Source organism: Neoarius graeffei, chromosome 26 (assembly GCF_027579695.1).
Source record: "Neoarius graeffei isolate fNeoGra1 chromosome 26, fNeoGra1.pri, whole genome shotgun sequence".
Lineage (NCBI taxonomy): Eukaryota > Metazoa > Chordata > Actinopteri > Siluriformes > Ariidae > Neoarius > Neoarius graeffei.
Window position 1 is genome coordinate 15,708,606 of NC_083594.1, and position 144,179 is coordinate 15,852,784.

The window sequence follows — 144,179 nt, forward strand, 5'->3', positions numbered from 1 at the left end:
AGTTATTTAGTACAATTGCTCTGTTTACAATGGAGGTATTTAGTATTTAACGCAGGTTTTTTTGTGCCCTGTGTCTTCTAAGCAGTATTATCAATTCATCTGAGGCTTGTTTTGACAAGAACCAAAAGCCAAAGCCACATAGCTGAAATGGAAAGTATAAAATGACTCAATGACATCAGCCATTGCTTATCCAATTCAATCAGTTCAATACCATGCTGCACAGCTGCTTTGTTCCAACATGTTAACAGCTGAAGGGGAAGTCTGAGGAATATAATTCGTCACAAGTTGGCGGAGAGATTTATAGTCCTCCGGATTTGTGTAAGAGCCCAGGAATGTGTTCCAATTTCATCTCCGCCAATCAGACCTACCTAATGTAATAGCTCCATCTCCCCTGGATGCACATTGCCCCTTCCACCACCACCAGTATGCACCACCCCATCTCCTACAGCATGCCCACACACACACACACACACACACACACACACACACACACACACTTCCAGGCGAGATCAGTAGAAGCCAGTTCAGCAGAGCGCAGGTGTCCGCTCAGCCGTACCTATCAATTTCAGCCACTGCATCGCCAAGTGGGTGCTGGATGAAATCAGGGGGCACAGCAGCATCTCCCATAAACATTTTACAAGGATGATTACTTATTGGTTAAACTGGAGAACACGCCAACCACACCAGAACCTCCTGCACATCCCCATCCCCTCCCCGTCACAAATCAGCAGCCTCTGTTTTGCCTCTTTAATGTTCATTAGTGTTTTATATTGTGCCGTGCTCCAGATTGTATGCAAATGCTGAAGCTTTAACTTTGGCTGGTTTCATTTCAAGCCATGAGCTGCAGATGCCGATTTGGCTGTCCAGTCTGGAATGACTGAATGTTTTATCTCTCGCTTCTAACAACCATCTCCATTGCTTTTGCCAAAGATCTCAATCTCGCAAGACGTTGTCAGGTTTAAAACAGACACAGTGGGGTCACAAAATCTGAGACTGCATTGATTTTTTTTGTGGCTACCACCTCATATAGAGGCACTAGCCACTATGTCATCGTGCTGGAAGAATGTAACAATCACACACTGCGCATACGCATAAGGATTACAATACGGCATGCGAATAAGTATTACAATCACCAGAACGGCGAATTGTGATCTCGCGATATGAATAGTTGATCTCATGTTATCAAAAGGTACACAAGAACGAGTATAAGAATGTAAGAATCCGTGTCTGAAATCGCTCCCTACTTACGATATAGGGCACTATATAGTGGAGACGCCATTTTGTAGTGCTGTTTGAAACCTTAGTGAGGATTATTTACACCCTATATAGTGCACTCAAAGTATCCCACAATGCATCACGGAAAGTAGTGTATAATGATGGTCACTAACCAAAGCAATATATCCCATCATGCATTGCGGTCGCGCTGAAAGAAATCAAATTAAAAGTCTCAAATTTGATTTAACAAAAGGCAACAGCAAAGAAGAAAGGATTCAGCCTTGATTTAAAAAAAAAACAAACCTGAAAGATGCAGGTACTTTGAATTGATTAATTATGGGAAATACGCTCAGTACAATATGTATTTATCACAAAAATACATGCATGTGTTTATTATTTTGAAAACCCACCAGCTGACTAATCTGGTACGTTTTAATTGTGCAACAGTAATGATGAAAATACCAGCACGACAGACTTGTGTCCGAAAGTGTTTTTTTTTTTTTTACCAATGAGCTCACTATATAGTCCTCTATATAGTAATTCCCTATATAGGGAGCAGTGAACGAGTGAACGATTTCGGACACAGGGATAGAGTGTAACAACAGCAAAACTTCGTAACCAATCAGCACTTATCCTGATCAAGTTGGATTACCTATTCTACTTCTTGATAAACTTCGGAACTAATCAGAACTGGAAACGAAATAAGAAAAAACGTGTTATAACTTCGTAGTATCGGAAGATAATCGGCAGATAAAAAGACAAATGAAATTCACCTCATGGTTTGCCAAGGCTACTGATTCGATATCAAGGAAGTGTTTCTTTTAAGAAAATTTACCTTTTGGTTATCACAGCTTTTGCTTGGTCCTTCGGAAAGGTCAAATGAAAGGGTTTTTTTTTTTAGCTTTTTGGTGGGGCGGCACGGTGGTGTAGTGGTTAGCGCTGTCGCCTCACAGCAAGAAGGTCCGGGTTCGAGCCCCGTGGCCGGCGAGGGCCTTTCTGTGTGGAGTTTGCATGTTCTCCCCGTGTCCGCGTGGGTTTCCTCCGGGTGCTCCGGTTTCCCCCACAGTCCAAAGACATGCAGGTTAGGTTAACTGGTGACTCTAAATTGACCGTAGGTGTGAATGTGAGTGTGAATGGTTGTCTGTGTCTATATGTCAGCCCTGTGATGACCTGATGACTTGTCCAGGGTATACCCCGCCTTTCGCCCGTAGTCAGCTGGGATAGGCTCCAGCTTGCCTGCGACCCTGTAGAACAGGATAAAGCGGCTACAGATAATGAGAGAGAGAGAGAGCTTTTTGGCAGATATTTAGGCTAAGAATCCCAGCCATTCAACAAGAGTTGTAATGAGTACTTGTGTTTTTCAATGAATATTTTTTTAAAATAAATTTGATATATTCTTTGACGGCGGCACGGTGGTGTAGTGGTTAGTGCTGTTGCCTCACAGCAAGAAGGTCCGGGTTCGAGCCCCGTGGCCGGTGAGGGCCTTTCTGTGCGGAGTTTGCATGTTCTCCCCGTGTCCGCATGGGTTTCCTCCGGGTGCTCCGGTTTCCCCCACAGTCCAAAGACATGCAGGTTAGGTTAACTGGTGACTCTAAATTGACCGTAGGTGTGAATGTGAGTGTGAATGGTTGTCTGTGTCTATGTGTCAACCCTGTGATGACCTGGCGACTTGTCCAGGGTGTACCCCGCCTTTCGCCCGTAGTCAGCTGGGATAGGCTCCAGCTTGCCTGCGACCCTGTAGAACAGGATAAAGCGGCTAGAGATAATGAGATGAGATAAGATATTCTTTGACAAATGTGAAAACTAAGAGTAAAAGTTAAAAGTATAATGGGTCAAACTTCTGCTATTCATTTTATTTATTTTTTTTAGAGTCCTTACACTTGTGAAACAAAATGTGCTAATTCATACTAAATAATGCTTAAAAAAACAATTCATGAACAAGTGTTTCTTACCATTTTGAAAATAGATCTAGTTCACAGCACTGTATTTTGAACAAAGCCCTGATGCTGCTCACAGCTTGGTGATGCTTACAAGAGATGAGGCGAGTATAATTGATAACATGTATATATGCTATATTTACTGTATGGACATTGTTTTCTGATACAACTGTATTTATAAGCAGTAGCCACATGTACCCATAGGGTACCTATTTTTTTTTCCATTTCATTGGAAAGAAACAGGTTTTATCATTTTGAAATATTTAAAGTCAAATAAATTAAATATTCAATATCTTGAATATTTAATACTTTCTGCACCATTTCTAAATTCCTATTTAAATGCAAGCAAATTTGTGATACTGACCATGTAAATATGTTATTGCTTTGTACAGAAGGTCACCGTTTCCTCATACCAACACACACTCGATGTTTTTAGAAGAAAGTCTGATGGATTTGATCAAAAATGGATCATAAAGTTTTACACAAACTTGTGGAGTCCATGCCAGGTCAAGTGCACACTGTCATTAAAGTAAAAAAGGGATGAACAAATACGCAAAGAAGAAACTCAGAAACCCTCAAATTCTCAGTGATTCTACTTTTCACTCAACTTCTTGTCAGGGGCATAATTTGCAATGCAAATTGTTTAATTATTATAAAGTATTAAAGCTATACTACCTTTCAGGTTTTTCAAGTGTAGGTCTTAAAAATAATTTTCCCAACACCCAATTATTTTTGTTTCATGGCCTCAAAGCGACTGAATTCGAATCACCGACTTCCAATTTTATGAGGTATTTTGAAATAGAGCAATTAATGATTTTAAGGCCATGTGGCCCTAAATTCTCGGCTATTTTTTCCTGCTTCACCATGACCCAATACAAGATACTACATCATGCATCACATGGTGGGCTTTCCCCATTCGCGCAAAGCATTGTGGGATACAAATTTGAATCAGGAGAGAAAAATGGAGGACGTGAGTATGCAAATGAAACGTGAAAGACTGACGACAGTAACGAAAAGCGAGAAGAAAAGATGTTATGTTGTGAAGGAAAGGAAACGCAGGACCAAACTAATAAATATCGGCGGTCAGCGAGCACCTCGGTGTGATCAGCTGTTCGTTTAGCAACAAAATGATGGAACTGTCAGTGCACGGTCAAAGGTAAACCTGTAGATGGCAGAAATGCAACACTGTAGATGCCAGCTGTTGTAAAACCCAAAAGAAGAAGAAGGTATACCTGCGCATGCGCACACGGACTTCCTCTGTCTGCTTGACTGCATGAAGTGAGTGATTTCATGCACATTATTTGCTTTAATCCCTTCAAATTAAATACCTTCCCAACCACAGAATGGCCTGATATATTGTGAGATATTACAGAAATAAACATATCACAATGACCACATTTCAGAGGGAACTAAATTTCACCGATTTTATGAAATCGAAAGGCCGTCTAGCCTTCAATTTGAAAAGATTGCAAAAATGAAGCATTTTCACTTATGCTGTCGAACTTTTCAACCCCACTGTGTCAGATTTGTTTTAAATGGTTGGACCAAAGAGATTAGACATCATCAATAATGATGAATAATCACGAGCTCAACTTAGCTGGAATATTCCATATGGAAATAGAGTATAGTTGGGGGTTAATATCTATTCCAAGTACACATATTGAATGAATAAATGAATAAAAATTAACTAGAAGGGCACTCTGTTGAGTGCATACGGTACCTCCACCAAGCCACATATTCGGATTTGCATCAAAATCTAATAACTTGTTCCTTGGTTCATGGCTCACCTTTCCTCAAATTTTCATCAAAATCCATTCATCACTACTTTTTGAGTTATGCTGGGAACAAACAAACAAAAACAAACGGAGGTGGAAACATAACCTCCTTCAACAAAGTTGGTGGAGGTAAAAAAGTAAGTAAGTTATGCTTGTGTCACATTGTCTCATATCTTGCCACGTAAGCAGCATGTGGCTCAAATGCCAAGAAATGAGGCATATTTTGTCCAAAATTAAAGCCCTGTGACGTATGTGTGGCATTCCTGGGCGTACCTGGGGTTCGTATGGGGTTCAAGGGATGTAAAGTTATGGCGTACTGAGGCGTATGCGTGGCGTATGATGCGTTGGCGTGGCCTTTAGTTCTTACGTGAGACGTTGCTGCTGCATACCTGCAGCGTTCACAGGTGGGTATAAAAAGGGGCCCCATGCTGCATTCTTTGTCATTCGTCACAGTCAAGAAAGCATCATGCCAGCGAATAAGTCAGGACCCAAGAAGGGCAAGGGAAGACATCAGCCGCATCCACCCAGCCAGCCCCGGAGCCGCCACCATCAGACATGTCAACTAAAGCATTCGCACGGCATAATAGGTATTTGAGCAACATTCCTGCTGTGTCACTGCTGTGTAGCTTTTGTTTTTATGGTGTACATGTGTGACGTATCAAAGCTGCTATGTACAACCCTGATTCCAAAAAAGTTGGGACAAAGTACAAATTGTAAATAAAAATGGAATGCAATGATGTGGAAGTTTCAAAACTCCATATTTTATTCAGAATAGAACATAGATGACATATCAAATGTTTAAACTGAGAAAATGTATCATTTAAAGAGAAAAATTAGGTGATTTTAAATTTCATGACAACAACACATCTCAAAAAAGTTGGGACAAGGCCATGTTTACCACTGTGAGACATCCCCTTTTCTCTTTACAACAGTCTGTAAACGTCTGGGGACTGAGGAGACAAGCTGCTCAAGTTTAGGGATAGGAATGTTAACCCATTCTTGTCTAATGTAGGATTCTAGTTGCTCAACTGTCTTGGGTCTGTTTTGTTGTATCTTCCGTTTTATGATGCGCCAAATGTTTTCTATGGGTGAAAGATCTGGACTGCAGGCTGGCCAGTTCAGTACCCGGACCCTTCTTCTACACAGCCATGATGCTGTAATTGATGCAGTATGTGGTTTGGCATTGTCATGTTGGAAAATGCAAGGTCTTCCCTGAAAGAGACGTCGTCTGGATGGGAGCATATGTTGCTCTAGAACCTGGATATACCTTTCAGCATTGATGGTGTCTTTCCAGATGTGTAAGCTGCCCATGCCACATGCACTAATGCAACCCCATACCATCAGAGATGCAGGCTTCTGAACTGAGCGCTGATAACAACTTGGGTCGTCCTTCTCCTCTTTAGTCCGAATGACACGGCGTCCCTGATTTCCATAAAGAACTTCAAATTTTGATTCGTCTGACCACAGAACAGTTTTCCACTTTGCCACAGTCCATTTTAAATGAGCCTTGGCCCAGAGAAGACGTCTGCGCTTCTGGATCATGTTTAGATACGGCTTCTTCTTTGAACTATAGAGTTTTAGCTGGCAACGGCGGATGGCACGGTGAATTGTGTTCACAGATAATGTTCTCTGGAAATATTCCTGAGCCCATTTTGTGATTTCCAATACAGAAGCATGCCTGTATGTGATGCAGTGCCGTCTAAGGGCCCGAAGATCACGGGCACCCAGTATGGTTTTCCGGCCTTGACCCTTACGCACAGAGATTCTTCCAGATTCTCTGAATCTTTTGATGATCTTATGCACTGTAGATGATGATATGTTCAAACTCTTTGCAATTTTACACTGTCGAACTCCTTTCTGATATTGCTCCACTATTTGTCGGTGCAGAATTAGGGGGATTGGTGATCCTCTTCCCATCTTTACTTCTGAGAGCCGCTGCCACTCCAAGATGCTCTTTTTATACCCAGTCATGTTAATGACCTATTGCCAATTGACCTAATGAGTTGCAATTTGGTCCTCCAGCTGTTCCTTTTTTGTACCTTTAACTTTTCCAGCCTCTTATTGCCCCTGTCCCAACTTTTTTGAGATGTGCTGCTGTCATGAAATTTCAAATGAGCCACTATTTGCCATGAAATTTCAAAATGTCTCACTTTCGACATTTGATATGTTGTCTATGTTCTATTGTGAATACAATATCAGTTTTTGAGATTTGTAAATTATTGCATTGCATTTTTATTTACAATTTGTACTTTGTCCCAACTTTTTTGGAATCGGGGTTGTATGTGCTACGGATTTTTAAGTGCGGACTTAAAAATATGCCGCACCCTGGCGTACAAGGAGATCGTGTTATGCATCCTTGAGTATTAGTTACATAAGCTGGCGATGCTGTGACGTTCCTTTCCTACTGCCATGTATCCTGATATGCAGTACATACACAAGGCTGAAACGCCAATGTGTGACACAAGCGTAAGTAAGTAAGTAATTATTAACTCTTTCAGGTACAGTGTATGTACTCAGAGACTGTTCATTTTAAGGCTTTTTTTTAAATACCAATATGGCTGATGGTAATTTCAGCATGTCTTGGGTTTTTCTTTCTAAATTTTCTCCACAAAAAATGTTCATGTAAAACAATGTCTGAGTGGGGAAATACATAAATAAATAAATAAATAAATAAATAAATAGCATTTTGAAATTAAGACATAATCCAGAGCTGAACTCCATACTGACTGTATTTGTAAATAAAAAATAAAAAGTATATTTAAAAAAAATAATTTGACATCCTAGTAATATTTCAGACCTAAAATATTTCACGAATAACGTCACACTTTGCCTGTATTTTTCCATCAATACTTTCATTACCCCATTTTACTTTTACTGGATGTCTGCCAATTAATATGGGATTTTATTTTTGTCAAAGTCATTTGAATTTCCATGCCTTATTTGATTCCTACAACCATCTAAACAATCTTGAACTATTTTATAATAATTTCTGCATGAAAGACTTTAATTGTATTTTTCTCTGACTGGGTATAGTAGAAGTGCCAAAAATGACAAGAAGACAAACACAACTCATAGCCGACAGTCCGAACAATGAAGACGTTTATTATCGCATAGTCCGGGTTTTATCTGATATTCTGATGGTAAGGAAGTAAAATCATTTCCTTTTTTTTTTTTTGGCTAAAACGTGATCTGCTGAGTCCAAGTCATAAAGGCTTAAAAATGAAAAGCTGATAAATATGTAATTACAGCAAGAAGCAGGCTCAGTTTGCCTATTATAAAACCTCATTGGTACCCATGAGAAATAATAAATCAAAAGAGAAATAATAAACTGCCACAGACAGTTCAGCAGGACCTAGCGGCTCTATATCTGGAAGCAAGGGCAGAGAAAGAGAGAGAGGGAGACAGAGAGAGAGAGTGCGTGTCCTCTGGGACTGAGCCGAGGTTGAATGTGTCACAGACAGTGGGTGACATTAAATTTATGATGCAGCAATGCTCCAGGCTCACAGCTCCCTGACAGGTGAGCTCAAATTATGAATGAGCTGTGCATGGTGATAGCACTGCAAGTATGTGGAAACTGGATTTTTTTTTTTTTTATTTTAAAGATGATAGTGAATTAGTGAATTATTTATAGTGCAGGGAGAGGAGGAACAGAAGTGGCTGAAAATTGCAAGTCTCGAGTCACCTTTAACCCAAAATACTCCACATACATGGGTTCATCTAGGACTGGGACATCTATCTGGCCCCGTTTCCTCAACTCACCTTAAAATATTCATTGTGACCTTTATTTAAGACTTTGAAACAGTACTGGCTACCCACTATAGTGAAAATAAATAAATCACATATGTTATACATGTACTTGTAATGAATATGTACAAATGCATTTCAGTGGTACGTGTTGAAGTATCAAACAAGCACATGAGACGACATTTGGATATTATGTGATAAAAAAAAAACACGAACCTATGAAAATAAATGAATTGTCTTGTATAGCTGCTTTGCATTCTGCACCGTTTTAGGGATGGAAAGCAATGACATCAATCTTTGTATCTGTAGCTCTGTTTGGGGCGTGTCACAACAAAATGAGTCCAGGGGTGGGTTTCCCAAAAGCATTGCAGCACAAAGATCGTTAGGTATCCGGTTATTTAGCACAAAAGCATTTTAGCACAAATCCAAAGTCTCTTAGCACAACTCTGGATTGTGGTCACAATAATCGAAAAAAAAAATACTCATCTTGATAGAGGAAGGGGTTTATTATGATTGCTTAGGGACTGGAAGCCGGAATTTGTGCTGCTGTGCATGTTAAGGATCAGTCGTTGATCCCTGAAACGTGGACTGAAAATCCGATTCTTTGGTGTCTTTGGATATTTATACCAGTAGTTAAGCCATAACAAACCTTGAATTGTTGGCACCTTCATAGATAACTTCCATCACTTCTGATCATATCACAAATTCAACTGACTGTCAATAATTACGCATTTGCCAAATTAATTAACCAGAGATTATGTCTCTTGAGCTGCTTGACAACGTGTTTTGCCGACTAAGAAGTAACCAACAGTTGCGATATGTAAACAAATGAAAGAAACATCCACTAAAGCATCCTAGAACGAATGGCAATTAAATTCAAATGCAATATAAAATGTTCAGGAATGACAAAACAGTCAAAATTAATATATCAATTGTTTATAATACAACAATCGTGAAGCAAGAAGAAGAAGAGATTACGCTAAGGTGTAAGGGTTGTTTGATCAAGACAAGTCTCGAAGCTGTGGCTAGTTTACAGGGAAATTGCTCGTTTTTGATCGAAATCTCAGCAACTTTCATAAAAAAAAATCCATCAAACATCTTTAAACATGATCGGTAAGTCTCATCTCATTATCTCTAGCCGCTTTATCCTGTTCTACAGGGTCGCAGGCAAGCTGGAGCCTATCCCAGCTGACTACGGGCGAAAGGCGGGGTACACCCTGGACAAGTCGCCAGGTCATCACAGGGCTGACACATAGACACAGACAACCATTCACACTCACATTCACACCTACGGTCAATTTAGAGTCACCAGTTAACCTAACCTGCATGTCTTTGGACTGTGGGGGAAACCAGAGCACCCGGAGGAAACCCACGCGGACACGGGGAGAACATGCAAACTCCGCACAGAAAGGCCCTCGCCGGCCACGGGGATCGAACCCGGACCTTCTTGCTGTGAGGCGACAGCGCTAACCACTACACCACCGTGCCGCCCATGATCGGTAAGTATTCATAATAAAGATCAAGTGTTCTTGGATGTTATGTTAAAGAACTTAGAGTTGTGCTAAGAGACATTAGAACTTGTGCTAAAAGACTTTTGTGCTAAATAACCATAAACCCGGCGTTAAATGGGAGAGCGAGTAGCACAATGAACACTCTCTCTCATAGTTAAGATGCTCTTAGCATTAAGAGGCTTTTGGGAAACCCACCACATTTGGTCAAAAAATGAAAAGAAATGAAAGGGTTTTGTGTGTGTGTGTGTGTGGGGGGGGGGGGGGGGGGGTATTCAATATGTGCAGTTTATTATCTTTAAAATAAAGGGGCCATTTGTTAAATTTGGTGCAGCCAATCCAGAGAAATTAATGAAAATGTTACAGGTATCATCAACTTACAAAGAGAATCAAGTTTGGAGAAAATCAGCTGTTAACTCTGTGATATGTTAATTGAAATTAATACACAGCACACATATTTCACCTACGAAGTCATATTTCAAGGATGTTTTACAGTATGATATTTTGCTGACAGTTACATTATAAATTAAGGAATGCATTAATAGCAAAATTAGAAAAACATTCATTTTTGACGCATTCTCGTTTCAAATCGCTACGTCTCGGAATGAACTTGTACTACACTGGACTCATTTTATAGTGACACCCCATTTCCATTTAACCCGAAGTGGATGCGACCTAAAATCAGAGGATGATAATTGGATGTGTGTCTTCCAAATCATTGCACGATTTGTAAAACCAAACTTTTTTTCCTAAATGAAAAATTCATATAGCTTTTCAGCAGCAATATGAGCGTCGTCATGCCATCACCAAAATACCACTTGAAATACATGAAAATAAAAATCCAAAAGACACTGTCTGACGCTCTTAGCACTGTTTCATTTTGAAGTAGTCACCTACAGCAGTCAATTTTCCACTTTGATGAACTGAAGCTTTTGGGGAGTGATTAGTTCTAGTAGTGAATTGTACATTCATATCAGCTTGGCTAACATTGACGAACTAAGTGTGGAGTCTGCCAGAGATTTAATTAAACCGCATATTTCTACATAAGAAAGCAACTCACATCATATCAAATCATATGGAATCTGCATACAAAATAGTCCATGGGCATTGTTCATTTCTAAACAGCTTTAAGGCTTCTTTAAAAAAAAAAAAAGTTCAAAACAAATCTCCAAAGCCTCGTTATGTATAAATTCAAGCCGAAACCTATATTTTGCCATTTGATTATCTCCATCAACTTTGTTGAAGGTGGTTATGTTTTCGCTTCTGTTTGTTTGTTCCCAACGTAACCCAAGAAGTAGTGAATGGATTTAGATGAAATTTTGCGGAAAGGTGAGCCAAGGGCCGAGGAACAATTTGTGGATATTCTAATATGTGGCTTGGCAGAGGTATGTGCTCGACCAAGTGCCCTTGTAGTTTTAGTATGTAAAGCCTTTTTAATATTCACTTCCTCAGATATAAAGGTGGGAAAAGTATACTTTACTCAATTAAAAGTGCAGCAACACATCTCAATGAATCCTGTGGTAAAACATTTTAAATTCTTCATCCAGGTGAAAAGTATAAACATTCACAATCGAAAAACATGTCTGCCTCAACGGACACACATTTAGTTACTCGTTACTTTCGTCAAGGAGGAGAAGACAAAAAAACAACAAAATAATTAGTGAAGGCGAAATAAAAGCTTTCATCCTAATCTTACAAATGATAGCTAACTATAACAACGTTGACAATACAAACTATTTGCATGCTCGACTAATTAGCTGTCACCCAGCTAATAAACAACAGCTTTATTTCTAATCTTTCAAACCTTAGCTAGCATGATAACTCTGACAAGGCAAACTAGCTGCATACAGACAGTTAGCTGTCGCCCTGGTAACAAACTATAGCATTATTCCGAATCTCTTAGACGATAGCTGGCATGATAATCATTCTGACAATATAAACTCACTACATGTTAAAAGCTAGCTGTCATGATGCTAACAAACAAAAGCTTTATTCCCATCTCAAATCATACTGTAGCTAGCATGGTGATAATTCTGACAATACAAACTAGTTGCATACTAATAATTAACTGATAGCATATTTTCAAACAGTACTTTTATTTCTAATCTCACAAATGTTAACTAGCATGATAATAACTGACCAAGCAGACTAGCTGCATACATAGAGGATATTATATGGTTGCATGAAGATATGAAATTTATCTTCGAGTGGTGAGCTTATTCACGAGTGAGCAAAGCGAACGAGTGATATTTTTCAACACAAGAAGATAAACTTCATATCTTTGCTCCACCATGTAATATTTTTTATATTATATGGACACATCCACAGAAAAAATAATAATAAATTCAAGTTAATCAAAAGAATTTTATCAGATCAAATATCAAAACTCAGATCCATGATGTATTTCGTATGAAAAACGCAAGTTTTTTAACACGAGAAGATAAACTTCATATCTTCAAACCAGGCGGCATGGTGGTGTAGTGGTTAGCGCTGTCGCCTCACAGCAAGAAGGTCCAGGTTTGAGCCCCGTGGCCGGCGAGGGCCTTTCTGTGCGGAGTTTGCATGTTCTCCCCGTGTCCGCGTGGGTTTCCTCCGGGTGCTCTGGTTTCCCCCACAGTCCAAAGACATGCAGGTTAGGTTAACTGGTGACTCTAAATTGACCGTAGGTGTGAATGTGAGTGTGAATGGTTGTCTGTGTCTATGTGTCAGCCCTGTGATGACCTGGCGACTTGTCCAGGGTGTACCCCGCCTTTCGCCCGTAGTCAGCTGGGATAGGCTCCAGCTTGCCTGCGACCCTGTAGGACAGGATAAAGCGGCTAGAGATAATGAGATGAGACACTTGTGTCCATGTAATGTAAATAGTAATCTCTCAAATGATAGCTAGCATGATAATTCTGAAGATACAAACTTGCTAAATGTTAAAAACTAGCCGTCACCATGCTAACAAACAACAGTTTTATTTCTAATATCTCAAATGATAGCTAGCATGGTGATATTTCTGACAATACAAACTAGCTGCATACAAATAGTTTGCTATTGCTCTGGTAACAAACCACAGCTAATCACTCTAATGATAGCTAGCATGATAACTCTGACAATACAAACTTGCTAAATGTTTAAAGCTAGCTTTTACCATGCTAACAGACAACAGTTTTATTTTTAATCGCTCAAATGATACCTAGCATGATAATAACTCTGGCTGGCCAAACTTGCTGCATGTTAGCCTGCTAACAAACAGTTATATGCTTAAACTCTCAAATTTTATCTAACATTAGATAGATTAGATAAAACTTTATTGATCCCTTTGGGTGGGTTCCGTCAGGGAAATTAAGAAACAATATTTACAATATTAAAATAATTCTGATGGTTCCAACTAACTGAATGGATAGATTTTTGCTGTCACATGTATTAAAGATTAATTTTAAGTAATTCAGGTCTACATTTTAAGCTGCTAATACCATACTCACCTTTTTACTTTGAATATTACTGGAAATGAGTAGAGCGCGGATATTTTTTATTTTGAAATGACACCAAAGAATTAGATTATAAATAATAACGTTTCTAGAACTCTATACTATCAATCAAGTCAAGTGTGCTGAAAGGATGTTCAATATATTATGAATAACTATCCTGGGATGGCCACAGGACAGTCTTTTTAATTACAGCAGCAGTTCTGAGGTACAAATCTACAGTATCCACATGAGATTATCCGCTGAAGCAAGAATGAGACTTGGATACAAGCTGTTTTGGGGGAAATACAGATATTTCTGGTATCCATCAGGGACGACTAATAACAGCAGTAACAAAGTACTTTCTTACTTCTCTGCTCAGACAAGGCAAGATATTTATTTGTGAGACATGAGAACTTTTTTAAAGCTCTTTTCCAGGCCACGTACACCTCCCAGTTTGAGGTTTTGCTGTCTTCTGAAATACGCATTCACTTGACTCAGTGTTGTTACCCATTTCCTGAAATGCGCACCTAGCTATATAAAATACGCACCATCTGCTTTTAATTCTTCAGCCTTCAAGAATATGATAAACACTGAGCTCATTTCTGATGAAATAACAATAATTGCATAATGCTTCATTGAATAAGCACTGTTCAAGAAATCTGCAACGAAGACGTTGAAGCTAATCTGGTTGAGAGCAAAAGGAATTTGTCACATTTGGTTGATGGATGGCAATGTCTGCAGAGCTGAGCCGAGAAAATTTACTGTCTTACACATATATTCGTTAAAGCAGTAGTTTAATGAAAACACTCAGTTTCAATTTTTTTAGTCAATGATGGGGGAAAAAAGAAAAACAACAACAACAAAATAATCCTCAGGCATGTCTAAGACAACATGACAGTCAGTGAGTGAGACCAAATAATAGCTACTAACTGATAATAGATTGTGTAATTTGTGTTTCTGAATGTGTCTGTATAATAAAAATAAAATCATATGTTAGCTTGAAGATATGAAGTTAATTTTCTCATGTTGAAAAACTCACATCTTTTCAGATGAGATACATCGCGGATCTGAGTGACATACTTAAATAATATTGGCTGGCTTTTGTTTTGGTCTATCAGATATATTCCATTCAGCTAGCATGATACTGAATGAGTCGAAGATGAGTAGCTAAATGGAATATATCTGATAAGCCACAAAAAAGCCATTATTGTTATTATTATTATACATATATGGTACATTCAGTGGTGGCACGGTGGTGTAGTGGTTAGCGCTGTCGCCTCACAGCAAGAAGGTCCGGGTTTGAGCCCCGTGGCCGGCGAGGGCCTTTCTGTGCGGAGTTTGCATGTTCTCCCCGTGTCCGCATGGGTTTCCTCCGGGTGCTCCGGTTTCCCCCACAGTCCAAAGACATGCAGGTTAGGTTAACTGGTGACTCTAAATTGACCGTAGGTGTGAATGTGAGTGTGAATGGTTGTCTGTGTCTATGTGTCAGTCCTGTGATGACCTGGCGACTTGTCCAGGGTGTACCCCGCCTTTCGCCCGTAGTCAGCTGGGATAGGCTCCAGCTTGCCTGCGACCCTGTAGAACAGAATAAAGTGGCTAGAGATAATGAGATGAGATATATATTCAATGGAACAGTTATAGATTTTACAAAAAGTTAAGAACAGGGGGGTAACTTACCAATATTGAATGCTGATCGAATGTAATTCAATGTTTTGTCAATCCAGTGTACATGTACAAAGTCAAAGTTCTAACAATAAAAATGGTACAAGTCCAAAAAGCCTGAACAACAACCCAACTTAAATACAATCTATATCCAGGTTGATAGTTCAAGTTCAAAGTTACTTTTGGTCGTAGTTAATTGTTACATCGCAGTTGTTCAAAACAAAAGGGCTTTGCTGAGTGAAGTCCATGAGTGAAGTCCTCTTGTAAAAGTCTCCGTCACTTTTCCTCACCTCCAAGTAGAACTTTGACATTATTTCAGCTATTGCTCTCTCTTCCAGTTTTTCAATGTCCGTTGGTTTGTTTTTCTCTTGTAAATATGCATGAAGAATATCCAGGGAAGTTTTTGTAGCCTTTCGGGTGTTCAGCGTGTCTTTCTCTTTAAATCTTTGGCTTTTAATGATGCAAACCTTGCAGCCATTTTGTGTACAAACTGTCAGTCAGTTGCTAGCATGTAAGTTTTATGTCTCCGATGTGTCTTTTCCAGTTTTCCTATATATTTTATGTGGAAGATTAAATGCGTGAAGAATATCCAGTGAAGTTTTGGTAGCCTTTTGCGTGTTCAGCGCGTCTTTCTCTTTAAATCTTCGGCTTTTAATGAAGCAAACCTTGTGGCCATGTTTATGAACAAACTGTCGCAGTCACTCACTAGCACAGAAGTTTTACATCTCTGACGTGTCTCTTTTCCAGTTTTTTGATGTCCATTGGTGTGTTTTTCTCTTGTAAATATGTGTGAAGAATATATAATGAAGTTTTGGTAGCCTTCTGGGTGTTCAGCATGTCTTTAGTTTCAGTTTATTCAGTGTCCGCGTGGGTTTCCTCCGGGTGCTCCGGTTTCCCCCACAGTCCAAAGACATGCAGGTTAGGTTAACTGGTGACTCTAAATTGACCATAGGTGTGAATGTGAGTGTGAATGGTTGTCTGTGTCTATGTGTCAGCCCTGTGATGACCTGGCGACTTGTCCAGGGTGTACCCCGCCTTTCGCCCGTAGTCAGCTGGGATAGGCTCCAGCTTGCCTGCGACTCTGTAGAAGAGGATAAAGCGGCTAGAGATAATGAGATGAGATGAAACTGAGCCCTGATTTAACCCCGTCTTCTCTCTCTCCTGGCTGGCAAAGAAATGATTGTGCGCATGCGCAACAGAAAAGTTTTGTCATTGGATCGTCACATGTGACATCGTGTTACCTTGAGAACGTGTAATATTATAACAGTATTGCACGCTCATTCTCCATTGGAGAGAGTGGCATAATACATGGAGGATAAGTGATATGATGACAATATTGCATGCCATCAATAAACCCATGAGAAGGGAACAGAATACATGTTTTATTCCATGGAAAAAGTGTCCTGTATGTATAATAATTCCCAATATTTCACTCTGATGACATCACTCCCAGTGTTTTCCCGCTGACTTAACACACGTTGTCAAAATGGCGAACCAGTTCAAAATTAAAATTCTTTTGATTAACTTACATTTTTTTTGTGGATGTGTCCATATAATATAAAGAACATTACATGGTGGCGCAACGATATGAAGTTTATCTTCTTGTGTTGAAAAATATATCACTCATTTGCATCGCTCACCCGTGAAATATACATTCACCACTCAAAGATAAACTTCATATATCTTTGTGCAACCATGTAATATCCTCTATATATTTTATGCCAAGGTTCTCATATCTGCTAGCAATTCTGCAAAACAAAGATCAGCCCTTAATATTGTATAACAGTCAGTTCCGGTCCACTAATTTGATTGGTCATGCGGTATTCCAAAAGTGCCTCTATTCCCTAGAACTGCATTGGGACATGATACTGTTTGGCTCACTCCATTCATATGTGTTCACCATATAAAATTCCACTTCCTAGTTAGAAACAGTTACAGCAGTCGCGTTCAGGGACATCATACTGTATGTGGTAATGGTAATCTATACTTTTCAGGAACATAATTTTTTTTAATTTTTGACTCTAAATATGAAAGCTTATCAGATGAAGACGAAAAACAAATACATGACAATTATACTGAAAGCACCTTTAACGAGAATGTACAAATCAATATGAGCTAGGTAGCCAGCCCTCAGGCATGCTATAAAGTGAGCGTGGCTTCTTTGGGATCCATTTCCACTAGCAGAGTAAAAATAAACAGAACATTTGGCCATATTGTGTCCAAAATGTGACTAAATATTAATTTCCTATTTTTAAAACTATTGTTGAAAAGCAACATTGCACTTGCAGTCATGCGGCATGGCTGTGGTTAACTACTGATTTACTCTTGCTTATGTACGTAATATTGCTTAAATGCATGCCTTAATGTGTAAAAATTAAAAATCAGTGTAGCTAGCATTGCTTTTTTTGGTTACTTTTTTCAAAAAATCCTTTTAGAGGAATTGAAGTGCTCAGATTGTCACTCTAGTATACATCATATGCCACAGCAATGTTGAAGTTCTGATTGGACAGAAGGTGTTCTTGATAGCACAGCGTGAATGAATGCTCCAATCTGATTGGCCAGAAACACACGTTGTTCTAGCCCTAACATGAACAATAGATTGATATTAAGGTGTTCGTTCTAATATGTTATTGTTTCTGCAGTAACAGCTCATTACACAGAGACGGTGGGCGCTCCACATAATCAAAGACGAATAATAAACGGATTTAAAAGAAAAATGTGATTTATCAAAGTAAAACCTATAATCATTGATGTGGTGACTTTTCTTAAGATGTACAGATGATGAGCTTTTATGGACGGTGTCTCAGTGGTATGCACTTTGTAACAGTCATGAGTCACAAAACAGCAAACATAACAGTAGTTATACCAGCTGCCAGACAACCACATGCTTATGTTCATGTTCTTGCTCTATTATGTTGTGGTTTCTATAGTAACAGCTAATTCACAGGAACTTAAAATCATGCTGTTATTTAACAGCAGTTAACTTGTTTCTTGGATGTTCCAAAATTAAATGGAACTATAAACTGAAAAGAAGTACAAAATCTTCTTCTTCTTTTGGCTGCTCCCGATTAGGGGTCGCCACAGCGGATCTTTCGTCTCCATTGCTCCCTGTCTTCCGCATCCTTTTCTACCACACCTGCCACTTTCATGTCCTCTCTCACCACATCCATGTATCTCCTCTTTGGCCTTCCTCGTTTTCGTTTGCCTGGCAGCTCCATCCTCAACATTCTCCTTCCCACATGCTCTGCATCTGCATCTCTTCTCAGGATGTGCCCGTACCATCTCAGTCTCATCTCTCTTAGCTCTCCACATGTGCTGTCCCTCTGATGTCAGTTGGTCGGGTTCAATGCCTGAACTGATGATCACATCATCAGTTTTTCTTTGGCTAATCAGACACAAGGTCACCACTCTTGCTGGAGCAGTTGGGGGTTAGGTGCCTTGCTCAAGGGCACTTAAGTCAATCCTGCTAGTCTGGGGAATCGAACCAGCAACCTTTTGGTCCCAAAGCTGTTTCTCTAACCATTAGGCCATGACTTCCTCTCTGATGTGCTCGTTCCTTATCCTGTCCAACCTTGTCACTCTCATCACAAACCTTAACATCCTCAACTCCACCACCTCCAACTTTGCCTCCTGTCCCTTCATTAAGGGGAAAAGAAGTACAAAATGATCTTTAATAATTACTAAAATGATTATTAGCAAATTACTCTTGTACAAGAAGAACAAGTATTGCCAGGCAAAACAAACCTCACCTGGCAGCACTTATTTTATACCTATATGTTGATAATGGTAATATTTCTCAATCATCAGCTGTCAGGTTATAGTCTGATGAAAATCCATGACCTTGAGTTTGACATTTCAAAGTCATTCAAGGTCAAAGGTCATGGCAGCAACTGAAAGCCTATATGGGACTTCTTATATGTTGATAATGGTAAACATCTGGCTATCATGAACCATTTAAAAGTTATAGCCCTTTGAAAACCCATGACCTTCAGTTTGACCTTTCAGGGTCACTCAAGATCAAAGATCATGGTGCTAAATGAAAGCCCATATGGCACTTCTGAGAAGTTGATAAAGGTAAATATCTGTCTACCATCAACCATTTTCAAGTTACAGCCCTCTGAAAATCAGTGACCTTGAGGTTGACCTTTCAAGGTCACTCAAGGTCAAAGACCATGGTGCCAAATGAAAGGCCATATGGGAGTTCCTATATGCTCATAATACAGCCCCGATTCCAAAAAAGTTGGGACAAAGTACAAATTGTAAATAAAAACGGAATGCAATAATTTACAAATCTCAAAAACTGATATTGTATTCACAATAGAACATAGACAACATATCAAATGTCGAAAGTGAGACATTTTGAAATTTCATGACAAATATTGGCTCATTTGAAATTTCATGACAGCAACACATCTCAAAAAAGTTGGGACAGGGGCAATAAGAGGCTGGAAAAGTTAAAGGTACAAAAAAGGAACAGCTGGAGGACCAAATTGCAACTCATTAGGTCAGTTGGCAATAGGTCATTAACATGACTGGGTATAAAAAGAGCATCTTGGAGTGGCAGCGGCTCTCAGAAGTAAAGATGGGAAGAGGATCACCAATCCCCCTAATTCTGCGCCAACAAATAGTGGAGCAATATCAGAAAGGAGTTTGACAATGTAAAGTTGCAAAGAGTTTGAACATATCATCAACTACAGTGCATAATATCATCAAAAGATTCAGAGAATCTGGAAGAATCTCTGTGCGTAAGGGTCAAGGCAGGAAAACCATACTGGGTGCCCGTGATCTTCGGGCCCTTAGACGGCACTGCATCACATCCAGGCATGCTTCTGTATTGGAAATCACAAAATGGGCTCAGGAATATTTCCAGAGAACATTATCTGTGAACACAATTCACCGTGCCATCCACCGTTGCCAGCTAAAACCCTATAGTTCAAAGAAGAAGCCGTATCTAAACATGATCCAGAAGCGCAGACATCTTCTCTGGGCCAAGGCTCATTTAAAATGGACTGTGGCAAAGTAGAAAACTGTTCTGTGGTCAGACAAATCAAAATTTGAAGTTCTTTATGGAAATCAGGGACGCCGTGTCATTCGGACTAAAGAGGAGAAGGACGACCCAAGTTGTTATCAGCCCTCAGTTCAGAAGCCTGCATCTCTGATGGTATGGGGTTGCATTAGTGCGTGTGGCATGGGCAGCTTACACATCTGGAAAGACACCATCAATGCTGAAAGGTATATCCAGGTCCTAGAGCAACATATGCTTCCATCCAGACGACGTCTCTTTCAGGGAAGACCTTGCATTTTCCAACATGACAATGCCAAACCACATACTGCATCAATTACAGCATCATGGCTGTGTAGAAGAAGGGTCCGGGTACTGAACTGGCCAGCCTGCAGTCCAGATCTTTCACCCATAGAAAACATTTGGCGCATCATAAAACGGAAGATACGACAAAAAAGACCTAAGACAGTTGAGCAACTAGACTCCTACATTAGACAAGAATGGGTTAACATTCCTATCCCTAAACTTGAGCAACTTGTCTCCTCAGTCCCCAGACGTTTACAGACTGTTGTAAAGAGAAAAGGGGATGTCTCACAGTGGTAAACATGGCCTTGTCCCAACTTTTTTGAGATGTGTTGTTGTCATGAAATTTAAAATCACCTAATTTTTCTCTTTAAATGATACATTTTCTCAGTTTAAACAGTTGATATGTCATCTATGTTCTATTCTGAATAAAATACGGAATTTTGAAACTTCCACATCATTGCATTCCATTTTTATTTACAATTTGTACTTTGTCCCAACTTTTTTGGAATCGGGGTTGTAGTAAACATCTGTCTATCGGCAACCGTTTGAGTTATTTTGACCGAAAGGTTGACCTTTCCAGTGACCTTGACCCAATTACCCCCAAAATTTAAATCAAGTAAACTACGGACCATTGCCCACCTACCCTGAAAATGTGAATCAATTCGTGCAATCGTCTAGACGCTAGATTGTTAACAGGCACACACGCAAACCACACTGATTACAATACCTCGCCCCGCTTATTCCGTCGCGGGTGAGGTAAGAAAACACTTTGAGACATGTCATGGGAAGAAGACGGAGAAAAACTCATGTTTTATTATTTAAATAATATCAGTTTTTCACGTTTTGATATGGAAATGCAAGCCATATGAGTCAGACTTTTCTTCAAGCTTGTATGGCTTGGTAACAAGGGGTTCAATGTGCACTAAAAGTAGAAATTTCTGACAAGGACAGTGGCTGAGCTGCCTGAATCAAAAAGAGATGCGTAAGCAGGGTAGCTGGAGAGATTAGCATTCATATCATTTCTGTATTAAAAAGAGAAGTGGTACTCATTAAGAAGCAAGCATGTGGCCGTATGAAAAGAGGGCTGTATATCAGACAGCTTGCTTTCTTCTCATAACGCACCAATGAACACTTTTATTAAGTTTGAATACAGACATCTCCCACCTCTTATTCTTATTTCGTCAAAAGTGCAATCTTGCTTTGCTTTGAATGGCTTCTGGTCATGTTTTAACATGAAAGCAGAAAGAATTTAAAAAAAAAAAAAGTCTTTCACATCAAAACCGTTTTCTATATGGTGTAAAACGCATTTGATTAATTTATTACCTCACCCGTGACAGAGTAAGCAGGGCGAGATATTGTAATCAGTACGGTTTGTTGGTTTGTGCATGTGTGTGTCTGTCTGTTAATCTAGCATCTAGATCAGCCTTTCTCAACCGGGGTGCCGAAGCACCCTGGGGTGCCGTCTGGCTTCGTTAGGGGTGGCGTCAAAAAATTATATATTCTAACATTGAAATAAATAAAATGAATTAAAATTCCAAAAAATGATAGTTACACTAATGCAGATCATCGCCGCCTTATGCATCATCAAAGTTTGTCTCACGGTCCCCTTTCCCATATCACAACGTCACTGCCGGGGTCAGCGTATGGTCAGCGTGACTGCGTATATTTTATATGGGGGTGCCTTGAGAATTTGCATACTTCTGAAGGGTGCCGTGACTGAAAAAAGGTTGAGAAACGCTGATCTAGATGGTTGCACTGATTGACTTCAAATTTTCAGGGTAGGTGGGCAATGGTCTGTAGATTACCTGTTTAAAGTTTGAGGGTAATCAGGTCAAGGTGAAGGTCAAGGTCACCGGAAAGGTCAACCTTTCGGTCAAAATAACATTTTCTCTAATAACTCAAAAACGGTTGCCTATAGACAGATGTTTACTATTATGAGCATGTACAAACTCCAGTATGGCCTTTCATTTGACACTATGATCTTTGACCTTGAAAGGTCAAACTGAAGGTCATGGATTTTCATAGGACTTTTACCTGGCAGCTGATGACTGAGAAATATGACCATTATCAACATCTCATCTCATCTCATTATCTCTAGCCGCTTTATCCTTCTACAGGGTCGCAGGCAAGCTGGAGCCTATCCCAGCTGACTACGGGCGAAAGGCGGGGTACACCCTGGACAAGTCGCCAGGTCATCACAGGGCTGACACACAGACACAGACAACCATTCACACTCACATTCACACCTACGGTCAATTTAGAGTCACCAGTTAACCTAACCTGCATGTCTTTGGACTGTGGGGGAAACCGGAGCACCCGGAGGAAACCCACGCGGACACGGGGAGAACATGCAAACTCTGCACAGAAAGGCCCTCGCCAGCCACGGGGCTTGAACCTGGACCTTCTTGTTGTGAGGCGACAGCGCTAACCACTACACCACCGTGCCGCCCCATTATCAACATATAGGCATAAAATAAGTGCTGCCAGGCGAGGTTTGTTTTGCCTGGCAACACTTGTTTACAATTTGATGTGCACAGGTCTCCTTTACCTGAAATGAAAAAAAATTTACATTTCTCTGAAAATGGTGAGCTGTAAAGGCAGAACTTTGGTGCAATGGCTAGCATTGCTGCTTCACAGCTCCAGGGAATCAGCTCTGGTTTGATCCAGAGATTGGGTTTCATCTGTTACTAGCTCCAAGTGTATGAATGTGGTTCTGGCCCCACCTCCATCTTCACCAGGATAAAGCACATACTGAAAACAAGTGAATGGATGAATGGATAAATGGTGAGCCAGAGCTTAAATCACACATTTAATGCTTCAAAATCAATGGAAAAACAATGAGACCGTCAGTGATGGCGTAGCTCACTCCGGCCCCATCTAGTCCAGAAGGAACGATCTAAAGTGGGCCACCTTGCACAATAAATGTTGCAAGCTATATACAGTACACTATATACAAGCTATATATAGAAGTGATATACACCCTAGGAATACCTATCTGTTTGCCAGAAAGAATCCAAAACAGCAAGGAATTGACCGAGAAGTGATTTTTGTTGAACTGCTCATTAAGGCTTAATTAGTCCATAACTTCATTAATAATTGCATTTAAGCAAATCTGGGTAGAAGTTATATGCACCCTAGGTACCCCTACCTTCCTGCCAGAAAGAATCAAAATTGGTGAAGAATTGAGGGAGAAGAAGCCATGTGTGTGGAAACTGCTTGTTAGGGCTTGATTACTCCATATCTGCATTATTAATTGCAATTATGCAAATGTGGGTAGTAGCCATATGCACCCCAGGCAGACCTACCTTCCTGCCGAAAAGAATAAAAATCAGTGAAGAATTGAGAAAGAAGAAGCGATTTTCATTAAATGTGGATGACACCGGACGGACAACACACGATGGCATTAGCTCATCGGCCTGTCAGCCAGATGAGCTTATAATAAACCATTACTTTGATTCTAGAGGGTCAAAAAAACACATCATGAATTCCATATGGTCATGAAAGAGCATAAACAATGGTGGCACAGTGATGCAGTGGTTAAAACTGTTGCCTCACAGCAAGCAGGATCTGGGCTCCAACCCACTAGTCAACTGTGGACTTCCTGCATGGAGTTTGTATGATGTTCTCATGCTTGCTTGGGTTTCTTCTGGGTGCTCCAAGTTTCCTCCCACAGTCCAGATTAGGTCAACTAGCTACTCTCAAGTTCCCATAGGTGTGAATTTGAGTGTGCTGCCTGTCTCTCTGCGTTAGACCCGCAGTAGACTGGAAACCTGTCCAGGGTGCATCTTATCTCTCACCCAAAGTCAGCTGGCATTGACTCCAGCTCATCCACTACCCTCAATGGATAACTAATCGAGATTGAAGGAATGAAAGAACTTAAATAAGTTGTAAACATTATTTCTGCATATCAAGGCTCCAATGTAAATCACTGCCAGAATGGCATTAAACACCATTAGAGATGACATCTAACTTGTGTAATTTATCTTGCCCAGTCATTTTAACAAATCAGAAAAAAAAAACCCAAAGAACTCAAAGTTAGTTTGGTTTCATAAATGCTGCTGGAGTTGCCATTCAGTATGGTGATATTATTGAAAGCTCATCATAGTTGTGTGTTCTTCAGCCATTAATTACACAGCCTATGTGCAATGTCCGCAAGATGGACTACTGAGGTTCTACAACATGACTGGAACCACCAGGCACATGTACACAGACACCATTGGGGTTTGATGACTAGCCCTTTTGCCATCAGTCTATACAAGTGCCCTCTTGTCTGCCATATATAAATTATATTTTGTATTGCCTCTGGGTGACTCAAGGAAGACAGTTGTGAGCCCCGACACTGGGGTCTTGCTCCAGCTTTGTCAGTCATGCTTAAAGATTCGCTTCAGAAAAACACAATTAGCTCAGCCTTCCTCTGGGGATGTAGCTAGCGCAATAAATCGACTTGGCTTACAAAGGTTTCATTGCTCGTTGGTCACCTGTGTGGTTTAGGCTTGCTGCCTATGGACATTTTAGCTCAGTCAACTCTGACCTCACACAGATTACTATGGCATTGGGAGTGATCTCTTTGCTAACAGGCTAATCCGGTATGCCACTCAGACTTCTATGTTTACTGATGTGCAGTTTAACCATGAAACCACCATTTAAACCTGATCAATTTATTTTAGAAAATGATTATATCAAGTGAATCTGGTTGGACTTGCTCATTTGGCTACAAGTGCAAGCTAATTATTGTTAATACAGAAGTCAAGTACATAATGCTGTCAGTGCTACAAATACAGGTCTACCGTATATACACAAGCTCTGAAACTGTACTTTAGGCTATGGTCACACTACAGCTCGCAATGCTTTGCAATAGGTTATTGATGAAAATGAGGCGCTTGGTGGCGATGCTTCCCCAAGCTTCGGGAAGTATCCCCAAACCCATTGCCGCTTTATTTGCTGACAAAAACATCCATCCATGATCCGTAACTGCTTATCCTGTGCAGGGTCGCGAGCAAGATGGAGCCTATCCCAGCTGACTATGGGCAAGAGGCAAGGTACACCCTGGACAAGTCACCAGGTCATCACAGGGCTGACACATTGAGACAAACAACCATTCACACTCACATTCACACCTACGGTCAATTTAGAGCCACCAATTAGCCTAATCACATGTCTTTGAACTGTGAGGGAAACCGGAGCACCCAGAGGAAACCCACGCAGACACGGGAAGAACATGTAAACTCCACACAGAAAGGCCCTCATCGGCCGCTGGGCTCGAACCCGGACCTTCTTGCTGTGAGGTGACAGTGCTAACCACTACACCACCGTGCCGCCCCCAACAAAAACATCACCACCAAATTTCAATGCATGCATTTTTGACCACTTATGAGGTGGAGAGACACCAAAAAAAACAACTTGCGACGCTCGGAAAACATTTGGCGTGTATCGCATGATTGATGGCAAAGCTACCAATTTTTCATGACCAAGAATTCACAAACCCATTGCGAACTGTAGTGTGACCATAGCCTTAGTGATGTAGTACATTTACTACAGATATTTTGTTTTTAGTAATTATTCTAAGTATATAGCCTTCTATAGCATTATATCGCCAACTATTTAGTTCGATGGCTATGTAACGTTGTTCCAATGACTGTCAGGGTCATATGTATTTTTATTTCACTTACATATGAATTCTGAAAGATAAAATCATGATAAAATGTATAGTTTTGATCATTGGGAAATTAAATGCAAATACAAGCTTTGAATAATAGGCAAATATTATACAGTATAGCACCAGCACCAGCCAAAAGTTGACACATTTGACTAAATATGTACTTTTCATTATATTCTTGAGTTTCATGTGACATCACATCCACCTCATTAGTTACTGAAAACTTCAGCTGGTGGTCTACTAAAGCTCAGTTGACAAAACGTTTGTACGAAGAAGGTGCATTGCTTGCATGAAAAATGCCTTATGATTGCATCATTTTAGGTTGTTCGAATCGATCAAACCATGAAACTGAAAAGTTTCTTCAGCGTTCCCCGTGAACTAATAAAAAAGGGTTAACGAACACAGGATTTCATAAAAGGACGTCGAGAAAGGTGGCTTTTGAACCTCTCACTGAAATCGAAGGGAGCCGAGTCGAAGCATGCTCGAGTTTGCAGTGATCACTTCATGAAAGGTTTGTATCTCCCTCTCAGCTATGTCCTTCGTGTTTTCCAAGTACTTTTCTTGCTATGTGTTTTACGGTACTTTTTTTTAAGTCATGAAGCGCTAAAGTCCCCAGCTGTTTCTTTGTTCACTCCTCACTCAAGTCCATATGCATGAAGGTCGCGACAAAATTCTTCCCCAGCCATACAGTTACAATGCGCCATGATCACGTCTCCGTCTTGTTTAACTAAGATCCAGGTCTTTAAAGGGGTTTCTGATGATCCTTGTGAATGATTTACTGGAGAGATTAGAGCCAACACAAGTGAGAATCAAGCCAACTGTTGTTTGTTTACACTTCAACTTGCAGCGCTTTGGTGTAAAGACGCGAACGAAAAGCTTAAAAAAAACATACTTACACAGGCAAAAACAATACAGGATTCATTCGGCAGCGACTTGATCCCGAGGTCCTTTACCCAGCCACATACAAAAAAGTTGTAAGCCTCCATACTCTTCCACACTTTCATCTGTTTTGCGGTGTAGAAGGACGTCTGCAACACCAGATAGTTCGAGATGTCGGGGAACTCGACTGAAGGGTAGTTTTCAAGATCGTATGACAAATCCTTCTTTCCCAGACTGTCGGGGTCGATTCCATTGCACACAGCAATCTTCTGAATCTATCTAAAGCGAGCAGTGGCTTCTAGATTATGAGCATACTCTGATAAGTTATCACTAGTTGTTTGCACTGCAGCAGCTGTTTTGGTTTGCTAGACCACCAGCTGTTTTACCAGAAGTGAAATCACTTAGAAAAGTCACTTGACTGAAACCAAAGAATTATGCACTTTTTTTTTTTTTTTGCGCTTACCCTAGCCAAGAGGAAAGCCTCCTGGGTGACGGCGCGTCATCAGAAATACTCTTAAAATCTAATGACTTTCTGTGAGCAGATGTGCCCAACCTTCTGAATTGTAGTGTATTTCATTTAGAGGCAAAAAGGCTCCACTTCATCTCACTGAATCTGTTAATTAGCACTGCTAATCTGGTGTTAATATATACATTTGGAAATCGTGTATGTGGCTGTACAAGGACCTGTTGTGTGGTGTGATTTCCTCAGTGGATGCTGAAGCAACTCAAGCAAGCTACTAAATATCACAGTTGTAATTGTATTATTAATTTAATGTCACTCCTATTTGTAATAATTTATCACTGTTAAAATGGACCTTGTTTGTCACTGACCTGCATATTTCAGGAATGAGAGTTCAAAAATACTACAAGCTATTTTGTTTTCTGTTCCTGCATTAAAGATCAGCATCATTGAAAAGTCTATGTGATACCCCTATTCATTAATGCTGAAGGTGGTTCGAGCGAGAAAGCATAAACCGATCCATATTTCTCACAGAGGCAACTTACATACTTAAAAATGTATGATGTGTGGAAGTCATTGGATTTTTGAAGAAACCTCTGATCTCAGAAGATCAAGCCCTATGTTAGGAATAGTGTGTGATTATGACTGGCACGTGCTTAGCTTGGGTATGTTTGGGATGTGTAAACTCCTGTCCAAAAGACATGAACACAAACATTTTCAGCCTAATTCAGACAAGGACTTCAGTAGAACATGAATTAATCTCTCGACAATCAAGACAGAACAATACAAGATGGTTCAAGCCAGGATATTATTTAACTGATGAAAAATGAATAACAAAGGCCAGGCTTAGAGAAAATATGGTGCTAAAAATAATAAAACAAAGCAAAACATAATACTATAAATCACCCAAACAGCCAAACTTTCTGGAACTTACTTTCTGGAATGACTCAGCAAAAACCCTGGACCTGGACTGACTTGCAGTTTCTCAAGGTTCCTTTGGATAATTAAAAGTTATTAGCTTCTTAAATGGGGTCTATTTGGAATGGTCACCGATAGGAATGAATATTGTACAACCTTTAAGAAGTCCACCAGAATGAGAAATCAAATACCTTCTTAGATTTTTGTTTCCTGGTTTGGGAACGTTAGAGGTATTTCACTTGGGAGGAAACAAACAAGTTTTGTAGACACTTGCATTACCTCAGACTTTGAGGTAATACATGTGTCTAGAATTTGTCATCAGGCAGTAAATAGCGTGCTGAAATTCAAATGTATGGACTCCTTGGGGTGTGTAAAGAAGAGATAGATATAAACACAGAGATATATGATAGCTTAAAACAGAGCAACGATCAGTTCGGTGGTTAAAAACAACCAGGAGTTACCGTACACAGTGATCGACAAGAAATAAAATAATAAAAAAAAGGCCCTCCCCCCAAAAAAACAAACACAATTCAAAGAAGCAAAAAACAAACATATATAGAAGCTTCGTCATGTGGAATTGCACAACCAGAAAAACAGCAATACTTTGCAAAGGGTTGACTGTGTTCCGGAGGAATACTATGATATACAGTATGGATCAATTCATCTCCACTACTGCAAAAGATTAGGAGCTCTGGGTTAAAGATAAGCATCATTAAAATGGTAATAACACACCAAGTTTAATTATCCCGCAATGATGGCACCAATAAATATCCCTATATGAATCCTTAACCAGTTAATTAGGGAGTTCCAATGGATACAGGAAAAGGCTACAAATTAACACTGAAGCCTTGAGTGGTTTTCAGATTTTCTGGTTTAGCACACTGCTGTTTGTTTATTTCGTCTGAACCCCCACTCTAACTAACGATTCAATGCAGATGTATTTTAATATGGTTCACTGATTAGCTTAAAAAGGCAATACAGGCATAAGAACAACCATATTTTAGTTACCTTTCCTCACACTTCCACCATTTTGATGCCCTCAGCTAGCTACGTTTAACAGCTAGCTGTCTTTCTACTAGTAGTCCTGTCCTTGAAATGGAAGACTCATTGGTATCAATAGTCTCGCATGCTACCAATACCAATTCCTCAGCAGAAATACCCTGCTCATTCTTTATTTTTTCACCATTCATTTTTGCTCTTGCTTCCTCCTACCATATGTGGCTATTGAAGTTAGCCTGCTTAATCAGGGAGATCACGTATATGCTTGAGTAGCAGATGTGTGTTTGAACTGATCTGGATATCCCTTGACAAGTGTTCTGTACCTTGTAGGTTTGAAACCTCTGACCTAGAGCTAGCTTTAGCCATTGTGTAACTACAAGCAATTAGTTTTGAAATTGCAATAAAGGCACTGAGATGATAGTCATGGCATCTGGGGTGGCAACAAATACAAATGGGACACCATTATCCCTTTAATTGCCCACTATTACTGCCAATAGAGGCTTCGTCCCAAATGGCCCAGAAAAGGAAGGTGCTATTACATCTCTTCCAGTATAAAATCTCACATTAAAATACAAAAGAAGTCTTTTCTAGAGGACTAGTTCATACCAGTCAGTCTCAAGATGTTTTAATCCTAAACCAATTCCTCAGACAAGAAAAACTTTTGAAAATATTTGCAAATCGTGGCTGTATGCGGAGTCTGAGGGGTATTGTAAGACTATCAGACTATCATCTCAGTGCCTTTATTGACATTTTAAAAGCAATTACTTGTCATTACACAATAGACTGGTATGAACTATGGACACAAATACATTACTATCCTAGAACTGTACTTTAATTTACCCAGGTCTTCACACTAAGCTTTAGTCTTCAATTATATTATTGCAAATAATCTGTATGGTAATTGTCAGAAGCTAAAATTAAATTGGAAAAAGGGCCTGAACAAGGGCATTGGGGTAAATAATTGGAAATGTGCAATGCAATGTTGGATGATCACTCATGAATACATTTAAAAAGTTCCTCCCATGCCAGGACCTGGTCTTTCCAGGCAGTCTCCCATCCCAGTACTAACCAGGCCCTTAAGACACATTGGACAGCGCCAATCTCCACTTCCATAGCCCTCGGCCTCTTGCCTATACAGCGAGGGATAAAGTGGGGGGCTGGTCCTCTGGTAAACACAAAAGTTTGACTCCCCACTTAAATCTGTATTGCAGCATGCCTTGCCAGATGGCAGTAGGTACCATTTTTATGATGGTCTTTGATATGACCCAATTGCAAGTAGAACTCACGATCTCCCAGTCGAGAAGCAGACACACTAACTACTAGGCCAACTCGCGGTCCATGGATACATTTACATACTACACAATCATAGACATGTATACAGTCCAAGCACTTCAAAATGGGGCAATGAAATGATGTGTGGCTCTGGAAGTGTAAGAATGAATCAAACACCTTTTTTCATTCACTTTTTTTTCATTTTTGTAAATTCTTGGATAAGTCTTGGAAATTCTTTGGGAAAATGTCTACCAGTGTCTCCTCAGCTGTGCTTATTCTGAGACAAATCTTTTCAACCATTAGGTGCATCCCACCAGGAGTATGATTTAGCACCAGCAGGGTTTATCAGCATCTGCAAAGATGAACCCTGCTGGTGCTAACCCTGCTGGATTAATCTCCACCACTGGAGGCCTCTTTTGAAGCAATGATGTCAGGAAGCAGTGGAATCAAGGAAAGTTTTATACCACCTCTTAAGCAACATAAAAGTTGGTAATAAAGTCCCCCAAGGAAAAAGACCATGCGAACAACTTGCTATGACAGGTGCATGATTAAAAAAAGGTTTTTGATAAAGGTTTCTGTCCTAGAGTCTGAATTTACTCAGTGCGCTCTTAGAACAAAGGGTTCTTCAAGGGTTGTTGAAGGATTCATGAGATAAGTGTTATTAACTTCCACTGAGAACTTTGTGATTGGGAAATACTCTCATAGTGCTGATTTCGAGCCACTGCGACCTAAAAACCATCCAAGATAGTTTTGGCAGTGTCAGAAAATTTTGGTTAAAAAGTCTCAGAGTGGGCGGCACGGTGGTGTAGTGGTTAGCGCTGTCGCCTAGCACTGCAGATCCCAATAAGGCTCAAGCTAGCCTACAACCAGATTGAACTACAAATGAAATAAATGAGTGAATTCACGAATGATCAAACTGATAGAATGGATGAAAGTTAACGGAGCACAACGAGTAATATTTACATTTATTTACAGAGTAATGTACAGAGACATCAATGAGAAGAACCGTTTATATGAAAAGAAATTCGGACAGCACTTTAGCACACGACTACACTTTCTCGACATCCGCTAGGGACTGACTGATCATACTTCCGTGTTCCTCGCCGAAGTACCGCCCTCCTCATGTCTTTCAAACACTACCTCCAATAATCCTTTATCAGCCTGGCTTCTTGTCCCTCCCACTGTCTCATTTAGTCCCAGAGAAGCCCGGCTTCCCTGGAAGTGAAGATTTTGTTGATTTTAACCAATAACAACTAGCCGAAATTGGCTGTTCAGAGCCGTCTCGTAGACTGCAACGGATACCCGGCTGCCAGTCAGTGTTGCCAGATACTGCTGACGTTTTCCACCCAAAATATGTTCAAAACCCGCCAAAATGCACTTAAAACCGCCCAATCTGGCAACACTGCTGCCAGTCCATAGAGCCCATTGAAATAAGAAAGGTTACAGCCTGGCAGCAAAGGTGATTCTCGTAGCGAACTGCAAGTTTGTCAGACATCACTCAAATAAGTTACAGGATAGTTATGAACATAAATACAATCTTGGGCATATATTATGTTATGCAAGTTACTGTTTTAATGAGAATTCAACGTCGTAGACGCCGCAGTTTGGGGAGAGAATTTTAGGGGAAGCTCGGCTTCCCTTGTTGTCTCTGAGAAATCGCCCGTGCACCACAGGGAACCCGACTATAAGTGCAAGGAAACGTATCTCACAAACACTTGACCACAGGACAATGAAATTTGTATCTTTATTTCCATAATAAATAAATGGGTTTTTATCCAGCACTTATTTTCAATTTCCTTTTTAAAAAATAACATGGGATTATTTACTAATACAGTTTACATAAAATATTCATGACCGTTTCATATAAAACTAGTTAAAACAGTTTTATTAGTCCACTAGCTTGTTGGATAATTGATAGTTTCGCTCTAATCAGGAACAGGTGCATGGCAATTCGTCCTAAAGGCAATTTGCAGCTGCACACAATGCACGTAGACATAACCAGACAACTGTTTGACATATCAAGTTTGGTGTTTGATCGTAACTATATGGTAACAGTAATGATGTAAAGTGAAAGCGCTGGTTCACTGCTGTCCACCAGGCACCCAGCAGAGTCACACCATAATAAATGTCATGGTGTTTATGGCGCATGGCATGCGGTGTCAAAGAAAGGAATAAATATAGATTTATAACTACAATGTGTATCTCATTATTGGTATCACTGTCACAAGACAATGCTGCAATTTATTAACATGTGAAATAAACTACACCGCAATTCAGTGGTTCATATGCTATAATAATATTCAGGTTGATTTTGTGCCCTTTCAAATATTTTGCTCGTAAACTTATTAGGAGCTCTACTTTTAGGCAGTGCCCAAATATTTAAACAGTTATTCTACAAAATCAAGTCGTACACGAGCTGATAGCCCATGAATTACATAACGCTGAGTTAGCTATAAGCCATGTACGACGAGATTGAGCGGAATAACGGTTTTATTATATCCACATTCACTGGATTTTGAGAAACAGAGCATTTTTACTTTTATTTTTTGCTAATTCGATAAATAAAAACTTCATACAAAACGTCCGACAAAATAATTTCCGCTTAGAATGTAAACAAACTCGTGAAATGACAGTAGCAATTTGAGAAAAATGTGATAATTCTTGAAAAAAAAAAGATATGTTCTTACCATCAAATACTTTTACTCCATATTTTTGTTGCTTTTTTTTGTATTTTGGGGGGTTTTCTTATTTTATTTTTTGGGGGCGGTTGGCAAACCGACTTAAAGGTGCATTACTGCCACCAACTGGGCTGGAGTGTGGAACAGGAGCTTTTGGGAGGGGGGAATTAAAAAAAAACTATTATTTTAGCTATTTCTGTTTCGTTTAAATACTTGACAACAAAGTGATATATCTGACTTGATGCTTGCCACCATTTTGTTTTTCTCTACTTACAGTATCCTAATCGTAGCTGATATCCTAGTAGTAGAGTTGCCAATCAGAGCTGCTATAAAAGAAAATTAGTCAAGACCTTCAATCAAGTATTCAACACTGTCATAAAAAGTACCATGATGAACGATGATTTTTGTGCATAACACATCTTGTGCCTGAGAAATTTAATAGAACATTTTTTTTTCCGTATTACGTTCATTCAGATTGAATGGTTGAACGCATGAGTTAACTTTGGACTGTTTGATGTTGAGCACATTTATAAATAATGATTTAAAAAAAAAAACTACCAAATGTCATTTATAGTGAATAAAACTTGAATGACAAGAGTGAACATTTAATTGTAAATCCAAAATGAAATCAAACTAAGGAAAACAAGGTTCTGGTAATATCAAGGTGGAGGTGTAAAACGTTACGAGTTTTAACATGTTCTTGAAGTATGTCTTAAAGGCACAACAAATATGTTTTTGAATGTTAAAACCTCATTAGGGGCGGCACGGTGGTGTAGTGGTTAGCGCTGTCGCCTCACAGCAAGAGGGTCCAGGTTTGAGCCCCGTGGCCAGTGAGGGCCTTTCTGTGCAGAGTTTGCATGTTCTCCCCGTGTCCGCGTGGGTTTCCTCCGGGTGCTCCGGTTTCCCCCACAGTCCAAAGACATGCAGGTTAGGTTAACTGGTGACTCTAAATTGACCGTAGATGTGAATGTGAGTGTGAATGGTTGTCTGTGTCTATGTGTCAGCCCTGTGATGACCTGGCAACTTGTCCAGGGTGTACCCCGCCTTTCGTCCATAGTCAGCTGGGATAGGCTCCAGCTTGCCTGCGACCCTGTAGAACAGGATAAAGCGGCTAGAGATAATGAAATGAATGATGAGTCTCAGAGTGAGACTACTGCTACAAGACTCACCTGGAAGCCACCAACAGGACGGCAATGCCAAACTTACAGCTACAAATCTGCAGAGGAGATAACAAAATGCAAGCAAAACACATGGAAATGAAATGAAAAGAAAAGCAGTTTGGTGAATTGTGGCAGCAGAAAGAAAGAATGTGACTGTTGTATGATGATAGGGCAAAAATGGACGTGCCATGGAAAGAAGTAGATGATCAGTTACAGCTTCCAGGTATGTAACTAGCTAATAAGCAAACAAATGCTGATTGATGATGGAAGCCAAACCATAAGTTTTTTTTTTTTTTAGTCACAGGTCTATGGTTAGCAGATCTTCATCGTATAATCTTGTCAGATCTCAAAAGACCACAGTTTATGTAAAAACAGGCTTTACTGTGATATCAAGTCAAGTCAAAGTCCCTCCCATGCCAGGACCTGGTCTTCCCAGGCAGTCTCTTGACCAGCTCTTGAGGCACGTGGGTGAGGTGCCAATCTCTGTTTCTATAGCCCTCGGCCTCTCGCCCATTATACAGTATAGCTAGGGTTACAGTGGGGAGCTAGCCCTCTGGCAACCACAAGAGTTTGACTTCCTAGTCACATCTGTATTGCAGCGTGCCTTGCTGTACGGTAGATAGCATTTTTATGATGGTCTTTGGTATGATCCCACCGCAAGTAGAAGTCGCGATCTCCCAGTTGAGAGGCGGACACGCTAACCACTAGGTCAACTCGCGATGATTTAATGTGGTATGACAATCTTTTTTTTAACTCTTTGCAAAGAGTCAAAGAACAGATTTTTACATTTTCCCTGAAATGTGATTCACCATCCAAACATGGGCGGCACGGTGGTGTAGTGGTTAGCGCTGTCGCCTCACAGCAAGAAGGTCCTGGGTTCGAGCCCCGGGGCCGGCGAGGGCCTTTCTGTGCGGAGTTTGCATGTTCTCCCCGTGTCCGCGTGGGTTTCCTCCGGGTGCTCCGGTTTCCCCCACAGTCCAAAGACATGCAGGTTAGGTTAACCGGTGACTCTAAATTGACCGTAGGTGTGAATGTGAGTGTGAATGGTTGTCTGTGTCTATGTGTCAGCCCTGTGATGACCTGGCGACTTGTCCAGGGTGTACCCCGCCTTTCGCCCGTAGTCAGCTGGGATAGGCTCCAGCTTGCCTGCGACCCTGTAGAAGGATAAAGCAGCTAGAGATAATGAGATGAGACCATCCAAACATTGTTTGAGATGGTGAGTCATACCAATATAGAGTGTCATCAAAAGTGTTTAGACTGCCATTCATCCATTGTCCATTGATGTATTGAAAGAAAATGCCCAGGCACTGAGTATTATTTGAAGAGAAATATTGCCCACAAAACTTGAAACTAACCTTGGTACCATTCTCACAAAGCAAAAGTGTCAGGGATATATTTATGGCCACACTTATCAAAACATTAAATGTGTGCAATTTTAGTGAGAAAATGTCAGTGTAACTGCTGCTACACACAGAAGGCTTAGTAATTTGAATGAATTTACTGCACTTCTGTGGGCGTTTGGTAAATCGGGCTTCTATTCAACATACATTTATGCGTGCAATATTTAGACCAAATTTTTTTTTCTTTTACTTCAAGGCATGATGATGCCTTTGAATATTAGATACATAATAAAAAGAATGCTGTTTTGAAGCTGAGAACAAAGTACTTTGCAGAGTGATAGTGATCACGTCTAATTTGTTTACACCTCATGAGTCTGCATTCAATCCCAGTTAGTGAATATTAACGCATACACAAAAGCAAAATGAATGAAGATACTAGGGATGGTAACATTCACCGATTCACATTGGGGCACAGGCATAAAAGTTCATAATGTGATTCCTCTGATTAATCCTTAAAATGCGAGCGCTGCATTGATGCAATGCAGACACGTGTTCGACAAAACATTAACAAATCTTTGAGCGGCGGCACGGTGGTGTAGTGGTTAGCGCTGTCGCCTCACAGCAAGAAGGTCCTGGGTTCGAGCCCCGGGGCCGGCAAGGGCCTTTCTGTGTGGAGTTTGCATGTTCTCCCCGTGTCCGCGTGGGTTTCCTCCGGGTGCTCCGGTTTCCCCCACAGTCCAAAGACATGCAAGTTAGGTTAACTGGTGACTCTAAATTGACCGTAGGTGTGAATGTGAGTGTGAATGGTTGTCTATGTGTCAGCCCTGTGATGACCTGGCGACTTGTCCAGGGTGTACCCCGCCTTTCGCCCGTAGTCAGCTGGGATAGGCTCCAGCTTGCCTGCGACCCTGTAGAAGGATAAAGCGGCTAGAGATAATGAGATGAGATGAAATCTTTGAGCGGTTTATGCTATAGAAGAGATTTTCTGCTTTCTGATGCATCTTGAATGGTGCTTTTATGATAACCAGGGAGGATTTACAGTGCGTGCAATCACATGGTACAGGAACAGAAGCTTACTAGAGGGGAAGTTTCTGCACACTGACTCTGGCGTTGGGAGGAGCACACAGCAATTCTGTTGTACTCCGTGCTTCCTAGTGTCAAAATTTGAGCAACTACAGTGGTCTTTCAAGATCTGACAAGACTATCCGATGAAGATCCACTTGCGATAGACCTGTGACCAAAAACTAAAAATTCCCTGGTTGACTATGGAGTCATTCAACAAAACAAAAGCTTTTTTATTGTATCCACATTCACTGAATATGAGCAATTGCGTGTTCTGATTGGCTACTCTACTACTAGGATATCAGCTCATATACAGTACACCATGAGTAGAGAAAAACAAAACAGCGGAATGTGTTGCTCAACCAACCGAGGACGAAATAAAAGCTCTACTCTAAAACAAAACCCTCAAAAATACAAAAAAAGAGCAACAAAATATGGAATAAAAGTATTTGATGGCAAGAACATATCTTTTATTTTTAATTGTTCAAGAGTTATTATTATTGCATTTTCCACAAATTGTTACTGTCATTTCGCCAGTTTGTTTCCATTCTAAGCGGAAATTATTTTGTCAGATGTTTTGTATAAAGTTTTTATTTATCGAATTTGCAAAAAATAAAAAGCTCCGATTCTCAAAATCCAGTGAATGTGGATAGAATGAAACAGTTATTCCACTCAGTCTTGTCGTACATGGCTTATAGCCGACTCGGTTCTATGCACCTCATCAGCTATCAGCTCATGTACAACTCAGTTTTGTGGAATAACTGTTAATTATTTTGTTCACGGTGCGGTTTCCATCATATCCTGCGCTCTGATTGGCTGGCGAGCGGGTCCGTATCCTACGATACGGACCCCAGTTACAGACCCCAGTTACGGACCTCTGGCGACTCGCTCATTCACAACAACAAACATAGTAGAATTTTTTGTCAACATTTATTTTTTAATAAGATTTATTTATAAGATTATCAAAAATCTTATACATTCTTGCCAGCATTTCTCAGGAGAATAGCATTAATTTTACATCATGGACAGTGATAACAACAGTGTTCACAGTGAAAGCGAGTTTTACTACCCCGAGGAAGAAGAAATAAAAGAAAACATTTCAGGAGAAAGCTAAAAACCTCTAACTTGCTAACGCCGAGCAAAAACATGGCTGAATCCTGAATGACTCAATTTTGTATAAATAGGGGACTACATAGGCGGCAAAATGTAGTTTTTTCCTGCCATGGAAGTGCACTTGTATACCGAGGAGGAAGCCATTTGCATTAGAGCCGTGAATGAGGATTCAAAATGGCGGCTCGGCTCGGCTTTGTTTTCCCTTTCGGGCACTCTCGTTTTCTGTTAGAATTTGGTAAAGAAATAAATTAATATATTATTTACCAGCTTAAGGTCGGTCCGTATGGTGAAATACCGTGACCTCAGCCTTGAATACTGACCTCAGCCCAGAGGGCCTCGCTCAGTACTTTCAAGATCTCGGTCACGGTATTTCACAATACTGACCTCCCACACACACACACATATATATATATATATATATATATATATATATATATATATATATATATACACACACACACACACACACATATATATATATATATATATATATATATATATATATATATACACCGTATATAAAATATTGAAAAGCTTACACAAATGTTATGCATGATTGTTACTTTACACTGTGCCAAAAAGGAAGGGTAGTTTTCCCTGAATCATATGATGTATAACACATGATAGTGACTGGAAAATAAGCTCAGAATTTATAAAAATATAAAACTATGTCCATAATTAATATATAATTATTAGTAGAGGCCCCATGCCTTTGTTAATTCAAAATGTGACCAATCATTTTATATTTAGATTGAGTCCTCCTTTCTAAACCATCTCTCAATCAGCTCTCTCATCTCCACGCCGATTGTCGACATGTCTCTCAGCCAAGTCCCACGAGCTCTAGACGTGTCTCATGAAGGATTATCATGGATGTCATTTTCTTTGGCTTTGCATCATATCGCATTGGATTGCATCAAATTGTGTCGAATCACACTGCATCACAATCGGGCTGAATCATATCACATCACATTAGTAGTTGCTTCATATGTATCTTTAAAGTATCGGATCATTGCATCAAGATATGTATCGCATCAGCCTCAGGGCTGGAGAAAGTCAGATCACAAGCTCGATATTCTCATGTAATCTGAAACAACAGATACCTAATAAGGTTAAACGTCTTCATGCACCTGACTGAGCAGGATTTGCAATTTGAAAATTTTTTTTTTCTTTCCCCCGAAGGTATTTTGCAGGAGGTCCTTCATGGTGCAGGAGCATGTAGCCTGAGGAGACACACCCAAATTGACGTGCGTTGTTCCTCCTGTACCACAGCAAATTTCTAGAACAAGTTAGTTCTTGTTATAATAACTACTCGTCATGTTAATGAGAAAAGCGCAAAGCCTTTAATACTGAAGATTTTCCTGTGTCAGAGTTACAGCTTTATATCTGACTCTTACAAAGTGCTGACTCCTTTCAAATAGATTGAATAATCATCTTCTCACTGAGTAATCCACCATATCAACAATTACTCACACACATACACCACATTTTTTACATTTGTTGTGTGGTGCATCTGCTCTCCAAGTAACCTGTTAAGATATAGAAACTAATATATTAGAAAGAGCGCATTAATAGCAGAGCAGAGCCACATACTTAAGAGAATGCGGTAATACATTGACCTGGTTTTTGGCCATACGATGTATGTACATACGACAAATGACGTATATGTACCACCACAGCAGTGGCGGCTGCTGGTTTTTAAAACAGGGGAAGCCCATTTTACGCATTCATCGTAAAACCTGTAGGCCGGATATCAAAGCATAGAAAGGTGTGCCCCATTAGCATAGTGAACTAGACAACCCCACCTAGTGGCAGAAAGTATTTTTGCTTGTACATTTCATGTTATAGTCTGGCTTGCCAGGCTAGTGCCTCATATCCTTAATCAAAAATATCAAGCATCCAAAAATCACTGGCTATTCAACGAAGAGCCTTGAACATCATACCCTGATATGCAACACAGAGTCTTTAACACAACACCCAGCTGTGCAACACATCCTTGAACATCTTCTGCAACACAGTCTGGAAATTCATAACCAGGTAGGCTATGCAACACACAGAACCTTGAATATCATACCCAGGTATAACCTATAACACAGAGCCCACCATTCTCTTAACATTACTGAACAATATACACACTTCAGATTCATGAACATGAACACTCTGCCCTCCGCTCCTTTTCCAGAAAATAGTCTGTGACTCTGTCATACCAGCTGGTTGTGCTTTCCAGAGACTTTACCAATTTCTGTTAGCAGCTAGCACTGCAGATCCCAATAAGGCTCAAGCTAGCCTACAACCAGATTGAACTACAAATGAAATAAACGAGTGAATTCACGAATGATCAAACTGATAGAATGGATGAAAGTTAACGGAGCACAACGAGTAATATTTACATTTATTTACAGAGTAATGTACAGAGACATCAATGAGAAGAACCGTTTATATGAAAAGAAATTCGGACAGCACTTTAGCACACGATTACACTTTCTCGACATCCGCTAGGGACTGACTGATCATACTTCCGTGTTCCTCGCCGAAGTACCGCCCTCCTCATATCTTTCAAACACTACCTCCAATAATCCTTTATCAGCCCGGCTTCTTGTCCCTCCCACTGTCTCGTTTAGTCCCAGAGAAGCCCGGCTTCCCTGGAAGTGACGATTTTGTTGATTTTAACCAATACCAACTAGCCGAAATTGGCTGTTCAGAGCCGTCTCGTAGACTGCAACGGATACCCGGCTGCCAGTCAGTGTTACCAGATACTGCTGACGTTTTCCACCCAAAATATGTTCAAAACCCGCCAAAATGCACTTAAAACCGCCCAATCTGGCAACACTGCTGCCAGTCCATAGAGCCCATTGAAATAAGAAAGGTTACAGCCTGGCAGCAAAGGTGATTCTCGTAGTGAACTGCAAGTTCGTCAGACATCACTCAAATAAGTTACAGGATAGTTATGAACATAAATACAATCTTGGGCATATATTATGTTATGCAAGTTATTGTTTTAATGAGAATTCAACGTCATAGACGCCGTAGTTTGGGGAGAGAATTTTAGGGGAAGCTCGGCTTCCCTTGTTGTCTCTGAGAAATCGCCCCTGCACCACAGGGAACCCGACTATAAGTGCAAGGAAACGTATCTCACAAACACTTGACCACAGGACAATGAAATTTGTATCTTTATTTCCATAATAAATAAATGGGTTTTTATCCAGCACTTATTTTCAATTTCCTTTTTAAAAAATAACATGGGATTATTTACTAATACATTTTACATAAAATATTCATGACCGTTTCATATAAAACTAGTTAAAACAGTTTTATTAGTCCACTAGCTTGTTGGATAATTGATAGTTTCGCTCTAATCAGGAACAGGTGCATGGCAATTCATCCTAAAGGCAATTTGCAGCTGCACACAATGCACGTAGACATAACCAGACAACTGTTTGACATATCAAGTTTGGTGTTTGAGCGTAACTATACGGTAACAGTAATGATGTAAAGTGAAAGCGCTGGTTCACTGCTGTCCACCAGGCACCCAGCAGAGTCACACCATAATAAATGTCATGGTGTTTATGGCGCATGGCATGCGGTGTCAAAGAAAGGAATAAATATAGATTTGTAACTACAATGTGTATCTCATTATTGGTATCACTGTCACAAGACAATGCTGCAATTTATTAACATGTGAAATAAACTACACCGCAATTCAGTGGTTCATATGCTATAATAATATTCTGGTTGATTTTGTGCCCTTTCAAATATTTTATTTGTAAACTTATTAGGAGCTCTACTTTTAGGCAGTGCCCAAATATTTAAACAGTTATTTTACAAAATCAAGTCGTACACGAGCTGATAGCTCATGAATCACGTAACGCTGAGTTAGCTATAAGCCATGTACGACGAGATTGAGCGGAATAACGGTTTTATTATATCCACATTCACTGGATTTTGAGAAACAGAGCATTTTTACTTTTATTTTTTGCTAATTCGATAAATAAAAACTTCATACAAAACGTCCGACAAAATAATTTCCGCTTGGAATGTAAAAAAAACTCGTGAAATGACAGTAGCAATTTGAGAAAAATGTGATAATTCTTGAAAAAAAAAGATATGTTCTTACCATCAAATACTTTTACTCCATATTTTGTTGCTTTTTTTGTATTTTTGGGGTTTTTCTTCTTTTGTTTTTTTGGGGCGGTTGGCAAACCGACTTAAAGGTGCATTACTGCCACCAACTGGGCTGGAGTGTGTAACAGGCGCTCTTGGGAGGGGGGAATTAAAAAAAAAAACTATTATTTTAGCTATTTCTGTTTCGTTTAAATACTTGACAACAAAGTGATATATCTGACTTGATGCTTGCCACCATTTTGTTTTTCTCTACTCACAGTATCCTAATCGTAGCTGATATCCTAGTAGTAGAGTCGCCAATCAGAGCTGCTATAAAAGAAAATTAGTCAAGACCTTCAATCAAGTATTCAACATTGTTGTCATAAAAAGTACCATGATGAACGATGATTTTTGTGCATAACACATCTTGTGCCTGAGAAATTTAATGGAACATTTTTTTTTCCGTATTACGTTCATTCAGATTGAATGGTTGAACGCATGAGTTAACTTTGGACTGTTTGATGTTGAGCACATTTATAAATAATGATTTAAAAAAAAACTACCAAATGTCATTTATAGTGAATAAAACTTGAATGACAAGAGTGAACATTTAATTATCAATCCAAAATGAAATCAAACTAAGGAAAACAAGGTTCTGGTAATATCAAGGTGGAGGTGTAAAACGTTACGAGTTTTAACATGTTCTTGAAGTATGTCTTAAAGGCACAACAAATATGTTTTTGAATGTTAAAACCTCATTAGGGGCGGCACGGTGGTGTAGTGGTTAGCGCTGTCGCCTCACAGCAAGAGGGTCCAGGTTTGAGCCCCGTGGCCAGTGAGGGCCTTTCTGTGCAGAGTTTGCATGTTCTCCCCGTGTCCGCGTGGGTTTCCTCCGGGTGCTCCGGTTTCCCCCACAGTCCAAAGACATGCAGGTTAGGTTAACTGGTGACTCTAAATTGACCGTAGGTGTGAATGTGAGTGTGAATGGTTGTCTGTGTCTATGTGTTAGCCCTGTGATGACCTGGTGACTTGTCCAGGGTGTACCCCGCCTTTCGCCCGTAGTCAGCTGGGATAGGCTCCAGCTTGCCTGCGACCCTGTAGAACAGGATAAAGCGGCTAGAGATAATGAGATATGAGAACCTCATTTTTATCATATTTAAGCGGTCAAGGCAGTTGAAAGTCACACTTGGAAGACGCTCTGGACACTTACAGTAATGCTTTTATGGCTGAGGACTACAGTTGGCTTGATAACTTTGGGACTGCGGTTGTCATGAAAAGTCTTGCACTCAAGTTTCCATTAATGATGAGTTATAACATCAACGAAACTGACTTCATGTTAAAACTGTTAATGTTATAGTCATGTTGTCTGTTGCTGCCCAGGTGAGGATGGGTTCCCTTTTGGGTCTGGGTTCTCTCGAGGTTTGTTCCTCGTGTCGTCTGGGGGAGTTTTTCCTTGCCTCCATCGCCACGGGCTTGCTCATTGGGGACAGATTAGGGATAAAATTGGCTCATGTCTTGGGTCATTCAGATTCTGTAAAGCTGCTTTGGGACAATGTCTATTGTTAAAAGCGCTATACAAACAAACTTGACTTGACAAGGCAATGAGTAAGTCTTTGCAACCATAGGTCTAGTCTCGATCTTTACAGGAATGCTGATGTAAAGGTATGAGCTGGTGTTTTGAGAAGACATGCTGGTCCTGCTGATTTAAATCAGTGCTGAGCTGCTGGTGTGTCTTCAAGCGGAAAGTCAAACAAACAGGAGCAGGGAGTGCTTACGTAGTTACATAGTTTGTTCACACTGCATTTTACCCTCTGGGCAGCAGTGGCATAGGCAGGAATTCATTTCAGGAAGAAGTGAAGAAATATGCTAAATAAAACCAGGACTACTGAATGAATAACTGATGAGCTCTTACATTTGGGCCAAACAATAGTAGAAGCAATCGTTTCATTTAATTATTTAAAGCGCAATCTACCATCAGCCAAATAGGAAATACAGTAAGTCGGAAATAAAATGCTGTTATGACAGTTCCATTGAAAATTATTCAAACAAGTGCTAGTAATAGTTAATAGAAAATGGCATTTTTCATCATAAAACTAGATCTATGCTTCTTTTTCTCCTCCTACAGAGCTCCAGTACTTCATCAGCTGTCACAGTACAAAATGCATGGCCCTGGTTGGTTCAATTTCAAGAATATTATAGTGCAATTATTAATCGAAACTGTTATTTGGGACACACACACACAGTCCGCATAATTTGAACACCTGAGAAGAAAAAAAGAAATCAATCATCTGGTCTTTGTTCAGTCTTCAACAGTGCAGCTTCAGTGGGTCTTTGCTGATGATATTGTCAGACTCTTGTTCTTGGCTGATGGGAGTGGACCCTGATGTGGTCTCCTGCTTTTGTGTGGTTTGATGTGTTATGCATGCTGAGATACTTTTCTGTTCACTGTGGTTGTAAAGAGTGCTTATTTGAGTTACTATAGACTTCCTGTCAGCTCAAACCAGTCTGGTTATTCTCCTTTGATTTCTCTCCAGGCTTGTAGTACTCGAGTCCGACTCATGCCCTGATTTTAAGACTTGTGACTTGACTTGGACTTGAGTACTGATGACTCGGACTTGTACTCGTGCATTAACTTCGTTCGGACTCATCGGTTGGAGACGAGGACTTTGATTTTTTTTCTTTATAACATGCCATAATAATTTGGCATAAGATATTTATATCTGCATTAATTTTTATACTAATTTCATGCAAGAGAATGACCTGTTCATACATCATGTTCAGGAACAAACGAACGTTAATGGCACTAAAATGCCTGGAGAGAAGCCCCTAGGATTGTCCACTTTGCTTATACAGACTTCTCATGCAGTGGGAAAAAAAATGCACTTCTATGTGTTCCATATGTGGAAGAACTATCGAGGAGACGATGGGGACAACCTCGAACTTCAATCGTCATTTGGCAAGACTCCACCCAGAGAAGGAAGTGACACACTATGTTCATTGCTCTGTTGATAGTGGGCGAGGCTTGCTGAGCGATGAACTAGCTAGTGTTAATCCTCTCTCATGTTATTTGCCCTGTTGATAGCAGGCGGGGCTTGTTGAGTGATGAACAAGTTTTTTATCTGTAGCCTATTAACTAAAATGGGGCAGTCGAGCAATAACATTAGTCCAACGCAGTAGCACAGATGGTTTCACAGAAAGGCAGCAACAGCCACCGTCAAATTGTGCGGATGGAGTCTTGTTCTCGGACTCGACTCAATAGTGGACTGAACTCGGACTTGACTCAATTTTCTTTCATGACTTGGACTTGACTCAGACTTGAACACTGGAGACTCGAGGTTTAGTGACTCAACTACAACACTGTTTCACTCATCAACAAGTTGTTTCAGCCTGCAGACCCTGCGCTACGCAATGTTCCCCCTTGCTCCATTCTGAGTAAAAATCACAGGACATCAGCAGTTCCACTGAAATACTCAAACCAGCCCATCTGACACCAACAACTATGTCATGTTTAAAATCATTCTGATGTGTGATGTAAACATTAACTGAAGGTCTTGACCTGCATCTCCATGATTTTGCACGTTGTGCTGCTGCCATATGACTGCCTGATTTTCTAACTGCATAAATGTGCAGGTATATACATGTTCCTATGAAATTGACTCGAGTGTATCATCGGCTGTGCTGTATGTGTGTTATATTTATCAATCAAAATTGAGATAAAGCCAAAATATTTAGCCAGATATTTCAGTTTGAGCTGGTACATCGAGGTTCAGGGGAAATTCAGTCAGAAATTACTTCAATGGGGAAAAAAAAATTTTCAAAAGGAAGTTTGAAATTCATGTACATGTGCATAAGCTATACATTTCTTGCTCAGTACTGATTGGTCATGAGGTGTTGATTAATTTTCTATCATGGTCAGTAGCACTAGCACAGCATGAATGCCCTTGGTCTAATACATTATTGTTTCTATAGTAACAACTTACACACGGATTTTTATGGCGGATGCTCCATTAAAATGTGTAAAATGCAGAGGGGAACTGTCAGGGCCTTCTAGGCCTTCAAAGCAAGCCCAAACATATCAGCATTTCAAATCGAGAAATTTGGGTATGGGGGAACCCGTCTGTCCTGCCGGAACGTTTGCAGCTGGTTACACGATGGACGCATGGGAGCGGTGGCGGGTCGTGTGCCTGGCGATTCTTTCTGTGGAGGACATTGAAGATATCTACCTATTCGGAACCATGATTACAGGACTTTTGCTGATTGGATTAGGTATTGCCCTGGTATATCGAGGAACTCAGACAACGGTGACAGCTGTTCAAAGCCCCACAAAGCTGCCCGATATGATTGGAGTGGTGGGTAAAGCTGTTGGCACTCAGACTGTGGACATTCAGAACTTTAACCACAAAATGGTTGTTATCTCGGAGCAGCTTTCATCTTTGTAAGGAATACGTTTTTCGGAGATCAATTTGAATAGAATGGACGGAATGGACAGATATGGACGAGTGGTGTGGACATGCAAAGACTGCGTCTGGAAAGACCAAACAATTCATATCTTATCGACATTCGACTCCCTGAGACAGCACCAGCCTTGGTTTAGGCCGTTGCTGAGGCAACATTTCCCCCTGAAGGTCACTGCCGGGAGACGCTCTCATTCCTCGCATTCCTCTCTAACTCTCCACGGTCGCCATTTTTACCCCCAATGTGACAAGCGGGTGCGTGACTAGCACCTTCATGGCTGCAGGAGCGGACAGCTGCTTGCTTGCGCTGGATTACCTCCCCCTGTCCCCCCTTACCCCTTACCCCTGATTCCCCCCCTCAAGTCCCGTGTTTAAAGTGTACTTGTGTTGTTGTGTGCTTATGCAAAGGTTTTTTAAATGTTCCCACACTGTACTCCTGACAGGAGCATAGTGGGGGGGTGTTCTTTTTTTCCTTATCTCTCCTCATGTTGTGTTTCCTTTTTATCTTTATCCCTGTCTTCCTGTCCTGTCTACCCTATGTCAATTGTATGTTGTACGGACAGGTTGATGGCTAATTTCGCTGGTACATGTGACTAGTGACAATAAAGGGCATCATCATCAAATGTTATATTTAATTGCTTTCATAATTTCATTATAATTATTATCTTTTAATTCGGCCTCCTTTTCTATCAAATTTGCTTCAGAAATGAAAGGGCTACTGTCCTGAAAACATTAAAATCAAGTTATCCAATGAGATTTTTTTTGTTTGTTTGTTGTCTCTAGGCTGAGAAGGGTTTCGAGCTGCTCATTCATTGGTTAGGACTTCATTGTCAGGACAGAAGCCCATGGCAGTGTATGTTTATGTAGGAAGTGACAGATGAATTAACCAATCAGATGTTGATTTATAGTGAGAGGGACCAAAAATTATCATCCTCTGCCTTCTCGAAGGCCAACGCTAGCTTAACCATGAGTCAGCGCCTTCAGCGCAGCAGCAAAGTCACCTTCCAGCTGGTGTAGAGTTCATCAGTAGTGTTAGTGAATGCTAATAAAGCTGTCAAGCCAGTGCTATCGAGAGCAAATAGCACAGGCTAACGACCGAAAAACTAAGATTTCTGGCTCCAGACTCTTCTTCCGCCCTCACTCGCTACAGTATTTTTCACTCATACTTAAGTATTCATTTCCCTGTGTAATTTACTTTTAAAATCAAGATTGACAGCTACACACAACGGAGTGACCTAGCAGCCTGTCACTAATCCCTTGCAAAAATCCTTTGCTCTGTTGCTTTTTGGTGTGTCTGGTTAAGTTTTGGCTGAGCTGAAGTTCCAACTCTAATAGTAACAGTTCGCCACTGGTAAAATGTGTAATCGTTAATACGGTCAGGTTTTCTGGGAGGAGACAATTATTTTGCATTTTTAGAAAGAGGGTCAGTGTCTGTGTTTTGTAACAGTCAGAGTTTTAACTTTTCTGACTGGGATAGTTTTTAGGCTTGAGGGTAACATGACAAGCTGCATTTTTGTCTTCTGAATTCAAGATTAAAAAAAAAACAATAAAAATGAGAGAACAACTGTTTATAGCTACTATAAATGTGAATGATGCCCTGCATCAGAAGGGTGTGCATTAGGTCAAAGTTCCCCAGTCACAATGGTGGAACGATTCCTAGCACCACATAGAAATGCCCAGTTGTGCTTCCTCGCTGAGAATCAGGTCTCTCTTTGGACAGATGGTGCAGGGTGGACTCCCCTGGGATACCAAGCGGCAGGCCGTTGGATGGCAGCATATAGATCCTGTGGTGGCAGTGCGTTCCTAGCCCTCTTATCTTCCAGGGTGGAAGATACCATAGGGTGTACCTCTGTCCCGAGATGACCACCACAAGGAATGCAACCTGGGACACCACTGTTGTTGTAGATCTTTGTGCCATGGATAAATGGGATCCTGGGCCAAGCCTGGGAATAGGAAGTCACACTCTTTCCCGATCTCACGCGAATGGTGATTCTCCAACTTGAATGATAACAGAAATGAACTTTCCATCACATTAATGCAACTTTAAATGGATAAAAATGTGACATAATTCTTATTTATGACAAACAACTGTAATCTTTGGCAAATCCATATATGATAGGAATAAACCTGCTGTCTGTCAGGACACATTACGCCACTTTATTAAAGATGTCCACAAGCACCAGCAACTGGTGATTTTCTCCACCTACATAGACGGTCCGTGCAGGCTACTCGATCCCAGAAAAAAAAAAAAAACTTGCCTTTCAATGTTCAAGTGATTTCTGTCGTCTCCGATGCCCAGAATTTGCTGCAAATCCAATTATTCCACCATGAAATTGTCTTCAATTCGGTTCCAACATGATCAGAAGTGACGCCATACTTGTTGATCGATTCTTGTGCTCTGATTGGCTGAGCCAGACCATGTGACCACACCATAGCATATGTAGTATGTTACACCATGTAGTTATGTTACAGAGCCAGGCAGCGTACTACAGAGGGTAACTGAGAAAGCCAGCCACATGCACATCTGGAGGAAAATTTCATACATATTTTGTAAGTATTTATTCACTGAGAATGCACCAGAAGGCATGTAAATTTTTTTATTTTTCTGTGGGGGTATGCCCCCAGACCCTCCTGGCATTACCGCACCTTTGGCATGCTGCAGCAAATTCCAGAGTTGCCTACTACTTTTTTTTTTCTTGCCGGCTAGTTCAGATTTTCTGGAGAACCTTGCTCTATCAATGATTATTTTCCGATAAACGCACACCCTGTTGTATTTGATTCTTTACATAACCTGTAAATTTATGCCTTTTGTCAAAGTTCTTGTACAGAAAAGTTGGAAAATAAGCAGAAAACTTCCCTTCCTCTTCTTTTATATGAAGAAAAACTCAGGTTTCCGCTTTTGACAACACTCCGGATGCAGTACGGAGTCCGTGGGGATCCTATGATGTATCAGGGAACTCAGTCAGCACTAAGTACTAAACCTCCACCATCTTTTCCTGCACTCAGCCTGATGAGAGAGATTTCAAGCCTTTGTGATGATGAAGGCTGGATCAGGAAAATGGCAGGCGTACCGTACAAATGAGCTGAATAATTTATCAACCAAAGCTGTGATTAGTCTGGCATGAATCGATGGCCTAGTGGCAAACTCATTTGATTACACCGTACTCACCGAAACCCAAAACTAGCAGTCAGTCAATGAGGAACCAGAGCTTGAAATGAATGCGAAAATAAAGGGTCTATTTATTCAGTCCTGTCCGTTATGATATGCGATATCTTCAGCTGTAAAGTTATTTGGTCTTGAGACTGAACAGGAATGATGCAGAAAGAAAAGAGCATGACTGTCAATACGATGAGGATGGCAGAGCAAGAGACCGAGCGTTCGAATCAAAGACTGATTAGATCAATATGTGCTGCTATGAAGGACCTCTCGGCTTACAGCTTGCTTAAAATAACCAGAATGAATAAATCAAAATAGGGATGGGAAAAGAAATACATGCCAATACTCCTACACGGCACACACAAACACACTTTCACACTCATCCGGGTGCTCAGGAGCTTTTCAGCCTTTCTCCAGCACTTGATTGCCCTGAAGCGAGAGAGAGAGAAGCACATTCGAATGTTCCTGCGTTCTTATCTACCAAACTCTGAGTCTTCAAGTGAAACACAGCTGCATTCAAAGGGCGAGAAAGTAGGAGCTTCTCTCTCTTTCTCTCTTTCTCTGTGTGTTTTTCCCTTTGTCCTCCTTCAACTCCTAAAATCAGCAGCATCTTAACATGGTTAGACATAGAGAAACAAAACCCAGTTATGGACTGCAGCGTATTTTTAGACAAGTTGTATTTCAGCATCAACTGTGGAGGAATTTTGCAAAAATCATAACACTGCAATTCAGAACTAGAGAGAACAGATAGGAGGACATGACTGATGGAAAATTGGTGCGGTACAAAAGGAATAAAATGCTTCAGGACATGCTGTTATTATTCATGTGCGAAAAATGAAACCACATACCATCTCATCTCATTATCTCATCTCATCTCATTATCTCTAGCCACTTTATCCTGTTCTACAGGGTCACAGGCAAGCTGGATCCTATCCCAGCTGACTACGGGCGAAAGGTGGGGTACACCCTGGACAAGTTGCCAGGTCATCACAGGGCTGACACATAGACACAGACAACCATTCACACTCACAGTCACACCTACAGTCAATTTAGAGTCACCAGTTAACCTAACCTGCATGTCTTTGGACTGTGGGGGAAACCGGAGCACCCGGAGGAAACCCACGCGGACACGGGGAGAACATGCAAACTCTGCACAGAAAGGTCCTCGCCGGCCACGGGGCTCGAACCCGGACCTTCTTGCTGTGAGGCGACAGCGCTAACCACTACACCACCGTGCCGCCCCCACTGCATACCATACATATGAAATATTAACGTGAAAACAACAACTATGAAAATAAAACCTATTATTCGATTCACATTCACTGGATATGAGCAATCGCACACTCTGATTGGCTACTCTACTACTAGGATATCAGCTCATATACCGTGAGTAGAGAAAAACAAAATGGTGGAACGTGTTGCTGAACCAACCGAGGATGAAATAAAAACTCTACTTGAAAACAAAACTAAAAAAAAGGCAAAATATGGAATGAAAAGTATTTTATGGTAAGAATTTTTTTTTTTAATTTTTCAAGAATTATTATTATAGCATTTTTCACAAATTGCTCCTGTCATTTTGCCGGTTTGTTTGCATTCTAAGTGGAAATGATTTTGTCAGACATTTTGTATAAAGTTTCTATTTATCGAATTTGCAAAAAATCAAAATCAAAATGCTCCATTTCTCAAAATCCAGTGAATGTGGATAGAATAAAAACAGTTATTCCACGAAATTGAGTCGTACATGAGCTGATAGCCGACAAGGCGCATAGCTACGCGCCTCATCAGCTATCAGCTCATGTATGACTCGATTTTGTGGAATAACTTAACTCTATATGACCTACTTGTGGAGAAATATATATATATATATATATATATATATATATATATATATATATATATATATATATATATAAAATGGTGTCAAAATAAGTAATTAAAAAATGAAATTAAAACCGTAATGAATAAAAATAAATAGAAATGAAGGGGGGAGGGGGGGGAAACATTATGGAAGTGTATTGCTACCATGCCAGAAAAAGAAAAAAAAATGGTTCCGTATCATATTATAATGTGAAAAGTTTGTTATAACAAGATGCTTTAATGAGATATTCTCACGTTTTTATGATGATATACAAACCTAATCACGTTGTGATTTCACGTCATTTCATGTCATTGTCTTATCATGAAACGCTTCACTTCATAAGAAAATAAATAGCATATTGTGAGAGCCAGAAAAGTTGTTATAACATGAAAAGTTCGTATGTCATAATACCATGAAAATATCTTATTGCAAAAAAAAAAAATCACATTATAACAAGATACAGATTTTTTTTTTTGCACGGCAGCACTATGCTTCCATAAAATATAAATAAAAACAAACTTTTTTTAAATGAATTGTTTCAAAACCAACTGTATAATATTCACATGTGAATTGATGATTCGTGTGACTTTTCGAGAAGAGGAATTAAGGAACACTTTCCTGTGGAGTTGTCAGAAAACCATTAGCCTTTGTGTGTTTGTTGATCTGAGGTGGGTAAAGTATGTGGAATGCTGGAAGAGATTTTCGGATGGCGAGAGCTGTTGACTGAACACGCATACCAATGTAAGCTGCTGGAATGCGTGAAGGCCATCTTTATAATGTTGGAGGTGCTCGAGTGTGCCTCTCAGCCTTGTAGAACTTAGTGCAGTTATCTAATGGCCCTTTTCCACTACCCTTTTTCAGCTCACTTCGGCTCGCTTCAGCTCACTTCAGCCCGACACGGCTCGCGTTTCGACTATCTCAGAACAGCACGACTCAGCTCGCTTCAGCCCTGCTTAGCACCCAAAACTCGCACGGTTTTGGGGTGGGGCTGAAGCGAGCCAAACCGAGCCAAGTGGGGCTAGGGGCGTGAGCAGACACTCCCCTGTGCACTGATTGGTGAGGAGGAGTGTCCTCACATGCCCACACACGCCCCGCGAGCGCGCTGGGATCTGTAAACACCGTAAACCCGGAAGAAGAAGAATTACGAATTACGAGAATTTCTGAAGCCTTATGCGCCTCGCCTCATCTATACGCTCTTGCCAATATCTGTTGGCGTTGTCGGTGACAACAAGCCACAGCACCAAGACCAGCAACACTAACGACTCCATGTCCTCCATGTTTATTGTTTACTATCCGGGTCGTGAGACTACCGCTTAAAAGATCACTGATGTCACTGTTTGCGCCGCCTAACGACATCACGTGACGTCCACCCACTTTCACTAACTCCACCCAATGTGTCCACCCACTTCCAGCCAGCACGGTTCAGCGCGGTTGTAGTCGAAATGCAACTCCAACAGCCCCACTCAGCTTGACTCAGCCCAACTCAGCACAGCACGGCTCAGCCCAACTCAGCCGCGTTGGTAGTGGAAAAGCGGCATTACGGTATATCACAGCAGGATCTCTCAACACCGCTAATTCCCTGCTAATACTATAGTCTCTTCACAGAGCAGTGTGGAATGGGATTGTTACCAAAAAAATAAAAAAAAAATCACAGTAGCTAAAGAACGTAAAGCTGGGTTTAGATTGAGTGGATTTCAGCAGGTTTTTATTATTATTACTTGGCACGCTGCACGAGATGACCTCAATAAAATCTTGGCCGAATTCTGGAACAGACTAAGCAATAACATGGTCTCCTTGTCTATTAAATGATGAAGATCCTCTAAAGAAAATGATTGTTCTGCTTACATCGTTAAAACAGAAACATGTTCCATAGAGATGTACTAGTAGCGGAGCGTAACCGTACGATGTCCGTACATACAAACAATATACGTGCACCACCACAGGGAACCTGATCGTAAGTACAAGGCAACATATCTCATAAACACTTGGCTACCAGACAACAAAATTTGTATCTTTATTTACATAACATAGATCCAGCACTTATCACTACACCACCGTGTATATATATATATATAAAATTATTTTTGTTGTTTTTTTCATAGTGTGCAATGCTTTTTTGTCGTGTAGTGATTAGCACAGTCGCCTCACAGTAAGAAGGTTCTGGGTTTGAGCCCAGCAGCCAACGAGGGCCTGTGTGTGTGGAGTTGGCATGTTCTCCCCGTGGGTTTCCTCCGGGTGCTCCGGTTTCCTCCACAGTCCAAAGACATGCAGGTTAGGTTAACTGGTGGCTCTAAATTGACCGTAGGTGTGAATGGTTGTGTATTTATGTAGCCCTGCGATGACCTGGCGACTTGTCCAGGGTGTACCCCACCCTGTCTCTCGCCCATAGTCAGCTGGGATAGGCTCCAGCTTGCCTGCAACCCTGCACAGGATAAGCAGCTACAGATAATGGATGGACTTGTTACTCTGCACACTTGTGTAAACGATTACTGTACAGTCGTACAGTTCAACAGCAATTATGAGCATCTTTCCGTCATGTTCGGTAATCCAATCGATATCGATTCGATCATAACTCGAGAGTAATGACGTAAAGACAAAGCGCTGGTTCACTGCTGTCCACCAGGCACCCAGCAGATAAATGTTCACACCATGATAAATGTCGTGGTGTCGTTTCTGGCACATGTCAAAGAAAGGAATAAATATGAATTCAGAACTGTGATGCGTATCTCATTTTTGGTAATCACTGTCAAGACAACGCAGCAATTTATTGATGTGAAACACACAATATGACACAATCTGATGGTTCAGACACGATAATGTTATTATTCTGTTCAGGTTGATTTTGTGCCCTTGCAAATATTTTGCTCATACACTCACTGGCTCATGTTTTGTTGATGTCATAGTCACTAACATACTTGTAGCTTTCCCGTACTGTTGGTTGCTTTTAGACAATCATAGCACTAATTAAACCTTTCTGACACTGCCAGGACTTTGTCATTGCCTGATTTTGGTCACAGTGGCACTAAATAATCTTGTTATACATCGCAACTCACAACCAAAGATTTTTTTCCAGTTTCAGTCTAAACCAGACCTGGAATTCCCCTCATAGTCCAAAACGCTTAATAAACCAGCAGTTTTCCTTTTCCCCCCTGAATATCTCAAAAACACTGAACGCTTTCAGACACTTAAGAGGACCACAGAGGCAAGTTCGTTCTTGCAAGAATAAAGCCGCCTGTTATCACTGGAACCTTCTCGCAGCATAGTCTGCAATCCTGATACATGTTCAGGCTCGCAATGGGTGTCACAGCAGGATGCCACCAAAAAAAAACCCCTCCCATCTCTTTCGTTTCATCCTGACCGGACGCCATTACAGTCAGCTTGAATCAAACGGCAACTTCACCTCTCAGAGCGTGGAGCAGAGCACAGAGAAAAGATCAAAGCCATAAAGAGCGAGCACAACGTGCATGCAAAGAGGCTGGCGGGGCAAATGAAATGGGTTAATTGGAAGGAAGTGCACTTCTCCGGTGCCTTTCTAATCCCATATTTATGAATTATATCAGAGGGAAGACAAAAGTTGTTCCTGGTTTGCTGCAAACTACTCCTACAGAAAATTCATGCGAGCATGCTCCAGGTGGAACAGGATCATGTGAACTCTCGTTGCTAATTTAACACCTGGTGATTTTACTGTGTGCGAGCTGTATTATTGGGGGGTTTTGGGGGATGGTAATTGTTTCATCTCTAAACCCGTTGGCATCTCGCGTGTACTTTAGGTGAAATAAATGCCAGCCTCCAGGGAAGTCGTGCAGCGAATTTAGCAATTATATTAGACTCTCATTTGGGGCTTGGCTGTTTCCTAGAAAACAAATGGTTACCTCCTTCTACCTACAGATATTTGACTTCAAATAATTGCCTTGGCTTCTTCTAAACAACAAATTCCAAGTGAAGTATTCCCAGAGGAGGTGTCATTTTTAATGCAGTTCACCGCTTCGACAAATTTTGGTGTTTATCTCCCATGGACAGAGTACAACCTTCCTTCCTTTTCCACTCTTAAACTACTGAAATGGTATTCAACGCCTAAGCTTGCATATTTTTAACCGTGAGGTCTGAATAGCAATCACAACCTATTCTAATTCCACAAGGTTGGAACCTAACGCCCAATTAAATTAAATTGATCCTTGGACATGGCTTCATTATTTTGCATGAGAAATAGTGGGAGCTGCGATTCACAATTCCATTAATGTGTCCTAAAATAATGAAAATGAAAAAAAAGGGGGGTGGGGAGGGGGACTAATGGACATCCTACTGGGTTCAAAATATCAAGGCAGCTCTTTTTGTGTAAACTGAATCAGTAATTTTAGATAATTATCAACCTTTATAAATGTGACTGTCGAAAAGTCTTTTCATGACCGTATGAAACTCGCATGCATTTTGCATGCTTTTTTTTTAATAGCAAGCAAAAAAAAAAACCCTGAAATGTCACATGCTGCCCCATGACCTGCAGAGTATAGATCGAACAATTTACACCTAACCGTGATGAAATGGAAAACAATCCTCTTGATAGAGCTATTGCATCTGACAACACCAATGTTGTCTCAGCCAGGAGCTCGCAGAAGCTCAATGCTGTGAATAAAATTATCTCAGCTTTACATGCAATCGTGGCAAAGTCTACAAGTGCCGCAAAAAAGGGAATTGAAACAATGCGATTATCGGGAGAAAACAATAAGCACTGGATTACAATGCACCCTGTAATTTGGCATTTTTAGCCCACTAGCATTTCTGATGTATTCATATGAAAACTCTCAGCTCTCCTGGTCCAAGAAGACGGTTTCCATGGTAACCACAAGAGGACCATGTGCTCAGGGAGTATCTGTTCTTTTTTATCTCTCCCTCCATCTCTGGCCTTCATTCTCTCTTCGTGTTCAGTATATCTTGATGATCGATGCATATTTAACAATCCCTCATGCAGCCGCCTGCTGAAACAAATTAGCTTAAAAGGATAAGCTCGATATTTAGTAGTTTGTGAGATGAGTGCAATAGTCAGTACTTTGTGCAGCACAATGCATAAAATCAGCCACAAACATGTCAAAAGCTTCAGTTAATATTCACATCAAACATTAGAATGAGGGGAAATGTGATCTTGAGGACTGTTTCATGTTTGTCGGGGTTGGTTTGAGTGTTTCAGAAACGGCTGAGATTTTCACACACAACAGTCCCTTGAGTTTGTCCAACATGGCGCAAAAACCATCCAGTGAGCATCAGTTCTGCAGAGAGAAACACCCTGTTGATGAGCGAGCTCAGGGGAGAGTGGACAAACTCAAATAACCACTCGATACAACCATGGTGAGCAGAAAAGCATCTCGGGTATGTCAAACAACAAAGTGGATGAACGACAACAGCAGAAGTCCACTCCTGTTAATGAAGAACAAGAATCTGAGACTAAAGGATAAAGGAGACAGGACAGCTGAAGACTGGGCAGGGGGGAAAAAAACAATAAAAGGCCATTGAGGGCTCTTTTCGTCCCCCCCCCCAACCTTCAGTTAAAACATTACAAACTATTTTAAAGGTTATCATGCTTCAAGTCAAGGAAAGATGTTAAATTTTTCCTCATCATAAGCTATAATATGGAAACACTTGATTCCAGACTAATTGCAAAAACACATTCATCTAATTAAATAATATTGGCTGGCTTTTTTCATGGTATATCAGATATATTCCATTCAGCTAGCATGATATTCAACAAATCGAAGGCAAGTTCAATATCATGCAATATCTAGCTGAATGGAATATATCTGATATACCACGAAAAATGGCAGCCAATATCTCATCTCATCTCATTATCTGTAGCCGCTTTATCCTGTTCTACAGGGTTGCAGGCAAGCTGGAGCCTATCCCAGCTGACTACGGGTGAAAGGCGGGGTACACCCTGGACAAGTCGCCAGGTCATCACAGGGCTGACACATAGACACAGACAACCATTCACACTCACATTCACACCTACAGTCAATTTAGAGTCACCAGTTAACCTAACCTGCATGTCTTTGGACTGTGGGGGAAACCGGAGCACCCGGAGGAAACCCACGCGGACACGGGGAGAACATGCAAACTCTGCACAGAAAGGCCCTCGCCGGCCACGGGGCTCGAACCCGGACCTTCTTGCTGTGAGGCGACAGCGCTAACCACTACACCACCGTGCCGCCTATTATTATTATTATTATTATTATTATACATACACATTCGATGGAACAATTATAGATTTTACAAATAGTTAAGAACAAGGGGGTAACTTTCCAATATCCAATGGCATTTTCAATTCCCTGCGATGGTTTACTGTGGGCACCGCCGGTGAACAAAGAAATGCTTCTGCGCATGTGCAGCAGAAAACTCTCTCATTGGATATTCGCTTCATCTCCGACGTGCGACATGTTGTCTTGACAACCATGCAGTATCGTAAACCATATTCAATGCTCATTCTCCATTGGGTAGAGTGACTTAATACATGTAGGATAAGCGATATGCTAACAATATTGCATGCTATCAAACTAAATGAATGAAACCCGCCAGAAGGGAAGAGATGACTATGTACTTATTGCCACGAGCCTGCACAGAATAAGTGGTTATGGATAATGGATGGAATTCTATAAAATACAACTGACTACAAGTGAATTTCTTCGCTCGAAAGTACCTTTTTTTTCATTTTCTTCAACAATTTCAGCTTGTTCAGTTAGGTCTGTGTCTGATAAATCATCTGGATAATAAAATTTCACTTTCACTGTGCTCAGTTGTGTTGCTCATTTTTCAAAGTAACAAAATGAAAACGCCGGAAGCGAGGGAAACGGGTCTGGGGCCGTGTACGGCTTTTTCCCAGACCGGATTCAAAGATCCATATCTGCCCAGTCACGTGACTTTTCCTAATAGTTTTATAAAGAGCACGCGTATGGGTCCATACAGGTCATATGATAAAGGTTTTTATTCCATGGAGAAAGTGTTCTGTCTGTATAATAATTAATAATAAAACATATTATGAAAAAAAGATGGGTGTTATGTGTGTCCTTGCCATTTCAGGAAGCACTTAATATCATTTTAAATGTTTGTAATGCTTTTATAATTGTTCATTAATATTCTAGTTGATTGATAATTTTATAGTTAACCAAATTATGTTATAATTTGTATACTGAGTATATTCTCTATACTGTATATCAATTAATGATTTTTAGGATTTATTAGCGCTTTTAGGTTCATATCAGTATATACCAAAGAATTATAAGCACTGTAATAATGGTGCATGTATATGGACTTCATATAAAGTGTTACTAAATACAGTACTGTGCAAAAGTTTTTGGCCCCCTATTTTTTTTCATACAAGCTTTGTTATAGATTTCTATTTTATGACTTCGACATTATCAAGTCAGTACGAAAACATTTTACAGAGTTCCAAACGTTCGTTTTCCAGCACAAAATTAAATCTCATCTCATTATCTCTAGCCGCTTTATCCTTCTACAGGGTCGCAGGCAAGCTGGAGCCTATCCCAGCTGACTACGGGCGAAAGGCGGGTTACACCCTGGACAAGTCGCCAGGTCATCACAGGGCTGACACATAGACACAGACAACCATTCACACTCACATTCACACCTACGGTCAATTTAGAGTCACCAGTTAACCTAACCTGCATGTCTTTGGACTGTGGGGGAAACCGGAGCACCCGGAGGAAACCCACGCGGACACGGGGAGAACATGCAAACTCCACACAGAAAGGCCCTCGCCGGCCCCGGGGCTCGAACCCAGGACCTTCTTGCTGTGAGGCGACAGTGCTAACCACTACACCACCGTGCCGCCCACAAAATTAAATGTTACAGAAAAAAAAAAGTTTGTATCTGACCAGCATATCACATAACCGAGCACTTTTCAGATTAAAAAAGAAAACATAATGAAGGCTGCTGAGTTTTGGTGCAAAATTAAGAAGCGATTGTGACAGTCAAAGTGTCCAGAAGAACTGTGGCTGGTTCTGTGAGATGCTCAGTAAAACCTACAGCTCATTTCCGCATAAAACTGCACTCATTGTACCTGAGACTACTATTTTTTATTATTTTTTTTAAAGCAAAGCATCGTCTCACACCAAATACTAACTTTGTTTCATTTATTATGGCTTACTGATTAGTGTTTATAGTATTTTTTCAATATTGAAACATTTTTCATTATTTTTAAGCCATTTTTGATTTACAGCATTTCTTTACATGTGCTTAAGACTTCTGCACAGTACTGGATAGAGAGTGCCAGTCAAAAGTTTGTACACCCCGACTCATTCATGAGGTTTTTCTGTATTTTGACTATTTTCTACATTGTAGAACAACACTGAAGACATCAAAACGATAAAATAACACATGGAACATGCATGGAATTACATGGTAAGGAAAAAAGGTGTTTTTTAAAACAATATGTTTCATATTTTAGATTCTTCAAAGTAGCCAGCTTTTACCTTGATGACACTTTGCACACTGAATGAACTTGTGTAATTCGTGTGCGCAGTATTTGGAAGCGTAGACTGAGACGATGCTTAAAGCCAAAATGCTGGATCTCATTTTCCATCCCCTCAGTCAAGATTTCCTGCCAGTGTCAACATATCAGTTATGCAAGGAACATCTGTCATCTTTCCGTGGAAGTCATTTATATTCACAGTTATAGGAAAACCTTTATTACATGATATGAAAATCTCAGCATGAAACAAAACATGCAGTGTTCACATCCTCAAGGGTATGATACAGTATATAGAGTCATGCTTGAATTGTATTATCTGATATAAGGATATTAAAGCACATTTTCCAGAACTGCATAATATCGTGCATACGTTTCACACTGTCCTGGAGGTAAGTCTGCATTAATAGCACTCATATGAATGACCGCAAATTTGATTCAAAAAGAGCCGTGCATCATGAGCATATAGTGAAGAGTCTCATCTCATCTCATTATCTCTAGCTGCTTTATCCTGTTCTACAGGGTCACAGGCAAGCTGGAGCCTATCCCAGCTGACTACGGGCGAAAGGCGGGGTACACCCTGGACAAGTCGCCAGGTCATCACAGGGCCGACACATAGACACAGACAACCATTCACACTCACATTCACACCTACGGTCAATTTAGAGTCACCAGTTAACCTAACCTGCATGTCTTTGGACTGTGGGGGAAACCGGAGCACCCGGAGGAAACCCACGTGGACACGGGGAGAACATGCAAACTCCGCACAGAAAGGCCCTCGCCGGCCACGGGGCTCGAACCCGGACCTTCTTGCTGTGAGGCGACAGCGCTAACCACTACACCACCGTGCCACCCTAGTGAAGCGTCAAGCAGGATATTCTTTATGATTACAGAAACACTTCTTTGGTTACAAAGCTGCACTATCCACGTGAGATTATCGACTGATGCATTTACACTTACAGTCAAATTCGTCTATGGCTGGCCAAAGTGAAATCTGATATCTATGCAGCATGGTAGTATGTAAATTAGCTCATTATGTTAAAACACCAAGTTCTACATCAGTGTTCCTCCTTTTTAGTTGCTTCATGAAGATTGATTATTGCAACAAAAATGGTGATTTCTTTGCAGTTTTAGTCTCACTTTAACACTCCAAGCCTGTGTGTCTCATAAAACTCCTCAGCTGAGGAGTTTTGGTTGTCAGTTATGTATTCTTGGGTTTCAGTAATGTGACTTTTCCTAGCGATTTCACTTCCGGTAAAACTGCTGGTGGTCTAGCAAACCAAAACGGCTGCTGTAGTGCAAACAACTAGCGATAAGTTATCAGAGTATTCTCGTAATCTAGAAGCCACTGCTCGCTTTAGATATATTCAGAAGATTGCTATGTGCAATGGAATCGACCCCGACAGTCTGAGAAAGAAGGATTTGTCATACGATCTCAAAAACTACCCTTCAGTCGAGTTCCCCGACATCTCGAACTATCTGGTGTTGCAGACGTCCTTCTACACCGCAAAACAAATGAAAGCGTGGAAGAGTATGGAGGCTTACAACTTTTTTGTATGTGGCTGGGTAAAGGACCTCGCTATCAAGTCGCTGCCAAATGAATCCTGTCTTGTTTTTGCCCATGTAAGTATGTTTTTTTTAAAGCTTTTTGTTCACGTCTTTACACCAAAGCGCTGCAAGTTGAAGTGTAAACAAACAACAGTTGGCTTGATTCTCACTTGTGTTGGCTCTTATCTCTCAGGTAAATCATTCACAAAGATCATCAGAAACCCCTTTAAAGACCTGGATCTTAGCTCAACAAGATGGAGAAGTGATCACGGCGCATTGTAACTGTATGGCTGGGGAAGAATTTTGTCGCGACCTTCATGCATATGGACTTTGTGAGGAGTAAACGAAGAAACAGCTGGGGACTTTAGCGCTTCATGATGAAAAAAAGTAACACATAGCAAGAAAAGTACCTGGAAAACACTAAGGACATAGCTGAGAGGGAGGTACAAACCTTTCACCAAGTGATCACTGCAAACTCGAGCATGCTTTGACTCGGCTCCCTTCAATTTCAGTGAGAGGTTCAAAAGCCGCCTTTCTCCACGTCTTTTTGTGAAATCCTGTGTTCATTCACCCTTTATTAGTTCACCTGGAACCCTGAAGAAACTTTTCAGTTTCACGGTTTGATCGAGTCGAACAACCTAAAACAACACAAGCGTAAGGCATTTTTCATGCGAGCAATGTACCTTCTCCGTACAAACGCTTTGTCAACTGAGCTTTGGTAGACCACCAGCTAAAGCTTTGAATAACTAATGAAGCGGACGTGACGTCATGTGAAGCCCAAGAATTAGGCCCTGTCCACACGGCAACGGATTCAGGTGAGTCCGATACAATTGCTTATCGTTTAGGCCTGGCGTCCACACGGCACCGGCGTTTTGGGTGCCCAAAACGCAATCTTTTTGAGAACGGGTTCCAGAGTGGAAAGATCTGGCAACGTTGCCGTTGTGAAGTCGTCTGGATGAGTAGAATGGATTTGTTTACGATGACATCACAACCACATGACTGAGTGCTTCACGCCGGGTAGAAGTGTAACGAACTCGATGCGAGTTGTCAACAAATCCTATAATTTGGTTCATGAAACGCGCTTACAAAATATTTTCACTGTGAATATTTATTGTGTAATGGTGCAAAGTGAGAGAGAGAGAGAGAGACTCTGCCCTTAGGGCAGAGTCAATCCCGCCAGCAAAAATAGGGAAAAAAAGGAGCGATCTCACCTCTTCAGATGTTGGTTTAAGTCTGACAATACATTCCTCAAAAAGGGCGTAGAAGAGCAAATTAATCCATCAACGTGTAGCATTCAATTTATTCTGGACCATTAAAGACGCCGCCTTCCGCGTAGAATCATACGTCATCCTCGCCGCCATATTGGATAGGTCAAAGCGGAGAATAAAGATTCATGTGCTGCGTTTAACTGTACCAACAGGTTTACCGTCCAAACGGGATCACATGGGATTACCTTTCACAGGTGAGACTGGAAAAATACTTTTCATTGTATTTGGTCATTATAATGTAATTTTACGAACAGATTTTCCTGACTTTGTGGCTAATATGAAGTCTCGCGCATAATAGTTTATGCACATGCGTCCTTACTTCTTCTATTGTTCTGGTGTCTCCGAAGGGACCGTCTTACAGCGCCCCTAGAGGTGTGGCATGTGTATTGCATCATTTTCAGCAAGCGTTGCGTTGCCATATGGACCTGATATTTTACTGATCGTTGCCCATTTGGACGCGATATATTTTTAAATAACATCTCGTTGCCGTTGTCGTGTGGATGTAGCCTTAGAGAGACAGATGCATGCATGGTGGATACTATTGTCTTCCTGAACAGATCAGGGGTGGATTTCCTAAAAGCATCGTAGCACAAAGATCATCGTTTAACGGTAGAGCGAGCATCACGATGAACTCTCCTAGTTAAAATGCTCTTAGCGTTAAGAGGCTTTTGGGAAACCCACCCCCAGATCGTCCTTTTGCTTTCAGATATACTGTATATTGCAAAGATTGATTCAGGATGCTCGTTTGGGGCTGTGAGGTCATCACTACAACCAGTAAATCCTGAAGTGATTTTTTTTCCATACAGCCAGCATGCTTTGATAAGAGACCCAGAATAAGTGTGACTTGGCTCAAACCAGCGACCTTCAAGCTCAGAGGTGCTGAAACTACCCACTACACTAGCCAGCCATTTTTTGGTCTTTGAAGGAAGAGGAAAGGAGAAAACAAAAAGCAATAGGGAAGAGCAAAAAAAAAAAGTCACAGTCCCTCCAGTGCCAGGACCTGGTCTTCCCAGGCAGTCTCCAGTCCCAGTACTAACCAGGCCCTTAAGGTGCATTGGGTGGCACCAATCTGTTTCTATAGCCATCGGCCTCTCGCCTATTACATAACTAGGGTTACAGCGGGGGGCTTGTCCTCTGGTAACCACGAGAGTTTGACTTCCTATTCATATCTATTGCGGCATGCCTCACCAGATGGCAGGAGGTACCATTTTTATGATGGTCTTTGGTATGACCTGATCATGAGTAGAACTTGTGATCTCCCAGTCAAGAGGCAGACACACTGGGCTAACTCACGGTCAGTGAATAGTCTTTCCCGCACTATATGGTGCATTGGGTGGTGTTGATCTCCATTTCTGTAGCCCTCAGCCTCTTGCCTATTACATAACGAGGGTTACAGTTGGGGGGGGCTAGTCCTCTGGTAACCACGAGAGTTTGACTCCCCACTTGCATCTGTATTGCAGCATGCCTTGCCAGATGGCAGAAGGTACCATTTTTATTATGGTCTTTGGTATGACCCGACCGCGAGTAGAACTCGCGATCTCCCGATCGAGAGGCGGACACGCTAACCACTAGGCTAACTCGCGGTCAGTGAATAGCAAAAGCAATAATATTTTCTTCTTCTTTTATTTCTGCATTTATTTACCTGTTCTTTTATTTTTAAATTTTATTTTCTGATTCTACAGTCATGTTAGCGGGCATGTCTTCTAAATGCCAGTGCAGTGGTTAGCACTGTCACCTCACAGCTAGAAGGTTCCGGGTTCGAACCTCATGGCCAACCGGGGCCTTTCTGTGTGGAGTTTGCATGTTCTCACCATGTCTGTGTGGGTTTCCTCCATGGTTCAAAGACATGCAGATTAGGTAAAATACCCAGCCACTGGGGTTACACAAGTCAGTGGATATTTAGTGCTGGTCCCAAGGCAGGATAGACTGGGGAGGGTTGTGTCAGGAAGGGTATCCGGTGTAAAACCTATGCTAAATCAAATATGTGGAACAGATCCACTGTGGTGACCCGTAATCGGAGCAGTTGAAAGAAGACGTTTTTAGTTTTATTTCTGCATTTATTTTTTCCTATCTTTTTCAACATTTATTTTCTTATTCTTTTACATGTTTATTCTTTTTATATGACACTCCTGTGACTCCATAATAAAATGCACCACTGACTGCCTGCCCTGGTTTAATTCAGATATGCCTCAATTTTAAACGTGTCTTGGGTGCATTTACGCTGCTTGTTTTTATGTCAGTAATCTCCATCCAGATATAATGCTGAAACTCTAGATGCAGCCAATTGTAAAAGGGGTCATGCTGTCCTGATTACTACGTTTTTCTTTCTTTCTTTCTTTACCATGGGTAAAAATTGCTGATATCTTCCATTATCCATTCATTCATTTGAGGTTTCCGGATTTTAGATCCTGTTTCCAGAAAATGTTAGATCCTGTTATTATTTTTCTCCCTTCCTAACCGTCACTGTCTTTTCTCTCCATTTCTCTCGGAGGCATGCTGCGGTTTTCACACTACACTACACAACAAAGGGCAGCGCTTACTAAGGCCTCTCCTGAGAGACAGCTGTTGGCCATGACTCTCCCAGACGTGACCCAGATCCTCAGCTAGCTTTTGTGGTCCCCTTAGATACACCCTGACCAGGTCATTACACCCACTGAGCATCCAAAATCATTTTCCCAAACCGTGTCATCTACTAAACTCATCCATCTGTTTACTCAAAAGGGTTTTGATCTAAAAAGGGCTGCCATTTCTTGAAGATGGCTTTCAATTTTGATTCTGATTAGGATTTAGGTTGAGGAATCAGGAAATACTGGTGCGTGACGAATTAAAGGGGGGGAAAAGAACATAAAATGTCTTAGGAAGGTGCTGGGCGTAGATAGTTCTCTGGAACTGCACTGAGGGATGAAACACCAGTCTTCCAAAAGATATTTCCTTTTGATGCAGAGCACTGTCTAACACACACTTTCATCACCCATCTGTCTTTTCTCTTGCATTGTGACCAGTTCTCTGGCAGGTAAATAAAACAACATCCATATAGGTTTTGCATCAAAGTGACAGACAAGAACTACTAAAAGGATTTTTTGTGAAATTTTTCCAAAATTATTTCAAAAGCAAAGAACTAAAATGCACAATTACAACAACAGTAATTTGTGAGCAAATCAAGCAGGACAAAAGTGTGCATACACACTTTGGGTTTATATAAGGGTCATTCTAGAATTTGGGGTATGTTTCGCGTCCCCGAGATAAACCTTTCGTTATTTTCCACAAAAGAACTCTTTACTGAATCAGTTTTGAACATCACATTATCTCTAGCCGCTTTATCCTTCTACAGGGTCGCAGGCAAGCTGGAGCCTATCCCAGCTGACTACGGGCGAAAGGCGGGGTACACCCTGGACAAGTCGCCAGGTCATCACAGGGCTGACACATAGACACAGACAACCATTCACACTCACATTCACACCTACGGTCAATTTAGAGTCACCAGTTAACCTAACCTGCATGTCTTTGGACTGTGGGGGAAACCGGAGCACCCGGAGGAAACCCACGCGGACACGGGGAGAACATGCAAACTCCGCACAGAAAGGCCCTTGCCGGCCCCGGGGCTTGAACCCAGGACCTTCTTGCTGTGAGGCGACAGCGCTAACCACTACACCACCGTGCCGCCCAGTTTTGAACAATAATGCAAATTATGACAAACTTTCACCAATAGCGATGCTTGATGTACATTTTAGACCCAATTTATCCATAAAACATTAACTAAATGACTCCCACTCCTCCCCCCACATTATTGGCCGTCTTCGACTCCTGATTCATACGTTCAACTTGAATAAACATGAAGTCATTCAGTCTACCAATCTGTTTTTTGGGGCTTATTCTATTAACTGGTATAAAAATCAATTGCATAGAAAATGTATTTTCTGTATTATGTGAAATTTCAGTCATAAAAAAAAAAATATTTTTTATCCGTCCCAATATTTTTGTCAACTCCGTTAATTCTGTTATAAAACTGCATAAAATCCACAAAGACTTAATAATATGCATGACACCTGCATCAAGAGATGTCACTTCCTCTGGCGGGAAACTTCAGAAAGGCAGTGAGGCGTGTTATGTTTCTTATCTCATTAATTTGAACAAAATGTTGAGGATACACCAAGAGTCGATTAATTATTCATCAAATCTGTTATTGTGATACTGGAGTGAATCTCACTTTAAAAAAACAAACAAACAAACAAATAAAACACAATAGGATTAAAATCCATAAAATTCTGTTTTTATACCTGCCATGCGGTAGCTAGTTTGAGGTTAGCATGTGGAGTTCATTCATTATCTCTAGCCGCTTTATCCTGTTCTACAGGGTCGCAGGCAAGCTGGAGCCTATCCCAGCTGACTATGGGCAAAAGGGCGGGGTACACCCTGGACAAGTCGCCAGGTCATCACAGGGCTGACACATAGACACAGACAACCATTCACACTCACATTCACACCTACAGTCAATTTAGAGTCACCAGTTAACCTAACCTGCATGTCTTTGGACTGTGGGGGAAACCGGAGCACCCGGAGGAAACCCACGCGGACACGGGGAGAACATGCAAACTCCGTACAGAAAGGCCCTCGCCGGCCACGGGGCTCGAACCCGGACCTTCTTGCTGTGAGGCGACAGCGCTAACCACTACACCACCGTGCCGCCCTCATGTGGAGTTAAGACACAAAACGGTGGAAAAGGTCAACTCTGTTATCACCAATTCTGTTAATGGATTGCCCAGTTTAGCGGCAACAGAGTTGACGGCGACTGACAGAGTCGACACTTGAAACGTACCCGCAATTATAGAACGGGCCGTATGCATCCAGGAATGCATGTAGGCAACACTAAACTGGAATAATCCTTAATTGAAATGATAGTGCAAGTTAGACAGCTAGATGAAACACGGAAGAGAAACAGAAAGGCTCAGAACTGCACAGTACAATTGGCAAGACTTCACGAAGACACAGCAGTATATAAATGAACAAATTAATCATGGAATTAATACAGGACAGATAAACACCAATCAATGACAGAATAGGGGAAAAGACAGGACTAGACCCAAAACAAAGAATTAGCACAAGCAGCATTTGTTACACTGGGAATCATGCAGCACACTGCGACAGTGGGAACACGATAAAGATGAATTGTCACATTGGGCGTTTATTTCGCCTCTTAACAGGCAACAATGGAAGAAAACCTCTTCTTTGGCAAAGGAAAAATAAGTCCTGGATGCGGAATAAAATAAGCTTTAACAAGAGTGAATATTAATCCAACACATCTCATCACTCAATTTGTAGCAAAGGTTTCAATGATTACCATTAGCGTTACAGATGGGGTTTGCATTCTTTGCTATTCTTGTGACTTAAATAGTACAGAATCTAGTCAAATTGCTGTTGGTTATCATTTAAATGGAGCCTCTTTATATCTACCGAGAATGTCACTTTGGGCCATGATGAAAGGCCGCAGATGCTTTTCTGTTTACTGTCACTTACAGTTTCACCCCAATCAACTCGGCACTCTTTCCCAAGAGACACGGCGGCCAAAAATAAAATGCCAATTAGATTTAAAAAAAAGAAAAAAAGATGCACATCGGTCACAATTGGAAAGCGACACGTACATTCATCCAAACATAAATGATTCATCAAGAGCTTTTTCTCATCCACCTCCCCCCTCATCGACCCTGTTTATGACAACCCCTTTGTCCTGCCTGTTCAAGCAGAAATCACCCTTTCACATGCCTTTCAAACAGAGTCAGAGGCTTCTACTTTTTTTTTTGATCCTTTCCATTTTGGGATGAACAAAGGCGATCCAGCTGTGTCGTCAAGGCACTGCTTATTCTTGCATAAATGTCCCACCACCACCTATTTTTTTCTTCTTCATTTTTTGAACTTTTAAAAACACACTCATCACCTAGACAAGTAAAATCTGTCAGATTGAATAGACTACTATATCTCACACACTGCATGATTTACAAATGGAAGACTGTGTGAGGTTTGGAGAAGATTCTGCCTGCCTTGTAAAGACAATGGATGGATTGTTCGTTCATGTCTGGAGTCGTTTTATGGCTAGTCACAGCCTCAAACACATTGCACCAAGGAGTGTCTGATAGCTTTTTGTACACTTTTCTGGCCACAAGCTTGAGTATCTTGAAGAGTGCAATATTAAGTGCATTATGATTGTTTTTGGTGGTACGGTGGTGTAGTGGTTAGCACTGTCGCTTCAGAGCAAGAAGGTTCTGGGTTCGAGCCCAGTGGCCAATGGGGGCCTTTCTGTGTGGAGTTTGCATGTTCTCACCGTGTCTGCATGGGTTTGCTCTGGTTTCCCACGCAGTCCAAAGACATTAGGTTAATTTTTTTCCCCCTTCCCACGCCATGTGGCGCATAGGGCAGCACCGATTTTTCCATAGCCCTCGGCCTCTCGCCTATTACATAGCTAGGGTTACAGTGGGGGGCTAGTCCTCTGGTAACCATGAGAGTTTGACTCCCCACTCGCATCTGTATTGCAGTGTGCCTTGCCAGACAGCAGTAGGTACCATTTTTATGATGGTCTTTGGTATGACACAACCGGGAGTAGAACTCGCGATCTCCCGATCGAGAGGCGGACATGCTAACCACGAGGCCAACTCACGGTAGATTAAGTTAATTGGTGGCTCTAAGAGCGGCACGGTGGTGTAGTGGTTAGCGCTGTCGCCTCACAGCAAGAAGGTCCGGGTTCGAGCCCCGTGGCCAGTGAGGGCCTTTCTGTGCGGAGTTTGCATGTTCTCCCTGTGTCCGCGTGGGTTTCCTCCGGGTGCTCCGGTTTCCCCCACAGTCCAAAGACATGCAGGTTAGGTTAACTGGTGACTCTAAATTGACCATAGGTGTGAATGTGAGTGTGAATGGTTGTCTGTGTCTATGTGTCAGCCCTGTGATGACCTGGCGACTTGTCCAGGGTGTACCCCGCCTTTCGCCCATAGTCAGCTGGGATAGGCTCCAGCTTGCCTGCGACCCTGTAGAACAGGATAAAGCAGCTCGAGATAATGAGATGAGATGAGATGGTGGCTCTAAATTGATTGTAGGTGTGAGTTGTTTGTCTCTATGTGTCATCCCTGCAATGATCTGGTGACTTGTCCAGGGTGTACCCTACCTCTTGCCCATAGTCAGTTGGGATAGATGCCGGCTTGCCCGCAACACTAAACAGGATAAGCGGTTATGGATAATGAATGGATGGATGGATGGATGGATGGATGGATGGATATGATTGGTTTGTGGAAACATTGACAAAATAAAGTGCAACATCAAGCCATCATAACGTTCCTGCTAGCACAGCAAGCAGTCTACTCATGGTTGGGGGGGAATAAAAATAAATAAATAAATAAATAAAAACCCACCAGACTTGAATATGAATATTTTATGTGTAATGGACAAAACACCACAGCTCAATGAAATGGGGGGATTTATATTCTCATTTGTGTTTGTATGATCACACTTGACTAGCTAGCTATACTTTTACATTGCATTAATGGCGTTTAGCAGACGCTCTTATCCAGAGCGACATACTGTACAAGATATCCAGAGCAGCCCAGGGATGACGTGCCTTGCTCAAGGGTACTTCAGCCATTCCTGCTGATTGAGGGAATCGAACCAGTGATCTTTTGGTTATACTTCATTAGATTATGTTTGCTACCAATTTTTAGCCTCGCCCAATGGATTTCAGGACAACCAAAATATTAGACTAGGCAGCACAGAGCTTTCACATGCTTGGGGGTTAGGTAATGGACTTATAATTTGTCCACCCCTGAAACACACATACTTTCCATGAAGAAAAAAAGGAAGATATGGTCACAAGACAAAAAAGTTCATGGAATCTCCTAAAAGCTTTCTTTGGCAAAGTGGCAAGTAAACAAGAATCTCTCACATTTGTTGGCGTGTGGTTGTTCAGTTGCCAGGTAACTCAGATTGCTGCTATATGAAAGTAGGCTGTTGTTCAGCACAAAAACGTCACCACAAAATAAATGTTCAACGTTTTTACATGCCAGTTATTTTTAACAACAAATGACAATGCAGGAATAATTAACATGTTGATAAGTAAGCAGAAAAAGTGAACATACAGTAGGTTCACTGATGCTCTTTACAAGGAACCAAAAAGCACCTTAAATTAAAAATTAAACTAATTCCGAGTGCCATTTTTTTTTTATTACAGTCGATGTGTCAATACAATCTAATCTCAAGATACTGGATTCAGAAAAATCAGCGAAATGACAATAAATCAAAGTGGCATTTCATCCATGACTCATTCATTCAGTGAAAAATATGATAGTCGACAGCAGCTTAAAAATTACTGCTTGTAGCTTTTCCTGACAATGTTTAATATGGTGTTGTGCTGTGACGACAGGTTTCACTGACACTTTACGAATAGTCCTAGGGTGAAATATCATTTCCAGAGATGTACTGCGGAGAAAAGTGGGGAATGATACAAGAAGCAGCGCAGGCCGGCCTGGAGCGATACGGAGATGTATTGACGTTGAAAAATAGAATGTTTTGTTCCCCAATATTCACCCGTCATCTCGACTGTCATTCTTCCTCATAGAACCTTCTCTCTCAACACTACTACTTTTCACAATTTGCCCATCCATACGTCTTTGAAAAGTCCTCAGCTGGAAATAAATAAAGAGGCACTTCTCATCCTTTTGCCCTCACCTCCTTTATGTGTGCATAAGCTGCGAGCTGCAAGAAACACCCAAACTTTGGTAAAATGCTCAGGCTTAGACCGGAACATTGTTAAGAAGAGAAAAAGAGAAAGAAATACAGGATGAAGTTGGAGCATCAAAACTTTTTTTTTTCCCCCGACTCAGAAAGTAAACGTATTCACGGCTCATTAGCGATGCTGCAGGACACAAAAGATATGAAAAAGAGAAGCATGTGGATTTCTAATGACCTCAGACAACACAAAATACTTGAAGGAGTTGAACAAACATTTGCAAACAAGGACAGCGACGCTGTGAAGCATTTGTTGAATTGCAGCCCCGCTCTCCGCATGAAGGACCTTAATTTAGGGCAAAAGCAACATGAAGGGTTTTAGCCTCATTTGAAATTGCCTACAGTTCACAGGCTCCAAATGGAGCCCAGAGTCATCAGTCTGAGAGGCGTTCGTGTGGAAGAGAAACATAATACAACACACAAACGGCAATTTAACTCCTTCTAGTGCTGACTAGGACGTCCTCTCAATCTTTAATATTCAAATATGGATGAGCTTAATAATGATAATAATAATCATCATCATAAGCTTATACTTCTGCATACAAAACGAGCATAAACCATCCATCCATTATCTGTAACCACTTATCCTGTGCAGGGTCGCGGGCAAGCTGGAGCCTATCCCAGCTGACTATGGGCGAGAGGCGGGGTACACCCTGGACAAGTTGACAGATCATTGCAGGGCTGAGACATAGAAACAAACAACCATTCACACTCACGGTCAATTTAGAGCCACCAGTTAGCCTAACCTGCATGTCTTTGGACTGTGGGGGAAACCAGAGCACCTGGAGGAAACCCGAGCACCTGGAGGAAACCCACACAGACACAGGGAGAACATGCAAACTCCACACAGAAAGGCCCCCATCAGCTGCTGGGCTTGAACCCAGAACCTTCTTGCTGCGAGGTGACAGTCCTAACCACTCCACCACCGTGCCACCAAGCATAAACCAAAGAATGTGAAAATTATTTTGACTTCCTAAGCAAAGAAAATCATTAGGCTGTAATATAAGAATTGCATGACAAACTTTAATGTTTCAGATTTGTTTATTTGTAACTTTACCCACGGTATTTTTTTTTCTGTACAGATTTAGTTCAGGGCGGCACGGTGGTATAGTGGTTAGCGCTGTTGCCTCATAGCAAGAAGGTCCGGGTTCGAGCCTTGTGGCCGGCGAGGGCCTTTCTGTGCGGAGTTTGCATGTTCTCCCCGTGTCCGCGTGGGTTTCCTCCGGGTGCTCCGGTTTCCCCCACAGTCCAAAGACATGCAGGTTAGGTTAACTGGTGACTCTAAATTGACCGTAGGTGTGAATGTGAGTGTGAATGGTTGTCTGTGTCTATGTGTCAGCCCTGTGATGACCTGGCGACTTGTCCAGGGTGTACCCCGCCTTTCGCCCGTAGTCAGCTGGGATAGGCTCCAGCTTGCCTGTGGCCCTGTAGAAGGATAAAGCGGCTAGAGATAATGAGATGAAATGAGATGAGATTTAGTTCAACTCAGCTATTTGGGATCCACCAGTATGAATCCACCATCTTGAGCTCACAATTACGCAGGAATGTACACACCGATCAGCCATAACGTTATGACCACTGACAGGTGAAGTGAATACCGTTGATTATCTCATTACAATGGCACCTGTCAAAGGGTGGGATATATTAAACAGCAAGAGAACAGTCAGTTCTTGAAGTTGACGTGTTGGAAGCAGGAAAAATGGGCAAGCGTAAGGATCTGAGTGACTTTGACAAGGGCCAAATTGTGATGGCTCGATGACTGGATCTGAGCATCTCCAGAATGGTACATCTTGTGGGGTGTTCCAGGTGTGCAGTGGTTAGTACCTACTAAAAGTGGTCCAAAGAAGGGCAACTGGTGAACTAGCAACAGGGCTATGGGAGATGAAGGCTCATTGATTTGCTTGGGGCACGAAGGCTAGCACATATGTTCCAATCCCACAAAAGATCTACTGTAGGAACTGCTGAAAAAGTTTTATATATATATATACAGTATATATATATATATATATATATATATATATATATATATATATATATATATATATATACAGTATATATATATATATATATATATATATATATATATATATATATATATACACACACACACACACACACACACACATATACACACACACTACCATTCAAAAGTTTGGGGTCACCCAGACAATTTTGTGTTTTCCATGAAAAGTCACACTTTTATTTACCACCATAAGTTGTAAAATGAATAGAAAATATAGTCAAGACATTTTTCTGGCCATTTTGAGCATTTAATCGACCCCACAAATGTGATGCTCCAGAAACTCAATCTGCTCAAAGGAAGGTCAATTTTATAGCTTCTCTAAAGAGCTCAACTGTTTTCAGCTGTGCTAACATGATTGTACAAGGGTTTTCTAATCATCCATTAGCCTTCTGAGGCAATGAGCAAACACATTGTACCATTAGAGCACTGGAGTGATAGTTGCTGGAAATGGGCCTCTATACACCTATGGAGATATTGCACCAAAAACCAGACATTTGCAGCTAGAATAGTCATTTACCACATTAGCAATGTATAGAGTGGATTTCTGATTAGTTTAAAGTGATCTTTATTGAAAAGAACAGTGCTTTTCTTTCAAAAATAAGGACATTTCAAAGTGACCCCCCAAACTTTTGAATGGTAGTATATACATATATATATATATATATATATATATATATATATATATATATATATATATAATCTCATTATCTCTAGCCGCTTTATCCTAACCAGAGCACCCGGAGGAAACCCATGTGGACACGGGGAGAACATGCAAACTCCACACAGAAAGGCCCTCGCTGGCCACGGGGCTCGAACCCGGACCTTCTTGCTGTGAGGCGACAGCGCTAACCACCACACCACGTGCCGCCCCATATATATATATATATATATATATATATATATATATATATATATATATATATATATATATATATATATATATATATTACATTACAGGCATTTTCCTGTGACCCTGTAGAACAGGATAAAGCGGCTGGAGATAATGAGATGAGATTATGAGATTACAGGCATTTAGCAGACACTCTTATCCAGAGACACAGGACATACCCAGAGCAGCAGTTGGGGTTTAGGTGCCTTGCTTAAGGGCACTTCAGTCATTCCTGCTGGTCCAAGGAATACAAATCAATGACCTTTAGGTCCCAAAGCTACTTCTCTAACCATTAGGCCATGGGGTCCCTGGTTTTGTGTTTGCATGTGTGCGCATACGTGTGTGCAATTTAAACCATTCCAAAGCTATGCCAGGCTGAGTTCCCAAATGCCTACCTGTGACTTTTTAAATGCATTATATATAGAATATGATTTAAGATTCAGTTATTTACTTACATATATTGCGTACCAAAGAAACAAACAAAAAAAAGACCACACACTCTTGGGACACAATTTGTTTTTATATTCATCCGATCAGATTTATCATGAGCTCTTTCCTTTAGAAAATTTGTTTGGATCAACTTGCATTCAGCAAGTTATAAGTAACATCTTAAAGATGTCTTTTTTTTGCCTTTGGATGTTTATATTATAAAAAATAAATCATATTCACTCATAGCCATAGACACATTAGCAGCATCTTGCTGCAACCACTGATTTGACAATTTCTGTCTTCAAAATTGTCACTCATACTGAAGTATGAAAAGTCTTCACCACACAAATTTCACAGTAAATGATACATTTCTGAAGACGAGTCCATAACCACTAAGTGTTATTACTCACACGTTGTAATTTTCCTTATGATTGAGGGAAGAAAAATATTTTGTCTTTTTACCCCCCCCCTTGTTTTGGACTGAGCAATTTCCATATCAGAGTGGTGTCATCAGATTTTTTATTTATTTATTTCTTAATTTGCTTCAATTCATTCTGTGGAAAAATATGCCACTTTTACAGGGCATTCAAACTGACAAATGCATACGTAAATTCATATACTAGACAGCCGAAGGCATTCGACTTCCTCCTGATTTGTTCTGAAGGCTAACATATTATATTTTGAAGCAGTATCAGAATATATAGATAAGCGGCTTTCAGATTCTTCTTTTTTGTGCGTTTGAAAGCTCCTAATGTCGACCAAACTGCCTGCTGATATTCAATTTCAGTTTGACATCCTTCAAGTCGTGACTGTTCAAGCAGCCAGTCTATCAAAAGTTAGGTTTCTGTCACTAAATTCAGTCACAAGGAACTCCTGGCTAAGCTCAAAAGCCGGTCTCGGTTAGCAAAGCGGAACTAAAGTGTACTACTAATATCAGGATATCCAGTATGCAAGTCAGCCTGTATTTCAGGATTTAAATGCACCGTTAAATGCACAGATTTTTTATTTTTTTTTACCTCTGCAGTGATTTTAATTTTGGATATGATTCCTTGGAGCAGATAGTGTTCTTGATGTTCAGGTCAGCAGCTGAATTATGTATGCTGGTCGTTCAATCAGAAGCGACTGCTACAGGCCTATACAAGCCTTGCAAGAAAGAAGAGAAGAGGTTATGTCACAACTTAGGTATACACCCTACGACTAGAAAGCACTTAAAATACAGTCAGGGAGGCAGGTCAGCCATGAAATATCCATGATTAGCAGTAACCATTTTTCGAGAATGTTCACAGGCTGACATTCTGCCAGTATGAATAGATGTGAGCCATTAATCTTCAGCCCACTCCTGTTGTGGTTAAAAATCTTTAATCACTGACACACTGCTACCTACGCTGGCCCCTGAAAACAGATTTATCTGGACTGCAAGCAGATATTCTAACTATGAATCTGGTCGCTGCTTGAGAAACCCAAACAATGGACCAAACTCATCTCATCTCATTATCTCTAGCCGCTTTATCCTGTTCTACAGGGTCGCAGGCAAGCTGGAGCCTATCCCAGCTGACTACGGGCGAAAGGCGGGGTACACCCTGGACAAGTCGCCAGGTCATCACAGGGCTGACACATAGACACAGACAACCATTCACACTCACATTCACACCTACGGTCAATTTAGAGTCACCAGTTAACCTAACCTGCATGTCTTTGGACTGTGGGGGAAACCGGAGCACCCGGAGGAAACCCACGCGGACACGGGGAGAACATGCAAACTCCACACAGAAAGGCCCTCACCGGCCACGGGGCTCGAACCCAGAACCTTCTTGCTGTGAGGCAACAGCGCTAACCACTATACCACCGTGCCGCCAATGGACCAAACTGTGTCATGAATTTGGGATGCTTTATCTTCCCAAACTGATTATCTTGGAAGTTTACCTGCAAATCAAGATTTTCACACAGCAAACGACTGAAAATTTTAGTTTCTTTTCTAATCTGGTAAACAAAAGCACTTTACAACCCAATAAGAGAATAAGAGTAACAAGCATTTTTTTCCTCCTTATAACTCTAGCCTGAAGCCATTTGCACCATAAGCACTATCATAACCTAGTTTGAACACAAGATGTTCAAGTTTATGAAGTACTAATTGGTTAATGGTTGCACCAAGTGGCATAGATCCAACTTAAAACTTACACCTACCCACTAGTTGGCGCAATGTCCATCATAAACCAAAGTATGCTGTGATTCTGTTCAGAGAGAACAATGCTGGCATACGCAGACTAAAGAAGGCATCTATAAATGTGTTTTTGTACCAGATGCTCGGTTTATAGAATGCATGGAAACGGCACTGAAAAGCGTGCAATCTTTTGCACTGTTTTCGCTGGCTGATCCAGTAACTATCAACGAATAATCGCCTCAATAGCGCCCCTATGAGATATATTTACCACTTTTAGAAGAAGCCTTTATTTGTCACATGCACACTTCAAGCACAGTGAAATTCATCCTCTGCATTTAACCCATCTGAAGCAGTGAACACACACACCCAGAGCAGTGGGCAGCCACACTAGAGCGTCCACGGAGCAGTCAGGGGTTCGGTACCTTACTCAAGGGCAAGGTATCATCATCCACGACTGGGACAAGTATAGATCTTCCTTCTACCATAAAAATCAGCAAATGACATTTTGATTTGTAGTGAAAATGCGTCGCTCATGCAAGCGCAGTTTTCGCACAACATTCGCTTGGCAGCGCTAAGAGTTTACCATGTGTTTTCTTGACCTTCCGAACAGCGTTTTGTGGTCTGTTGCTCAACAAATCTGGGAAATTCACCAATAATCTACAGTCAAGATTGTCTCTTGATGGATTCACAAGGTTCTGTATCATCTGCAGTCGGTGCCTGGAAAATGGACCATTTTGGGTTGCGTGCACATGATTTCATGTCAGATTTACAATAACTTCCCTTGGTCCAATTTCACTTTGGTTTGTGTTTCTTGCATACAGAGGCTTGGTCGTTTAATGCAGCAAGTAGAACTCAAAATTCATAATCTGAGCATCTGGTATGAAAATCTGGTGGAATGACAAATCTATTTTGCTTTCTTTATCAGGAGTATTTCTTCCTGTGGATAGTGATGGTTCAATTAACATGAACATAACATAAGCTGTTTTTATAATCAGTCAGTGGAGCACACTCTTACGTTGGGTAGTACATAATGTCATCAAATTGAGATACTAGCAAGGTGCTATACATGACAAATTACATTTATGGGAAACTTTTATCTTTGGGATGTGTCGAGCCACTTCCTTATGTGCTGACAAGTTTCAGAATGGCTTGTGATGGTCACTCTGTGTCATCTATTATCACTTGACACAATACTACAATAGGGGAAGCTATGGCCTAATGGTGAGGGAAGCAACTTTGGGACCAAAAGGTCACCAGTTTGAGTCCCTGGATCAGCAGGAATGGCTGAAGTACCCTTGAGCAAGGCACCTAACCCCCAACTGCTCCCCAGGAAACTCTGGGTATGTTGTACGTCGTTCTGGATAAGAGTGTCTGCTAAATGCCTGTAATGTAATGGAATGTAGATTAAGTGTCCATGGTGCAACCAAAATTCCACACTGCGCTAGGGTTAAAGTATCCACTCTCAAAGTATGCTTTTGGACTGACTTTGCTCCCTTGAATTTATCTTCTCTTATACCTTGACTTATGAACGAACTGATGGCTGGTGCAACTAGCCCCTGAAGTTTATGTCCCAAAGGCTTGTTTGAAATTCTTTCAAACATTTTGGTTTCCCACCTGGTTTTGAAGTCTGTATAGACCACTTGCATGTGACGTCACAGCCGATCCAGATTGTGAACAGACGCCATCTTGTCGGTCAAATGCCATATTTCTGCCTTCTACTTCTACTTCTACCTTTTCTTCTGGAAAACCCTACTATATACAATTCTACTACAACGTCAACTCCACTGAAAATCAATAAAACATAAGACGAGTGGAATCCTGTGTCCGAGTCCTTCCCTTTCAAGTGTGGGAAACCCATGATGCTCACATACACTTGACAGTAGGCTGCCACAGGACCCTGACAGGCGTGCAAAATGGATTGCTGCTATCAGGTATACCATATATACAGTAATAGTGATAGACTACTGATACTTGATCTAACTGATAATATAAAATATTCAACCATAATCATGGATATGGCGGCACATGATGGGGATGCTGCGGCTACAAGCTCTCCCTACCTGTGCACGTTTATGTTTTTTGTGTGTATTTTTGCGTGTTGTTCGTCTGTACCGGACTTCAATATCCACTACAACCATATGGACTTACTGGACATTGGTTTCCAGCAGAAAATGACGGTTTGTAGCGATTTCCATCGCATGCACAACATTCTGGACGAGATAGCGAGACCAGCGGGGTCTCCGTGGATTGTTATCGGGTCTGGCAGGCGAAGGAGGCAGCGTCGGGAGAGGAAGCAAAAGCGAGGCTGCAGAGCCGGCCTGTTGACTAAGCTCAGAAAACAGCCACTCAAACCTCCACTGCCAAGCCTCTACTTCTCCAACGCCAGATCCATGGTAAACAAGACGGACGATTTGGAATTACAGCTGGAATTACCTTATTCTATAATCAGCTGGTCAGTGCTATACTAGATACTACTGATATATCTAGTATCAGTACTAGTACTCAATACTTAAGTGACTTACCCGTCCAATGAGGATTGTTATTTTCTTGTTTACAAGATGCCACATCTGAGGGGGGCTGACAAATCCTGAATTTCTGTAAAGATAACTGTCCAGAGATTTATAAGCACACAGTGCTTCACCACTGAACAGCGAGGGAAAGTTAATGAGGTAATTATACACATCTGGGTATTCCACCTCTGGCAGTTCAATATCCACTGACACGGTCGTGAAAACTACGTCCGGTAATCGATAAGGGTCACTAATTTGTAGGTCGTTTATTTTAGACATATATCTAGTTATCTGTTCATTAGAAAAATGAGCTGTGTAGTCCGTCGGTTATATTCAGCTGTGTTGTTGACCGACAAGATGGCGGCTGTTAACATTCCAGCCGGGATTCGGTCACGTGACTGCAAGAGGTCTATATGTGAACTGGTGTCAAAAATGAACAGAAGCAGGATGTACATGGAAAAAGATCTGTGTCCATGAGGAGAAGATTGTGATTCAAATCCCAGGACTAGAAGCAGTTAGCAACGGTTAGCCTGCAGGGATACCAGTCTCACCGTCTTGTCCTACCATGCTTGGGTCCTGTATGCCTTTTCAATCTTGTCTGCTTACAACATTCCCTGGTTATTTCATAGTCACTACATATTCATCATGCTTTGTCCATGCCTTTGGTTGTCAGGTGCAAGATCATGTGCATGGGTGTGAGTGGCTGTACAAATATGCATGTACTATTAAGATGCAACTGTAGACATGTATCTGCACTCAAACAACTTCACTGCCAAGATAACCAGATGCCCTTCAAGACTTTCCTCACCCTGTACTAGCATCTTTACAGATGAAGTGATGGAGCAGCTGTCTGAGCTTAGCATGCACCATATCTGTAGAAAAAAGAATCCTTCCTATCAACTGACCCAGCACAGTGGGCATCATGCCTGTGCATCAGTGTATCTCCATCTCCCATGTCCTCTGACAGTTGGAATAAGATTCTCTGGCAACTAGATTTCACATTCATGCTCTCGAGAGAAAGAAAACCATGAGCTTGGAGAGCTAGAAGTCATAGGATGATAAACATTTCAAATCCCAGGACTAGTATGGGTTTAAAAGGGTGAGCCTAGAGAATTACAAGTACTCCCATGACTTAACCTTCTGTTGGATCTGGACCTATGAACAGAAGATCAGTACAAGAATGAGCCTCCAGCCTGTGTTGCTACCAGTTCTTCTACCATATGATACCATGTCAGGGTCCATGGTGTTGAAAATGAGTTGTGGAATGGTGTATAAATGCAATCCTTTAAAAAAAGACTGATCTATAAGTCCAGTCATGGTGATCTACTACTAGATTAAAATGACCTGAATACCTATGTGTCCTTCATCTTGGACATCTCATTAACTAACTGTTTCATGCTATTTAAAACCTGAAGATTGCAACTGTATGCCTTCAACACAAACATTAGTTAGAAATAAAGTTAATTCTGGCAGCACGGTGGTGTAGTGGTTAGCACTGTTGCCTCACAGCAAGAAAGTCCTGGGTTCAAGCCCAGTGGCCAAGGGGGGCCTTACTGTGTGGAGTTTGCATGTTCTCCCCGTGTCTGCATGGGTGTCCTTTGGGTGGTCCGGTTTTCCCCACAGTCCAAAGACATGCAGTTTAGGTTAATTGTTGGCTCTAAATTGACTGTAGGTGTGAATGATTGTGTCTATGTGTCAGCCCTGCGATGACATGGTGACTTGTCCAGGATGTACCCTGCCTCTCGCCCATAGTCAGCTGGAATAGGCTCCAGCTTGAATAAAGTTAATTCTCCATGTCTAAATATGTTAAGTAAACGACAAACTGGTTATGATGTCCTTTTGATTTAACGTGTTGGGGAAAAAAATGCAGAAAGCAGCATAATATTTGTGTTATTCTAGTCCTTATCATCAGTAGACAAGATTCTGATATGTTAAGGGTGTGTGTGGGTGTCTTAAACAAGTGCACATACAGTATGTATGTGTGTGTGTGTGTGTGTGTGTGTGTGTACACCAGGCAGATACAACTGCATACACTGCAGCTTCACTGAGAGAGTTTGACTGCCAAGATATACCCTTAGGGACTTTCCCCGCCCAGTACTCGGATCAAACACCAGCATCATTACTCGCCAAGATATGGAGCAGCTGTCACACATTCCTACCAACTGACCGGGCATAACAGACACCATGACCACAAACAAGTGCCTCCTACCAACTGAGCGGACATTGCAGGCATCATGCCCATGCACCAGTGCTTCTCCATCTCTCAATTGCATTTTACAGAAGAAAGAAAGAAAGAAAGAAAGAAAGAAAGAAAGAAAGATAGATCTGTATTTGGAGCAGAGGAGATTAGAAAGCTTCAAAGGACAAAAGGTACAAAAAAAAAAAGAGTAAGCTTGAATCCAGAAGGATACTAGCCCTGTCCTTGCTACAGGCTCATCCCAGAGGCTGACCATGTGTTCTGACCCTGTACCTATGATCAATCAACATCAACAACAAACGAAACCAACATTCTCAGTTTGACATGAACTTACTCCATGACTTGTCATAGCTGAAGCAGAAGACCTAGACCAAGAGATCACTAAATATCATTACTATAGAATATTATATTGCTTTTAAGAGGCCTGAGATTCACTGGCCTCCTTGCATTACTAATATAAATGATCTTAAATACAGTTAACACATTGTGCCCCAATTACAGAAGTAGTTTATTGTGAAATTTTGATTCTAACCCAAGCCTCCAGAGATAACATTTGCAGCTAGTACAACCATTACCATTCTCAAGGACATAAAGAAACATTCACTCACACACTCCCAGCTGCTTCTTTATCTGAACACGTTGCTATAGCCCTGGGATTTACTTTAACATCATACATAAATAAATAGTTAATAAATCCTTTATTTCATGCTAGTTTGCACAAGCCTGCAGCATATTGAATTTTCTGTGGGGAAAAAAAAAACCTTGCACACTCAGCCAAGGAGTTGAATTAAAAGGTATAAAGCTTAAAAAAAATTCTGATCTTATGATGATTCCAGGACACCTTGGGAACCATCAGAAAGGAAACGGTCCTTCTTGGAAGATATTTATTTATTTATCCCTCTATCTATCTATCCTCCTTGAGATTTGAGGGGATAGAGAAAAAAATAGGGCGGCATGGTGGTGTAGTGGTTAGCGCTGTCGCCCCACAGCAAGAAGGTCCGGGTTCGAGCCCCGTGGCCGGCGAGGGCCTTTCTGTGCAGAGTTTGCATGTTCTCCCCGTGTCTGCGTGGGTTTCTTCCGGGTGCTCCGGTTTCCCCCACAGTCCAAAGACATGCAGGTTAGGTTAACTGGTGACTCTAAGGCTACATCCACACGACAACAGCAACGAGATTTAAAAAAATATATATCGCGTCCACATGGGCAACAGATCAGTAAAATATCAGGTACATATGGCAACGCTTGCTGAAAACGATGCAATACACATGCCACACCTCTAGGTGTGCTGTAAGACGGTCCCATCGGAGACACCAGAATAATAGAAGTAGTAAGGACGCATGCGCATAAACTATTATGCGCAAGACTTCATATTAGCCACAGTCAGAAAAATCTGTTCGTAAAATTACGTTATAATGACCAAATACAATGAAAAGTATTTTTCCAGTCTCACCTGTGAAAGGTAATCCCATGTGATCTCGTTTGGACGGCAAACCTGTTGGTACAGTTAAATGCAGCACATGAATGAGGCATCTTTATTCTCCGCTTTGCCCCATCCAATATGGCGGCGAGGATGACGTATGATGCTACACGGAAGGCGGCGTCTTTAATGGTCCGGAATAAATTGAATGCTACACGTTGATGGATTAATTTGTTCTTCTACGCCCTTTTTGAGGAATGTATTGTAGGACTTAAACCAACATCTGAAGAGGTGAGATCGCTCCTTTTTTTCCCTATTTTTGCTGGCGGGATTGACTCTCTCCTCTCTCTCTCTCTCACTTTGCACCATTACACAATAAATATTCACAGTGAAAATATTTTGTAAGCGCGTTTCATGAACCAAGTTATAGGATTTGTTGACAACTCGCATCGAGTTCGTTACACTTCTACCCGGCGTGAAGCACATGTGGTTGTGACGTCATCGTAAACAAATCCGTTCTACTCATCCAGACGACTTCGCAACGGCGCCGTTGCCAGATCTTTCCACTCTGGAACCCGTTCTCAAAAGATTTCGTTTTGGGGCACCCAAAACGCCGGTGCCGTGTGGACGCCAGGCCGAAATGATAAACAATTTTATCAGATTCACCTGAATCCGTTGCCGTGTGGACAGGGCCTTTTGACCGTAGGTGTGAATATGAGTGTGAATGGTTGTCTGTGTCTATGTGTCAGCCCTGTGATGACCTGGCGACTTGTCCAGGGTGTACCCCGCCTTTCGCCCGTAGTCAGCTGGGATAGGCTCCAGCTTGCCTGCGACCCTGTAGAACAGGATAAAGCGGCTAGAGATAATGAGATGAGAGAAAAAATATGGCAATAAGTCCTTATCTTTCTGCTGACCTTAACTTTCTGATCCCCTTCAACCACTTGCTTGGAATGTTTTTACTGCTGTGTATGTATCTGTACTGTGTTCAAATAGCATGTTCAGGCGTGTTGTACCTTATGAAAGTATACAGCAGAAGGTGGTGATTTTTTTTTTTTTTTGTGCTAGTTCTCCAGCTCAGTTTTTATCAAGTACATAGTTGGATAGGGGCAGGTAGTGAAATGTTCCTGATGTTTGAGCTATTGGTTGTTAATTGGATACCTGTAGAGTGTTTTTCTTCCTCTTCTCTGTAAACCTTTTTAGCTCAAAAGTAAAATGTCTCGAGACAACGGCATGTCTGTAGGGTGTCTGAAGTGAATGTGAAAAAGTGCATAGTAACCTCAGAACAATTACATCAGAAGAACAAGATCAGGTGTATGTGTGTGTGTGTGTGTGTGTGTGTGTGTGTGTGTGTGTGTGTGGATATAGAGGTGTGTTTCACTGTTCACAAACACCAGGCTTCCACTCTCTAGCTGCTGATGGGCTATTGATTAGCTGAGGTTCAGGCTTATTGTGACACAATGGAGGCACTGCCAGTCGCAGTGGGAAGGAGATGGAGGGCAAAAATAGCAAACCCGAGCTCCCAAACTTCACACAAAGACCTTTTCCATATCGACATAAATCATCTGGATTCAGAAGGTTTATTCAGTATAACAGTGACTGAATGAACACCGGAAATGGACACACATCTTAATTAGCGCCTGTTGTCATCCATCTGCTAATTAGCTAGCATAACTGAAGGGGTAGTGGTAGCTCAGTGGTCAGTGTTTTTAGCCATTTACCCACTGATAATCAGAAAGTTGTTAGGTCATATTCCAGGACTGCCAGAGAGCTACATTTAAAGCTCAAAAAAAAAAAAAATACACCCTTGGATTATTTTCTATCTTACTTGTAAGCTGCTTTAGATAAAATAGTTCATAATAAGCAACATGTAAATGCAGTACCAGGGTTGTTGTTTTTTTTTTTTAGATGAAAAAAGTAGGGCGGCACGGTGGTGTAGTGGTTAGCACTGTCACCTCACAGCAAGAAGGTCCGGGTTCGAACCCCGTGGCCGGCGAGGGCCTTTCTGTGCGGAGTTTGCATGTTCTCCCCGTGTCCGCGTGGGTTTCCTCCGGGTGCTCCGGTTTCCCCCACAGTCCAAAGACATGCAGGTTAGGTTAACTGGTGACTCTAAATTGGCCGTAGGTGTGAATGTGAGTGTGAATGGTTGTCTGTGTCTATGTGTCAGCCCTGTGATGACCTGGCGACTTGTCCAGGGTGTACCCCGCCTTTCGCCCGTAGTCAGCTGGGATAGGCTCCAGCTTGCCTGCGACCCTGTAGAACAGGATAAAGCGGCTAGAGATAATGAGATGAGATGAGATCTCCCCCCCTCAGAATTTAGCTCTGCCTGAACAGAGCTGCTCAGCTCTGTCCATTTTTACTTAAGGCAGCCAAGAAGGTGTACATACTGTCAATCGAATAGATTGGGGGGAAATGGAAAATGAAAACGGTTTAAACTGCAATTGCAGTTCACTTCGCCGGACAGCAGCTGCTTCTAGAAATTACAACCTTCTCCTTTAATTCCAGCTCCTGGCCATGTCTTACAATATAGTAAGATGCTGGATGGGAATATTTCTGACATGCTCAGAGTGACGAATTCGAGGGATTGATAAATGATTCACTGTCGGGGTGATGAACACAGCAACTGTACAACAGCTCTGAAAACTGGCTTGCCAGTTGCCCGTACCAAGTGTTTGGAAGCGAATGATGAAGAACAAAAGTCCTGTCAAACATTTAGTCTGTCTGAGGGAACTAATTCTGTGTGTGTGTGTGTGTGTGTGTGTGTGTGTGTGTGTGTGTGTGTGTGTGTTGGCTGGATCTCACAGTGTATGTGCTTCCTCCAACAAACCTGACTCCCCATGCCATAGCAGGATTATCTTCTTGCCTGTCGGCCGGAGCTTGGCCCCAGAGTAAACATGAAGATTATATGGTGTGTGTGGATGTGTGAGAGAGATCATTGCTGGGAATAGGAAAAAAAAATGAGGAGAAAAGAAAGCCCACAGCTGCAACTCTACGATGGTAAATCTGACAACTTAAATCACCGCATCCTGTAATTAACACTCCATGTGCCCTGCCATTACAGAGGGGAAAGGAAACAGGCCTTTCTTGCTCTGGAGACATTATGGTACTCATCACTGGGGGAAATGTCATGAATCGGATAACGGAATGATGGTCGTTTGTCTCCGTGTAATGCAAATGGTTTCTAGAATTATTCAAATAAGACCAGCACATACTGTATTTGTGGGCCAATAACAGAATGTGAAAATAAATGCTTGTAGTGTCATCACCTCATCACACCACTGTATCATTTCCACCTCTGTCGCACATAAAATCTCTTCCTTTCAGTCCTCCACACACAAGGTGAAGGCGTACACACACACACACACACACCCTGCTTCCACTCGGTTATGGTTTGGCATGATAGCAAGCCAGTGCTGCCACTCACTGAGGAGATTGACAGAGAAAATCAAACAGTATCTGTCACCAACCCATCTCTTCCCTGTGCCTTCTGGCTTCTAAAACCTGCTGCTATGAGACTCCTAATCAGCCATTCTGAAAAAGCGCACCAGAAAATCTCTAAGCTTTCTCTCTCTCGCTCTCTTTTTCCCTTGATAGCCTTCTTCATTGTGACTGCAGCTGCGGCTCCTGTCCTGTCTCCTAGCGTTCGAATTGATCAATACAGTAGCCGTTATGGGAGTGTAATTGATAAGGACTTTGTCTATACTTGAAATGGAAGTGTAACTACAATTCTCACTAGTGAAATAAAGATCTGAGACCTACCTCAAGGGGCGAACTAAAACAAAAAGGATAAAAGAGATTTCCTAGAAGTTACTTGTGCTCATATCCTTGACTTGCAAGTGACGTCAAAGCAAAATAGAAACCCAGATGTCGGTGGATATACAAATGCGGGGTCAAGCGACATTCCATACAAAACAGTCATGTGTGTGCAACTCTCTTTGTTTTTCCGCTGCTTTAAGCGTTCTTTTAGCTATGCCACATCTTTCTGCTGTACATGGTTGTGGTCACAACAGTACTTGTGACCGTGGCACGTTCCGATGTTTTAGAATTCTGTCCGTGATTCGGAAAGAGGGCGAGGAAACTCTAAGGCTAAAGGCCAATTTATGCTGACAACGCAGTCCTCGCAGATGGTGTCGCAGATGGCGTCTGCGTAGCCCCCCCCCTTCGCAGACGCTCTGCGCACACCTCCCAAAAATTGTGACCACCGCAGAAGCCTCGCAGACAGCATCGCAGACAAGAGGACTCTGATTGGTCCACTCTACATCCGCTGTACACGCACTTCCGCTTCCCTACTTTCCCGGTTTGGTTTGTTTTCACTACCGCCATTTTTAAAAACGGCAAGCGAAGATGGAGCAGCACGAAGAGCGGTTGATCGAGGAAGTGAGGAAGTACGTACATCTATACGACTCCAGTTCTAGTCATTATACTGTAAGTAACCGGAGGATAAACACTCCACTAACCACACCCACCAACTACTCCTAGCGATTTCGCGACTTCGCGCCCCCTTGCGTTGTGGCGGTGAATAACATCGCGCACGCCTATTACTCCCCGCTCAACGATAAATTACAACTGTCTGCGAAAAGCTATCTGCGAAAGCCTTGTCGCAAGAGCATGCAGAGGCCCTAAGTGCGCAACATCGGCAGGGCTGATCTAACCGAGGCTAAAACCAAAACAGCTCGTGTTTGCAGTAATCATTTTATCTCAGGTGAGATTCAAAAGCTTTCTAAATAATATCATGGAAGAATTTTATTTCGTGTTGCTATAATCTTGCTATAAAATGAGCGTTCTCTTGTTGTGGTTCGCTCAGTCATTGTTATAATTTTAACACGTGTATTACCATTTCACTTCTAGGAGCACCAACAAAATTATACGATAGAAACAATCCAGACTGGACACCCACTCAGAACACGGGCTATGTTTCGTCCAAGGTCAGATTTGATTCTGTGGCAGCCAAACCAGATAGAATGTGATATCTGGGTACGTGGTCGGTGGAAGTGTCTTATCTTCAGAAAAGTCTGACTTTTTTAAATAATATGGGTCAAAACCACACACATCTATCTTCTCTTTGTATCGAATCTTCACTTGATTGTTCAAATCGTGTTAATATTGAGAAAATTCAGCATTATTTACAGACACGCTTTCAACCGCTGCCATCCTCGCTGCTTTGTATATCCACCATCATGGAGACGCTCGTGACGGAGCACATTTTGATGACGTGGTTGGTTGCAAGTCATCTATATGTTGTCGTTTGAAGGCCATTTCATGGTCATCCAAATCAAGGTGGAGGCAGCTTGATAGCAGAGAGCAAAATATCTTGGCTAAGAGATTATATTTAATAGTTATTCCATGAAATCGAGTCGTACATGAGCTGATAGCTAACAAGGCGCGTAGCAGCAAGTTGGCTATAACTCATGTATGATGAGATTGAGTGGAATAACTGTTTTATTATATCCACATTCACTGGATTTTGAGAAACAGAGCATTTTTATTTTTTGCAAATTCAATAAATAAAAACTTTATGTAAACCGTCTGACAAAATTATTTCCGCCTTTTGAAAAGTGTGATGATTATTAAAAAGTTTTTTAAAAAGTTCTTATCAATAGTTTTATTCCATATTTTGTTGCTTTTTTATTTTGGGGGGTTTTGTTTTCGAGGAGAGTTTTTATTTCGTCCTCGGTTGGTTCAGCAACACGTTCCGCCATTTTGTTTTTCTCTACGCACGGTATAGACCCTTTTCAGTCACGTGACCTTCGTAAACGCGACCGCCATTTTGGACATGTAGTGGACTTCGGCTCGAATCGGTTTGAATGCGAGGAAGGCGACAAACATAAAAGAAAAAGGAGCGAGATGCAGAAAACTGTATTTACTAGTTTACTGTAATTATGATCTGGCAGCTATTTACACCGGATCCAGTGTAAATAGCTGCCGGAGCCAACGTCCGAGCTTGCCGGAGCGCGCTCCGGCCGGCTGCGAGCTAGCGCGCTCCGGAACCTCGGACGTTGGCTCCAGCAGCTATTTACACTGGATCTGGTGTAAATAGCTGCCAGATCATAATTACAGTAAACTAGAATGGAATGTTAACAGCAATGTAATGCCTTTTCTGGCTAATTTTATTCGTCTTACCTCCAACAAAATGGTCACTACACAAGCGTTGGTATGCCGCTATCCATCTTCTCCGTTGGTCAGCATCTACCGGGATCCGATAAAATGATAACCCTTGCCTTGTTTGTTGATGGTTACTACATCCAGGTCCACAACAATATAGTGGCATGATGGAAGTCTTGCTGAAAATAAACACTTTCTTTGCTGCCGTTCCTCAATGCTGGCTGTGGTAAACTACTGGTAGTACATGTCCAAAATGGCGGCCGCGTTTGTCGTGACGTCACGTGAAAAGGGTCCATATGAGCTGATCGCCTAGTAGTAGAGTAGCCAATCAGAGCGTGTGATTGCTCATATCCAGTGAATGTGGACAGAATAATATAATATATACACTGAATGTTCTAACGTGACGTTATCACAAAAACCTGGTGACTCCGGAGTTCTGTTCCTGATTTCATGTTATACCAGTGTGTTGGGACAAACTGTTATGATCAGCTAGTTTTGGCAAAGCTAGCAAAAATTGAAAATAGCCGTAGCAAGCAGTTATTACACAGGCCTGGGTGTGGCTGTACGTGTATCTTATTATTGTACTCCATTTTTTTTCTTGAAAAGCTTCTCCAACAAGAAATAAATATTTAAAAAATGAAGGGGGGGGCGTGATTGCATAACAGTCCCCACATTCAAACATTGAAGAAATCTCTGCAAACTGTATAAAATGATATCAACCAAAAGTAACACTGTATAACTTCCAATCAACAAATGGGAAATAGCTCTTAATATTAAAAACAGGTGTAAAAAAAAAAATACAGCAGGATCCCAGTAAAAGTATAAATCATCAGTGTACAGTTTCTACAAAACAAATTTACTCACAGAATTCACATTACGCAGCACTTATCAAGAAATACTGTATCTGTACACCCTTAAAGAAAATATCAAAAAGCAAGACATTACTTTTCAGATAAAAACAAGGGTGTTTTTCCCCTTTAATTTTATCTCCACTGTGTTCATTTTGTAACCATTTTAACTTAAAGGATTTTGACCACATACCCCAGTGGTCTAACGATCTAATGATTGGAAGGCTGTTAGTTCAAATTGGACAAAAGAGTTCCAGATGAACAACGTATAAATGGAGAACAAGGGCTCTATGGAGATGAAGTAGTATTTCTAGACCTATAAAACTTCAACAACATCTCATACCCGTATTCTGGAATATCGGCATCCAAAAGATCTAGCTTGTTTCTACATTTCCAGGTAATACTTACTTTTTCCGGCCCAGAATTAAGCTCAGCCTAAAGAGAGGTGCTCAGCAACCCATGAGAGGTGAATTCAGTTGGGTGGGATTTTAAGGCTCGTCAGTGGTTTAATTGCAATTGCAGTTTAGCTTGCAAGCAGAAGAGGGCTCTAAAATGACAAGCTTCTTCTTTAATTCCAGTTTGCAGGCATGTGTGAGTGTTTCCGACATGCTTCATGCTATTAATTCCAGGGATGATGAACACAACTGTACAACAGCTCTGAAAACTCGCCTGCCAGTTGTCCATATCAAGTGTTTTGAAGCGAAACAAAAAGAACAAAAGTCCTGTCAAACACTTAACAGAGCATGTATGTGTGTTAGTTGGATCTTCGACTATATGTTTACCGTTTATGTTACAATTGTGGAAAAAAACTGTGGTGGGAGGTGGGACTTAAGAAAATAACCACTCATCACCATAGCCAAGATAACAAAGCAGTTAAACTTGATAAGATTCTACACTTTTTCACCCACACATATTCTCTGTTAGATATCCGTTTTTGTCTGGTTTCTCCATTGTTTAGTTGGCAAATTATTTATGAATATCACTAATACTATTATCAGTATTCATCATCATTGTGAATATCAGCTAACTGCAAGCTAATTCTAGAAGAAGAAGAAACCTTTATTTGTCACATGCACACTTCAAGCACAGTGAAATTCATCCTCTGCATTTAACCCATCTGAAGCAGTGAACACATGCTCAGAGCAGTGGGCAGCCACATCACAGCGCCCGGGGAGCAGTCAGGGGTTCGGTACCTTGCTCAAGGGCACCTCAGCCCAAGGCCACCCCATGTTAACCTAACTGCATCCATCCATTATCTGTAGCCACTTTATCCTGTGCAGGGTTGCGGGCAAGCTGGAGCCTATCCCAGCTGACTATGGGCAAGAGGCGGGGTATGCCCTGGACAAGTCACCAGGTCATCATAGGATGGACACATGGAGACAAACAACTGTTCACACTCACATTCATATCTACAGTCAATTTAGAGCCACCAATTAGCCTAGCCTGTATGTCTTTGGACTGTGGGGGAAACTGGAGCGCCCGGAGGAAGCCCATGCAGACACGGGGAGAACATGCAAACTCCACACAGAAAGGTCCTCATTAGCCACTGGGCTTGAACCCAGAGCTTTCTTGCTGTGAGGCAACAGTGCTAACCACTACACCACCGTGCTGTCCCATCAGAGACATCAAAGGTGAGAACAATCATAGCCAGAGTGGCACCATAGATGTTATATAGATGGTATTTGGGGTAGCCAAACTATCTGAAACAGAGGCTATGGTAGTACAAAGCATTTCACCCATTATTGAACTACAACCAACAACATGGGTTAGGATTGTCACCTCACAGCAAGGAGGCCCTGAGTTCGAACCTGCTGGCCAAATGGGGCCATTCTATGTGGAGATTGCATGTTCTCCTCGTGCCTGTTTGGGTTTCCTTTGGGTGCTCTGGTTTCTCACAGCTACTCTAAATTGTGTGTAGGTGTGAATAGCTGGCTGTCTCTCTCAGTTAGTCCTGTGATAGATTGGGGACCTGTCCAGGATGTACCCTACCTCTCGCCCAATATCGGCTGGGATTGGCTCTAGCTTACCTGTGACCCTCAATAGACAAGTTGCATAGAAAATGAATGAATGAACCAACAATATTTGACAAATATTAGAAACAAAGTTTTAAACCAGGCTATTTTTTTCCCTAGGAAAAACATGCCATAATATTGTTTCATATACTATTTCTTTTGTCACACTAAACCAATCACGAATTCTGCTCTGCCACCAAGCTAGCTTTGATGAAATGGAATGACAGATTATTAAAGAAAAATGTTGACAAAGATATTTTAGGCTATTAAATCAATTTCAACTATGCATTTTCTGTCAATTTTACCAAAATTTCTTGGAGTGTTATAGGGAGCTAAGCAAATTCCTGTTGTTGCTGCAGTCTCCCATGTAACCCTCTTGGCGCCATAACTGATAGTAGTGCAGCAAGCAAGATTTTTTGCAATACAGGAGGGAAAACAACAAAGCAGTAATGGAGATTCTTGCCAGTCATGCTCTGTGGCTTGGCAAAAATCCAAAAGAGAAAACAAAAAGCCTTGAAGAATTATTATAATAAAAGGCTCTCTTAATTAACCAGGCTGCTTTGTGAACCCCAAACATTGCACGTATCTAATCAATACTACACCACACATTTTTACTATGACCAAATGTGTCTTATTGGATGAAATCACCTGAAAAATAACCACTTGTAAACACACTTTAAAGCCTCCATAACAAAGTTTATTCTCATTTGGTGCATTTACCATTATTTCCCACATTACAATGTTCAAGAGCCATGTTAGCATGTAGAGAGAGGCCAGAGAGTGGACTGGGTATTAGTTCTCATCTTGTCAAGTCATCAGAGAGGATTTAGCAGCGACAGGCTCATGTCTCTCGGCACGCGAGGTGTGTTATTTCCCTGGAGTGGAACTAGAGTGCAGGAGAAGGAAATAATTCAATGATGGCCCTGTGTAAACATGTCCTCAGAAAGGCAGCTTCTCATAAGCATTAGCCTACTTTGAAAGCCGAGGCTTTTCTGAGGCCAGCGTTGTCGCAGGCTATGCATTTTAATGCCTCCTCTCTCTCCTTTTTTTTTCCCTATCTCTTGTCCTGTGCTGCTTAGAGTCAAATGAACAAAAAAAAAGGTATGGTGAACACGATGAGGATTACTAGCTAACATGTCTGAGGGTATCTTATCCCCTAAGATAACATAGCATTTCACACTGAATTAGACGTCGACCGAAAAAACACATATGTAGACATCAGGCTACAGCTGTTATAAATTCACAGGAGTGCTAACCTACTGGAAAAGAGCTTCAGGACACGTAACTAGACGAGTTGAGATGCAGTTCGGACTCCCAAATAAGTCTGTCAAAGCAAGAGAATGGCTGGTAAAAGGTAAAATCCTGATCTGATATATTTAAAAGGGAACTGAAGTCATTTTTAAATTTGCTTTATTTCTTAATTAACGTGCTATTCAATTATGTTTAGAGTTTTATTAACCTTATATCATGATTCGTATTGGCATATTATATTACACTTATCAGCCTTTTCGGTTTTTATCCATGTTGAATGTAGTTCGTTTGGTCTATGGCAGGCATCGCTTATCCGCGCGATCTTCATGAGACTTGTGTAAGACTTCAAACGTGAAGTGTCAGCGCCGCCATTTTGAAAACTGTTTGCACAGCGGCCATATCATTCCAATTTAGATTAATTTCGAGATTTGCTAGCTTCATCAGTGATGATTATTCCATATGACTTCAAACCAACGTGGAGTAGAAAAGAGTTGGAAAGATGACAGGATAAGGACTAGTCCATCGCGCTGGTATTTACGTTATTACTGTCGCACAATTAAAACGTGCCAGAACAGGCGGCTGGTGGGTTTTCAAAATAATAAATACATACATGTTATTTACCAGCTGGGAGGTCCGTATCGTGAAATACCATGACTGAGGTCTTGAAAGTACTGAGCGAGGCCCTCTGGGCCGAGGTCACTATTCAAGGCCGAGGTCACGGTATTTCACTATATGGACCGACCTTAAGCTGGTAAATAATATATTTATTTTTTTCTTTACCAAATTCTAACAGAAAACGAGAGCGCCCAAAAGGGAAAACCGAGGCTAGCCGCCATTTTGAATCCTCATTCACGGCTGTAATGCAAATTGCTTCCTCCTCGGTATACAAGTGCACTTCCATGGCAGGAAAAAAACTACATTTTGCCGCCTATGTAGTCCCCTATTTATACAAAATTGAGTCATTCAGGATTCAGACATGTTTTGGCTCGGTGTTAGCAAGTTACAGGTTTTAGCTTTCTCCTGAAATGTTTTATTTTATTTCTTCTTCCTCAGGGTAGTAAAACTCGCTTTAGCTGTGAACACTGTCATTATCACTATCCATGCTGTAAAATTAATGCTATTTTCCTGAGAAATGCTGGCAAACATTTATAAGATTTTTGATAATCTAATAAATAAATCTTATAAAAAAAAAGATAAACGTTGACAAAAAAATGTTACTATGTTTGTTGTTGTGAACAAGCGAGTCGCCAGAGGTCCATAACCGGGGTCCATACCGTAGGATACAGACCCGCTCGCCAGCCAATCAGAGCGCAGGATTTGGACCGTGAAAAAAATAAATGCATGTATTTTTGTGATTTTATACTGAGCGCATTTCCCCACATAATCCTCACTAAGGTTTCGGACAGCACTAAAAAATGGCGTCCCCACTATATAGTGCCCTATTGAGGTTTTTCACCTGACGTCACAGGGTCACGTGACGCCCCGGTGTCCGCCATTTTGAAGGTCAAGCTAGCTAATTTCAGCAACATCATAGCTGGTATGTTACTGTAGCAATGTTTACGTTCAGTCATTTGGATGACAAAACCTTTCAGTCTCGAGTTTTTCCTTTACTGTATTTACTAGTTTACTGTAATTATGATCCGGCAGCTATTTACACCGGATCCAGTGTAAATAGCTGCCGGAGCGCGCTCCGGCTTGCTCCCCCTCAAATTAAGCAGCGCGCTCCGGCTTGCTCCCCCTCAAATTAATTAATTATAAACACTGGATCCGGTGTAAATAGCTGCCGGATCATAATTACAGTAAACTAGTAAATACAGTAAAGGAAAAACTCGAGACTGAAAGGTTTTAACAGTCATCCAAATGACTGAACGTAAACATTGCTACAGTAACATACCAGCTATGATGTTGTTGACATTAGCTAGTGCTAACAGCTAGCTGCTAGTGCACTGCTACAACACAGACACCGACCCTAATAATACAGTTCTTGGTCACTGCCTGGTAACAGCAAATTTATAACGGGCCATGTCTCAACAGACTAAGAAGTTATTTCAGTGACATTTAATAACATTTTGTTTATCCTGAGGACCAAAAGTAAATGAAAATGTGAACAAACCTTAGCTGTAATAAGATGGCGACCACCGGCTCCAGGGACGACCCACTGATGTAGGCATGTTACCCAGCCTGACACAAAATATTTGTAGGCATCCAAACTCCTTATACGCTTTTAGATCAATACCTGTGTATGGCGATGGGTTTTTAACGACATAGGTATACAGATCATGTGGGCCGAAGTCAGGTAAAGACGAGGGCTTCGTGTACTTCCGTACATCAGTGAACAATCCTGGTGGAAGCAGGTAAATGTCGTTCTCTAAGCCTGCTAACCTCAATTTTTGCAAATACCTCTCCCTCTGCTCGCCCTGTAAATGCCCTACGTCGCTGGATAGTGAAGGTGTTTTTCCTTTTTCTTTTATGTTTTTCGTTTGTCGCCTTCCTCGCATTCAAACTGATTCGAGCCGTGCCGTCCAAAATGGCAGCCTCACATGACTTGGTCACGTGGGTGAAAAACCTCAATAGAGGGCTACCGCATGATGTCACCGCGCCGCGAGATTTTGTTAGGCGCCATATTGGAAGACCAAGTACATGCACTCACAATATAAAACAAAGTACGAGCGAGAGTAAAGTGACACGATGGATGATAATTCTGGTTATGTGAGTACATTACCAGCTGCAGAAAGGGCACGGTATGTGGAGAAACTGGCTGTGATTGATGGGTTTGACCCATATAATAAGACTCGCGGCAAGGGAGAATGGAAACATAAGGAGGACCGGACACCAATTCTGCCATCTGTTTGCTACCCAGACATTGTAAACTATTTGTTGTTTACACCCAGTGCCTACACTGCTGATGACTTGAAGGCCTACAAAGGGCTACAGGCTTACAATTATGTTGTTAGTGGCTTGGGTCGTGATATTACAGCTGTTATTAAGAATAACCTACACATAGTTATGGCCAAGGTAATCTTGTTGATATCTTTTAATAATATATCTTTTCAGTTGAAAAATTAATACTTTTTGTTACTATTAAGGTATCCATAATTTAGGTTAATTTATCCATTATACATATGTATTTATGATATATGCCTACAGAACAACTATGCTTTATTTATATAATAGGAGGGAGAGCAAGCCCCAAACCATCCTTTATTATTATTATTATTATTATTATTAAATTGTAGAAGTCTGGGAGGCTTGCTCCTCATCCAGTTATCAACTTGGGGCCAATTTAGCATGTTTTAAATCTGAATTTCTTGCGTTTGCTTACCTCAGTGTCCGCAGATCATGCACAGACTTATCCATTATATCCACAGTTTTTTGCCAAGTCTCACACAGGTTTCTTTCAAGTCTACTGTTGGGCCAATAAATCATAAATAAAACAGCTCAGATTTGTTTGTTTAAGTCGTTTGCCACTCCACTTTATTCTCGTGGGTTCACATACCGCTGCCGTTATTTCCCCCTAATCACGAGTTTGTTGGTCTTCCAAAATGGCGCAGGGTCTGTTTACTTCCGGTTTCGGGTGACGTCAGTGAAATCCCTCTATATAGTGAGTAGGGAGTGATTTCGGACACAGGGAAAACTTCTGGCTTGATTACATCAGCATTCGAAAGAGGACGCACGTGTCTTTTGGCAATGTTGCAGATGTTGGTCACGTTGATTTCCGCTGTACGTTTTACTTCCGTCCTACGATGTCTTGCACAGGTCTCAGCGTATCTCGTTTGCAGCCATTGCTTTGACATATGGACTGATATACGGTATTACAGAGCATATTTCAAACACTCATAACTTGCTATAGCAGTGACAAAATATCGATCAAAAATGCGTTCCGATATTTAATAAAATGAGATAAATAGAATTTTGATGTTAAAAAAACTGCCTTCAGTTCTCCTTTAAATTGAACCACAGACTGCTACAAAAAAATTAAATCTTCTTCTCGTTAGCATAATTCAACTAACTAAATTCAACAATAAGGAAAGGTCAGACAGAAGAACAATGGTGTAATTTTTAAGGACTGTGAGTAAGTGCAGCTTGGCTTAGTCTTTATCTATAGCTTGTGGCTAAAAGCTCCTCTATCAACCAGACACGAAGCCAGACATAGTCAAGAAGCTTTTAGAGAAGAAATGTGTAATGCAAAAGTAGTTAAATCATCTTATTGTCATGAAATAAAATAAAAAAAATTGTTGAAATTAAATGCAATATGAAGTCTGCACTTCTACTAAGCCCTCCTAGATTCACACACTCAGGCTACGTTTACATTACGTCGAATCAGCGGATCATCAGATTAACGTTCTTAAAACGATTCGCGTTGACACTAAAACCGTTAGCCGTGCACACAGCAACACCAATACGCGAATACGCTCGGCTCCGCAGGCATCCTGCGCTCCAAATCACTCCGCCCTGAACAGCGAGTGCCCTCTGGAGGGTGCGCACTCCGGCCCTGCGCAGCTCACACAGCGCGCGAGTGAAGTGAACAAGCCACGATTCGGGACTGAGCCGCTGTGTGTGAGATCCCAGCGCAGATCACTTACTACTTGCAAGTGGAAGGATGGCAAGCCTAAAGACAATCATAACTACACAATGGGCAGTATTTGCATCAGTATTTGCAGTATTTTCATACTTTTATACTCTTTAATGAAAGGTGATACAAGGCGGAAGTCTGCGCCGTTTTTCAGCAGTCGCGTCACATGACCAACGCCAGCGAATCAGGAAGGTGGATGTCACAGTGACGTTGTCCAATGAGACGCCAGCTAGAGCTCAGCACAGCGTATTCGCGTATCTCAATGTTTACACAGCACCGGAGCTGATACGATCTAGATTGAATACGTGGACGCTGGCGGATTCCCGTTTCCCCGCTTTTTCAGGGGGGTTAATGTAAACGGACAGTGCGTCCGCGAAGAAAACGAGACAGATACGGTCTAGTGTAAACGTAGCCTCACTGTAAACAGTCTAGAACAACATCTTAGTCATGTAAACAGTCTTTCTTTGTCATGCAGGCTTTTATTCAATGAGGTGATCCAGTGCTTCTTATATTCGGAAGGTTTCACGCCTACAAATGTGCCATTTGAAAGGCCAAGTGGCTTTAAATTAGCAGATGGCTGTCTTTCCAGGCTGAAAGGCCAAATCTTCACATTTTTAAAAGAGATGTTTCAATTAAGCCAGAGAACATTGAGCATGTGTTCAGAGAAATGGCTCCTCTACATCCACTGGGATCATTACAGTAAGCATGGGATGGAGAGGAAAAAAAAAAGACAGTTTCCCATCAAAATCAAAGAGGAAAGAGTTAAAAAAAATGGATGGTATTTGAGAGGTTCCCAAATGCCCTCATCTCACCAATCTCATTTTTTTACCCCGCTGTCATTTTGGAGGCTATCTGTACAGGGTCACATGGATATAGTGTGAATTGAAGTGCGTTGGAACTACCTTGAAAAGGTGCAAGATGAAATTTTGACAGTTGTACCAGGCAAGACGTTCTCAACAGGATGTACTTTTGGCAGGAGTTGATTTGATTGACAATATGGCAAAATATCCATGCAAATTTTCGAAGACAAAAGTTTATTCTGTCTTGACATATGGTTAAATCAGTTATTGTCTGTTAATGAAGAAACTATAATCTTCTGTAATGATAATACTATAATGTGAGCAGTGTAGTGTAAGAAATGATACATAATGCCTTGTGGGTTTGTTTTTTTCCCCCTCCTTTTTTTGGTAGCATTTTGCACTCCGCATGCATTCGTATTCAGCCCAAAAGCTGAAATCCCAGAAAAGGAACAAGCACTCAATCACATGGCTTGAAAACCACACAGATGATGTGCCACTGGATAATTAATTCATTGTGACCTTTTGAAAATGTTTTGAAATGTGCCTACATTGGAAATAGCCACTGGGCTGGGAAAAGAATCGAAAATGGGGATTTGGTAGTGGGGGGGACCCACAACAACCTTGCTTAATTTTGACAAGCAAAAGGGGATTTGTGATGCTATTACTGTTTAATGATTTTATTTCATTTCTGCCCAGATCTGCAATGTCTGGATGTTCAGCCTTGCAAAATATGTCAACATGCTGGACACACACACACACACACACTTAATATTATATATATATATATATATATATATATATATATATATATATATATATATATATATATATATATATATATATACACACAACCCCGATCCCAAAAAAGTTGGGACAAAGTACAAATTGTAAATAAAAACGGAATGCAATAATTTACAAATCTCAAAAACTGATATTGTATTCACAATAGAACATAGACAACATATCAAATGTCGAAAGTGAGACATTTTGAAATTTCATGCCAAATATTGGCTCATTTGAAATTTCATGACAGCAACACATCTCAAAGTTGGGACAGGGGCAATAAGAGGCTGGAAAAGTTCTCATCTCATTATCTCTAGCCACTTTATCCTGTTCTACAGGGTCGCAGGCAAGCTGGAGCCTATCCCAGCTGACTACGGGCGAAAGGCAGGGTACACCCTGGACAAGTCACCAGGTCATCACAGGGCTGGTGATGACCTACGGTCAATTTAGAGTCACCAGTTAACCTAACCTGCATGTCTTTGGACTGTGGGGGAAACCGGAGCACCCGGAGGAAACCCACGCTGACACGGGGAGAACATGCAAACTCCGCACAGAAAGGCCCTCGCCGGCCACGGGGCTCGAACCCGGACCTTCTTGCTGTGAGGTGACAGCGCTAACCACTACACCACCGTGCCGCCCGCTGGAAAAGTTAAAGGTACAAAAAAGGAACAGCTGGAGGAACAAATGGCAACTCATTAGGTCAATTGGCAATAGGTCATTAACATGACTGGGTATAAAAAGAGCATCTTGGAGTGGCAGCGGCTCTCAGAAGTAAAGATGGGAAGAGGATCACCAATCCCCCTAATTCTGCGCCGACAAATAATGGAGCAATATCAGAAAGGAGTTCGACAGTGTAAAATTGCAAAGAGTTTGAACATATCATCATCTACAGTGCATAATATCATCAAAAGATTCAGAGAATCTGGAAGAATCTCTGTGCGTAAGGGTCAAGGCCGGAAAACCATACTGGGTGCCCGTGATCTTCGGGCCCTTAGACGGCACTGCATCACATACAGGCATGCTTCTGTATTGGAAATCACAAAATGGGCTCAGGAATATTTCCAGAGAACATTATCTGTGAACAGAATTCACTGCACCATCCGCCGTTGCCAGCTAAAACTCTATAGTTCAAAGAAGAAGCCGTACCTAAACATGATCCAGAAGCGCAGACGTCTTCTCTGGGCCAAGGCTCATTTAAAATGGACTGTGGCAAAGTGGAAAACTGTTCTGTGGTCAGACGAATCAAAATTTGAAGTTCTTTATGGAAATCAGGGACGCCGTGTCATTCGGACTAAAGAGGAGAAGGACGACTCAAGTTGTTATCAGCGCTCAGTTCAGAAGCCTGCATCTCTGATGGTATGGGGTTGCATTAGTGCGTGTGGCATGGGCAGCTTACACATCTGGAAAGACACCATCAATGCTGAAAGGTATATCCAGGTTCTAGAGCAACATATGCTCCCATCCAGACAACATCTCTTTCAGGGAAGACCTTGCATTTTCCAGCATGACAATGCCAAACCACATACTGCATCAATTACAGCATCATAGCTGTGTAGAAGAAGGGTCCGGGTACTGAACTGGCCAGCCTGCAGTCCAGAGCTTTCACCCATAGAAAACATTTGGCGCATCATAAAATGGAAGATACAACAAAAAAGACCTAAGACAGTTGAGCAACTAGAATCCCACATTAGACAAGAATGGGTTAACATTCCTATCCCTAAACTTGAGCAACTTGTCTCCTCAGTCCCCAGACGTTTACAGACTGTTGTAAAGAGAAAAGGGGATGTCTCGCAGTGGTAAACATGGCCTTGTCCCAACTTTTTTGAGATGTGTTGTTGTCATGAAATTTAAAATCACCTAATTTTTCTCTTTAAATGATACATTTTCTCAGTTTAAACATTTGATATGTCATCTATGTTCTATTCTGAATAAAATATGGAATTTTGAAACTTCCACATCATTGCATTCCATTTTTATTTACAATTTGTGCTTTGTCCCAACTTTTTTGGAATCAGGGTTGTCTGACAGAGAGAGAGGGGGATATTTTCAACATGAAAAGATAAACTTCATATCTTTGCACCACTGTGTATTGTTCTTTATATTATATGGACACATCCACAAAAAAAGCAAGTTAAAAGAATTTTAATTTTGAACCGGTTCACCATTTAAAAAAATTTACATCTACTGAAGTCAATGGTAAAACACTGGGGGTGATGTCATTGGAGTGAAATATCAGGAAATATTATACATACAGGACACTTTTTCAATGGATTAAAAACATGTATTCTATTCCCTTCTAGCGGGTTTCATTCATTTGGTTTGATAGCATGCAATATTATTAGCATACCGCTTATCCTACATGTATTACATCACTCTACCCAATGGAGAATGAGCGTTGAATATGGTTTACGACAACTGAAGATAACATGACGTCACATGTCAGAGCTGATGCGAATATTCAATGAGAAAGTTTTCAGCTGCACATGTGCAGAAGTATTCTTTTTTTTTTTTTTGCCAGTAGTGCTGCAGTAAACTGTCTCAGTGAATTGAAAATGCCATAAGATACGTATTAGACATAAAACTTCCACTTTTTGTAAAATGTATAATTGTTCCATCAAATGTGTATGTATAATAATAATAATAATGCCTTTTTTGTGGTATATCAGATATATTCCGGGGCGGCACGGTGGTGTAGTGGTTAGCGCTGTCGCCTCACAGCAAGAAGGTCCGGGTTCGAGCCCCGTGGCCGGCGAGGGCCTTTCTGTGTGGAGTTTGCATGTTCTCCCCGTGTCCGCGTGGGTTTCCTCCGGGTGCTCCGGTTTCCCCCACAGTCCAAAGACATGCAGGTTAGGTTAACTGGTGACTCTAAATTGACCGTAGGTGTGAATGTGAGTGTGAATGGTTGTCTGTGTCTATGTGTCAGCCCTGTGATGACCTGGCGACTTGTCCAGGGTGTACCCCGCCTTTCGCCCGTAGTCAGCTGGGATAGGCTCCAGCTTGCCTGCGACCCTGTAGAACAGGATAAAGCGGCTAGAGATAATGAGATGAGATGAGATGAGATATATTCCATTCAGCTAGCATGTGTCAGGGTGCAGACACTTACAGATGCAGGCGCGGGGGAGAGTGGGAGAAGCAAACTGCAGATGAAGCCAAAACAGTAGACTACAATCGTGGTCAAAGAGACAGGTAGAGATCGGTTGATCGGCAAACAGAATGCCGGAGGCGAGACTAAGAGACAAGGTTGGGGAAAATGTAAACAAATGTTGAATAGCAAACTGGCAGGCAGAAAGTAAACAGCTCAGTACAACAGGAGAACAATACTTCGCATTGAACGTGAGTGAGAGTGGAGTTTAAGTACCGGAGCTGATAAAGGCAGAAATGAGTGACAGGTGTACTTAATAGGCTGGAGACAGAGGGTGCTGTGGTTCATGGGAAGTGTAGTAATGTATACAAAATGTATACTGTACCTACTTATTCAGGCGACATTGGGCATACCTAACAACCTGGGTTTTCTCTCTCTTCTCCCCCCCTTCCAATCTGTCCCTCTAAGTTACATGTCAATCCTGAGATCAAGGTGCTGACTTCTGCTCCTCGGACCTGCCTGATCCATCCGGATGCCCTATGTCTGGTTGGAGTCTCATCACATCGCTCCTGTGGAGGACGGCCCCATATGGACAGTTGAAAGTCGCACTTGGAAGGCACTCTCAGTAATGCTTTTGTGGCTGAGGACTACAGTTGGATTGCTAACTTTGGGACTGCAGTTGTCATGAGCAGTTTTGCACTCAAGTTTCCATTAATGACGAGTTATAACATCAACGAAACTGACTTCATGTTAAAACTGTTAATGTTATAGTCATGTTGTCTGTTGTTGCCCAAGTGAGGGTGGGTTCCCTTTTGGGTCTGGGTTCTCTCGAGGTTTCTTCCTCGTGTCGTCTGGGGGAGTTTTTCCTTGCCACCGTTGCCACGGGCTTGCTCATTGGGGACAGATTAGGGATAAAATTGGCTCATGTCTTGGGTCATTCAGATTCTGTAAAGCTGCTTTGGGACAGTGTCTATTGTTAAAAGTGCTATACAAACAAACTTGACTTGACTAGTTCATGGGGGCCATGTTTGGAGGCTGTTTCGAGCTTATGCTCTCAATGCTGTGACTGACATGATATTGAACTCATCTTTGACTCAAAGTCAGCCAGTATTATTTAAATGTGTCACTCAGATCCGCGATGTATCTTGTATGAAAAATACAAATGGTATAAACAGTCGTGTGTGTGTGTATACACACACACATTCAAGAATAGCCTATTAAAATTATACACATTTATTTGGTTTCACAAGTAGATATATTGATTGAGCTGTAAAACATTTGCAAGTCATATTTAATCAGCTTGATGGGTCTTTACAGTTATGTTTGCAATTTTATCTGAAAAATTACAAAAGGTTACAGTTAGGGGTTCAAGCATTCATGCCTTTTCTTATGACTTTATTTCTGAACAATGAAATTAAATCTAACCACTGGTCTAATGGCTTGACTGGTTTGAGCGTCTATGAATTGTTGATGAAATCTGGTTGATTTTTAAATGTAGTTATTGAACTATTGAATTCTTTAAAACAATTTATACCATAAGTCTGTGAAGGTTATCAGTCATCCAAGTCAAAGTAAACCATAGGTGAACATGAAGAAACAATGCACAGGGAAGAAAACAGCAACAAACACAAGAACACTGTCATTCCCTACATTTCTGGACTATCTGAGAAACTCAGGAAGATCTTCTACAAACACAACATTCCTGTACATTTCAGACCCAGCAACACTCTGAAGCAGAAATCGGTCCATCCTAAGGACATAATACCCAGACACAAATAGGGCAACATAGTGTACGCAATTCAATGCAGTGAGGAATGCATGAACCTGTACATTGGGGAAACGAAATAAACACTTCACAGGTGCATGGCTCAGTACAGGACAGCCAATTCCTCAGGCCAGGACTCTGCAGTCTATCTTCATCTCAGTAACAAAGGGCATTTGTTTCAGGACTTCAATGTACGCATTTTAGCCAGAGACCAGTGGTTTGAAAGAGGAGTAAAAGAAGCCATCTTCATCAACCTGGAATGACCATCACTGAACAGAGGAAGTGGTCCGAGACGCCACTTATCAGCCATCTACAATGCAGTCCTTGGCACACTTCCCAGAAAACTGAGTACACATCCACACCAAAACTCAGCTGACTTCAATAACTCACATGATGGCAAAGAGAGCCAACAACCCACAGATCACCCTAAGGACTCTGTAGGCTGCTAACACCATTCACATCCAGCCCCCAGTGACCTACACCTACAGGATGACTTAGTGACCCAGGTGACCTCAACGACTCTCCTTAGAGTTGCTTTTGGTCCACTAGAGGATACCTGGAACTCCTCACGAGTCAGGCAGAACTGAAGAAGTCTTTTGGACAAGAGGTGAAACATCTTCAGGAATTTCAAGTGAGTCCAGTTGCCTTCTTTAGCACCTACGGTTTTGTACAATAAGGAAATTATTGCCTCCATACCACTTTCATTCGACGTCCTTCACAAGAAAAAATAAATTTAGTTACAAGAGCCTGGTGGAATAGGCTAATTAAATGGACCATAATGAGAGCAACAGTAACAAAGCCTCAGATGATATTCAGAAATGTTATGCAGTATATCAGCTCTTAGATCAATAAATCCATATACTAACACCATCTGAATAAAGGCTTTGTCTACTTGAAGATTTCAGTGCTCTTTCCATGACCATTTAGAGTTACTGAATAGAAAAAAAAAATCATCAAATCATCATGAAATCTCTTGGTGGCTTGTACCCAACAACAAAATATCTACCAATTTTGAACCACTGTAGTCCACCTGCTGAAGATTAGGCAATTCAGGTTAGAGTCTGTGCTCTATCTGGCTCATGACCTTTCAAGACCCTTTAAGAAAATCCCTCCCAGCTTGCTAGCATCAACCTCTTATCTTTTTCCTCTCTTTTTTTCTACCTGGGAGCTTCGTCAGAGACCTCCGTACACCCTTGAGCTGTGCAGTGTGCTCATCTAATCTACAGAAGAGGGTTGTCGCTTTCTCTTTTATTATCCATGACCTTCAGTATGCTGTAGCTTTGGGTTGAACTCAACTAGCAATCCTGGGACTCCACATGGCATTTCCCACGGTCCCTGTCTGTCCATCGATACCCCCTGGGTTTTTCTTTTCTCTTGTTTTGAGGAAAAGATGACAACTCGACTTAGAGTCGAGGATGAAGCTTCAAAGCAGCATGTTACGATTTGAGGCTCTCATAACTGCTGTCTACTAGAAACGGGGAATAGAAGAGAATGCAGGCATGTACATTTAACAGATTTGATGTACAACAACAACAGTCTGTGGGGACAGATCAGAAATGCCAACATGATTTTTAAAATAAAAATAACGCAAAGTGATCAGCAGTTGTTGCAGTACTACTTTCCTCTGATTTAAGTCTTTCCAAGTGTGTTCTTTTTCTGCACTGCTACATTTTGGGGTGTTTGATGATGAAATGTATCTCTGTTCGATTTTCAGTTCTTTGAGTTTGATTCTGTTTCCTGTGTAACAGAAATATCGGTCCGTGGTTTGTTAACGTGAACCACCAGCATAAATTTATTGAAAAAAAGAAAAGCATAGGAAAAAGATCATTTCTCCTCTTGGTGCATTGCTATGATATTGTGTGTACACTTTTTGTTCAACATTTTGTTGATGTCGAGAATGGAAAATTTAGGTGTATTTTTTGGATCGTTTAATCTTGTTTAGAAGTTTGAAACCAGTAGGCATATTCTATCACCTGTTGGAAAGTTCAGCAAGAGATGCAATTTGACATATTTCTGGGATGCAGATATTGGTAGTACTTAAGTGATTCTGTTTAACAGGGGGGGTGCAAGTTCATATCCCAGGACTGCTAAAGAGACACTGTTTAGCATTAGAACAAAACCTCTCAACCCTTAAAATTCTCAGCCCTTGGATTGTATTTTACTTTATTTTGCTTAAAACCACTGGGAAATTAAATCAATCTGAATGTCATTTGACTAAATGATTTTTTAGAGCAAATATAAGGACCAGAATGAATCCACACATCAATCACTGCCTGCGTTCTCTCAAAAAAAAAGGGTGTACACACACACACACACATATATATAAAATATTCATGTCTTGCAAAAGTATTCATCCCCCTTTGTGTTTGTCCTGTTTTGTCGCATTACAAGCTGGAATTGAAATGGATTTTTGGGGAGTTAGCACTATTTGATTTACACAAGATGCCTATCACTTTAAAGGTGCAAATTGCTGTTTGATTATGACAAACAATAATTAAGATGAAAAAACAGAAATCTGGAGTGTGCATAGGTATTCACCCCCCTCCCAAAGCCAATACTCTGTAGAGCCACCTTTTGCTACAATTACAGCTGCAAATCTCTTGGGGTATGTCTCTATTAGCTTAGCGCATCTAGCCACTGGGATTTTTGCCCATTCCTCAAGGCAAAACTGCTCCAACTCCTTCAAGTTAGATGGGTTCTGTTGATGTACAGCAATCTTCAAGTTATGCTACAGATTCTCGATTGGATTGAGGTCTGGGCTTTGATTAGGCCATTCCAAGACATTTAAATGTTTCCCTTTAAACCACTCCAGTGTAGCTTTAGCAGTATGTTTAGGGTTATTGTCCTGCTGGAATATGAACCTTCATCCCAGTCTCAAACATCTGGCTGACTCAAGCAGGTTTTACTCCAGAATTGTCCTGTATCTAGTGCCATCCATCTTTCCTTCAGTCCTGACCAGCTTTCCTGTCCCTGCAGATGAAAAACATCCCCACAACATGATGCTGCCACCACCATGCTTCACTGTAGGAATGGTGTTCTCAGGGTGTTGGGTTTGCGCCACACATGGCATTTCCCATGATGGCCAAAAAGATCAACTTTAGTCTCATTTGAGCAGAGAATCTTCTTCCATGTGTTTGGGGAGTCTGCTACATGCTGTTGGGCAAACTCCAAATGTGTTTTCTGAAGCAATGACTTTTTTCTGGCCCCGCTCTGTGGAGTGTACAGCTTAAAGTGGCCCTATGGACCAACTCTTATTTAGCAGTTTCATACAAAAGGAGGGGCGGCACGGTGGTGTAGTGGTTAGCACTGTCGCCTCACAGCAAGAAGGTCCTGGGTTCGAGCCCCGGGGCCGGCGAGGGCCCTTCTGTGTGGAGTTTGCATGTTCTCCCCGTGTCCGCGTGGGTTTCCTCCGGGTGCTCCGGTTTCCCCCACAGTCCAAAGACATGCAGGTTAGGTTAACTGGTGACTCTAAATTGACCGTAGGTGTGAATGTGAGTGTGAATGGTTGTCTGTGTCTATGTGTCAGCCCTGTGATGACCTGGCGACTTGTCCAGGGTGTACCCCGCCTTTCGCCCGTAGTCAGCTGGGATGGGCTCCAGCTTGCCTGCGACCCTGTGGAAGGATAAAGCGGCTAGAGATAATGAGATGAGATGAGATACAAAAGGAGGTGACTACCTATGCGCACTCCGGATTTGTTTTTTCATCTTAATTATTGTTTGCGTCACAATAAAACAATAATTTTCACCTTTAAAGTGGTAGGGATGTTGTGTAAATCAAATGGTATCAACCTTCCAAAAATCCATTTTAATTCCAGCTTGTAATGCAACAAAACAGGACAAACACCAAGGAGATGAATACTTTTGCAAGACACTATTTATTTATTTGTCAAAATGAGTTTTAATTCAATACTGTATAATGTAATCCTGTTTTACAGAGATTCACCTATTGCTGTTTTCATGTTTGGAGTTGCTGTTTGTTTGTAATGTCTGCTGACTTATTTCACTTAGGCTGTTGGGGAATTTACATACAGAATAGACAACGCAAACTTTCCCGAGTTACTGTAGACTGCATATAGAGTGCTTTGCATAAATATTCGCTACCTTTGAACTTTTCCACACTTTGTCGGGTTACAACCTGGTACTAAAATAGATTTACTTGGGATTATGTGTCATGAATCTATACAATATATCCTTCAATACTGAAGTGAGAATGTTGAGAAAAGTTGTGATTACATAAGTATTTATCAACCTTGTTGCTGTAAAAACTCCCTAAATTAGTTCTAGTGCAATCAGTCACCACATTTATCAGATGTCACATAATTATCTGAACAGGGTCATTTGCTTGAGAATGTACATTTAAAAGAAATAATTAAAATGAATGAATGAATAAAAAGCATCACAAAGACCAAGGCACAATCAAAAACTTTCAATCGGGGTTTGGCTATTAAAAAATATATATATATATATCCCAAACTTTGAACATCCTGCAATACCCTTTGAAATCCATTATTAAATCTTTAAAGAATATGGCACAACCATAACTATCAAAAGCCAGTGACTGTCCTGAATTGTCCTCCATACCTGTCCTGTTTTGAACTTTCCGAACCCCACATGTGGTACATTTGAGTATTGGAAACCCACAAATATGCCAGTATCTCTGACTGCATTGATAGTGCTTATAATTGTCTTCACAAAAAAAAGTGCTAAGCGCATCATCATTTGCAAGGGACTTTGGGAGAAAGAAAGGAACAGGTTCTTCCTCCTTCATTGGGAACTGCAGCAGAGCCAGGGAATGAGTCGAGGGGAAAGGGCTGTAGGCATGGACAAAGAAAGCAAAAGACAGGGAGAACAAGTTCCATCCATCCATTCTCTTCCATTTATCCAAAGTTGGGTCATGGTGGCAGCAGGCTAAGCAGGGTATTCCAGGTGTCCTTCTCCCCAGCAATGCTTTCCAGTTCCTCCTGCGGGATCCCAAGGTGCTCCCAGGCCAGATGAGATATATAATCTTTCCAGTGTGTTCTGGGTCTACCCTGAGGCCTCCTCCCAGTTGGACATGCCTGGAAGACCTCCAAAGGAAGGCCTCCAGGACGCATCCTAGTCAGATGCCTGAACCACCTCAGCTGACTCCTTTCAACATGAAGGAGCAGTGGCTCTACTCAAGAGATCCCTCTGGATATCTGAGCACCTCACCCTAAGGGTGAACCCAGCCACCCTACAGAGGAAGCTCATTTCAGCCACTTGTATCCGCCATCTCATCCTCTCGGTCACTACCCAAACCTCATGATCATAGGTGAGGGTTGGAACGTAGATTGACTGGTAAATCAAATGGTTTGCCTTTGGGCTCAGCTTCCTCTTTACTGTGATGGACCGGTACAACGCCCACATTACTGCTGACGCCGCCCCAAATCCGCCTGTCCATCTCACACTCCATTTTAAGAGAGAACCATTTTAAGAGAGAACAAGTTGAGAGAGGAAAAATTAGAAAGTACATGGCACAACCATGACTTGACCAAAAGTCAGTCACTAGGGTAAGGAATAAATTAGTCAGAGAAGCAATTAATGATCTAAATTATACAGTCCTTCCTATCACAAATAACATCTAAGGTCCTAAAAGACCATAAACTAAATTATGAAACTATACTGTTCAAGTAACTCAGCATCTGTTTATTGAAGACTTGCTAATTGGCATGAATCTCAGTGTATCAGTACTAATAATTAATAACATCAGGGTAAATCCAGAGTTGAACTGTTATTCTTTAAGTACATACCTATTTCATGAGTAAGTTAACTCTAAATCCGTCACTGCCATCACGCACTTAATGCACTCCCAGTGTCTTTACTATAACCATGGGACCAACATTGATTGACTATACACTCACCAGCCTCTTTAATAAGAACTTGTTCTTGATGCTCAGATTCCTGTTCTTGGCTGCAGGAGTAGAACCCAGTGTGGTCTTCTGCTGTTGCATGCTGAGATGCTTTTCTGCTCACCACGGTTGTAAAGAGTTATGAGTTGCGATATCCTTCCTGGCAGCTCGAACCAATCTGGCCATTATTCTCTGACCTCTCTTCTCAACAAGACGTTTCCACCCACAGAGTTGTAACTCACAATGTGGGGTTTTTTTGGGGGCTTGGCTCCTGGTACAATCGAGACTTTGGGACTTTGTCAATTTTTAAAAATTGTGCTTATTATGTCATAAATATTATGTTCCAATGCGCATAACGTTACTACAACTTATTCACATTGAATGGTTTTGATATCACCATAATCACCGCTGCTTGTTTGTAAAAGTACATCTGAGCTTATGTAAGAAGTAACAATACTACTTCAGCTAAATAAATTCCACTGAAGTAGTTTTTCCTAGTCTATATAATCATCTATCCATTATCCGTGACCGCTTATCCTGTGTAGGGTCGCGGGCAAGCTGGAGCCTATCCCAGCTGACTATGGGTGAGAGGCGGGGTACAGTCTGGACAAGTTGCCCGATCTGCGCAGGGCCGACACATAGAGACAAACAACCATTCACACTCACATTCGCACCTACGGTCAATTTAGAGCTACCAATTAGCCTAACCTGCATGTCTTTGGACTGTGGGGGAAACTGGAGTAGCCAGAGGAAACCCATGCAGACACAGGGAGAATATGCAAACTCCGCACAGAAAGGCTCCTGTCAGCCACTGGGCTCGAACCCAGAACCTTCTTGCTGTGAGGTGACAGTGCTAGTGTAGTAGGTTGGAAAATGCTATATATTTAGTTTTTTATGTAAACAGGCACCCCCCCCCCTATTTTTTGTTAATAATTGAATTATTCTAACATCTATTTTAACATGACATTTCACACAGACACTTAAATACATTCACACGTACATCAAAGTAATACACAATTATGTTCATAGATGGTGCTCTAGTACTGCTGTGGTTTTACCAGGGAGATTAGCTACCTAGCTTAGCTCATGCACAGCTCAGAAATAAATGAGCATGAGCAACATGCTAACTCTTGTCCTCTCCTTGTTGATCCACAGGTATGGTAAAAATTCCTATTTCTGCATTTAGCATAGTTCAGTAACTACAACCCCTGGCAAAAAGTATGGAATCACCAGTCTTGAATGAGCACTCATTCACACGTTTTATTCTGTAGAACAAACTCAGATCACAAACATGATACAATAATAAAGTTATTCCAAAGTGCACCTTCTTGGCCTTCAGAAACACTAAAAGAAATGAAGAAAAAGCATAGTGGAAGTCAGTAAATGTTACTTTTATAGACCAAGCACAGGGAAAAAAAAATATGGAATCACTCAATTCTGAGGAAAAAAATATGGAATCATGAAAAACAGACAAACAAAAGAACATTCAAAACACATCACTAGTACTTAGTTGCACCACCTCTGGCTTTTATAACTGCTTGCAGTCTCTTAGGCATGGACTTGATGAGTGACAAACAGTATTCTTCATCAATCTGGTGCCAACTCTCTTTGACTGCAGTTGCCAGATCAGCTTTGCAGGCCGGAGCCTTGTCGTGGACCATTTTTTTCAATTTCCACCACAAGTTTTCTATTGAGTTGAGATCTGGACTATTTGCAGGCCATGACATTGACTGGATGTGTCTTTCATCAAGGAATGCTTTCACAGTTTTTGCTCTATGGCACGATGCATTGTCATCTTGGAAAATTATTTCATCATCCCCAAACATCTTTTCAATTGAAGGGATAAGAAAACTGTCCAAAATGTCAATGTAAACCTGTGCATTTATTGAAGAAGTAACCACAGCCATCTCCCCAGTGCCTTTGCCTGACATGCAGCCCCATATCATCAAGGATTGTGGAAATTTGGATGTTTTCTTCAGGCAGTCCTCTTCATAAATCTCACTGGAACGGCACCAAACAAAAGTTCCAGCATCATCACCTTGTCCAATGCAGATTCATGATTCATCACTGAAGATAACTTTCATCCAGTCATTCACAGTTCATGATTGCTTCTCCTTAGCCCATTGTAGTCTTGTTCTTTTCTGTTTAGGTGTCAATGACGGTTTTCTTTTAGCTTTCCTATATGAAAATCCCATTTCCTTTAGGCGATTTCTCACGGTTCGGTCACATACTTGTACATTGACTCCAGCTTCCTCCCATTTATGCTTCATTTGTTTTGTTGTACTTTTTCAGTTTTCAAGACATATGGCCTTAAGTTTTTTGTCTTGACGCTTTGATGTCTTCCTTGGTCTACCAGTACGCTTGGCTTTAAAAACCTTCCCATGCTGTTTGTACTTGGTCCATATCTTAGATACAGCTGACTGTGAACAGCCCACATCTTTGGCAACCATGCGTGAAGAGTTACCTTCTTTAAGAAGTTTGACAATCCTCTCTTTTGTTTCAAGAGACATCTCTCTTGTTGGAGCCATGATTCTTGCCAATCCACTTGGTCCAGCAGCCCTCCAAGGTGTGATAACTGCGCTGTTTCTAACTGCAGACTAACGAGCAGATCTAATCTGAGGCAGGTGTCAATTTAGGGAAAGGAAATTGACTGGGTGAGTCCTTATTTTCTACCTGAAAATTGAGTGATTCCATATTTTTTTCCTCAGAATTGAGTGATTCCATATTTTTTTCCTCAGAATTGAGTGATTCCATATTTTTTCCCTGTGCTTGGTCTATAAAAGTAACATTTGCTGACTATCACAATGTATTTTCTTCGTTTATTTTAGTGTTTCTGAAGGCCAAGAAGTTGCACATTGGAATGACTTTATTATTGTATCATGTTTGTGATCTCAGTTTGTTCTACAGAATAAAATGTCTGAATGAGTGCTCATCCAAGATTGGTGATTCCATACTTTTTGCCAGGGGTTGTAATGTGAATGCTTTAATAATTATTCGGTAATGTTATGATGCGATTTTGAGACCGGTAGCATGTGTAGTAAGCTTGTTTTCTAGTTAACTGTCCTGACGTGTGTCGGCGAGCTGAATTGTTTTCATTAACTTAGTTTCGCTGTCGTATTGTAGTTTGAGTATAAGCAACAGTAGCCATCGGTAACATGAGAAAATGTGTTGAGCTATTGTTAAAAGTATCAGCCAGCTGTGATAAGAGAAATGCTAGGTTCAAACTACATTAGTGTTCATGGCGCGGTATTGCCATTTTGTTAAGTGTTGTTCATAGGTGTGTGTGTGTGTGTGTGTGTGTGTGAGAGAGAGAGAGAGAGAGAGAGTGAGTGAAATGGTAATAATAGGGTAGAAAGGTTTATATGATGTTAGTGTAGGATAAGTGTAAGTAGGATTGTATATGTATTATGTGAGTTTGATTACTTCTGAAGGTAAAGTGAATGTGTGTGTTTTAGAGCTATATTATTTTGGTACATATTATACTTTGAGTTAAACCAATTTCTGTTGATATGAAATATGTTGAATTATTTTGTGTTTATGTGCAGTTATGTCTTTAGGCAGAATGTTTTATTTATTATTAGTTTGAATTTTACTGTCTATTTTATTTGGATGAATATTTTGGTTTTAGGTTACATTCACTAATAAGAGAATTCACAGGGAATATGATTGTGAATTGTATATACTTGTGTGTCAGAAATAAATGAGCAACACGCTAACTCTTGTCCTCTCCTTGTTGATCCACAGAGCGAGCGTATGTATATCTAGGCTACACAGTGCTCTCTAGCCTGTGTAACCCTTGCTGCTGGTCCAGAGTTCCCCTAGGTCTGGTGCCGGTAACACTAACCACTACACCACCGTGCCACCCATCTGTATAATCATCTCATCTCATCTCATTATCTCTAGCCGCTTTATCCTGTTCTACAGGGTCGCAGGCAAGCCGGAGCCTATCCCAGCTGACTACGGGCGAAAGGCGGGGTACACCCTGGACAAGTCGCCAGGTCATCACAGGGCTGACACATAGACACAGACAACCATTCACACTCACATTCACACCTACGGTCAATTTAGAGTCACCAGTTAACCTAACCTGCATGTCTTTGGACTGTGGGGGAAAACAGAGCACCCGGAGGAAACCCACGCAGACACGGGGAGAACATGCAAACTCCGCACAGAAAGGCCCTCGCCGGCCACGGGGCTCGAACCCGGACCTTCTTGCTGTGAGGCGACAGTACTAACCACTACACCACCGTGCCGCCCTCTTTACTCAGGTTGAAGCAGAAAATGATATGAAAAGTAAATGTGATAAAATATTAACGTAAATGTACGAGGAAGCTTCAGACATGAAAAAGATGTCTGTAAAATTTCAAACTGATTTTAGTTACTGGTGATAATTTAGTGGCCCTTCCACTCAGGAACCAAAGGAACATGAAAATGTTATGAATAAATGTACAGATTTATTTTATGTAAAAGTCAACTGTATTAGGTGAAAAAACAAGGCTTAGATAGAGTAACAAAGTAGAGTAAGTTGTTACTTTCCACATCTTCCCACTTGAACAAAGCGTCCTCTGAATACATGGAGCACTCTTATGATGTCAACAGAACATTTTTAGAACATTAAAACATCTTGACATTTATAGAAGGTCAACATTAAAAAGATTAAAGAAAAGTCAATCAGAAATACTGACAAGGGCAATCAGGGGCATGACAACATGGGAAGTGTTCTTGCCTACGAGACTGCATCTGAACACAGATCAATACGGACTTAACATGTTCATACTGTAGTATGACGTCTTGCACACGTGAGATACCATTAGCATTCTGCTACTTGACAACCGGACAGAAGTTGTTTTCTGTCGGTTCTGCAATGTCCTCCATATCAGTCCTGTTTTCAATTTCCCAAACCCCAGATGTGGTACATCTGAGCACTGGGATCCCATAAATCCGCTCATACCTTCAGCTGTGGGGAAAGCGCTCATAATTGTCTCCACAGGAAAGTGCTAAGCACATCTTCGCATCATCATCATCTAGCAAGGGACTTTGGGATAAGAAAGGATTAGTTCCTTCTCTTCTTTGGAAACTGCAACAGAGCCAGGGAACGAGTCGAGGGGAAAGGGTTGTCGGCATGGAGAGAGAAAGCAAAAGACAGAGAGAACGAGTCACGCCTCAATGACTTTTAAAGCTCTCCCCCAAATCCTGCCGACGGCACACCATTTCATTGCCTCGGGCGCTGGAGTTCCATAAATCCACTCGTATCTCTAGAGAGTGGCCCAGAATGCCGTGCTCTCGCTTCAGCCAGGATTCCTTCATCGACCCTTTCCCCCTTTCAGCGTATTGACTATTATGTCCAATGCAAGTGGACAACTGACTGGCAGCAGCTATCGAAGAGGAAGGGGGGAACAAAGGTGCTCAGGGCCATGAAAATACCCTGAGATCCCATGTCGACTGAGAATGAGCATACGTTTTAGCATGCCTGTGTTTACGAGTGGAGATACGAGGCCAAGTTTAGTCAATATAGAGGGATAAGATGGAGGAGTCTAGGGAGAATCTGGCATGAAAGAAAGTGAGAATAGATAAAGGCAGAATAAAGAGAGAAGGCTAATATGTGGCAGAGTACAGCTGAAATGGTATTATGATGACATATCAAAGCCTTCTCTCACTCCTTTGGGGCAGGAACAGCAACAAATCTATCTTCATTTGGCTTCGAATGTGTTACCGATGTGAAGACACAGAACTGTTAGCAGAGCTGGGAAAGAGCATGCTGAGTGAATCAGGATTGAGGGTGAACTGAAGGTCATGAGTGGGGAAAGATGGTATTAGCATACTAGTATCAGTTTCTGTTAGTATATAAAATCTGTTTCTTTGCATTAAATGGAGAGCATGTTAATTAGAATTGATATCAGTCAGAGATACATTTCAATTACTAATTAAGATGAAGAAAGAAACGGTGCTCCTATTGAAAAACAAAACATCGCACTGGATATTCAGAGCTTGATTTGTTAAGATCATCGTATCTTTTTTACAACTGAGACCACATTTTGCATTAAAAGCTATATGGACTTTCGATTTCATAAAATCAGTGAAATTTAGTTTCCCCTGAAATTTGGTCTTTGTGATACATGTTTATTTCTGCAATATCTAAAAAAAAAAACAAAAAAAAACCCAGGCCATTCTGTGGCTGGGAAGTTATTTAGTTTAAGGGGATTAAAGCAAATAACGTGCATGAAATCGTTCACTTCGTGCAGTCGAGCAGACAGAGGAAGTCCATGTGCGCATGCGCAGGCTTACCACCTTCTTCTTTTGGGTTTTACAGCAGCTGGTATCCACAGTGTTGCATTACTGCCATCTGCAGGTTTACCTTGACCGTGCACTGACAGTTCCATCATTCTGTCGCTAAATGAACAGCTGATCACACCGAGGTGCTCGCTGACCGCCGATATTTATTAGTTTGGTCCTGCATTTCCTTTCCTTCACAACATAGCATCTATTCTTCTCACTTTCCGTTACTGTTGGTCTTTCACGTTTCATTCACACACTCACGCCCTCCACTGTTCTCTCCTGTTTCAAATTTGTATCCCACAATGCCTTGTGCGAACAGGGAAAGCCCACTATGTGATGCATGATTTAGTATCTTGAATTGGGTCATGGTGAAGCAGGAAAAAATAGCAGAGAATTGAGGGCTACGTGGTCCTAAATTCATTAATTGTTCTATTTTTAAAAAAAATAATAATAAAATTGGAAGTCCGTGATTCGAATTCAGGAGCTTTCGGTCCATGAAACAAAAATAATTGGGTGTCGGGGAAAATTCTTTTTATGACCTACACTTGAAAAATCTGAAAGTCAATCTACGTTGAAGATTAATTTCTTAAGATGTGATATAATTTGAGATGTCTATAATTTCTAACATGCAGAAATGTTCAGAAGAGAACATTGCAATGAAATCTCTTGCCCGTTTTTAAAAAGGAATAAAAAAGCTATGATCACCAGTATTAAACCACAGCACTGATGAATGCTTGAGTTTGACTGGCCAGAAGGTGTTAAGCGAGTATTGGAGTATATTAATGTGCGAATACAGCATTTCTCACCTGGTGGGTCGCAACCTAAAAATTTAACAAATATAACATGGAAAAATATGACAAAAGTGATTGTTTAGTTAAAGCAACTTATTTCAAGAAAGGGAAAAAATAATATTAAAGGAAAGCTCCCCCTAGGCCGAGCTGTTATAGCCAATGAAAAACATGGTCATGTTATGCATCAAATCAAATTCTGTCAGTTTTGGCATTAATTCATCTGCAAATAATTGGTGCCAGAATGAAATTCCCTCTTCCTATAAAGGGTTGGGGAAAAAAATCTATGCAAGGTAAATGAAAATATAACAAGCATGGATTGTACACGTGACAGTGTGCGTTGTTTGGTGAGTTATAGAAGCTAGTGAAATTCATAAAGTAGAATATTTAGAGACAAAACACTCAAGCCATAAAGACAGGCCTGTTGAAATTTTTTTTCTTCAAACAAAAGCAATACAATCTGGACACATCTTAAAAACTTATTAAAAATCTGTGCACTGTTCAGGAGCAAATCGCTTCACGTATCGAACAAACTCGCTCATCGCATTTCAAAATTCAGAAAGACCCACACGGTTATAGAAGAGCTTGCTTTACCCGCTGCTGTCGATATGACCAGAGCAAACATGACCTTGGCACAAATCTGCTGCAAATCTCCAGTGACACGACACCATATGGAGGAGAATACAAGATAAATCAGCAGAAGGTAAAGCACATTAAGGCAGGTGACTATTATGCTCTCAAACTAAACGAATCAACAGATGTGTCCGTTCTCGTCATCCTGATTTTGAGACACTGATCACAATGAAATCACACCCACAGGTTTCCCATTGATTTGCACATGCTATGGTTTCAGCGCTGTTCTTTTGGTGAGGCCATGACTGTTTATAGCTATCATAATACAACCCCGATTCCAAAAAAGTTGGGACAAAGTACAAATTGTAAATAAAAACGGAATGCAATAATTTACAAATCTCAAAAACTGATATTGTATTCACAATAGAACATAGACAACATATCAAATGTCGAAAGTGAGACATTTTGATATTTCATGCCAAATATTGGCTCATTTGAAATTTCATGACAGCAACACATCTCAAACTAGAAAAGCACTCGGAGAGCGCAGACCTCCACCAAGAATCCTTTAAAAAAATCCAGGATCCAGAAGGTGATCCGGATCACTGCCAAAATTTAATGGATTGTTACTTGTGCCCAGTCACACTTCTGGAAAAAATTTCAGAGCAATCCGTTCATTACTTTTTCTGTAATGTTGCTAATAGACAAACCAACAAACAAAAAAAAACAAATAAACCAACGCTACCGAAAACATAACCTCCTTGGCAGAGGTAAAAAGTTGGGACGGGGCAATAAGAGGCTGGAAAAGTTAAAGGTACAAAATTGGAACAGCTGGAGGACCAAATTGCAACTCATTAGGTCAATTGGCAATAGGTCATTAACATGACTGGGTATAAAAAGAGCATCTTGGAGTGGCAGCGGCTCTCAGAAGTAAAGATGGGAAGAGGATCACCAATCCCCCTAATTCTGCGCCAACAAATAGTGGAGCAATATCAGAAAGGAGTTCAACAGTGTAAAATTGCAAAGAGTTTGAACATATCATCATCTACAGTGCATAATTTCATCAAAAGATTCAGAGAATCTGGAAGAATCTCTGTGCGTAAGGGTCAAGGCCGGAAAAGCATACTGGGTGCCCGTGATCTTCGGGCTCTTAGACGGCACTGCATCACATACAGGCATGCTTCTGTATTGGAAATCACAAAATGGGCTCAGGAATATCTCCAGAGAACATTATCTGTGAACACAATTCACCGTGCCATCCTCCGTTGCCAGCTAAAACTCTATAGTTCAAAGAAGAAGCCGTATCTAAACACGATCCAGAAGCGTAGACGTCTTCTCTGGGCCAAGACTCATTTAAAATGGACTGTGGCAAAGTGGAAAACTGTTCTGTGGTCAGACGAATCAAAATTTGAAGTTCTTTATGGAAATCAGGGACGCCGTGTCATTCAAACTAAAGAGGAGAAGGACGACCCAAGTTGTTATCAGTGCTCAGTTCAGAAGCCTGCATCTCTGATGGTATGGGGTTGCATTAGTGCATGTGGCATGGGCAGCTTACACATCTGGAAAGACACCATCAATGCTGAAAGGTATATCCAGGTTCTGGAGCAACATATGCTCCCATCCAGATGACGTCTCTTTCAGGGAAGACCTTGCATTTTCCAACATGACAATGCCAAACCACATACTGCATCAATTACAGCATCATGGCTGCGTAGAAGAAGGGTCCGGGTACTGAACTGGCCAGCCTGCAGTCCAGATCTTTCACCCATAGAAAACATTTGGCGCATCATAAAACGGAAGATACGACAAAAAAGCCCTAAGACAGTTGAGCAACTAGAATCCTACATTAGACAAGAATGGGTTAACATTCCTATCCCTAAACTTGAGCAACTTGTCTCCTCAGTCCCCAGACGTTTACAGACTGTTGTAAAGAGAAAAGGGGATGTCTCACAGTGGTAAACATGGCCTTTTTTCATCTCTCATGATCTCTAGCTGCTTTATCCTGTTCTACAGGGTCGCAGGCAAGCTGGAACCTATCCCAGCTGACTACGGGCGAAAGGCGGGGTACACCCTGGACAAGTCGCCAGGTCATCACAGGGCTGACACATAGACACAGACAACCATTCACACTCACATTCACACCTACGGTCAATTTAGAGTCACCAGTTAACCTAACCTGCATGTCTTTGGACTGTGGGGGAAACCGGAGCACCCGGAGGAAACCCACACGGACACGGGGAGAACATGCAAACTCCCCACAGAAAGGCCCTCGCCGGCCACGGGGCTCGAACCCGGACCTTCTTGCTGTGAGGCGACAGTGCTAACCACTACACCACCGTGCCGCCCGGGTTAAAAACATGGAAGTGTTCATTTTGATAATGTACGCTCAAATTGATTTTTTTTTTTTTTAAAGTTCTTCTGTGTTTACTTTGCATGCAGTGACAGTGGCAGGAATCGGAACCACACCTGCTGGATTGAACAGTTTGATATATTTCTACCTGTCCCATTTGCTGGCCCTCCACCACTTATAAACGAAACAGAGAGTGATCCCAAAGGGGCAATTCTTTATTATTCTATCTACAGTCACTGGATATGAGCAATCATGCGCTCTGATTGGCTACTCTACTATTAGGATATCAGCTCATACACCGTGAGTAGAGAAAAACAAAATGACAGCACGTGTTGCTGAACCAACTGAGAACAAAATAAAAACTACTCAAAAAAACCCTCCCAAAAATACAAAAAAGGCAGTAAAATATGGAATAAAAGTATCTCTTTTTTTATTATTGCTCAAGAATTATCATTATAGCATTTTTCACAAATTGCGCCTGTCATTTCACCAGTTTGTTTACATTCTAAGCAGAAATTATTTTTGTCGGATGTTTTCGATAAAGTTTTTATTTATCGAATTTGCTAAAAATAAAAATGCTCCATTTCAAAAAAAGCCAGTGAATGTGGATAGAATAATAGTTATTCTTCTCAATCTCGTTGTACATGGGTTATAGACAACTCAGCAGTATGCGCCTCATTGGCCATCAGCTCATGGACGACTCAATTTCGTGGAATAACTTAATTATTTGACCCACAATACCTCGAAACACAACCAAACCAATGGACCATTGACTTATGTCAAACAGCAACATTTTTTTCAATAACTGGTCACTCAAAAGAGGTAATTAGTATTTCGACAGAATTTAAAATGTAGGAGGCTGTGAATGAGGACTTTATGAAGAGTATACTTTACCTACTCCTATGGCTGAGTCATCACTGCATGAAACAAAAACCAGTGGTGTGCTCAGAGAGACACATTAATTCATTCAGTAACTACTCTGCCCTGAAGAGAGACATGTGAAATTGAAAATTAGCAATAACGGTAATTACAATTCCAAACTATTAAGAAAGTGATGTTTCGGTTTCATTAACACTATAAAAAAATGACTACTATCAAATGTGTAATATAATAAGGGAAGCTGGGTGAATTAAAAAAAAGCATTTCTTCAAATTATCACAGATGAAACTACTAAGTGATCTCGATTAATGTTTGTGGAGCTGATGTAAAAGTTTTCAGAGGAATAAAGTGATGTATATTTAATTTACAGGTTTACTCTGCATTTAGTAGCGAAAAATGCTTCATTGATTCAAACAAATGCATTCAGTTGCTCTGAAATAAGGTCAAGGAACATAATTACTTTTGTTCTAATGCCACATTAGTCTCTCTTTTAAACATGTGGATGGAGATACATTAGACACTTTCTAAGCTTGGGGGTGGGAGGAGATGCTACAGGGGTGGACAATTCACCAGCCTGTGTGCCTGGGACAAGCAGGTTATCAGCTTTCTATTTGCAGTTGTCCAGCAGACAAGTAGTTTCCATAGGCTGCTGATATATTCGCCAGTCCATCAAGCAGGCAAAGAAAAAAGTACTTGATAAGTACGTATATGTTTAAATGTAACATGCTTCAGTTGGGGCGGCATGGTGGTGTAGTGGTTAGCACTGTCGCCTCACAGCAAGAAGGTCCGGGTTCGAGCCCCATGGCCGGCGAGGGCCTTTCTGTGTGGAGTTTGCATGTTCTCCCCGTGTCCGCGTGGGTTTCCTCCAGGTGCTCCGGTTTCCCCCACAGTCCAAAGACATGCAGGTTAGGTTAACTGGTGACTCTAAATTGACCGTAGGTGTGAATGTGAGTGTGAATGGTTGTCTGTGTCTATGTGTCAGCCCTGTGATGACCTGGTGACTTGTCCAGGGTGTACCCCGCCTTTCGCCCGTAGTCAGCTGGGATAGGCTCCAGCTTGCCTGCGACCCTGTAGAAGGATAAAGCGGCTAGAGATAATGAGATGAGATGAGATGCTTCAGTTGGGGCGGCATGGTGGTGTAGTGGTTAGCACTGTCGCCTCACAGCAAGAAGGTCCGGGTTCGAGCCCCATGGCCGGCGAGGGCCTTTCTGTGTGGAGTTTGCATGTTCTCCCCGTGTCCGCGTGGGTTTCCTCCAGGTGCTCCGGTTTCCCCCACAGTCCAAAGACATGCAGGTTAGGTTAACTGGTGACTCTAAATTGACCGTAGGTGTGAATGTGAGTGTGAATGGTTGTCTGTGTCTATGTGTCAGCCCTGTGATGACCTGGTGACTTGTCCAGGGTGTACCCCGCCTTTCGCCCGTAGTCAGCTGGGATAGGCTTCAGCTTGCCTGCAATGAGATGAGATGCTTCAGTTGGTTAAAATACTTTATGGTGGTGTGATGCTATACTAGGTAAAGGTCCATGAAACCATGAATCATTAGATTTACCTCTGCCAACTTTGTCGGAGGAGGTTATGTTTTCGCCTCCATTTAGTGGTTAGCGCTGTTGCCTCACAGCAAGAAGGTCCGGGTTCGAGCCCCATGGCAGGTGAGGGCCTTTCTGTGTGGAGTTTGCATGTTCTCCCCGTGTCCGCGTGGGTTTCCTCCGGGTGCTCCGGTTTCCCCCACAGTCCAAAGACATGCAGGTTAGGTTAACTGGTGACTCTAAATTGACCGTAGGTGTGAATGTGAGTGTGAATGGTTGTCTGTGTCTATGTGTCAGCCCTGTGATGACCAGGCGACTTGTCCAGGGTGTACCCCGCCTTTCGCCCGTAGTCAGCTGGGATGGGCTCCAGCTTGCCTGCGACCCTGTGGAAGGATAAAGCGGCTAGAGATAATGAGATGAATGAGATGAGATTTTGATGAAATTTGGAGGAAACGTGAGCCATGGGCCAAGAAACAATTGATTAGATTTTGATACAAATCCGGAAGTGGATCCAGGATTTGTCAGTCAGTTCCCAACGTAACTCAAAAAGTAGTGAACAGATTTTGATGAAATATTGAGGAAACGTGAGCCATGGTCCAAGCAACAATTGATTAGATTTTGATGCAAATCTGGATATGTATGTAAACATAGTAAACATCTGGATATTCCAATATGTGATGGCTTGGCAGAGGTATGCACTCCATCGAGTGTCCTTCTAGTTGTTATTGAGTTCATACAGTTATTAGTCTTTTTGACCATCCCCTTGACTTGAATGGGTTTAATCCAAATCCCAAAAACTCAAAATTGTGCAGCATATAAATAATAAATATTCTGAATGAATGTGTTCTACTCATGGAAAATTCAGAAATAAAAAGACTTCCAAAAATAACCAGAATAGTATTGTACACGTTTAAGTAATAAGCCTAATACTCAAAGGGGCTTTGTATGATTTATTTTACAGTTAACAATCTCTGGCTGTGAAAAAAAAAAAAAGTTTGAGAATCCCTGCACTACACACATCAACCAAGGTTGCATTGGTCCATAATTAGAGATTATTTTTGGTAGTTGAATAAATTAGCTTGTACAGATACAGATAAGCCCTGTGATGACCTGGCGACTTGTTCAGGGTGTACCCCGCCTTTCACCCGTAGTCAGCTGGGATAGGCTCCAGCTTGCCTGCGACCCTGTAGAACAGGATAAAGCGGCTAGAGATAATGAGATGAGATGAGATACAGATAAGAGATGAACATTTCCAACTCATTTAATAGCTTGTCACTAAAAAAACAGACGGAGCCAGATTTTAATTTTTATGTGCAAAAGTATAAAAGACAGAATATCAAAACAGTTAGCAAAAGCCATAGTGAAACATCAGGTGACTGCCTAGGGCTATGCAGAATTGTCCCTTCCCTGGGAATTGAAGGACACACCCACTGGTTTAAGGCTGTATTAACTAGCTGGTCATACTGGGGTTAAATTAAAACAACCACCAATTTTTAGCCAAGTTAGCTATTTCCAGGCAACCAAAATATGAGACCGCGCAAGCACAATGAAACTTGCACTTGCCCAGGTGAATGCGTTTATGATTTGTCTAGCTCTGTTAAGAAGAAACCTTTATTCGTCACATGCACACTTCAAGCACAGTGAAATTCATCCTCTGCATTTAACCCATCTGAAGCAGTGAACACACGCAGAGCAGTGGGCAGCCACACCAGAGCACCCGGGGAGCAATCAGGGGTTAGGTACCGTGCTCAAGGGCACCTCAGCCCAAGGCCGCCCCATGTTAACCTAACCGCATGTCTTTGGATTGTGGGGGAAACCGGAGCACCCGGAGGAAACCCATGCAGACACGGGGAGAACATGCAAACTCTACACAGAAAGGCCCTCACCGGCTGCTGGGTTCGAACCTGGAACCTTGTTACTGTGAGGCGACCGTGCTAACCACTACACCACCGTGCCGCCCCCTGTTGCGAGTAAGCCAGCACTTTAAAATATCAGAATACCATTTCAGCGCCGTATTCTCCAGTTCAAAAAGGGAGAAGTTTGTTGAAATCTGTGAGTAAAGTAGAAATAATCCAGCTACTATATAATGATGACATTAGAGGTGGGTGGTTCCTAGATTCAGATTTGTTACTTTGAAAGGGCATATTTATTTGTGCACCCAGGATACGGTTCCCATCCCCAGTGGTGGCGTAGAGTTTAAGGCTCTGGGTCACTATGAAGAATGTTGGAAGTTCAAGCCACAGCACTGTCAACATGCCAAAGTTGAGTTCTTGAGTAAAGCCCTTAACCATCTCTGTTCCTGGGGTGCTGTATTATGGCTGACCTTGCGTTCTGACCCCAGCTCCCTATCAAGCTGAGATATCTCATCTCATCTCATTATCTCTAGCCGCTTTATCCTGTTCTACAGGGTTGCAGGCAAGCTGGAGCCTATCCCAGCTGACTACAGGCGAAAGGTGGGGTACACCCTGGACAAGTCACCAGGTCATCACAGGGCTGACACATAGACACAGACAACCATTCACACTCACATTCACACCTACGGTCAATTTAGAGTCACCAGTTAACCTAACCTGCATGTCTTTGGACTGTGGGGGAAACCGGAGCACCCGGAGGAAACCCACGCGGACACGGGGAGAACATGCAAACTCCGCACAGAAAGGCCTTCGCCAGCCACGGGGCTCGAACCTGGACCTTCTTGCTGTGAGGCGACAGCGCTAACCACTACACCACCGTGCCACCCAAGCTGGGATGTGGGGGGGGATTAATTTCACTGTGATGTAATGTATATGTGACAAATAAAGGCTTTGTCGATTTTTCTCTCCAGGGATGAAAGCAAGGGCAATAACAAAATCCTGAAAGCAGAAAAGCAGATGCAATGTTTGGATTTCTTTTCTCCTGCCATTAAAGGAGAACTGAAGTCATTTTTAAACTTGCTTTATTTCTTAATTAACATGTTATTCAATTACGTTTTCAGTTTTAGTAACTTTATATCATGACTCATATTGGCAACTAATTGCAATTAAATATTATACTTATCGGCCTATTCAGTTTTTAGCCACATTGAATTTAGTTTGTTTGGTCCATGGCAGGTGTCACTTATCCACACGATCTTCACGAAACTTGTGCGAGACTTTGAAACGTGAAGTGTCAGCCAGGTGTCAGTGCCGCCATTTTGAAAACTGTTTTCCAAACAAAATATTGTATAAAAACGAGTTTAAAATGATGATTACTGCCTACTTTTTTTTTTCAATTTTTCCTGATTGCTATGAAAATAAAACTTCACTTGATTACATCAGCATTCAGTTTATGTTTATGAGGGAAAGGAGTAGATCTGGAGGGTCCTCAGACAGAGTGTTTTGGTAAACTGGGATGTATGGATGCTGTCAGTCCCCCACTCGCTTGCTCACTCGAGTTTGTTGATGGTGTAGCGGCTGCTGCTTTATGTCCCGGGGCTCCCTCATGCTTGTGTTACCTTCTGGCTTTCCCCTTTTAGTTATGCTGTCATAGTTAGCTTTGCCGGAGTCCCTGCTTGCACTCTGCGCAAAATGTATTCTGTTCTTACTCATCAGGTGACATTAGGCATACCTAACAACCTGTGTTTTCTCTCCCCTCCCCCCCATCCGTCCCTCTGAGTTACAGGTCAATCCTGAGATCGAGATGCTGACCTCTTCTGCTCCTCGGACCTGCCTGATCCATCCTGATGCTTTATGTCTGGTTGGAGTCTCATCACATTGCTCCTGTGGAGGATGGCCCTCATATGGACAATTGAAAGTCGCACTTGGAGGACGCTCTGGACACTTACAGTAATGCTTTTATGGCTGAGGACTACAGTTGACTTGCTAACTTTAGGATTGCAGTTGTCATGAACAGTTTTGCACTCAATTTTCCATCAATGAAGAGTTTATAACATCAACGAAACTGACTTCATGTTAAATGTTATAATCACATTGTCTGTTATCACCCAAATGAGGATGGGTTCCCTTTTGAGTCTGGTTCCTCTCGAGGTTTCTTCCTCATGTCGTCTGAGGGAGTTTTTCCTTGCCACCGTCGCCACAGGTGTGCTCATTGGGGATAGATTATGGATAAAATTAGCTCATGTTCAAAGTCATTCAAATTCCGTAAAGCTGCTTTGGGACAATGTAGTGTTAAAAGCGCTATAAAAATAAACTTGACTTGACATTTGAAAGAGGGCACGCATGTCTTTTGACAACGTTGGCAGATGTTGGTCACTGATTTCCGCTGTACGTTTTACTTCCATCCTACGATGTCTCACACAGGTCTCAGCGAATCTCGTTTACAGCCATTGCTTTGACATATGGACTGATATTACATAGCATATTTCAAACACTCATAACTTGCTCAAGCAGTGACAAAACAGCTATCAAAAATACATTCCTATATTTAATAAAATTAGATAAATAAAATTTTGAAAATAAAAAATTGCTTTCAGTTCTCCTTTAAAGACATTTTATTAGCTTCTTGGAAACTAACCTATTCTGGATGCTTTGGGATGTTTTATCTTGTTGACATTTTATTGGGGGTTATTTTACTTAGGGACAAAGGAGGGTTTTTTTTTCTCCATGCCTTTATTTATGCTATTTTCAAGTTGTTTGGTCTTACCCAAATATTTTTTTTCAGTTCATCTCCCTTGTATTTTTTCCACAAATTCAAAAACAGTGGTACTGATCAATTTATGCCATGACCTGGACCATAATGGATTAAGGGATTAATACCAGTGACACAAATTACATTTGTTATAAAATTAAGTTTTTTTCATATCTTTTTTTTTCAAAACTGTGTGAAATAAAATTTAATTGATCAATAAGATTTGTATTGTAAACATTATCTTAGGGGGGCGGCACGGTGGTGTAGTGGTTAGCACTGTCGCCTCACAGCAAGAAGGTCCTGGGTTCGAGCCCCGGGGCCGGTGAGGGCCTTTCTGTGTGGAGTTTGCATGTTCTCCCCGTGTCCGCGTGGGTTTCCTCCGGGTGCTCCGGTTTCCCCCACAGTCCAAAGACATGCAGGTTAGGTTAACTGGTGACTCTAAATTGACCGTAGGTGTGAATGTGAGTGTGAATGGTTGTCTGTGTCTATGTGTCAGCCCTGTGATGACCTGGCGACGTGTCCAGGGTGTACCCCGCCTTTCGCCCATAGTCAGCTGGGATAGGCTCCAGCTTGCCTGCGACCCTGTAGAAGGATAAAGCGGCTAGAGATAATGAGATGAGATGAGACATTATCTTAGCTGAACACTAAGTAGAATTTCATAAATACGATTACTATTGGGAATTTTTTTTTCAGGCTAGGAAACATGGTATACGGTAAATCATTAGCACTGAATTCTCAAGCTGCAAAATTGTTTGTCACACTAATTTGTTGAGCAAACAAGGTCAATTTGAGAAAACATCCAAGGTGATTATTTTCTCTGTTGCCTGTAAAATAGTATTTCCCACCAATTTGCTATCCAAAAGACAATTTCCACACAGCAGCAATCGAGCATAATAGCAGCCTGGTTGAAGGTGTAGTCAAATATGAACATTTGTAGTGGCAAATATTAAATAAATAAATCTTAAGATGAGCATTCTGACCAGGTCCCTTGTACATTTTTTATTGTCCGTCATCTATATTCACCCAAGCATGTAATTTGGCATGCAGGAAAGTAAAACAAATCAAAGTAGGGGAGAAAGTATTTGAGGGAGGTTCAAAAGCAGGTCAGGCAGAGAGGTCAGAGGGAGAGAGGTGCGTTATGTATAACGAGAAATATTAAAAGAAACCTAAGGGTAACGGATTAAGTATTGATATTGGAGAATTTCGGTTTTTGGCTGCACTTTATTTATTAGGAAGGATTGAGCTGAAAACAGCACCTTCTTGCTAATACTTGGGTTCATGACCTCGGAGGTTTCTTAGGCAATGGGTTTGGTTTAGTGAAGTTAATATTAGTTTCATTCCACCAAAAAAAAGTCCGTTACCTTACCTGCTAGCCGAGTGTCTGCTACAGCACCAATATCAACTATCAGCATTAGCACATACTTTCTGCCACCATGTCTTGTTACACTTCTACTGATGCACATCCAAATGTACAAATGTCCTTATTTTGTACCCATGAGCTAATGGACACCAGATTGTCTGGCACCTCTCAGAGAGCGAGGCCAACTCAGCAGACTTGGACTCCCCACGACAGACAACTATGGCATTGTCATGATTCAAAATCTCTCCAAAAGAATTGAGCAAACCATTAATATTGCAGATGGCATGGTGCTGCAGAAAATAGCCTTGCCACCTTACAGACTCAGAGTCCCCAGCTCAATCGTGAGCTAGAAAAAGAAGAAACCTTTGTCACATGCACACCTCAAGCACAGTGAGATTCATCCTCTGCATTTAACCCATCTGAAGCAGTGAACAGACACACACACCAGTGGGCAGCCATACTACAGTGCCCAGGGAGCAGTTAGAGGTTATATACCTTGCTCAAGGGCATTTCAGCCCAAGGCCACCCCATGTTAACCTAACCGCATGTCTTTGAACTGCGAGGAAACCGGAGCACCCGGAGGAAACCCACACAGATATGGGAAGAACATGCAAACTCCACACAGAAAGGCCCTCGCCAGCCGCTGGGCTCGAACCCAGAACCTTTTTGCTGTGAGGCGACAGTGCTAACCACTACATCACCGTGCCACCCTGTAGCTAGGGTTACAGTCTGTATGCATTTTGCAGGCTTTTCAAGATCCTTCTGGATTCTCCAGTGTTCTGTAGGTGCTCGGAACTGCAAATAAATAGTCTGGGTACTCTAAATTGCGATAAGTCTTCAAGCCTAGTAGCTGATGGGGGCCTTTCTGTTGCCCCTTTTCCATCAAAGCAGTTCCAGGGCTGGTTCGGGGCCAGTGCTTAGTTTGGAACCGGGTTTTCTGTTTCCACTGACAAAGAACTGGCTCTGGGGCCAGAAAAACCGGTTCCAGGCTAGCACCAACTCTTTGCTGGGCCAGAGCAAAGAGTTGGTGCTAGCTCTGGGGGGGGGCGGAGTTGTTAAGACCAACAACAATAGCAAGACCACGAAAGGTCGCCATTTTTAAGCGACGAGAAGCAGCAGCTGTACAAACGCGAAGTCATCCATTATTGTTGTTGTTGTTGTTCCTGCTGCTTCTTCTTCTCCGTGTTGTTGTTGCTTCGATGTTCGCGCCAAAGTTTATGCAAACGCAGCGACGTAACTGATGTATACAGCGACATAACTGACGTATACAGCGACGCAATGACGTGGCTCCCCTTAGCACCCCGAGCTATGGAAAAGCAAACTGGTTCTTAGCTGGCTTGCAAGTTGAACGAGTTGTGAACCAGCCCTGGAACTGATTTGGTGGAAAAGGGGTATGTGTGGAGTTTGTATGTTCTCACCGTGTCTTCGTGGGTTTCCTCCGAGTGCTCCGGTTTCCCCCACAGTCCAAAGATATGCAGTTAGGTTAACATGGGATGGCCTTGGGATGAAGTGCCCAAGAGTGGTGGTGCACACGTATGCAGCGGCTTTGCTCTCCTATGATGAACTAAATTTCGCTGTACATTTGTGCAATGACAATAAAGGCATTCTATTCTTTAAAAAAAGTGGTGAATTGTGTGTGTGTGTGTGTGTGTGTGTGTGTGTGTGTGTGTGTGTGTGTGTGTGTGCGTGCGCGCGCATGCCCATGCAGTGGACTAGTCTTCCGTCCACTGTGTATTCCCGCTTTGTCCCCAGTGTTCCCGGGATAGGCTCCAAGTCGACTGCGACCCTGCACAGGATAAATCTTTTATCAAAAATGAATTGAGAGCCCACTTGAGAGCCCAAGTCAAATTCGATAGCCAATTTCTACCTGCTATCTCTGTTGTTTTCTCCCAGCACATACGCGTACATCTTGCCACCACATCTTCTCAAACTGCTGCTTATGCAACATCAAATAGCAGCTAAGCATGTTTAAAGGGGAGTACTAACTGCATTAGTCGATATGCATTAGCTAAGAGACACCAGAGATTAGCTATCATGTCTCAGAAAGCAGTCAGTTTAGCTGTCTTTGTAGGACTCCCGACAAACTATGGTATCATCAAGATTCAAGCTTGTAAAGTGATTGGGGGAACATTTAGTTAGCTTTGTTACAAGTGATCCCAAGTGAAAAATGTGAAACAAATAACCAGACATTCAGTGGTCCTGCTCTAAGTACTAGGACACTTTATTAAAGGAGAATTGAAGGCAAATTTATCATCAAATTTTTATTTCTCATTTTATTAAATATAGGAATGCATTTTTGATAGCTCATATTTTGTCACTGCTATAGCAAATTATGAGTGTTTGAAATATGCTTTGTAATGTATCAGTCCATATGTCAAAGCAATGGCCGTAAATGAGATTCGTTGAGACCTGTGCGAGACATCGTAGGACGGAAGTACATCAGAAATCAAACTGACCAACATCTGCCAACGTTGTCAAAAGACGTGCGCGCCCTCTTTCGAATGCTGATGTAATCAAGCCGGAAGTTTTGTTTGTTTTGATAGCAATCAGGAAAGTTTGAAAAAAGTAGGCAGTAATCGTCATTTAAACTAGTTTTTGTGCAATATTTCGTTTGGAAAACAGTTTTCAAAATGGCGGCACTGACACCTGGCTGACACTTCACATTTCGAAGTCTCGCACAAGTCTTGTGAAGCTCGCGCGGATAAGCGACGCCTGCCGTGGACCAAACGAACTAAATTCAGCATGGCCAAAAACTGAATAGGCCGATAAGTCTCATCTCATCTCATTATCTCTAGCCGCTTTATCCTTCTACAGGGTTGCAGGCAAGCTGGAGCCTATCCCAGCTGACTATGGGCGAAAGGCGGGGTACACCCTGGACAAGTCGCCAGGTCATCACAGGGCTGACACATAGACACAGACAACCATTCACACTCACACCTACGGTCAATTTAGAGTCACCAGTTAACCTAACCTGCATGTCTTTGGACTGTGGGGGAAACCGGAGCACCCGGAGGAAACCCACGTGGACACGGGGAGAACATGCAAACTCCGCACAGAAAGGCCCTCGCCGGCCACGGGGCTCAAACCCGGACCTTCTTGCTGTGAGGCGACAGCGCTAACCACTACACCACCGTGCCGCCCCAGGCCGATAAGTATAATATTTAATTGCAATCAGTTGCCAATACGAGTCACGATATAAGGTTCCTAAAACTGAAAACGAAACTGAATAACACGTTAAGAAATATAAAGCAAGTTTAAAAATGACTGCAGTTCCCCTTTAAGGTACTATGGGTTGGTTTAGCTATTGAATATCTGCATACCATAAAGAACAGGGTTAAAAGTAATGGATGAATTAAAATAACTTCTAAAACACAAGAAGTTAAGTGGCTAGAAACAAAAAAAAAATTCAATATGGAGCAAAAAGAAGAATATTTTGTGCAACCTCTACCATTTTAGAGTGGCGTAATGCCTTGTAAAATCTCTAAGTAACCTTTTCCAAAATTGAAGCACAGTACATAATTAGCCTACACACCTCAATCTGTGCTACATTTTCTCCTTGATTAATGTTCTGACTCCAAGTAGCACAGACTAGCTGATCATCAAAGCAAGCAAAGAGGGTGATCAAAGTTTGATTGCTAGCTTCAAGATGAAACATTCAGAAAAAGAAAAAAACTGCTCTTGATGAGAAAGAGACAGCTAAGTGTCATAAAAAGCAAGTAGGTTGGGTAATGACAATTAGCTTTGAGTGGAAGAAGGCTAGCTGTGGCTACACGGGGCGTCAAACCTTCCCATGGTGTGGCAATACCCAATCCATGCCCTTAGCAAAAAGTAGTATACTTGAAGTTCATTTTATTAAGTATGCTTCAGTATAAGTATACTACAGACCATGTACTTTTAGTGTACTAGAAAGTATACAAATTTAATAGTTTTTCGGACTAAATTGGAACATTTCAAGTTTATAAAAGTATACTTTAAAGTTCATTTTAAGTTTGCAAAAGTACACTTTAAAGTATACAACAAGTACACTCATCTATATACTATCAATGTACTTGGTATATCCCTCTCATATGCTTAAAGTATACCACAAGTACACTTATCGATATACTGCCATTGTACTAGTTATATACTTCGAGTCCCTATTTTTAGTTTATTATTGTATACTTTAAGTACACTACCGTTCAAAAGTTTGGGGTCACCCAGACAATTTTGTGTTTTCCATGAAAAGTCACACTTTTATTTACCACCATAAGTTGTAAAATGAATAGAAAATATAGTCAAGACATTTTTCTGGCCATTTTGAGCATTTAATCGACCCCACAAATGTGATGCTCCAGAAACTCAATCTGCTCAAAGGAAGGTCAGTTTTATAGCTTCTCTAAAGAGCTAAACTGTTTTCAGCTGTGCTAACATGATCGTACAAGGGTTTTCTAATCATCCATTAGCCTTCTGAGGCAATGGGCAAACACATTGTACCATTAGAACACTGGAGTGAGAGTTGCTGGAAACGGGCCTCTATACACCTACAGTGGTGCTTGAAAGTTTGTGAACCCTTTAGAATTTTCTATATTTCCGCATAAATATGACCTAAAACATCATCAGATTTTCACACAAGTCCTAAAAGTAGATAAAGAGAACCCAGTTAAACAAATGAGACAAAAATATTATACTTGATCATTTATTTATTGAGGAAAATGATCCAATATTACATATCTGTGAGTGGCAAAAGTATGTGAACCTCTAGGATTAGCAGTTAATTTGAAGGTGAAATTAGAGTCAGATGTTTTCAATCAATGGGATGACAATCAGGTGTGAATGGGCACCCTGTTTTATTTAAAGAACAGGGATCTATCAAAGTCTGATCTTCACAACACATGTTTGTAGAAGTGTATCATGGCACGAACAAAGGAGATTTCTGAGGACCTCAGAAAAAGTGCTGTTGATGCTCATCAGGCTGGAAAAGGTTACAAAACCATCTCTAAAGAGTTTGGACTCCACCAATCCACAGTCAGACAGATTGTATACAAATGGAGGAAATTCAAGACCATTGTTACCCTCCTCAGGATTGGTTGACCAACAAAGATCATCCCAAGAGCAAGGCGTGTAATAGTTGGCGAGGTCACAAAGGACCCCAGGGTAACTTCTAAGCAACTGAAGGCCTCTCTCACATTGGCTAATGTTAATGTTCCTGAGTCCACCATCAGGAGAACACTGAACAACAATGGTGTGCATGGCAGGGTTGCAAGGAGTAAGCCACTGCTCTCCAAAAAGAACATTGCTGCTCGTCTGCAGTTTGCTAGAGATCATGTGGACAAGCCAGAAGGCTATTGGAAAAATGTTTTGGGATGGATGAGACCAAAATAGACCTTTTTGGTTTAAATGAGAAGTGTTATGTTTGGAGAAAGGAAAACACTGCATTCCAGCATAAGAACCTTATCCCATCTGTGAAACATGGTGGTGGTAGTATCATGGTTTGGGACTGTTTTGCTGCATCTGGACCAGGACGGCTTGCCATCATTGATGGAACAATGAATTATACCAGCAAATTCTAAAGGAAAATGTCAGGACATCTGTCCATGAACTGAATCTCAAGAGAAGGTGGGTAATGCAGTAACACAACGACCCTAAGCACACAACTCGTTCTACCAAAGAATGGTTAAAGAAGAATAAAGTTAATGTTTTGGAATGGCCTAGTCAAAATCCTGACCGTAATCCAATGGAAATGTTGTGGAAGGACCTGAAGCGAGCAGTTCATGTGAGGAAACCCACCAACATCCCAGAGTTGAAGCTGTTCTGTACGGAGGAACGGGCTAAAATTCCTCCAAGCCGGTGTGCAGGACTGATCAACAGTTACCGGAAACGTTTAGTTGCAGTTATTGCTGCACAAGGGGGTCACACCAGATACTGAAATCAAAGGTTCACATACTTTTGCCACTCACAGATATGCAATATTGGATCATTTTCCTCAATAAATAAATGACCAAGTATAATATTTTTGTCTCATTTGTTTAACTGGGTTCTCTTTATCTACTTTTAGGACTTGTGTGAAAATCTGATGATGTTTTAGGTCATATTTATGCAGAAATATAGAAAATTCTAAAGGGTTCACAAACTTTCAAGCACCACTGTATGTAGATATTGCACCAAAAACCAGACATTTGCAGCTAGAAGAGTCATTTACCACATTAGCAATGTATAGAGTGTATTTCTGATTAGTTTAAAGTGATCTTCATTGAAAAGAACAGTGCTTTTCTTTCAAAAATAAGGAAATTTCAAAGTGACCCCAAACTTTTGAACGGTAGTGTATACTGTTATAAACGTTGGTTATTTCACTAGTTTACTTGTTATACTTTAAGTTTGCTTGGCATATTACTTGTAGCTTACTATTTATATACTGGAAATATACTCCTTAAAGTATTCTTAAAGTTTACTCATACTGTATGTACACAAGAGTGTGATGCATTTACAAAATCACAAGACAGAATGTTGAAAACAAGTTTGATATATTTTCAAACATTTCAAAAACAAAGACCTATGAAATCAAGTCCTTCCTTATTGGAGCAAATAAAAGGAAAAAGTGCACATTTGCATGTAAAAATGTAAACATAATGGTCTCTTGATCAATAAAGTCAAGTCAAAAGTTTTTCTGTTTTTGTGTATGATTTTAAGGTACATAAAGATAATGCAATTGAGCACACATACTATATACTGTAAAGTTTTAAACTCCAGCATTATATTATATTAATATATAAATTAAATGCTAAGCACGAGTCAATGACTTGACCTTATTATGCACTTGGAGCAAGATATACTAAGTATTAGTACTTTGTGGCAGAAAAAGTATACTAAAGTATAAGTTTTAGTATTAAAGTATAAGTGTAAGTCTTAGCATTAATGTACTTAGTCTTAGACTTTTGTTTATACTTTTCAGTATAAGCCAAGTATACTTCACTATATTATTCTTAAGTATATAAAATATAGTTTATAAAAAGTCAACTTCAAGTATACTTCCTCAGTTTTAGTAAAAAAATAAGTATACTCATAGTACACTTGAATAAACTTCTTTTTGCTAAGGGTGGACATCGGGTTAAACTTAGGATGGGGTACTTTAACAGATCAAAATGTGATCTCAAATCTGTAACTGAAATGGCTGTCAGTCTGCCATAGCAGTTTCGATTTAGCTGAATCACCCAATCCTTCTATTTATTCAGTCCCTATTTTCCCACATCCAGCTGCTCCTGTCAGGTAGATTGATGCATCTAGGTCCCTGGAGACCTCCTGATGAGCTAATGATGGGCACAGGAAAAGCCCCAGTGCCCACCCAGTCCACCGGCTAATAGAAACTAATGTCATAAATCTTCCTCGCTCCTTTGTCTCGACAAAACTACAATGTAGCGAGGATAGCAAAAAAGGATAAAACCATGGAGAGAAGGTAAAACTTAACCTAGTATTTACGAAGGAAATAGATAACCCGAAATCATACCTGAATGAATTATGTAAATGTGTAAGTATGCCAAAATGCATTGCATGTAAGCATAAAAGTAAACATGTAAGTAAACTAGTCTGAAAATATTCTACTTTGCATAGGAACAAGTACAGTACCAGTCAAAAATCTGGACACACTTTCTAATTCGATGTTTTTTCTTTATTTTACTTAAGAGAGACACATCATGTCTTCAAGTTATTATGGATGTCGTTTCTCTTGACTTAGTCGACTACTTCTTGACATAATTTGGATGACTACAGTTGTGGAATAAAGCTATTTACTGTATTTTTATTATTTACTATTTACTGTTTGATCTTAAACGCATTAAGAAGGCAAGGAATTGCACTAATTAACTTTTGATGAGGCACATTTGTTAATTGAAAAGCATTCCAGGTGACTACCTCATGAAGCTGGTTAAGACAATGCCAATAGTGCGGAAAGTGCCATCAAAAAGGTGAACCATATTTTGTTATCTTGCCCACTACGGAGTAAGTGGGGTGAGGTATTGTTTTCAGTGGGGTTTCTTTGTTAATGCTATTACGGGAAAACAGCTGGACCCATCTTCATGAAAATTTCAGGATAGATGGGCATTGGTCCCAAATAGAACCCCCAATATTTTGGGGGTCATCCAGTCAAGGTCAAGGTTTTTGTGGCTACTGCTTCATATAGAGGAGGTAGCCACTATGTCATCATGCTGTAAGAATGTAAGAGCGTAGCAATTGCGCAGTACGGTGTGAGAGCAGTATGGTGTGTTCTGATTGGCTGAGAGCAGTAAGCAGTACGGTGTGTTCTGATTGGGTGAGAGCAGCAGAGAATCAGAACCATGTTTATTGGCCAAGTATGTTCACACACAAGGTCAAAGTCACCAAAAAGGTCAAAATCATTTTGTCGCAATATCTTCCTTCATATTCATCATAAGTGCTACCGGGCGAGGTTTGTTTTGCCTGACAAGACTTGTTTTGCTTTTTAAACCCTTTTTTGCTTTCAACACAATTCCATATACATGTTCCATAGTTTTGATGTCTTCAGTATTGTTCTACAATGTTGAACATAGTCGAAATACAGAAAAATCTGTCTAAACTTTTGACTAGTACTGTAAACATGCAAGTACGCTAGTACACACACGTTAGTGGTGAAGTATGCAAATATGCTACTACACTGGTGTGCAAGCATGCAAGTACATCATTGCTCATATGCAAATATACCAGAATGTACGGTAAATATGCAAAAGTATGCAGTTTGAAAATAGCCGAGTTGAGCTGAGTTACTTTTTCAACTACACAGCTCTTGTAATGCCCTTTGGACTTTTCCTCGGATATCCTGTGCACTGCATATAACCTGTTTAAATCAGTATCAATTTGTAATTGCGTAAAAACAACCCTGGATTCCATGATTGTGTAACAAAAGGTTATATTTGGAGTTGTCATAGACGGACAGCTCAAAACCTTAAAGAGGCTAGCTTGCTTCCAAAACTACACATTATAGGTGGACTTTATGGGATTTGTGACATGATAGCCTGGAATAAAGCCTTTTTCATTTATTAATAAAACAAGTGCTGAGATGCAACAAGCCAGTATTTACTGCTGCCAGTAAAACATTTCCATGTGAAACTGAAGACCTACTGGCTCAAAAATCCTTGCTAGAACAGACACTAGAAATTCTCATTATCTCTAGCTGCTTTATCCTGTACTACAGGGTCGCAGGCAAGCTGGAGCCTATCCCAGCTGACTACGGGCGAAAGGCGGGGTACACCCTGGACAAGTCGCCAGGTCATCACAGGGCTGACACATAGACACAGACAACCATTCACACTCACATTCACACCTACGGTCAATTTAGAGTCACCAGTTAACCTAACCTGCATGTCTTTGGACTGTGGGGGAAACCGGAGCACCCGGAGGAAACCCACGTGGACACGGGGAGAACATGCAAACTCCACACAGAAAGGCCCTCGCCGGCCACGGGGCTCGAACCCGGACCTTCTTGCTGTGAGGTGACAGCGCTAACCACTACACCACCGTGCCGCCCATACTAGAAATTATTTAAAAAAAAAAAAGAAGTGTATGCAACTACTTTATGGAAAGGAGGCTTAAAAAAACAGCAGGAAAGATATGAGGTGTAAGATGTAAAGTTATGAAACGTCCTCTCATACAAAATTGAATATATTGAAAATACAAAACATGCAACCTACAGTATATTGTTAGCATATTGAAAATATACTGCACTATATCGGTTTTATTATGGGGGAGTTCTTTCTCTCTGCTGTTCCTGGAGCACAAAAGACCATTGAGATGAATTTCGAGTTAATGTAAAATGCTATGTGGTTAATTATCTCACATAGTTTTCAACCTGGGGGCATGGGTCTGTTCACATTCCTTCTGTCTGTCTGACACAAAAACGTGTGTTATTAGAATTGTGTATCAAGAGCCTGACTAGTGTTGGATTAAAATGATAAACGAGTCGCTCTGGAGATACAAGAAAAGCTCCAGGGTAACATATTAATAAGAGTATTTTGCATGAAAGGGCCAATTTACTGCATATCAGCTACCTCAATCAAATCAATCTGATTGGATCATCAGTGTGATAGGCATATTGAGCAAGAAAGATTAGATCACAAAATTAAGTGATTCTTTGAGGAATTATTCACTGTTTAGCGAGAACGTGAGTGCAGTAATATAATGCCAGAGCCATTCATTAACCCATACCGCTGGGATCACTGCTTTGTAGTGATGGTATGGCTTGCATGTTCCAGTGACCCCTAGAGCTACAGTGGTGCTTGAAAGTTTGTGAACCCTTTAGAATTTTCGATATTTCTGCATAAATATGACCTAAAACATCATCAGATTTTCACACAAGTCCTAAAAGCAGATAAAGAGAACCCAGTTAAACAAATGAGACAAAAATATTATACTTGGTCACTTATTTATTGAGGAGAATGATCCAATATTACATATCTATGAGTGGCAAAAGTATGTGAACCTCTAGAATTAGCAGTTAATTTGAAGGTGAAATTAGAGTCAGCTGTTTTCAATCAGTGGGATGACAATCAGGTGTGAGTGGGCACCCTGTTTTATTTAAAGAACAGGGATCTATCAAAGTCTGATCTTCACAACACATGTTTGTGGATGTGTACCATGGCACGAACAAAGGAGATTTCTGAGGACCTCAGGAAAAGCGTTGTTGATGCTCATCAGGCTGGAAAAGGTTACAAAACCATCTCTAAAGAGTTTGGACTCCACCAATCCACAGTCAGACAGATTGTGTACAAATGGAGGAAATTCAAGACCATTGTTACCCTCCCCAGGAGTGGTCAGCCAACAAAGATCACTCCAAGAGCAAGGCGTGTAATAGCTGGCAAGGTTATAAAGGACCCCAGGGTAACATCTAAGCAACTGAAGACCTCTCTCACATTGGCTAATGTTAATGTTCATGAGTCCACCATCAGGAGAACACTGAACAACAATGGTGTGCATGGCAGGGTTGCAAGGAGAAAGACACTGCTCTCCAAAAAGAACATTGCTGCTCATCTGCAGTTTGATAAAGATCACGTGGACAAGCCAGAAGGCTATTGGAAAAATGTTTTGTGGACGGATGAGACCAAAATAGAACTTTTTGGTTTATATGAGAAGCATTATGTTTGGAGAAAGAAAAACACTGCATTCCAGCATAAGAACGTTATTCCATCTGTGAAACATGGTGGTGGTAGTATCATGGTTTGGGCCTGTTTTGCTGCATCTGGGCCAGGACAGCTTGTCATCATTGATGGAACAATGAATTTTGAATTATACCAGCAAATTTTAAAGGAAAATGTCAGGACATCTGTCCATGAACTGAATCTCAAGAGAAGGTGGGTCATGCAGCAAGACAATGACCCTAAGCACACAAGTCGTTCTACCAAAGAATGGTTAAAGAAGAATAAAGTTAATGTTTTGGAATGGCCAAGTCAAAGTCCTGACCTTAATCCAATCGAAATGTTGTGGAAGGACCTGAAGCGAGCAGTTCATGTGAGGAAACCCACCAACATCCCAGAGTTGAAGCTGTTCTGTACGGAGGAATGGGCTAAAATTCCTCCAAGCTGGTGTGCAGGACTGATCAACAGTTACCAGAAACATTTAGTTTCAGTTATTGCTGCACAAGGGGGTCACACTAGATACTGAAAGCAAAGGTTCACATACTTTTGCCACTCACAGATATGTAATATTGGATCATTTTCCTCAATAAATAAATAGCCAAGTATAATATTTTTGTCTCATTTGTTTAACTGGGTTCTCTTTATCTACTGTTAGGACGTGTGTGAAAATCTGATGATGTTTTAGGTCATATTTATGCAGAAATATAGAAAATTCTAAAGGGTTCACAAACCTTCAAGCACCACTGTACTGGTATGTTAGCTGGAGTTGTGAGACTCTTGGTCGGGACACCCATGCCGAACAGGTCGAAGGGTAGGGACCAGACGAAGAATGATCCCCTGGTCCTCCAGATTGGGGGTTGGGCAGAGGGCTGATAACCCACTCCCATAAAAATCACCATATAACAGAAACCAGAAAAAGAGGCCTTATGTGCCAGCAAGCGCGAAGATGATAAGAAACATTTGTTAACAATTCACAGCAGTTTGTTTCCTTGATCTGTTCCATTCATATTCTGCGTTAGGGCTAAAGCTTAAAACTCAGGCCTACAGTAGAGCAGGGTTTATTTCTATGTGGCGGTAGCCTCATTAAAATTCTATGCAAAGAAATACAATGCAATTTTGAAGGGCTTGCCATATTTCCCTCACTAACAGCCACTGTCATCTCCAATTCTACATATATTACACTGAACTACAACGCACACGGGGATCTCTGAATTGTATACTTTATCCAGTTATTAACTCCAGGAATAGATGCATGTGGTTTAAATCACAAGCAAACAACACTTGCATATTAACCATGCTTCTACCGATTCAGCCCCTCGAGAGCCATCAAGGCCAAAGTGATGCATACCCTCTCTAATCTTCATCATAATATTATTTATACAGCTAAACAAATCACATTAGGGCCCTTCTCAAACCAGAGTACAAATGTCTACGCGTATTTCTGTGGCATTCCTTCACCACCAGCAGGCTCAGGATTGAATGGGTGGCACAAATAGCCGTATTGATCAAGAGATAATGGAATCTTGTCCTCGCTGTTTTTCTTCAACATTTTCATTTCCTCTCTCGTCTAGCCGGGGTGCGCTCTCTTTGTCTCGGGAGGAAACGAAGAGCCTGCTTTCTGCTCATCAGCGCTTGTCTTCCAAACCCTCTCTTAAGCATTTAATTGCATTAGCATAAGGGGAAACCGGGCCAGCGTCACGGTATGATTCATATAATTTCGCTAATATGACATTCAAGTCCTTTCTTGGGGAGTCTCAATGAAGCACAATTAAGAGCTTGGCAGCTTGCTATCACCCTCGTCAAGGAAGCTGATGATAATAATGAGAAAAACAACAAAAATTTATCTTAATTGTTTTAGGGTGGAAATCGGTTCATGTGAAAACCAATTGCGTGTATAATGGGAGATTATGGGGATAAGTGGGGGAAAGATTCAATAGGAGCCAGGTTCTTGTCATAAGACAAAGGGTGCCGTTTTACATCTTGTTCCCATGATGCTTTGCAGCTCTGAATGAATGAAGTCGTAATTCACTGGAATGTTGCGTAACTGCGAAATGTCTGTTGCTCTTCGACCATTACATATTTTATTCCAGAATATTCATTGAGCACTGACCATCCCTGACTGATGTTGGGCTGGATATTATTACTTGAAAAGTCAAAATAAGATGGAGGGAAAGTTCTTTTTTTTTTCTTGCCGACCAATAGATTTCTATGTCTCATCTCATCTCATTATCTCTAGCCGCTTTATCCTGTTCTACAGGGTCGCAGGCAAGCTGGAGCCTATCCCAGCTGACTACGGGCGAAAGGCAGGGTACACCCTGGACAAGTCGCCAGGTCATCACAGGGCTGACACATAGACACAGACAACCATTCACACTCACATTCACACCTACGGTCAATTTAGAGTCACCAGTTAACCTAACCTGCATGTCTTTGGACTGTGGGGGAAACTGGAGCACCCGGAGGAAACCCACGCGGACAACATGCAAACTCCGCACAGAAAGGCCCTCGCCGGCCACGGGGCTCGAACCCGGACCTTCTTGCTGTGAGGTGACAGCGCTAACCACTACACCACCGTGCCGCCTAGATTTCTATGTCTAATCCTAAAAAGAAATACATTTGTGTTTGGTTGTTCTGAGCGACATACAGTAGCATGAATGTATGAATCAAAGAACTCTGCCAGGCAAACAGGACTCACTCCTACAGATGTTCATTTGCAATGTTTTACATCTTTTATAAAAAGCAGGTCAACAGGAAACATAGTGTTTTGGTGTTTAAGCATGCTACATGCTCAAGGTTTCAGTATTTGGGTATCCCTGCTGTATATGCTAATCAGTAACCTTTAGCCTTCATTCATAGTTAGCCGGCAGTTGGCCGTACTGTAAGTTGGCTGTTCTTCTGTGTCTGAATTATTCCATGGGGTGAGATGCATTGCTACCTTGAAAGACTTTTTAAAACTGGCTTGGCTTACTTCAGCATCAGTGTCAAAACAGTGCCAAAGTCTATCTGCTGAAATAAGCTTACATTTAAATATTACTCACTTCAGAGTCTTGTCACATTCGATGCTTTTTTTTTTTAGATGTTATCTAATCCTAATCTTTCCGAGTGTGTGTCTTCGGGCTCTTTTGCAGAATGCATATTTATCCAAATCTGCATATCAAAAGAAATCCAAACACTAAATGAAACAAAGGGGTCACATATTGCATTTTCATGTCATATCTTTGCACTTCCCGAGCATGTGAGATGCATTCCAAATGACAGCTAGCCAGCGTGAAGACTTCTCATTTCCTCTCATAGGCATGGAGGTCTACATGTCATCGATTGCGACTCCTGCCTCCTGGTGGGAAGACAAAAAGCTGTTGGTGTAATAAACAAATGCAACAACAAGGCAGGGCTTCTGCAGAAAGACAGAATTAGTTACAAACCTACTAGGAGACTGTTAAAGCTGGGGTCATTGTTGTGCATGTTACTGAAAATTAGTAATTAGTTACAGTCACTAGTTATTTCTTTCAAAAGGAATTGAATTTGGGCGGCACGGTGGTGTAGCGGTTAGCGCTGTCGCCTCACAGCAAGAAGGTTCTGGGTTCGAGCCCCGTGGCCGGCGAGGGCTTTTCTGTGTGGAGTTTGCATGTTCTCCCCGTGTCCGCGTGGGTTTCCTCCGGGTGCTCCGGTTTCCCCCACAGTCCAAAGACATGCAGGTTAGGTTAACTGGTGACTCTAAATTGAGCGTAGGTGTGAATGTGAGTGTGAATGGTTGTCTGTGTCTATGTGTCAGCCCTGTGATGACCAGGCGACTTGTCCAGGGTGTACCCCGCCTTTCGCCCGTAGTCAGCTGGGATAGGCTCCAGCTTGCCTGCGACCCTGTAGAAGGATAAAGCGGCTAGAGATAATGAGATGAGATGAGATGAGCCAAGGAACCCATATTAGATTTTGATGCAAATCCAAATATGTGGCTTGGTGAACGAATGCACTCTACCAAGTACCCTTCTCGTTTTAGCATTGCTATGGCACATTCCAACTGTCTGCTGTGTAGAGACATGTTCTAATCCCTCAAATGTCTTTTTGAGTCCAGATAGCTGGAAAATGTCTTTCTGAATGGTGGCCCACCATCTCGGTCATTGGTATTTTGCTCAAAAGTTCTCTGAAAGCAACTGACTCAACTCTTGACATACTGTAGGTTGCACGTCTTTGACAACAAACCTAGTAATCGGTCTGTTTATTTCTGACTGGCTTACAGACTGTCCAGATGAATTCTTGGAT